The following is a 129,849-nucleotide window of genomic DNA, read 5'->3' as shown; positions in this document are numbered from 1 at the left end:
ACCAATTTTATTGCTTTCAAGCTAAGAAATGAGGTAATTGCTTTCAATTGATTGATCATTATAAATTCCACTTTTTTGCCCAACATTTTTTATGGAATGCTACTGCAGCAAAGAGGAAAGTTTTCTTTTCATGGCTATGCGGTTTCCATCATCTATTTCCCATATTATTGAAGTATTCTCATCTTCTCCTTGTAGAAATTAGAATTGTGTGCTTTCGGTAAGTTTTTTTAAAAAAATTGAACTTATCTTCACTTATTTTGTTATTTCTTTTGATATGATATATGGTGTTGTTGTATGGTGGGTTAACATTTGGTTCAACTATGCAATGTTTAAGGTGATAAAAATCTTAATTTTTCATGTTTCCTTTCTTAGTTTAGTTCTCAAATTTCTACTTCCCTTATTTTTCTTAGATTTCTCTTTTTTTTATCAAACTGAACCCTGCTTTTTTCCTTTTGTTTTGTTTCCTTTAAAGCTTCTTTGTTGAAATTTCTTCTTTTTCTTCATTTCCCAAAAAAATCTCAACTTGGTTGGGCTTGAACATGGGATTGCAGTTTGGCTATCATAATGAGATGAGTAATCTCCTCTTTCGATTTATTTCTTTGTTTACCATACACTTGCAATCTTCTTGTTTCTCAGTTACAAGAATAGATGGGGTTCAATAGCAACTACGGGTGCGGTGCGGGTTTGTTTGATGACGAATGAGGGTTTTTGTGTTCACTGATTTTTAGTAACAAGTTATGTTCTATTTTTTGCATTTTTTTCTCAATAGACTTTGTTTAACATAAATATATTAGGCTAAGAGAGTTCTTCTTCTTCTTTCCAATTTCTTTTCTTTTTAGTCTACCAAATTATTATTTGATTTGCCTTCCAAAAAAAAAACAAATTATTATTTTATTTTGTTGCAATCTTCTATTTGTGTGTAGGCAACTAGTGTAGATGGATCCCATGCTTTTGAAAATTAGATATACAAAAGTGGTTCCTTTTTTCAAGTAAACGATTTGATTTTGCCATTAATTTTTCATGTGATGTTTTCTAATGTATAAGTTTAGAATCATTTAATATAAAATTGTTCCTAAAAGGGTTTTTGAATTTTGAATGTTAGTTTCTTCTCTAAATTTATAAAAATTGTTTTTAGTGCTTATGTGATTATCTAGGAAGTGAGTTTTCTTTGGCCAACAACAAAGATGATTAATATAATTAATTGGTTGATTAGGATACTACAAGAATTATAATGCATAATGCGGGCCATTTTGGTGTTCTTTTACTACCAATAAATTGCAGGTTATCAGTGCATATGGAAAACAATCATTGCATACTTCAAATAGTTTTCTTTTACTACCACTAAGGTTTAAAAATATAAATACGTATACTATACATCAATAATACTATTCTGTATTATTCTCAAGACCTGTTTCATGACTTTAACGAATTTTCTTTACTGTTGATTGTGTCTATTGAGCTAAAGTTTAACACCAACTATCACCAATGTCTTGGTTGATGTTTTTATGATTAAGTTATGCAACTCCTACCATACTTCACTGCAATTTTGATTATATATTATAAAGTTATAAACAATGAAGTATAATAATAACTATATTTAAATTACATATTTATGTTCAAATTATTGTCATTCCTACATCCATTAAAACTTTAATACAACCCAACTAAGGTCTATCCTACTTTGTATTATTAATTTCTATTACTAATTTATCTCAAATTGTAATTTTTCTAACATTCAAATTTTTTTTTACTTCTTAATCTATTCATAATTTCACTACTAAAACAAAAAAATGAAATATAATGAAGCATAGCAGAGAAACCCATGCGCATGCACGGGTTAATTACTAGTGTGTAAGAAAAGGAAGGATAATATTTCCATCAATTAATAGGACTATGCAATTGGTTGGTTTGGTTGGTTTCGGGCCCAAAATGGCTCATCCGACCAAAACCGATGATGTTAATTCTTGGCTTGTGTCCGACTGTGAGAGTGTTTGGTTTAAGCGGGTTTGGTTTCTTGGATATTGAATTAGTTGGCTCGGTCGAGACAAGTTGAGAACAACAACCTTCAATGCAAAACCACCATTGATGATCACTGGAGGTCATCAGAAAACACTGATTTTGCCAAAAAGATCAGTAAGAAGAAGAAGAAGATAACGAACATCAATAAAAAAACAAGAAATGGAAGAAAAAAAATAAATATGCAACAAGTGTTAAGGGGCTTCGTTGTCCCCCTTCTCTTGTTTTATCATTGAAAATGTAAGGCATCGATGGTGAGAGTATTGGTCAAGTGATGAATAATGGCAGAAAACAATTTGGTGCATTATGCAACTTGAGAGTCCTCTATGAGTTTCTTTCTTTTTCCAAACTTCTCATGAAAATATATAGTATTATATTATTCCCTTCACACTTACTGACTTACCTAAGGTAGTCCCTATGTACTTATTGATTTATCAATTCGGTTTTGAACTAGTTTCTAAATCAGTTTAATTATTTGGATATAAAACCGAACCGGTTAAAACTTTTTGAAACCAGTTCGGTTCAATTTTTTTACCAAACTAGTTTTTACACACCCCTAGCTACATGATAACATTGTGAATCATGGATGGAAGTCAGCTGTGAACACTTTGAATTTTTGCTTACTTAGTTGGTCAGGTGTGGGTTTTGAAGGATTTACTTTTCAACCCACACCCACCCCTAATGACCATATGAAACTGATTTTTCTTGTTTTTTAACCTGTAGCCCGAATTCACCCACCCAAAGTGTATTTTTTAGCCCAGATACAAACGGATTTGGACGAGGTGTTATTCTTGCTCACCCCTATCAATTAATCATCCACCTTTATTCATGTGTTCTAAAGTACCATTAACCACACTATGTGATGTCAACTTTTTTTTATATCATTTTCCCTCTTTATACATGAGTTTATGTTTGGCTCAACTTATTTTTTTAGTGGGAAACTTATAAACAACATAAAGGAAGAAAAACTAGAAGCTAAGGTCTAACAAAAGAGACACCACAAGCATCTGCAAACAAATTAAAGATTTCTTATCTTCATCGAACAAGTTTCTTGCATCATAAACAAAGATGAATTTGAGGACCCTTGTCATGCTAGACCCTTGTTGTGCTAGCCAATCTAGACACTAGTTGGCTTCTCTGAGCACATGTTGAAACATGAGATCCCAATTAGGAAAACTCTTGAAACTCTGAATATTACAGGCGATCGCTGCTTGCGAGTGCATGTTAATATCTTCATGGTTTATAAACTAGAGAGCTACTACAAAATCACTCTCACAATTAAATGATAACCAACGTCCTAAGTTGCTTGAAGGCCGAGGAAGATGGCATGTAATTCAACATTAATATTAGTGATGTTACCACAAGAACCACTAAAACCCATGATCCATTGCCCAAGTTCATCGCCTATGATGCCTCCAAAACTAAAATCTCTTGGATTACCACGAGAGCCACCATCGAAATTTACCTTAATAGAACCAGAAGCAGGAGCTTTCCTAGGAAACAACAGTTTGTGTCTTAGGCTAAGAAATTGGTGTTTTGAAAATAAGCATGTTAAGAGTGGTAAAAAATTGGTTTAGGATATCCCAGTGTGGCTACTCTTTATTGTAAAAAATACTAGCATTCTGAGACTTCTAAAGGAACTAGTAGGTACATATATGCAAACATCATCCATTTGTCATGGTTGCCAAATTAGTTGATCCATGATGGTTTGTCTTCATCATTGAAGAAATGAATATTTGTGAACTGAAGAATCTCTCGTACTCATTTGCTGTATGGACAATCTAGAAGCACATGAGTTAAGTCCTTCATAAAAGTTTCACACCTATAACAAGATAAATCAAAAGAAAGGTGTCACTTAAAGCAGACTAGGTTAGTAGGAAGTTTCTCATGAAGGGAAAGCCAAATAAAGTGTTTTATATCCTTAAGAAGATTCAAATGCCAAACCTAGGTCCAATTCATGGAGAGATGGAATGAACTTGTTTTAGCTTAAAACTTATTTTAAAGCTAAAGCTCAAGCTTTAGAAATAAAATAGAAGTTGTTTCCTTTTTTTTTCTTTTAAGTTTTAAACTCCTTTTATGTAATAAGTTGTTTGATATTTTTTAAAACAAAATTACTTAAAACTAATTACCTTACTCAATGAAAAAAATATATTGAATAAAAAATATTATATAAATTAATTTAATAAAAAAATTGTATTTCAATGATAAAAAAATAAAAGTATTAAAATATACACATTTATGTTTTTTAATTTTAAAAATATCAAAAATTATTTTCACTGATAAAAAATTAATTTTATACATTATTTGTAAATATGTTGTTAAGATGTGTGTCAATGCATAAGCAAATAGCAAAACATCTAATCCTTGGATATTTCAAAAAGGTTTAATCATGTGATAAGAAATTATGTATCAAGGATAGAAATCACAGATAGACACAATTGGCATAATAAACATGGAGGAATAAGTCATCCAATTATAAGTCTAGTGACATGCAAATGCTTCAAAGATAATTCATAACATATGCTAGAATGTTTATCATATAATGCATAAACATGTCCATAATATCATCAATAATTGCAAGATTAAAATAGTTACACTACTACAAAAAAAAAACCCATTTAACATTAGTTAAAAAAACCATTTAACATTGATTTTAAAATGGATTTGAAAATCACATTTCTACATCAGTTTTTCCTACAATCGATGTAGAAAGTGTGTCAAAATTTGTAAATCTATCAACTACAACATCGATTGAGAAAATCGATGTTGTATTAGTGTTTTCTACATTGATTAAAATCACAACCAATGTAGAAAAAAAATTGTTTTAAAAAATATGACTATAATTTGATGCAGGATATAATTTACAAATTGTACCCTTATCTCCCTGACATATCAAATAGACTAACTATAAAAAGGGTTGATGCAAGATATAATTTACAAACAAGATATTGAATTAATAAGACTTATGGTATTTGGTTAACATAAATTAGTATTATGTGTTGGAACTTGGAAGATCCAAATAAGCTAGACATCAAAATACCATGAATATATTACTTCTAGCAATTTCTTTGAAGATATCGTGATATAATTGATGGAGACATTTGTTTTAGTACTTTCATCTAGTTTTTAATACTTTAATAGACACATATTGAAGATGAATTTAAAGGCAATGCTAGACATTGTTAAAGAAAAAGATGTCTTTTAACCAAAAAATGATAAACCACAAGAAGAAAAAATATAAAGACAAATAATTAATACTACACTTATAAATGCTAAAAAGATAAAGAATTTCTAGAATTAAAGAGATATTCATAATTAAAAATAAAAAGTCACAATCTAAGAAAAATTAGGTAAACAAGTAATAAATTGCAATATCAGTTACAATCAACATTGAGATAAAAAAAATAGATGAAAGAATACACCGAGGTAGATCAACTACCCTTTTAAAAGGAAAAAAAGGAGAAGTTATGAGATGTAGATAAAAAGAACCTTATCATAAACATTACAGAGCTACTAAAAAAATTGGAGAATTTCTGTACAGCTTTAGCTCCGTGCTGTAGATTTAAAATTATAAAGCAATTAAACCTGTGTTATGAAAAAACACCACTAAAGCCTTTTTCATAATCATAATAAGCAATAGTATTTGTTCCAAGTGTGTCCTTAACAGTAATATAGTATGTGCCTCAACCAAGCTATGAAGGTAAAATGATATAAAAAAATTGAGGGGATACATAAAAAATTTGCAAATACATATTGACCTCAGTCAAAATCCTCTCCCATCTTTTATAAGTTGTCATCACCAGTAAGTGATGAGATTGGCGATCAATGTCCTTTGTGTTTCCATTTCCACAGCTCTAGCTTATCATTCAACAGTGTCAATTTTGCTCTTTCAACATTTTCCTCTGAAGATAGACATAACTTTTTTATTTAAAATCTAATATGAAGAAGTAAAGCTGTGGAATTTTTTTATCAAAGAACGGTAGAAAACCTCATTCTTATGATATAAAAATGGAGACTTGTAACTTAGAAATGCATCAACTGAAATAATTGGAGACAAACAACCAAACATTTCACCATACAACATTATAGAAACAACACCATTTGTGGATAGCTCAACATCTCTTATATCACATATTTGTCTCAACACCAATGAAGAGCAGAGTAGGGTGGAAATGGACATAACATGATGCAATCCTACCCCCCAAGGGCATTGGATAGAAGACTCCAAGAAGATTGGGCCAAAGATGCAAGAGAAGGCTATAGGGTTCTCATGAGCCTTAGGGTAGATTTCGGGTTCATGGACTAAGTATGAGCCCACTTATCTTTGTACATATTAGATTAAGGTTTCATTAATTTTAGTCCTTGTATTTAGGGCTCCATGATGTAGGTAGGGTACCCTAGAAATATAGGATTTTTCAGCCCTTGTATTTTAGGGCACCTAGACTAGTTTTTGTGTTAGACAAGTGGCCTCAGATATCTTAAGAAGGGGGGTTGAATTAAGATATTGCAAACTATTTCCCTTATTAAAATTCTATTTCAATTTCAATGCAAGTTACAAATTCCCTTAAAGATGAACTCTTAAATAATGATTCAAATAAAATAATCTGAATATAAATATGAAGCAATAATAAATAAAAGAGTATAAGGGAAGAGAAAGTGCAAACTCAGATTTATACTGGTTTGGCCACACCCTAGTGCCTATGTCCAATCCCTAAGCAACCCGCTTGAGAGTTCCACTATCTTGTAAAATCCTTTTACAAGTTCTGAACACACAAGGACAATCCTTCCTTTGTGTTCAAATTTCTTTACAACAAGAGACCCTCGGTCTCTCAATCCCCTTTGAGAATTTAGAAAGTAGAGAAGAATAAATCTCTCTTGAAAGAGATAGATTATACAATCTGAGCACTCAATTAATTCCTTATTGAATTGCAAGTGTATTGGCCAATGAATTCTTAAGAGGATAAAATGTTTTTTCTCTTTGAGAGAATAAGACTTTTTGTTATCAAAAACTCTGAGCAAATTCGAGTTGCAAGTCACATATATATAGACCTTTGGTGGCCATGTAAAAACCATTTGAAAAGATGTGACTCTTAGAAATAATTTTCTGAAAATCTCCTCTAGTAATCGATTACAGGTTTTAAAATTTGAATTAAAACGTTTATTAACTGCTGGCAATCGATTACCAATACTGTGTAATCGATTACATAGTCTAAAATTTGAATTCAAATTTTAATAGCTGTTGTAAACCATTTTTGGCCACTGGTAATCGATTACATCCTCTGGTAATCGATTGCCAGAGAATAAATCTCTTGAAAAAGACTTTTTAACTTAAATTTCTTGGCCAAACCTTTTGCTATTTCAATTAGGAATTCCCTTCCTAAAATACTAGTGATCATCTTGATGTTGTATCTTGCATTCTTGAATCATTGTCTTGAATTAAACTTGAGAAGCGCATTTGCATCAAATCATCACGATCATCATCAAAACATCAAAGTCATTTGCTTCTACATTTTGTATTAGGGGTAGTTTTGTAATTTCACATGCACTAAGTGAATATTTGATGTGTGTGGTTGCAAATAAATTTAATTGAATTGGTAGAAGCCCAATCCAATTAAATTTTAGATGGGGAGGTGAGAATTTGCTTACCACACCCCATTGCCACATCATATAGTCACACTTTGTGCATGTCCTTCATGCTTTACATGCCTCATGACACCTAAGCACACTTAGTGGAGAATCTTGGAATTGATCTTGGATTAGTGGACTGAACCATAACTAAAATTCACTAATCATAATTAGTGAAATTTTGGTTCCAAAGTTTGGCTCCACAAATTCAATTTCAAATTCAAGTGAAATTTGAATTGAAATTCAATTTTCCCTCCAATTTTGTGTGACACTTAGGCTATAAATAGAGGTCATGTGTGTGCATTTTTTTTAACTTTGATCATTTGAATATTAAATTTAGATTTCAGAGCTCTTTTAGAGCACAAAATTTCGTGCTCTTCTCTCCCTCTCCCTTCATTCATCTCCTTCTTCCTCCAAGCTCTTATCCATGGCCTCCTATGGTGGTGAGTTTCTTCTAGACTCATCTTCTCCTTGAAGTGGGGTCTCCTCTCTCTCTTCCTTCTCCATTCCACTGCCATTCATCTTCTTAGAAGCAAAGGAATCCATTGATGAAAAAGATCCTAGGCCTACAAGTTCCAATGGAGCTTACATCATGTGGTATTAGAGCATCTTCTTCTAGGTGATGTTCTTTTGTTTCCTCTATCTTTTTGTTCGGTGAATTCCCTTTAATTCCATGTTCTTCATCTTATTCTCCATGTATATCCTCCATTTTCTTGTGGTTTGGTGTTGTTTAGAGTAGATTCAAAAAAAAATAAACCGATTAAATCTTAGATCTACACTTGTTCTTGCATTTCTATGGTTCAAATTTTGTAGATCTACTCTTGAATCTTGTTTTTGTGTTGATTTTAGGTTCTATCATTTTTCATTCATAATATTCTTGTGCTGAACCTTAGATCTAAATGTTCTTCCAAAATATTGATTAGATAAAAAAAAACACAAAAATCTAAGTGTAAATCACTTAATCCATGTTGTCTTAGAGTCATGTTTAGTCATAGTAATTGTCACATTATGTTCTAAGTTTGTGTTGAATTTTTATTTTGTTTATTGAATTCTAGATACATTTTTTCATGTATTCTTGCCATTCTTAGCCTATCTTTTGAATTTTGAGTCTAATTCATGCATGTTATTTAGTTCATAACATGTTCTAAATCAATTCCTAGAAGTAGTCTTGTTGTTGAACTTTTTTTTGTTTTCTAAGATTCCTACATGATGCATATGATGAAGTTGAGTTGTGGTGCTGAGTTGTGAATCAAATAAGTCTTAAGCTCTCTTGAATAGTGTTATTCAAGATAATTGAGCATAAGCAAACACAAATTGTAACTATCCAAGCCTTAACAACATAAACACTACTCTTGATTTCTAGGTTGAAATCGCTGGTGCTGGCAGCTTGAACATACGAACTTGTATAAATTACCGGGAATTGGTAACTAAGTTTTTTGAGCTGAAAGTTTTACTGAATTTTCTAGACATCTGGACGAAACTTATAAAAAAAGAACCAAGTGATTTGGATTAAAGGAAAAAATAATAAAAATCGCACAAGTTGGCATAAAAATCAGTGTCTAGGAAAAAAAAAGTGAAAGGAAAGTGTGCTTGTTGTTTTTGCTCAAAATTTGTTCTATAATTGGTGCCTATTTTATACCAATCCTAGTTCTGAAATTTCAATTGAAAATTATTGTGAAAACAAGTGCCAAAACTAGAGGTTTCTTGAGTCTTTTTTTTTTTAGTTTTTCTACTCTACTCTAGAGCCATTCTAGGTTTCTCTGAGTCCTAGCTTACTTTTTTGTGCTTTTCATTGCTTTAATTATTGAATAATCCTTGGAAATTTGTCTTGTTAAAACTCTATTGGTTTAGCTTTCATTCCATTTTTTTTGGTCTTTGGTTATTGCTTGTCTCTTTGTTTCCTTGCTTGTGAGTTGCCATATAGGGAATTGGAAAGGATGATTGGTGCCATATCTTGAAGAATTTGAGTCAAGAAGCAAGGGGCCAACCACCTTAAGAGCTATTGGAATAAGAAGCACTCCAAATTGAGTGAAACACTAAAGAGAGAATAGCCACCACAATTAAGGACTTTTTTTCTTTGTAATTTTGTAATTGGCAATTTGGTTTGCTTTCAAATTTTGTAACAAAAAGGCCTTTCATTGGAAGTAAGTTGGGAGCCTCCGCTAGGTCACCCTACTTCCATTTGTGTGTAATAATTTTAGGCAATTTTCCCTTAGGATAGTGAGTGTTTTGTTGGGAACCTTGAATGAGGTCATCCAAACACTCTTAGGATCCGCCTAGTTTGCATTTCTTGCACTTTTATTTCTTGCTTACTTTCATAGCTTATTTCCTTTACCCTCCATTGTCAAACTGCCTAGATAGCTTGCCTTTTACCAATTAGTTTTTACCTTATCTTTCACACCTCTTTTAGTGTTTATTTTGGCTAGTTTCAACCATAGTTTCTTTTACCTTTTTTTCAAACCCCCAACAAGAAAGAACCATAACTTAGGAACCAACATGAGTCTTTATTCTTTATCTAGTGTTAATGGTGAGGGTTCTACTCCTAAGGACCCCTTGTATAAGATATTAGATGAGTTGAGATCCCTTAATTTGTGGAAAGAAAAACAAGAGAGAAAAGAAAAAGGTAAAAAAAAGAGTGGAAGAAATAACTCAAGATGAAAGAGAGAAAATAAGAGAGGAAGAAAGAAGAAAAATAATGAAAGAAATGAAAAGAGAAAAACATGCCTCCTATAGTAGTCATGAATCTTGCAAGAGTTTAAGTGAAGAACTTAGCGACTATTATAGAGGGCGTCATAGTCCACATACTAAACATCACTCCCAAAGAAGAGAAAAGGATAGAAGGCCTCAAGAGGTTAACATTAGCCTCCCATATTTCCATGGAAAAGATAATGTTGAGGCCTACTTAGATTGGGAAATGAAGGTTGAACAACTCTTTGCTTGCCATCATATTAGCGAAGAGAGAAAAGTTCCATTGGCTACCCTTAGCTTTCAAGGGTATGCCCTCTATTGGTGGACTTCCCTTGTTAGGGAACGAAGGATTCATGGGGATCCTCCAATAGAGTATTGGAATGATCTTAAGAATGCCCTTAGGAAGAGGCACATTCCCTCCTACTATGAAAGGGAGCTTATGGACAAGCTCCAAAGGCTTAGACAAGGGAGTATGAGTGTAGAAGAATATAGACAACAAATGGAACTACTCCTTTTAAGAGCTGGAGTTAGGGAGGAGGAAAGAACAAGCATGGCTAGGTTCCTTAGTGGGCTTAATATGGAAGTGAAGGACAAGGTTGAACTCCTTCTATATAGGGACCTAGATGAGCTAGTCCAACTTTGTATAAGAGTGGAGCAACAACTTAAAAGAAAACCTTCTTCAAAATCTTATGGCTCTCACTCTTATCCAAGGAAGGACCAAGCCCATGGAATTTTAGGGGCTGCACCTTCAAAACCCAAGGAAGATAAGGGTAAGACCATAGAGAAATACACCCCTAAGACTAGTTCCCAAGAAAGGACTAGCAACATTAAATGCTTCAAATGTCTTGGGAGAGGTCACATTGCTTCTCAATGCCCCACAAAGAAAACCATGATCATGAGGGGTCAAGACATTTATAGTAGTCAAGAGGAGACTACTTCTTGCCCTTCCTCTAGTGGAAGTGAAGATGAAGTAAGGGGTGAAGAGTCTAGTGAGGAAGTCTACCCCCATGAAGAAGGTGACCTCTTAATGGTTAGAAGGCTCCTTGGAGGTCAATCTTGTGATCTATCTCAATCCCAAAGAGAGAACATCTTTCATACAAGATGCAAAATTTTAGATAAAACTTGTTCTCTCATTATGGATAGTGGATCTTGTTGCAATTGTTGTAGCACAAGATTAGTTTCCAAGTTGAACCTCACTATCATTCCTCACCCAAAACCTTATAAACTTCAATGGCTCAATGAGCAAGGGGAAATGATAGTTAACCAACAAGTGAAGGTACCTTTCTCCATTAGGACATATAAGGATGAAGTTAGTTGTGATATAGTTCCCATGGAGGCTGGAGATATTCTTTTAGGAAGGCCATGGCAATTTGATAGAAAGATCATTTACAATGACCTAACTAATGAAATTACCTTCACCCATCTTGGCACTAAATTTGTGTTGCATCCTCAAAAACCTTCACAGGTGGCCAAAGATCAACTAACTATGAAAGATAAGAGGGATGAGGAAGAAAAACTAGAAAAACAAAAGAAAAAGAAGGATAGTAAGGCCTTGTCTTCAAAGGCCAAAGGGAAGGAAAACGAGGAAAAGGATTCCTCTAAGAAGATTGTTAACAAGGAAAATCATTTTGCAACAAAAGGTGATATTAAAAGAGCACTCCTTCTTAAACAATCTTTCTACCTTCTCCTATCAAGGGAAACATCCCTTAGCACCGCCATACCTCTTGAGCTTGAGGTTATTCCTCAAGTAAAGGAGTTGTTGGATGAGGGTTTGGTTCACAAGAGCTTAAATCCTTGTGCTTTGTTGGTGCCTAAAATAGGTATTATTAGGCACCAAATCCCTATGATAGGTGGTATGATGAATGTGTTGAGTGGTGCAACACTCTTTCGTAAAATCACTCATGCACCCAACATCTTCTTGATTTGTGTACATAGGGACTCATTAGGTAGGTTTGTTCTTATTTTTTGTTTCAATGCAAACCTAGGTGCTCATGTGGGACACCTTAGGTTTGTCATAATTTTTTGTAGGAATAATCAACATAAAAATAAAGAAAAAGGTATGTTTTATTCCATTACTTTCCCTAACTTTTTAAATAGTGATCAAGGGCTTCCCATGGACCCTAAGAGAATAAAGGTCATTCCCGAGTGACCTACTCCACCAAGTATAAGGGAGATTTGGGGCTTCAATATCTTAACAAACTTTTACAAAAGGTTTGTCCCATATTTTTCTATACTTGTAGCACCACTCATTGAGTTGGTGAGGAATTATATTCTCTCATGGGAAGATGGCCAGGAAAGGGGTTTTCCGTCCATATCGTACTCTAACATACCCAACATCACTAATACATATGTTTTTATTCTTTTTACAGGTGTTGAGGAAAGAATCCATGAGTTTCAAGAACCTCTGGATTTGAGGTCAAATCCTTTTCAAGGGGGAGGGAATGATGCAATCCTACCCTCCAAGGGCATTGGATAGAAGACTCCAAGAAGATTAGGCCAAAGATGCAAGAGAAGGCCCTAGGGTTCTCATGAGCCTTAGGGTAGATTTCGGGCTCATGGGCTAAGTATGAGCCCACTTATCTTTGTACATATTAGATTAAGGTTTCATTAATTTTGGTCCTTGTATTTAGGGCTCCATAATGTAGGTAGGATACCCTAGAAATATAGGATTTTTCAGCACTTGTATTTTAGGGCACCTAGACTAGTTTTTGTATTAGGGGTAGTTTTGTAATTTCACATGCACTAAGTGAATATTTGATGTGTGTGGTTGGAAATAAATTTAATTCAATTGGTAGAAGCCCAATCCAATTAAATTTTAGAGGGAGAGGTGAGAATTTTCTTACCACACCCCATTGCCACATCATATAGTCACACTTTGTGCATGTCCTTCATGCTTTACATGCCTCATGACACCTAAGCACACTTAGTGGAGAATCTTGGAATTGATCTTGGATTAGTGGGCTGAACCATAACTAAAATTCACTAATCATAATTAGTGAAATTTTGGCTCCAAAGTTTGGCTCCACAAATTCAATTTCAAATTCAAATGAAATTTGAATTGAAATTCAAATTTCCCTCCAATTTTGTGTGACACTTAGGCTATAAATAGAGGTCATGTGTGTGCATTTTTTTAACTTTGATAATTTGAATATTAACTTTAGATTTTAGAGCTCTTTTAGAGAACAAAATTTCATGCTCTTCTCTCCCTCTCCCTTCATTCATCTCCTTCTTCCTCCAAGCTCTTATTCATGGCCTCCTATGGTGGTGAGTTTCTTCTAGACTCATCTTCTCCTTGAAGTGACATCTCCTTTCTCTCTTCCTTCTCCATTCTTCTGCCATTCATCTTCTAAGAAGCAAAGGAATCCATTGATGAAGAAGATCATAGGCCTACAAGCTCCAATGGAGCTTACATCATAACAAGCACCACATTTTCAGTAAATTTGATACATGGTATTATCATTTACCAAAAACAATGAAAATTAAGGAGAAGAGCAACTTATTTTGGCAAAAATGTTTTACCATAATCTCTCACTTGATTCAATTATTTCCTCAATGAGTGGTGCTAAATGCTAAAGATGCACCAAAGATTCAAAAGAATAACAAAGGACTGGAATTGACAAGTCAAGATTAAAGACTTCAACAAGAAAATGAAGACCTATGTGACTATAATTAGAACTATATTTTCTTTTTTCACATAGACTCTCAAATAGACAAATAATAAAATTTAGATGTATGGTCCTCATTTAAGCATCAATCATGATTTAAAGTCTTTAAAGACCTCATGTTTACTTATTAAGCACTGTATGGAGAAAAAATAAGCATACCATGGTTATCAACTCAACCTCACCAATGTAGCATGGTCTTGAAAAAAATATATAAAATAACTAAATCTACTTTACCCTTCCTCTATACACTGAAAAAAAAAAGAACTAGTTCACCAATGTAATCAATCAATATAGTTAACAAAAGAATGACCAGGTCACAGTTTATAGAGTTCCCAATTTAGGAATGAGCTTGAAAAAATTCAAAAGATGGAAATCAAAACAAAGTATTAACTTAGTGAAAGAACCACTCAAACAAAGTGAACATGTTGAGCACAAGGACTCTGGAAATATTAAAAACACATTTGAAACTCTAAAGAGTGTCTATGTCATATTATCTAGAATTTAATTTTTAACCATTTGACATCCTTGAATCTTTGACTAATCACACTTTGCAAAAAATCCATGTTAAAAAAGTGCCTAAATCTTTCAAAAAAAAAGAAAACCATAGGGAAAAGTTTTCAACTAAGTAAGTTTGTTTACATGATAATACAAATCCGATAGATGGTCTAAGGGCACTTCCTTTTCATGGAATAACTTTCTTTTTTACACCAATCTTCAAATACTACAACGAATGGGTTCCCATTTCCCCTTTAGCCTAGGAATAATAATGCCTCTCCAATATGATCAGGGAAACTGAAAAGGAACATAAGTAAAAGTGCATCTCAACTCAAATTGTTCATGACAGGATGCAAGTAGTCTTACCTTGAGATTAGATCTTGGTGATACAAAAAATGTAGCTTGGGGTTTCTTCATGTCATCATCAGATGAACATTCTGAACAAACAAAATGGTGAAATTTCTTTGCTTCTTCAATAGTGGCCCCTTCAATGGTAAGAACCACTTGTCACACAAAGCAATCAAACAACTTAATGATTGTAATCACAACCATCATAAAAAACAATTTGTTGAGGGTCAGACACCACTAGAATATACATGTGTCTTAGTATCTCTATAATAGAGGTGCAACCAGCCCGTCTAATGATCCTTTATAGGGGATTGAAGGTCCTATGACAAGGTCCAAGACTAAGAGGATGAAACAAGCATTGCAAGGCCTGATTTTAAATATCAAAGAGAAAGAAGACCAATGTGATTTATGGGCTATAACTAATTGGGTCACTCTCCTACAAATTGATGAAAATGCTTTAAGGCCTACTTGAAGAATAGGATTTATTTTCATTTTTCATTTTATTTTGGGTCATTTTTTGGACTTGTAATGGGCTGCCACGACCTTTTATTGTTATTTTGAAGTCTTTTAATTATTATATTAGTTATTGGGCCTTGGGCCTAAATTATGGTTATTAGTATGAGTATAAATAGACTCCTTAAACACTTTGTTGGCAAATTTGGAAGGTTAATGAAATTTGAGAGTTTCTATATATTAAGAGCTTTTCTTTTGTTCTTGGATTAAGAACTAATAGTGTTGATTATATCAGAGGTCACGGTTAGGGTCAAGTTCTTTTCTTTTTATACCGGATTTCAAGACGATCCTAAGTGTTCACTTATCATTCAGTATCAGAGCTTCAGTTCTTGAAATCAGGTGTTATGTATCCTTTGTGTTTTCTTTCTTCTTCTGTATTTTCTCCTTTGTTTGTTATTTTCCTTTTGTTTAACTCTATATTATTATTATTTCGTCTTCCTTTGTTCTATTTCTTTGAGTCTATCTTTCTTTTCCAATTTTTGTCTTCTTATATATATATATATATATATATATATATATATATATATATATATATATATATATATATATATATATATAAAATAAAAAATTCGTGCAAAAAAATCCTATTTTCAAATTTGGAGTCAAAATTCTGTTACAATCCATACTTGGATAATTAAAGTTATTAGGATTTGAATTATTTTTTTCAAATTTGAAGCCAAAATTCTGTTACAATCCAGATTTGGATAATTGAAGTTGTTAGGATTTGAATTTGATTTTTAAATTTGGAACCAAAATTTTGTGGCCGTCTAGATTTAGATCTGCCCAATCACATATTTGCATTCAAGTTTGAATTTCGTGCAAAAAAGTGCAGAAAAAATAAAGAGAAACAAAAAAAGAACGTGAGAAAAAAAACACTTTTCTTAAATCTCTTGTTCCTTGTCCTTTGTTTGTTCTTATTCACTAAGTTCTCATTGACCCCTTGTTGTGTCTTGTTGTGTATAATGAATCCCAAAGGTTCTTACTTAAGAGCTCATAAGGAGAAGTTGAGTGGGTAAAAGGCAAGAGTGGTGAGACTATTAGAGGGAAAAAGCCAAAAAGAGTGAAACATGAGTGAAGAAAATTATTAAGTGTAAACATGTGATAGAGTGTTTGTGTGAGGATATTTATTTGTCCATTTATGATCACTTCTAACACAATTCTTGCAACAATTTTAATCATGAGTGGAGAAGAAAGAGTGGATCTCAAGTTCTTTGTTAAAGTTGTTAATGAACAATTTCAAGCTTTAAACTTGAGATTGAATAGTTTGCAATCTCCATTCCGATCTAGAAGTCATAGACAATCAACTTTAGAACAAGAAGAGGAGGAGGAGTATTCAGATGCAAGAAGTCATGGAAGAAGGCGAAGAGGAGAACCAAGAAGAGATAATCATTTGGGGAGCATTAAGATGACAATCCCTACATTTCGAGGTAAAAATGATCCTAAATTGTATTTGGAGTAGGATAGAAAGGTTGAACATGTGTTTGATTGTCATCATTATTCTGAGGGAAAAAAGGTTAAACTAGTTGTTGTTGAATTCACCGATTATGCTAGTATTTGGTGGGATCAACTTATGACTAGTAGGCAGAGGAATGGTGAAAGGCCTATTAGTAGATGGAAGGAGATGAAGATTTTCATGGGAAGGAGATTTGTACCTAGCCACTATCATAGGGATTTGCATAGAAAATTGCAAACTCTAACTCAAGGTTCCATGAGTGTGGAGGACTACTACAAGGAGATGGAAATAGCCATGATTAGATTCGTATGAGGTCTAAAGAAAGAGATAACTGATGTGGTAGAATTGCAGCATTATATGGAGATGGAGGACTTGCTGCACAAATTTATTCAAGTGGAGAGGAAATTGAAAGCTAAGAGTACTTTCAAATTTGCTTCTTCATGGAAGTCAAATTGGCAAAACAAGAAATTTGTGACAAAGTCAAAAGATGAAGTCCAAAAATTCATTTGTAGCACCTAAAGATAAAATGGAAATTAATTCATCTTCTAAATCTCATGATATCAAATGTTTTAGGTGTCAAGGAGTTGGACATGTTGCTTCTTAATGTCCAAATAAAAGAGCCATGATATTGCTGGATAATGGAGACATAAAGAGTGAGAGCTCAAGTGATGAAGAAATGCCACCATTGGAGGATTGAAATGATGTTGATGTTGTTGAACCTGTAAATGGAGATTTGCTTGTTACTAAGTGTGCTCTTAACATGCAGCCTAAGATAGGAGGCAATGAGGAGCAACGTGACCATATTTTTCATACAAGATACCACATAAAAGACAAGGTATGCAATTTGATCATTGATAATGGAAGTTGTACTAATGTTGCTAGCACCTTGTTGGTTAAGAAATTGGGTTTGCCCACATTAAAGAATAGTGGCAAAATAATTATGGAGACATAAGGGTGACCAAACAAGTATTGGTTTCTTTTTCCATTAGTAAATACAAGGATGCAGTTCTTTGTGATGTGGTACCTACGCATGTTGGGCATATACTTCTAGGGCATCCATGGAAATTTGATAAAAAGGTTACACATGATGGTTTCAAAAATATATATGCTCTTGTTTTAAACAATCACACCATTGTGTTAACACCTCTCCGGCCCACTGAGGCCTATGCCAATCAGATCAAAATTGTAAGAGAGTGTAAGTTGAGAAAAGAACAATTGAGCATTCAAGAAAAAGAGAGAAAAGAAAAGAAAAGAAAAATGAGAGTGAGCAAAAGAATGAAAAGAATAAAAAAGAAAACAAAGAAGAGAAAAATAAGAAAGTGAGTGCATTTGCAAAGAAAAGAAAGGTTGAGAGTGCTTTAATGGCTAGAGAGCAACTACTTGTACTCATGTACAAGGATATTTATTTTACTACCAATCTTAACTCTTCTTTTCCTTGTGAGGTTGTTTCCTTGTTATAGGAATTTGTTGATGTTTTTGCAGAAGAAATTCCATATGGATTACCTCCTTTAAGAGGTATTGAGCATCAAATTGACTTCATTTCTGGTGCTTCACTTCCAAATAGGTCAGCCTATAGGTGAAGTCCAAAATAAAAGAAGATTCAAAGGCAAGTTGATGAGTTCTTGCAAAAGGGATCTATAAGGGAAAGTCTTAGCCCATGTTCTATTCCTGTGATCTTGGTTCCAAAGAAAGATGGGACATGACACATGTGTACAAACTGTCGAGCCATAAATAAAATCACTGTTAAGTATAGATACACTATCACAAGATTGGATGATATGCTTGATGAATTGCATGGTTCGTGTGTGTTTTCTAAAATGGATTTGAAGAGTGGATACTATCAAATCCGTATGAAAGAAGGTGATGAATGGAAAACAACTTTTAAAACAAAATATGGTTTATATGAGTGGTTGGTGATGCCATTTGGTTTAACTAATGCACCCAGTACCTTTATGAGGTTAATGAACCATGTTTTGCGTGCTTTCATTGGGAAATTTGTTGTGGTGTATTTTGATGATATTTTGATCTATAGCAAAACATTAGAGGAACAGGTTGATCATTTACATGTTGTTTTTAATGCTTTAAGAGAAAATAAATTGTATGTCAATCTTAAAAAGTGTTCTTTTTGCCTTGAATTTGTTGTGTTCTTGGGTTTTGTGATTAGCTCAAAAGGAATATGTATGGATGAAGAAAAGGTAACGGCAATCAGGGAATGGCTTGTACCTAAGAATGCTAATGAGGTAAGAAGTTTTCATGGTTTAGCACATTTTTATAGAAGAGTTGTGAAGAAATTTTGTTCACTTGCTGCACCTTTAAATGAACTTGTCAAAAAGAATATAGAGTTCAAGTGGATTGATGTGCATGAGAAAGCTTTTAATTTATTGAAAGATAAGTTGACCAATGCACCTTTACTTTGTTTGCCTAATTTTGATAAAGCTTTTGAAATTGAATGTTATGCTTCTAGTGTTGGAATATGGGTTATACTGATGCAGGACTCTAAACCAGTTGCATACTTTAGTGAAAAGCTTTCAGGAGATTGGGTCTGGGTTCATATAAGGAAGGAAAGGTTTCTTGCTCAAAGAAAATCCAAGTTGCAACCAAGAGGAGATGAGTCTTTTCAAGTTCTAGAAAAGATAAATGACAATTCTTACAAGCTGGACCTGCCAAGAGAATATGGTAACATAAGTGCTACCATTAATGTAGGTAACGAATCAGATTTGAGGATGAATCCTTTCGAAGAAGGAGAGAATGATGGAGGTGCAACCAGCCTGTCTAATGATCCTTTATAGGGGATTGGAGGTCCTATGACAAGGTCCAAGACTAAAAAGATAAAGTAAGCATTGCAAGATCTAATTCTAAAGATCAAAGAGAAAGAAGACCAATGTGATTTAAGGGTTGTACCTAACTGGGTCACTCTCCTACAAATTGATGAAGATGCTTTGAGGTCAACTTGAAGAATAAGATTTATTTTCATTTTTAATTGTATTTTGGGCCTATTTTCGGACTTGTAATGGGTTGTCATGACCTTTTATTGTTATTTTAAAGTCTATTAATTATTAGATTAGTTATTGGGCCTTGAGCCTAAATTAGGGTTATTAGTAGGAGTATAAATAGACTCCTTAAACACTTTGTTGGTAGATTTGGAAGATTAATGAAATTTGAGAGTTTCTCTATTGTGAGAGCTTTTCCTTTGTTCCTGGGTTAAGAATGGATGGTGTTGGTTCTACCGGTAGGTCGCGGTTAGGGTCATGCTCCTTTTGATAACTTTAGTTCTATCAACAGGTCGCGGTTAGGGTCAAGTTCCTTTCTTTTTATATCGGATTTCAAGACGATCCTAAATGTTCACTTATCACTCTATCAACAGAAAACTACCACAATCCAGGACATACAAAAGTCATCGAGTTTTGCAATTTATCTCAACAATAATCTAGCAAATTAATCAACAGTTCAAAAATAATTAATCCTAAGATAACTTTCTCCAGAGGCACAAAAATAATTAATCCTAAGATAACTTTCTCCAGAGGCACAAATTCCCATGTTAAGTTGTTAATTGTTTGAACCTACATTCATGTCTAGTTTTACAAGGTTATGCTCTTAAACTTATTTTCAATTTTCTAGCTGTTCTGCGAGTTAGTTTTTCATGAATCTTATATGCTGCCCTATATTTTCAAACCAAACAAACTAATTTTTGAAGTCAAATCTTAAAAATAGTCCATACAACCATAATAGTCAGTTCAATTCTGTGACAAATTTAATTCAACAAAAATGTCCTTAAACTTGTTTTATTCATAACTTTTGCTAGAAAACTCCAATTTGAGTGAAATTTAAGGCTAAACAAATGTTTTGACACTGAAATAATTCAATTTTAACCTTAAAATATCAAGAAAAAAACCTTCCACATAGTTCCATACAAGGCAGTAGCTACAAAATTTTGAACATCAATACCACATACAATGAAGTCTACCTTCCAAAGATAACAAGATCAAGGTTAAAGAAGTGGAAAGACCCCCCTTACCTTGATAAAGTTTGCAAAAAAATGCTAAAAGGAACAAGGAACTCAGATCTTGATGTCTCAAGCTTCAAAGAATGAAGAAAAGAAATTTAGAACTAAAAGTGAGAGCTTTGCACAAAGTGATGAGGAAACAAGAAGAGGAAGAAGATTAAAAGCCTCTTACCAAAGCTTTGAGGGAAGAAGCCTCAAAAACACTTGCATGAAGCTTGGAAGAAGAAGAAGAAGAAGAAGAAAATGGATTCCTGTCTCTCCCTTGAGGAACTTGTGCAAATGGTGGAGAATGAAGGTTCCAAGTTTGATTTTTTTTTTTGAAGAAATGAAGAGATAAGACTTATGGATAGTGACAAGATCAATTTGACAACATGAATGACCCTTGCATAGGCCATGCTCAACGTGCCCAATGCTGCCTAATATGGGTATTTTAGCTTTTGATTTTTTAACTAGAAATGACTAAACTAGACTTAAGCAAAAATGATATAAAAAAAAACTACTTTTGCTAAAATTGGTAAATTCTATCATAATCTTCTATATTAGTGTTCTAAATTCCTAGATTATTGTGCTAATCTCCTTAGGGATATGTGTATTCAAAGTAAACCTCTCACAAAGTCCATATGCATAGAGACAAATTATACTGCGACTCAATGCGCAATGTAATTCTTACACTGATGGAAATCTAGTTTAGATAGTTTCTATTTCTCTGCCAAGCTTCACTAAACCAATCACACACACACACATATACTTAGCACGAAAATATATGATTAAAAACATATAATCACTTAATTAAATTCATACATGCAAAGATGACATAACATAGTTTTCTCAACTGTTTGAATTGTAAATTTTTCCAGTGCGTTAAAGAGGTTGCATCAACATGTCCTTTGGGTTTGATTTGAGGTTGAGTGGCAAAGGAAAAGTGCAGGAACTCCAAAGAGAGTGAGGTTGGGGAAGCATGGGGGTGGGGATGGTAGAGATTACGAAGAAGAGAGTGTAACAATGTTAATGTTAAACCTAATAAAAGGACTACTTTGGACCTTTTAATTAAGATAAATGATCAAAATGAACATTTTAAAAGATAAGGTACAGAAATAAATAAAATAAATAAGATAAGGGGCCAAATAGATTATTTGGCCTTAAAATTAATTATTCCTAATTATTTTTTATTTTTTTATAGTTATTTTGGTATTTTTAAGCCAAAATTCATATTAAATTCATTTTAGTTTGAAAAATTCTCAAACTTTGATAAAATTAAACTTTTATTTGTTTAATCAAATAATGAAATGACTTTGTCAATTTTTTTTAAGTTTTGACCTTAAACCTATACTATTGACCTCTCAATAGATAGTTTAGGACACATTGTTAAATTTTTTCAGAAGTCTCTAAAAATTATGAAAAAAATTTCATAAATATATTTAATTATGTAGAACATGATTTAAGCTCAATTAATTATATTTTAATCATCTGATTAACAAAATTATATTTTAATCATTCAAGACTTCTCATTTCTGCCACAATTACAAACAAGTTTGTATATAATCGTTGTTTTAACCGTTACATGGGCTCTAACCCATAATAATTATTAAAATTTATGATTAAGTAATTCTCAAAATTCTAATCTCAATGAGATATATCAGAATTTTGAGATTCCCTCTATGTATTCCAGAATAAATTCGGGAAATAAATGGTTTTAAAAGTTGTGGTGTTACATAGTGTTTGTGTATCAATCTTCTTAGCTTTTGGTTTCATGGTGTTTGGTGCTTCTAAAATGAGTGCTCCTTAACACTTCTGCATGACTTATGTTTCATTGCTGCTTTTGGTGTGTGCTTCTGAACAATGCAGACATCCATGTCATGTTCCTTGTTTAGTCTTGTATCTTCTAATGATACTAAAGCCATATGTAGCTTATTAACATCTTCCCTTGACTTACAGATACCTTCTTAACCATGCTTTTGATCACACACAATTTTTTATGTCTTATTGAACTTTGATATGAAAAAGCATGGTCACCTTTCACGCTTCTAGTTAGCTCTCCTTTAGGTAGTCTTGCTTTTGATGTGGCAGAATCTATGTATGTAATGTTGGCATACTTCAAGCTGATGCTTTACAGATTTCTTCAAGCTTCTTGATCAAGTTCTATCTTATAAACGAAATCTCAAAGTAGTTAAGTCTAGATAACTTATAACTTGTGTCTTGAAAGAAAGATAACTTCATCTTGAAAGTTTGTTATCATTAAAACTTAAGCTTCGGAAGCAGTTATACCTCAACAATCTTGTCATTTAAGCATATTTTGTATATAGTCCACCATTATTTGGTCTAAGTCAAACATAGTAATATTATTTAACTTGTCATATGGTGTACACTAAACATTGAATAAGATTAAAGCTTATTATGCTTTTATTATATTTTTCTCTTATATTCTATCTAACCACCATATGCGGGTCCTTAGTTAATATATTAATTATAATTGATTAAAATTTATCAAAAACTACAAAATATACTAGTTAAACTCATTAAATAAGCTGATAGTCTTGTTCTAAAATTTATGTGTCTTAGCCCAAAGTATTAATAGGAAGTCAACAACCTAGGTACACGATTCCTAAGAGGCCATTATGAATCAAAGATCATACCTCGATTCAAGGTAAAATTACCTTGTCATTATGCTAAGATAGGACAAATATAGCCTTTATGAGACCTTAGGACCTGTGTTAGAGAACTCAATTCACCTCTTAAACTTTTATAACCAGTGTCATTGTAATATGTAAGCATTATAATTGTGTCTTTTGTAGACACCTAACCTTGTTCACTGTCACAATCATGATAGAGAACTCCACTATCATAGACATTGACGAATTTGGGAATTTTCTTTAGTGGGGGCAAAGAAATCATTTATACTCCCTCTATCTTTGTTTATAAGACCATTTCTTAAAAAAATTATAATACTCTCTAATTGTTTATTCCATTAATTATTTTCCCCTAAAATATTCTTAATTAATTAATAATTTTTTAATCAAAATAATAATTGCTAGAAATTGAGGAGATAAATTATTTCTATCTCTTATTTAGGGTTGAAAAAAATATTAGCAAATAGTTGAAAAAAAAGAGGAAAGAGAAAGATGATTAATTTTTAAAAAAATTAAGGATAATTTTGAAAGAATATTATAACTTATTGAAAAATTTAATTTCACTAATTAAATTAACTAATCCTTTTAAAGACTATTAATTAGTTGAAATAGTCTTATACAAAATGACTGAGGGCGTGATATTTTCATAGAAAAAAATATTACAAATTTTTACAATATACAAAAATGTAAAATACTTGTATTTTTACAAATTATAATTTTTGCTTGTACTGTAAAAAGTAGTAACAAAGACTAAATTCACATGTTTTTTAAAGTATAGAGACTAATTTAATTGATTGATATGAAATTACAAATACTAAAACCAAGTTTGACTTGTACTACAAAGATTTAAAACATATTTTTATCATTTTAATTGTTTTATTTTTTTCATTATTAGTATTGTCAAAATTTAAAAAGATAAAATGATAAAATTAATATCAAATTATTCTCTCTTTTATCTTTTGTATTTTTTTACATTCATTTAAAAAAAATATTTAATGGGGACAATACCAATATTTTTATGGGAGCAAAAAAAATTTATTGTGGGGGCAATTGCCCCCACAAAGTTGAACAGATCTGCTTAATTAATGATTCCAATTTCAATTAATGTTCAACCAATGTCAAAAATCCCTCTAATACATCTAGGCCTACTCAATTTCATAATATCTTATAAATTTTAGCTTATAATAACAAGTGTATTTTAAAAAAATATTAGAAAATATATTATTATCATTTCTCTGTATAATTAACTTCTAGAGCATATGCATCATAATTATTATATTAAATACATTTAATAATTACTTTATTGTGTAATTAATATTTTTATTAGTATACTAAATGTTCCTTAATTACAAGGGTCTTGTTAACCAATGTCTTTACGATATTATTTAAGGAATAAAAAAGAAAAAATATTTATTGTGAAAGTTACAGGAAAGTATAAAAAAGATTATAAACAACACAATTCTTTGTCTCCAAATAAAAATATTTCCACCTTAAGTTTATTAAGAAGGTTTGACTTTTTTATTTTGACAAAAGGACTTGACTTTTTACTACCCCATTAATGTGTACTATTGGAGAAATGTGAAACAATAAAATTTGTATTGTTTTATATTAAACAATTCTAAGTACTTAATGAAGGAATTAAATGATCGATTTTTTATTTTTATTTAATATATTATTCACTTTAGTCATTATTATTACTATTTTATTTTCTACTTATTTATTTAGATAGTTAATTAATGATTTAATATTAATTTATACACAATAAAAATCTTATAAAAAATGCTAATCAAATTCACGTTAAACAAATAAATTTTTTCTTAAAGGATTAAACAAATAAACACAAAACTTGGATACAAATTAATGAATACGATACTCCCTCTGTCGTATTATAATTGTCTAGTAAGAAAAAAATTATCCCAAAATGATGGTCTTTTTAATTTTTTAATGTAATATTCATTATTTTTTGGTCACTTATATCCCTTACATATTAATGATGAACTACAAAATATATATAGAAATGAATTAATGATAATATTATGTTAATTTTGTAAATTCATAATTTTTTTTATCTATTTATTATTTTTTTATTGTGTATGAAACAACTTATGTCGACGATAATTTTAAGATAGAGAAAGTACATTAAACAAAGAAAGTGAACATGTTTTTTAATGATACAAATAGTTCAACGGACAACCAATCTTGGCATAACATAAAAAATGGATTTTTTTTTTTTAAATAGACTTAAAGTGCAGTTTGTTAAAATACACTTTATAAAAAACAAGTAAATAGATATTTGTGAATTTCTAATATATTTGTTGAGGAATATTAATTCATTCACACTACTAAATGATTGTAATTACCTAAAATTAAATTAATGTTTTTAATTTTATGTTTTATTGGTTTAATGACTACAATAAGAATTTATGTAACTTATCTAAATCATTCACATTTTAATAGTTATTTTTAAAGGCACATTTTAATAGTTTTACTTTTATGTTTTTATACTACCTCCTTTTCATATTTTTAGATTCTTTAAATTTTTTCTATAACTAACAAAATGAGTCAAAAGTCACGGGACGGTGCGAGGCTAAAAAGGGGGAAAATTACAATTGATTGTAAAATTTAACTTGGTCTGTTTATAACTCGGTCCAGCCGTACAGATCCGTTGGTGAGTTGGGTTGATGTACCTAACCCACCTAAAATATTATTAGCATTTTTATAATATTTTTTAAAACTTTAAAGTGTTTTATTCATTTAACTAAAAATAATATAAAATTCACCTAAAATATATTTTTAGTATTTTGTAATATTAATCAATATTATTTTATTTAGTGTTTTGTTCAAGACTTGTGTGTCAGTTGTATTTTTTTTCTTATTTACCTTATAACAATTGATATTTTATAATTTTAAAATCTATTTGATGTTTTTTTTCAAGTATATTATTTATTTTCTCACTACTAAATGGTGCAAACATTAACCATCAAGAGATATTAAATAAGGACATTTTAGTCCAAATATAATATTATTTATAATATGCATTAACTTTAAATATCTAAAAATGTGAGAAAGAGTTAATAATAATTATTTTTCTTCAATAAATATTTTATGTTTCCTTGATAAATTCTTTAAGTGCACTTAAGCGTTTCCATTAATATAAGCAGTGGCACACATCCTATGTGATCTTGACTAACTTACTTGTTGGGCTAAAAATATGTTTTAGGTTCTTGGTAAAATTAGTAAATTTTGTTTTGGATTTTTAATATTTTTGTTTGCATTTGGCATGATATATTATTGTTTTTGTTTTGAATACCTGACGTTAGGATTTTTTCATTAAATTGTGATATCAATTAAAAATTTATAAAAAGGACTTGTGGTGGTTTTTAAAACCATCAGAATTTATTTTGAAATTTTAGTTATAATTTGTGGTATAAATCTCGATCGAATCACATTAGGATGAGAGAGCTTTATAGGCTATGCAAGTATGACTATATAGCTGATGATGACTTAAAAGAATTAATTAATATTATTTATACCAATAAGATATATTTACTTTTCGGTAGCCTATTAAACTTCACAGTACGATGCTTCATACGATAACACTTCATTTAATTTTTTGTTGGAAGTCACCACCTAGCATAATAATCCTAACGGGAGGTACTTAATGTATTTTTTTTTTTATTTTATCAAAGACCTAGAACAATTTTTTTATTAGGGACCCAAAATATAATTTGGTGATTTATGAGGGATCTAAAATATATTTTAGCCCAGCTATTGTGTATATATAAATATTGTTGACGATGGAAGTATTTATTAAAGTATAATAAATATTAATTTATAATACATTTAAATATGAATCTTGCTAACTAGTGAGTCCTTATGAGATTAGTTAAGGAACTAAAAGGACATTTATTGTATAAATTATACGAAAGCATTAAAAAAAATAGACTACAATTTTACGCCTTCCTATAAAAATATTTCTAATTTAAGTTCTTTAATAAATTTTCTTAAGACACTTAATTACATTTTCCTTGATATATATACTCATTAAGAGGATATGACTTTGTCTTACCTCATTAATTAATGTGTACTATTGGAGAAGTGTTAAACAATAAAATTAATAAATGCATTAAATGATTTTTGAATTTTTAACTTATAACATGTTTTAATTTTTATTTACTACCTTTGCTCCTTTTTAACTGTCGTATTTTTTTAAAATTTTTTATATTTATCTGCCATTTACAAAATTAAAAAAATCCTATTAATTACTTTTTTTTATCAATTATATTATTACTTGTCTTCTAATTTTTAATTAATTTACACATTGTGGCGTGGAAAGGAAAATAGATCAAATAGGAAATTACAACTATTTTATCAGAATCAAGAAAATTAATTATGTTTCTCAATTTCTACGTAATAACCTTAAAAGATGAATAAAAAAAGTATATTTTTACTTTCATGTTTTTAACAGACATTAAAATATACATTATTATTATTATTATTATTATTATATAATACAGATTTTTTTATCAAGGTTACGTAGTTAGTGATTTAATACATGCTCCATTCGATCTTAAATATAAGAAAAAAAGCACACTTTTTGTCTAAAATATAAGAAAATTTTAATTAATTTTAAATTATTTAATTAATACAATTATCTCTAAAATACGTTTCATTTAATTAAGTGTTAGTTTTATTATATATTTTTTATTTTTTATATTAAGTTTCAATGACTAATAAATTGGAAAAAATTTAATTTTTAATTAAAATTAATACAATTAAATATGGTTAATTAATATTGTTAATTATCCCTTTTTTTTAATACTAAAGACCGGATGAAGTATTTTTCTTTTGGTACATAGTATAAATCTTATAAAAAAAGGAGTTAGTTCGCATTCACATTAAATGAAGAAACGTAAATAATGAATACACATTAAATGTGGTATCACTCTTGCTTAATATATTGGCATAGTTCTGGTGTGACTTCTTTGCAAGTTTTTCCCCTCAAGATATTAGAAATTGGGTTACACTGTTAGCCCTGTGGATGAGTTTCATAGTGGGTGTAATGGAAGAAGGTGTGCGTTGTTAATGTATGTTGTAATTCAATTAGTTAGTTAGGAGTTAGTTAGTTTGACAGTTATGAAGTTGTTGTAGTTACATATGCAATGTGTATAAAAATAATAGTGATCATGAATGAGATGTATGAGAGTGCAGAAATTTTAATCCAGAATCCTAAGTTCCCTCTATTTTTTCAATCAATTCTTTCATCTTCTCTTATTCTCTAACATAGAGTGAGTGAGTACATTGTGTGAGTGTGTGTGAAGAGCTTCTTTGTTCCAACAACTGGTATTCAGAGCTGAGGTTCAAGATCTTTGGATATCGAAATTGAGATGGCTTCCTCGAATGGAAATTTTCCAGCATCTATGCCCGTTCTCAAAGGCAAGAACTATGATGATTGGTGTGTTCAGATGAAGGTAATCTTTCGATTTCGAGATGTGACAGAAGTGGTGCAAGAAGGGGTTCAAGAACTTGACAGGAACTCAACTGATGCACAGAAGGTGGCTCACTGTGATTTGAAGAAAAGAGATGCAAATGCGCTGTTCATTATTCATCAGTGTGTAGATGCAGATAATTTTCAGAAAATTGGATCTGTTGATACTGCAAAGAAGGCATGGGATACTCTAGAGAAATCCTATGCAGGGGATAGCAAACTCAAGAAGGTGAAGTTGCAGACCTTGAGAAGGCAGTATGAATTTCTACAAATGAGTGGTCAAGAAAGCATTGGTGAGTTTTTTTCTCAAATCTTGGCAATTACAAATCAAATGAATGCTTATGGTGACAAGCAATCAGACTTGGGGATCATTGACAAGGTATTAAGAACCTTGACACCAAGATTCGATCATATAGTGGTGGCAATTGAGCAAGGCCAGAATCTTGAAGAAATGAAGATTGAAGAACTGCAAGGAATACTTGAAGCTCAAGAGATGAGGCTCAATGAAAGAAATTCACAAAGATCAGTTGAGCAAGCTATGCAAGCCCAAAAAACCAAAGGGAACAACTATGATGGTGGCAAGAATAAGAAGGGAAAGGGAAAGTGGAAGAACAATAAGTGGAAAGGGGTCAGGTGAGGGCTCCAGCAGTTCTAGAAATCATAATCAGAATGAAGAAACTGACAAGAAAAGTGGAGGGAATCACAAAGTGGGCAAGAAGAAATTCAACAAGAAAGGGATTCAGTGTCATAACTGTCAGAAATTGGGACATTTTGTAGATGAATGCAGAAATAAAAGGATTCCAAGAAATGCACATGAGGCTCAATTGACACAAGATGAGGATTCTGACTCTGATAAAGTGTTACTAATGGCAACAACAAACTCAGAAGAAGACAATGTTAATCTGTGGTATCTTGACACAGGTTGTTCCAATCACATGACTGGACATAGAGAGTGGTTTGTAAACATTGATGATAAGGTGAAGAGCAAGATCAAGTTTGCAGATAACAGCTCTGTAACTGCAGAAGGCATTGGAAAGGTGATGATTTAGAGGAAGGATGGACAACACTCATTTATCAATGATGTGCTATATGTTCCCAATATGAAGAATAATTTGCTGAGTTTGGGACAGTTGCTAGAAAAGGACTATTCAATGCAGATGGAGGATAGTTAAATGAAGATATTTGATAGCAATAGGAGGTTGATTCTAAAGGCCCCTTTGTCAAGAAATAGAACATTCAAGATTGGAATTCAGATTGCAGAATTTCAATGTTTGGCTGCTTCTATAACTGATGAAAGCTAGATGTGGCATCATAGGTTTGGTCATCTAAATTTCAGGAGTTTAAGTGAATTGAAAAGTAAGAAAATGGTTCATGGTCTTCCCCAAATTGAGATACCAAAACAATTATGTGTTGAGTGTTGTGTGTCAAAGCAACCAAGGAATTCTTTCAAGTCAGAAATTCCAATCAGATCCAAAAGAAAGCTTGAAGTGATCTATTCTTATGTGTGTGGTCCTTTTGAAGTGAAATCCCTAGGAGGTAACAGTTACTTTGTGTCATTTATTGATGAATTTACTAGAAAAATGTGGATTTATCTCATTAAGCAAAAAAGTGAAGTGTTTAACATTTTTAAGAAATTTAAGCTGTTGAGTGAAAAGCAAAGTGATAAGGTAATCAAAATGCTTAGAACAAATGGAGGTGGTGAGTATAACTCACATGAATTTCAAGTATTTTGTGATGAAGAGGGGATAATTCATGAAGTGACATCTCCCTATACACCTCAGCATAATGGTGTTGCTGAGAGAAGAAACAAAACCAATTTGAACATGGCTAAGAGCATGATGAAAGGGAACGGAGTGCCTCATTATTTCTGGGGAGAGGCAACTTCTACTGCTGTGTATATTCTGAACAGGTGTCCCACTAAGAGATTGCAGGGATACACACCTGAAGAAGCATGGTCAGAAAAAAAGCCTAGTGTGAGTCATTTCAGAATATTTGGTTCACTGTGTTTTAGGCATGTGCCTAAGCAGAACAAAAAGAAACTTGATGACAAGGCTGGACCAATGATACTCATTGGATATCATCCAACTGGTGCCTACAAGCTGTATGATCCTAGAATGAGGAAGGTTGTGATTAGCAGAGATGTCTTGATAGATGAAACAAAGGGCTGGAATTGGGAAATAAATGTTGTTGACAATGGTGAAAGAAAGGTGATTGTGAAACTTGAAGACAAACAAAGTGAAGAGGATGTACCATCATGTGGAGAGCAACTCAGAAGGTCACAAAGAGAGAGACAAGTACCACAAACACTTAGAGAGTATGAATTGTATCCTAATACAACAATTACTGCAGAAGGGGATTTTGTGCACTTTGCTCTACTTGCTGAATCAAAACCAATGAGTCATGATGAAGCCTCACAAAGTTCACATTGAAGACCAGCTATGGAAGAAGAATTGAGATCAATTGAGAAGAATCAGACTTGGGAGTTAGTCCATTTGCCTCAAGGAAAAAGACCAATTGATGTGAAGTGGGTCTATAAGACTAAAGTAAAGCCTAATGGAGATGTGTCCAAGTATAAGGCAAGTTTAGTAGCAAGGGGATTTATGCAAAAACATGGCTTGGATTACAATGAGGTTTTCGCTCCAGTTGCAAGACTTGAAACTGTTAGGCTCATTGTGGCAGCTGCTTGCAACATAAATTGGTCTCTATATCAACTGGATGTGAAGTCAGCATTCTTGAATGGGCCACTTGAAGAAGAAGTCTACATAACTCAACCACTTGGTTATGTAGTTGCAGGACAAGAGGATAAAGTCTACAAGTTGAATAAGGCATTATATGGCCTCAAGCAGGCTCCTAGAGCCTGGAATATGAAAATTGATAGCTTTCTAGTACAACAGAATTTCACCAAGTGTACTACTGAGCATGGAGTTTATGTCAGAAACACATATTTTGGTGATTTTTTGATAATATGTCTCTATGTAGATGATTTGCTAGTGACTGGCAGTAGTAAAGAAGATATAAGAGTGTTCAAAGGAAGAATAATGGATGAATTTGAAATGTCTGATCTTGGTGAACTATCATACTTTCTGGGTATTGAATTTGTTTCTACCAGTAAAGGGATTTTCATGCATCAAAAGAAGTATGCAGAAGACATTCTGAAGAGGTTCAATATGATGGATTGCAATCCTGTTATCACACCAACTGAAACTGGAATTAAGCTGCAAATAGATGGGTATGAGAAAGAAGTTGATCCTACCTTGTACAATCAAATTGTAGGCTCATTGAGGTACCTATGTAACACCAGACCTGATATTGCCTATTGTGTTGGGTTGATAAGCAGGTTTATGGAGAAACCAAAGACACCTCACTTCTTGGCAGCAAAGAGAATTTTGAGGTATGTGAAAGGAACATTGGATCTTGGCATTTTATATCCTTACAGTCAGAAGAATATAGAAGGATAAGTGTTTGGTTATAGTGATTCAAATTGGTGTGGTGATAAGGATGATAGGAAAAGCACTACTAGGTATGTTTTCAAATTTGGAATATTACCAATCTCTTGGTGCTCAAAGAAGCAGAGTATAGTTGCTTTGTCAACATGTGAAGCATAATATATTGCTGCTGCTATGACAGCCTGTCAAGCTCTATGGCTGGAAGCTTTAATGGAAGAACTGAACTTGAGAAATTGCAGTCCTATGAGGTTGTTGATGGATAACAAATCAACAATTGATTTAGCTAAGCATCCTGCGGCACATGGCAGGAGTAAACATATTGAAACCAAGTTTCATTTCCTGTGTGATCAAGTGAGTAAGGAGAAGCTTGAATTGGAGTTTTGTAGGTCCGAAGATCAAGTTGTAGACATACTAACTAAGCCATTGAAGTCTATCAAGTTCAAGGAATTGAGAGACAAGTTAGGAGTGACATTCTTGACAAATCTGAATTAACGAGGGATGTTGATGTATGTTGTAATTCAGTTAGTTAGTTAGGAGTTAGGAGTTATTTAGTTTGACAACTATGAAGGTTGTTGTAGTTACATATGCAGTGAGTATAAAAATAATAGTGATCATGAATGAGATGTATAAGAGTGCAGAAATTTTAATCCAGAATTCTAAGTTCCCTCTATTTTCTCAATCAATTCTTTCATCTTCTCTTATTCTCTAACATGGAGTGAGTGAGTATATTGTGTGAGTGTGTGTAAAGAGCTTCTTTGTTCCAACATGCATCTTGTACCTAATCCATTAGAGGTACATGCAGGGCACAGTAAGAATGCAACGGGAAAGAGATGGGTCGTTCTTGTTGCTGGTTTAAGTGGTTATGATAATTATAGGCACCAAGCAGATGTTTGCCATGCCTACCAAATACTAAAGAATGGTGGCCTTAAAGATGAAAACATCATTGTTTTCATGTATGATGACATTGCCCACCATAATCTAAACCCAAGGCTTGGCACTAAAATCAATAAACCAAACGATCCACATGTTTATAAAGGAGTTCCCAAGGTATGCCTCTGATTAGCCTTGATATTCTCACAAAGTTTAGATTTGAATTCGTTTCTACAATTCCTCGCTAAAATGGCTTCTACCGTGCACCAATTAAATAAGATGTTCATGGGTGAACCATCCACTACTATTATTATTTTTTATTATTATTTAAAATTCAATTTTATCCTTAACTTTACCTTTACTTTAACTTATCCATTCTCTTCTTCCCCTTCCCAATGGTGCGGTAAATAAGACGAAGACGAACATAAATAACGACCATCATGTTACAATAAGTACATAGTGATATTTATACTCTCACTTCCTAACCTTATCTAATTGTTTAAGATAAAATCCTAATCATAACTTCCTAATCTTATCTAATTGACTTTTTAAAATAAAATAATAATCATAACTAACTACTAATCTTATCTTTAAAATAAAATACTAATCATAACTAACTACTAATATTATCTAATTACTAACTAATTGAGCCTTTATTTTTGACTTATTACAATTATCCCTCCCATTGAAACAAACTTGTCCTCAAAGCCAATTAGAATTCCAATCAAAATTTGGAAATTGTTGTTGTACTGCATAAAGTTCCTTCCAAACAACATCTTCGGGATTGGTATGTCGCCATTGGATAAGTACATCAGTGATAGCTCGGTTTCCCTTCTTCTTCATTCTCCTATCCAAGACCGCTAGTGGCTACAATTGAACTTCCCCTTCCTCATTATACATCGGCAAATCAGTTGAAACCTTATGGGCACCATGATGTTTCTTTAACAAAGATACATGAAACACGTCATGTATTTTTGTTCCAGTGGATAACTCAAGTTTGTAAGCAACCTTCCTTATTCGCTCCAACACCTTGAAAGGCCCATAGTACCTAGCTACTAATTTGTGGAAAGCATGGTTTGCCAAAGTAAGCTGCTTGTACGACTGAATTTTTAAATAGACTAGGTCTCTGTTGGACCAGCGGCCTTAGAAATCTTAAGAAGGGGTGAATTAATTTCCCACTAATAAACTTTTAACCCCCTTCTAAAAGAGATAGGCTCAAAATGCAGAAAAAGCAGCAATCAATTTAATAATGTTTTTTAAACATGAAAGACAAAATTGATTGCAACAAAATAAATGAGATAAGGGAAGAGAGAATGCAAACACTATTTTTATACTGGTTCGACAAAGTCTGTGCCTACGTCTAATACTCAAGCAACCCACTTGAGATTTTCCACTCCTATTGTAAAAATTCGTTTACAAAGTCTGAACCACATAGGGACAACCCATCCCTTGTGTTCAGGAATCCTTACAACTTAAGAGACCCTCAGTCTCTTAATCAATCTCTTTGAATGAGAAGAAAGAAAGAAGAATTCTCTCTTGAAGAGAAGGATATTACAATTGAAGTCCATGGAGAAACTCTTAATGGATTTGCAAGTGTTTGCCTAAGAGTTTCTTTTGAGAAAGCATTTGGCAATGAAGTTCTCTTGGAACCTCTCTCATTTCCTTTTGAGAGGATAAGATGTTCTGAACAAGCAAAACTCTCTCTTCAAAATTCGTACCCAAGTCACCTATTTATAGGCCTTTGATGGCCATTCACAAATTCAATCAAAAGATGTGACTGTTGGCAGATTTTCTGAAAACTCTCCACTGGTAATCGATTACAATGTTTGTGTAATTGATTACATAATTATAATTTGAAGGGTCGTGACTTTTGAATTTGAATTTCAGGAGTTTCGTTGCAGGCAATCGATCACAGACATATGATAATCAATTACATGTTTAACATTCAAATTCAAAATCCTTTTCAACAACTCTTTTTCATTCTTCCCTTCTGGTAATCGATTACACTTCCTAGTAATCGATTACCAGAGCCTTGCATGACTTTGAAATCCTTTGTTTTGAGGCAAGGCTTGATCTTTAGTGAATCTTGAAACAAGACTTTGTTTGTTGAAGCATTCTTGAATTAATCTTGAAGCAAATGCTTATTCTTTGAAGCGGCCTTGTTTGATTCTTCTTTGGCATCATCAAATTCTCCCTCTTTTTGATGATGACAATCAAGTGATTTCTTTGCGACATCATCAAGACAATGCACGATCCACATTCTCCCCCTTTGTCAAGCAAATTCTTTTTGACATCATCAAAACCTGCATGATTTACATTCTCCCCCTTTATTGATGATGACAACCATTATCCAAGGCTTGATCTTTTTGACATCATCAAAATCTTCATGATTTACAGTCTCCACATTTGAACTCCTTGTCCACTCGTCTGAGATCAGCATAATGTTTCATTCTTTCCTGGGCGTGAAGCAAGTTATGGTGAAGTAACTTTGTTATCTGTTCTCTTGTCTTGATGGTATAATCCACTGCTTCCACCAAAGAATCTCCTGTTAGAGTACTATTTGGCATTGGTGGAGGATAGCCGTATAAAGCTTCAAAGGGGGTCAACTAAGTTGCACTATGAAACTTTGTATTGTACCAAAGTTCTGCAGAAGAAAGATACTCTGACCATTTCTTCGGCAGGTCACCAATGACACATCTTAAATAAATTTCGAGTGCTTTATTGAGGGCCTCGGTTTGCCCATTTGTCTGAGGATGAAATGCAGTTGGCAGAAGTTTGACTGCATGCTTCTTCATTAGTTCCGTCCAAAATGCACTCATAAATATATTATCTCTATCTGATATTATTTCACTTGGCCATCCATGTAACCTCACGATGTTATCCATGAACAACTGTGCCACCTTAGCAGCTCCAAAAGGGTGAGCTAATGGTAGGAAATGTGCATACTTTGTAAGTCTATCACAAACAACAAAGATGACAGTCATGCCATTCGACTTAGGAAGACCGACTATAAAGTCCATTGAAATAGACTTCCAAGCCTTATCAGGAATGGATAATGGTTGAAGTAATCCAGCTGGCATCCTTAATAATGGCTTGTTCTGTTGACAAGTGATACACTCCTGCACCTATTTTTTTACTGCTTTCTGCAACCCTTTCCAATAGAATTGGTCTTTAATTCGTTTGTAAGTTAGATAATCTCCAGATCTCCAGAATGTCCTCCAATCACAGAATTATGAAAAAGATGTAGTATTTTGGTTCTGAGTGCTGAGTTTGCTCCAATGACTACTTTTCCTTTGCCTCTCAAGAATTGGCCATCAAATGTGTACTGCTTATACAGTTGTTGACACAATCTTATTTGATCCACTATCTTCTATAACATATGATCTTGCTTCCATGAGTCTTTAGCCTCCATCATCAATTGGGATGTTACCTGGAAGATTGCTACTAAGCTTCCTATTGGTTGTTGTCGCGACAATGTATCAACTACCACATTCTCTTTTCCTTGCTTATACTCGATGCTAAAGTCCAGTCCCATAAGCTTTTCAAGTCCCCAATTTTGCATTAAAGTTGTTGGAGGTTTTTCTAGAAAGTGTTTAAGTGCCTTTTGATCAGTTTTGATGATAAAGTGTTTCCCAAGAAAGTAATGTTGCCATTTCTTGACTGCAAACAAAATGGCATAGAACTCTTTTTCATATGCAGACAAAAGCTGGTATTTTGGCCCCATTGTTTTGCTGATATAAGCTATTGGATGACTTTGCTGAATTAAGACAGATCCAATGCCAATTCCAGAAGCATCTGTCTCCACAGTAAAGGGTTGATCAAAATCAGGTAAGGCCAGTACAGGAGCTGAGATCAAGGCTTCCTTTAGTGTAGAAAATTCCTTTTCTGTGTCCCCATTTCACTTGAAGTCAGTATCTTTCTGCAGCAATTGTGTCAAAGGTTGAGCTATCTTCCCATAATTTCTGATAAATCTCCTGTAATATCCTAATAACCCAAGGAAGCCCCTGAGTTCTTTAACTGTTGTTGGCCTAGGCCAACGTTTTATTACCACTATTTTATCTTCATCTAGCTGCACCCCATTAACCGAGATCAAATGGCCCAAATAATCTATTTTTGTCTTCCTAAAACTGCATTTTTTGTGATTGAGAACTAGGCTATTGTCTTGGAGGAGTTGTAATGTTGTACTCAAACATTGAATGTGCTATGAGCAGGTTTTTGTATATACCAGAATATCATAAAAAAATACAAGGATAAACTTCCTGAGATAATCTTTAAAAATGTCATTCATCAAGTTCTGGAATGTAGCTGGCACATTGGTCAGCCCAAAAGGCAAAACCACCCATTCATAGTGACCGTTATGCGTTTGGAATGCTGTCTTGTGAATGTCCTCTTCTACCATCCGAACTTGGTTATAACCACTCCGGAGGTCCAACTTGGAAAAGTAACATGCATCATGAATTTCATCTAATAAGTCTTCAATTAATGGCATGGGAAACTTATTTTTGACTATTAGAGCATTCAATTTTCAAAAATCTGTGCAACACCTCCAAGAACCATCTTTCTTCTTAACCAGTACTAGTGGATATGCATAGCAACTAGCACTTTCTCTAATAAATCCAATGCTAAGTAATGATTTCACCTGCCTCTCAATTTCTTCTTTTTGTGCATGCGGGTATCGATAAGGTTTCAAGCAAAATGATTTATCATTGAGCAATGAAATCTTATGATCATATCTTCTTTTGGGAGGTAGAGTGGTAGGTTCTTTGAAAAATTGTTGATAAGTTGCTAATAGAGCATCAAACTCAGATTGTTGACTTTGAGTTAGGTGTTGAAAATCAGCAGCTGAAGAATCACTGTATCAATATGGTCCTCTTATAGCAAGCAACATAGCTTGACATTATGCTATCTACAGCTTGCCTGTAAGTTCACTCATATCTGTTGATGCTTGCTCACCTTGTAAACAAACCATCTTCTCTTGATGTTCAAATTTCATAGTTAGCTGAGCACAATTCCAACTTATTTCCCCTACTAAACCATTGCATTCCTAGGATCACACCAAAAGTACTACTCGGCAAAACCAGGAAATCAGTGACAAATACAAGATCATGAAATTTTCATTGCACCTGACTACACTTCTTGGTTATCACAAGTTACTTATCTGATGCAACCGTGACTAGAAAACCTTGAATATTTTGAGATTTGAGACCTAATGTTTTTACCCAATTCGCACTGATAAAATTATGTGTGCTTCCGGTGTCCATCAAGAATGGCACATCTTGTTTCTTAATAATGCCTTGCAATTGCAGTGTACTACCACCAGCCACACCTTGTAGAGCATTAAGGGAAATACAAACATCAACATCCTTAACCATATCTAAAATGTGCTTTATGAGATCATTGTCGTGATCCTCATCAAATTCAGATTATATGTCAACAATCTCTTGATCTTGTGAGGAAAAAATAGCATTTAACTTACCCCACACCTTACATTTTTGCTTATGATCTCGATCCCATTTGTCACCACAGAATTGACACAACCCTCTAGCAATCCTGTCACTAACCTACTTCCTGGAATTATTATTGGTAGTAGATACCTTAGAATCAGCTGGATGTGTTGGCTATGTTAGGTTTTGAGTCTGTTGCTGATGCAAAGTTGTAATTGGAATCGTTCTATGATGTTGTGATGTAACAGACCAGTTTCTTGAATACTTGGCTGTGAATCTTCTTGAATCAGTTTTGTTGGAGAAAACTTCTTGGTCATCTCATGAAGAACCTCATCTTGAAGTCTAGCTATTCTGACTGCTTCCTGAATTGAAGAAGGTCTATGAACCCTGACAAATTTCTCCAATTCGATAGTCAAACTAGAGAAAAAAGCTCAATGCCAACTCTTCTAGTATAGCAATACGAGCCAAAAGTGTGTCAAACCTCTCAAGATACTCAATCAAGGAATCTTCTTGCTTCAGTCTTGCAAGTTCTGCCACCGGGTCATCGAATGCACCAACATCAAATCGACTGCGTGCGTCTTACAAAATCTGTTGCCACATCTTGTGTTTGTTATTCACATTCTGCATGTAATGCCTTTGCCAAGCAAAAGCCTTACCATCCATGGACAATAGCAACAAACGACTTCGTTGCTCATCCGGTGTTCATTCCAATTCAAAAAATTGTTTGGATTTTGCCTTCCATTCTCGATAATTAGAACCATCAAAAGAGGAAAAAGGGATTTGTGCCCTATCCAACACCGAGACAATGGGTTCATGAGTCCCACTATGATTTCCATCCTCAGTTGTGATTTTAGGTCTCTTATGTTGGGTTGTAATCGAAACCATCAGTCCCTTGATAGATTTCTGTATCATCTCGAACGAATTTTGCATTGATTCTTGAAGATAAGAGACAATCTTCTCATAAGAATTCATGCGTGTCTCAAGCTCTTTTGTTGTCACCATCATCACCTAGCACTCTGATACCAATTGTTATAATTAGAAATAAATTTTTAATGTAACTTCACTCACTCTTTACTCACACAACGAAAGAGGAAACAAATTAAATAACTTTTATTTTCTGTTGGCCTTCTATGAGTACACACAGATATTTATACTCTCACTTCCTAATCATATCTAATTATTTAAGATAAAATCTTAATCATAACTTTCTAATCTTATCTAATTGACTTTTTAAAATAAAAAAACTAATCATAACTAACTACTAATCTTATCTTTAAAATAAAATACTAATCATAACCAACTATTAATCTTATCTAATTACTAACTAATTGACCCTTTATTTTTGACTTATTACACACCACCGATTGAAGATGACGTTGACGACCTTTACGCTACAGAAACTCACATAATGGAAATCGACATCAACTTCTTTGGGTTGATGTCAATTAAGAAAATTAAATCAAACTTGTAAACACATAAGAGAAATGTTGGGGTTACTCTATGTGGACCAAGATCCTTCAAAATTAAGATATTGGAAGGTGGCAACACAAATTACAAAGCATGCTTTGTTGTTTGCATTGAAGTAAATAATGTACCATTTACTTCTATATTAAGTCCATTGTTGAATTGCACTGCGCATCATCGGATTTGAGTTTCTATTTTTTTAGACAAATTGTGCTTTGATTCAGGATTTGTAACTTGAAAGGCGGTGATTCGGGGAGTCAAGACCGATTTCACCTTCTCCTTCTTTAGTGGCCTCTGAGGGCATGAAAAGAACACGTGTGCCACTGTGAGAATGCATGTGTCGTTAGTGTTAATGGTTGCGTGGACCACTGTGAGAGGTTGCATGACAAGGATATGTGTTGCTGTTATGTGAGAAAAACTTGTGTAATATTTCCCAGTTTTCGGTGGAAGATTTTTTCTGGATGGTGGGGTGGGATGGGAGGAAGAAGATAGAAAATAAGTTGTCATTTCGCTTTTTATTTAATTGTTAAAAAATTATTTAATTTTAATCTCAATTATTGGAATACTTTAATAATAAATTTAAGTACTAGTATTAGTGGTGCACCCATGAATTATTTGAACAATTGGTCCATAGTAGAAGTCGTCATAGAAGGCAAGCCTTGAGTAAATTTAGTCATACAATCTTCACATTCTCATTTTTTGACAAAAAATCTTCCCATATTAAAACTGAAACATCAAATGTCACCTGAAATATTTTTTTTTATAAAAAAATTCCTTTGAATTCCTAACTCAAATGTTATAAAATCCTTCAAATTTTATTAATTAAGTGTTTACTAAATTTATTATTTTTATAAACTTTTGAAATGACTTCATGTGTCAAATCAATTATATATAAACATTCAAATGGTTCTATGGTTATGAAAACCTTTGAATTAAGTTTATTTTGGGAGTTATAGATAAAAAAAAAAAAAGATAAACAGAGAAGCATATTTACTTAATTTAAAAATAAAAAAAACTTAATTATAGCACCAAAATAATTGAAGACCAAAATCATACATAATCTAAGCCAAAGGAACTAAAAGTTTATTTAAGTCCTTTAAAAAGAGTTTATTTAAGTCTAATTTATAAATCTTCTAAATAATAGATCACCACTTAATTATCATTTTGATGTGGAAAAATTAATAGTATACTTTTATAGGATTATACTGGAGATGCCACCACTGCAGAAAACTTTTATGCTGTAATTAGTGGTAACCGAAGTGCTCTCTCTGGAGGCAGGCAGTGGCAAGGTTGTGAACAGTGGTCCGAATGACACCATTTTCATTTATTATGCGGACCATGGCGCTACCGGTCTCATTGGTAACTTATTCGGTACTTCCTAACGTTTGATATCATTTGGTGTGTAAAGCGTACATTGGTGATAGAAAAACACTACGTGTGTGTATAATTGATACATTTTTGAAATCCAAATATTTAATTTGGTAAAATATTAATTAGCTGTAACATTTTATTTTTCGTACACTAAATTAAAAAAAATTATTATTTATAAATAAATGGAGTTTTATAAAATGATAAGAATTTTTATAATTAAATAAATAAGGAGAAATAACTTTATTAATTAAAATAATGATTTTAGAGAAAATAAAAAGTGTATTTTATTCATTTGATAAAGAATAAAATATAGTTTGTTTTTTTTTTATAAAATTATAAAAATAAATAAATAGAGTAAATAATAAGTTGTAAGTATCCTAGGTATAAATAACGATGTTAGGTTAGTTTTCACACCGACGATGCCTCCTCTTTTCCTCATTTTCGTTTTTCCTCTTTCTCATCCCAAAACCCTCTCTTTTTCTCGCAGACCGCCAAACCTGTCTCACAAAAACGACGATCTCGGACTCATTCACCGTTGGATAGTCGTGAAATTTAAGCACAGGTTCACAACTCAATTCTGAGGCTTTCCACTGTTGGGAATTACGAGAAAATGTCGGAGCTGAGAGAAATACACTTCGCATCGTAACATTTTCTTTTCCCGTAAAAACCCAAAACTGTCTCAGTAAAACTATGATCCCGGATTTGTTAACCGTTGGATTGTCGTAAAATTTTGATATGTGGTTTGGAATTCATTTCTGCATGACTTCACCGTTGGGATTTGCAAAATAGTATCTTTGGATGGAGATAGATGCATCGCATGAAGACAGTACAAATGGAAGCTTCAATCCCTTCTCTTTTTCTCTAACGTTTGAGAACTCTATCAGAGCAATCAGAGGAAAAAATTGAGGAATCTCAGGAAATTGCTAGAGATTCCACTATCGCTTTCAGAAGACACGTGAGTCCACTTAAAGGTAAGGGATGGGTTATTCACAATTGGGGATTAGTGAGAACATATGTAGGGATCCTTAGAGTATCAATTAGAATGAGTTTTGGGGTGTTTCTGCAATTTTTATTTTATCTTTATAATTATAACTGTGAATTATATATGTTTGATGAACCAGTTGATGTCCCAATGAGAAATTGTTGTGAAATTAATGTGTTCTTGTGTTGAGTGTGAACCCTTAAAAAAATAAGCTCTTTTTTATTAACGTGAATTATATTCTAAATAGTATTATTTTTAATGACTTATTTTATATGAATTATTATCTTATTCTATATTTTTCTACAACGATGATCAACATGTTGTGTGTATATATTTATTGTAATACTAAAATAATAAATTAAATAAGTTGTAAGGTTAATGCCTAGTGATAATTTCTTTTGATGTAACATTAAATTAATTGTTATAAAAACTCTTTTGATTAAAAATAATGTAGCTTGATTTACTATATATATATATATATATATATATATATATATATATATATATATATATATATATATGTTTTGTGTCTTGCAAATATGATTATTGTGTGATGTGTATGAGTTATGAGATGTTAAATTGTGGGAATGATATTTGGTTGCAAATAAGTGTTTGTGTTTAACACTTATGTGACAATAATTATGTTATGAGTTGTGAATTGTATAGTAACTCGACCAGTGTTGATATTGAGAAAAGTGTTGATGTGCAGTGTTAAAGAAAAATTGTAGGTTTCCTATTTAGGAATTAGTGTTAAATTGTAGTGCAATGTGTTAAACGTGTTTGAAAACACGAGTGTGAGGTCGTGGGTATTGTATAATTTATGAGTAGTGTCTATGAATGAAATATGTGATGAATTATGGAATAACATGTTGCTTTGAGATTATAGTATTGTTATTGAGATTATACCATTGTGATTGAGATCAAGTGTATGTGATAAACTGAGTATGCGCGTGATTGAGATGTTGTGTGCATTGAATTTTGAACTATGAATTATACAATCACACGACTATAAGTCTCTTTAAGGGCGACGAGTTAATGTTAAGTCTCTTTTAGGGCGACAAGTTAATGCTAAGTCCCTTTTTGGGTGACGAGTTAATGTTAAGTCCCTTTAAGGACAACGAGTTAATGCTAAGACCCTTAAAGGACGACGAGTTAATGCTAAGACCCTTAAAGGACGACGAGTTAAAACTATTTTGAGAACAATTGAGGAGTCGTGTGTTTTGTACAGTTCATAGATAAAGTCTGTGTGTTAAAATGATTTTAGGGGTTAGACCTGAATCAGGAGGGAGAGACCCTGACGGACTCTTCGGAGTGTAGGCCTTGGGGGTCACCCGATTTGAGTGCTCCTTTAAGCCTATGTTGATCCCATATGGTTGGAGCATTTTTGCAAAACACTGTGACCTTGACTGGTCTCCCTAACAATCCATTTATTCATTCATTTTTTGGGTGGATTATGACTATTCTCATTTTCATTTTAGGCAGTTATTCTGACCAACAGTTATTCTGACTTTATCAAATTAGAGAGATGATGAAAAATTTTGATCATTAATAGAGGATGAAAATCTTGAAGGATTAACAACAACTTTGAGTGATTTAGAAAGTTTGATCATCTTGAGTAGTACATTATTTCCAATGCGCATACCTTTGGTCAAAATTCATACGGGATGTTAATGTATATGATTTTTTTAAAAAAGAAAAACATTCCATGACGATTCTCTGAAAAATCGTCTTAAAAAGTCTACATTCTAAAACGATTTTTTGAGGAAACCATCGTAGAATTGTCAATATATTTTATTTTATTTTTAAAAAAATGCATTCTAAGACGCTATCTAAAAAACCATCTTAGAATGTCTACATTCTAAGACGGTTTTTGCAAAACCATCTTAGAACCCTCAATATATTTTTATTTTTTTTTAAAATGCATTCTAAGACGGTTCTCTAAAAACCCGTCTTAGAATATGTACCATTCTAAGATGATTTTTAACTAAGAACTGTCTTAAAAAGATATCCTTTCAAGATAATTTTTAGTTAATAATCATCTTAGAATGATATCTTTTTCTAAGACAGTTCTCTATGGAACCGTTTTAGAATGTGCAGACTTTCTACGATGTTGGTTATGACGACGGTTAATAACCGACTTAGAATTCGCAAATTAACCGACAAAGAAAGTGATTTTCGTATTAGTATTAAATGAAATTGATACTATCAAATGATTTTGAAAAACTTTCTTAATAAATGTAAGTTAATTTTTTTTCTTATATTTGAAAGCGGAAGAAGTATATGCTTAAGTTAATAAGGATTTTATCAAAGTGACCATATTTCATAAATGCTTACCTACTATATTAACATTAATGATATTTAAATGAGTATGAGATAGTTTAGATTCCCTAACATGAATCCCAAGACTTACAAATTGCAATACTATGTTTTTGTTTTTATTTTTATTTTGGAGATACAGAGCTACTTTGTTTGATGTAGCAACAAAGCAGCTTTTATGCTAGCCAATATATGATTTATTGTTCGAATTTACATTTTTTGGTCGTTGACTTTCGTCAATAATTATGATTTGGGTTAACTCAAGCTTCGATTCAAGATTGTCTATTATGTGGATTGAACCTTAAGTGTTGTATGAAACTGAATTTTATTTTGGACCAGAATTTAGCCTAATTTGCTGAAACCGGTGGTTTACCTAAACCTTTAAATTAGGAGAGCCTTGGTTCAATCCATATTGTTAGCATTTTAAAAAAAATATTCCTTATGTTCCGGATAGAAATTACATTAAAAAATATTTTTTTCGTCCTCATAACTATAAAAATGTTCAAAATTTATCCTCATAAGATTTTTAGTATGTTATTTGTGCTTATAAAATTAAAATGTATTGTTTTTTTGCTTGTCGGAACAAGGTTCAGAAATCCAAATCTAAGTGCATTACTTTTTTACAATGGTTATATGCACAATCAATATACAAAAATAACTTTTTACATTTGTTATATGCATAGTCGATATAAAAAAAATATCATATTTACATTGATTATATGTATAACCGATATAAAAAGTCATCGCCGGTTCCGATTTATCCGAACTTACATCCGGGTTAAAAAATGATACATTTCATTTTATGATAAAGAAAAATATACTGAAATTTTGAAGGAATGAATTTTAAATATTTTTATATTTGCATATTTAAGAGGACGAAATACATTTTTTTCCTACAAATTAAGTCTCACATATTTTGTGGTATTTATGTATTTAGAGTACATAGATTTGCAGACAATTCAGTATGTAGGGCTGGGTATTAACATCCAAAGGATGACGTATCTCTTTCAATTGGTCTCCTTCCTGTTTTCATGATCCTGTCAAGAACAACCCCCCCAAATTATACATGCAGCGGAGTTTATAATCAATTTTGCATATTGCTAGTTACTTTGTAGTATGTTGTTTTGACAGTTTTGTCGTACAAATCATTCATAAAAGGACAAGTTTACATGTTACTTTTAGAGTAACGCAACATAAAAAAATGGTACTTTGGCATAATTAATTCAATCATATAGTTCATTTATCGACAGAGTCAATAAAACATGATTTTTCTGTTTTACATATAAATTGGATCAGGTACGATCTATTTTTTCTTCGCAATGCCAATTTTTCATGGAAAAATACACTATTCCTTTTAAAGTATTGAAATTACCAATTTTAATATAAAAACCTATTTTGCAGAGGAAAAAAATATGAATTAAGTTATTGAGAGCACACTTTTCCTCTCTTAGTAACTCTCCTTCTTATTGATAACTATTTTCTGATAGTCTTATTATTTACTTTTACATTTTATAAAATGAAATAAATTTTATAATATTTTTTACTATTAAATATTGATTTTATTCTTTAAAGTCTCGGAGTTTACAATAGTGTTTCAATATTTGTGTTTAATAACTTTGAGGGTCACATATTGAGAAAATTTATCTATGACTTACATTAGAACAAACTAATGAAATAAAATATATAACAAATTACGTTACAGGCAAGATGTAAATGCTTTAAACTTTAAAAAGGAATAATTAAAATAAAAAATTAAAATAATTTAAAGACGGTGTACTCTTATTTAATAAAGAATTAATGAATCTCACAAGAATATTTTTAATGAATTAAAAATAAAATTAATTTTATAAATTATAATATTTAATGCTTTAAAAAACATTTACTTAATATTTAATTTTTTAATTATTGATTTTTAACAAATACCATTTATACTGAAATAACATTTATATAATAGCTTTTAAGATTTATTTATTTTAAAGCTAGTGATTTTTTTTAATAAGAAAAATAACTAGCATCAATTACTATTTACAGAAGTAATTTTAGTAACTTCTAAATTTATTATATTTATTCGGGTGATTGAGATTCTTCTTTTTCTATCCAAAGTGGATAATACTTTAGAGGAATCCCAGTTCTTAGAACTATCATTTTCTTTGACCAAAAATTTTCATTTCAATTTAAAAGTACGACGTAGCTAGTAGCAATTGATATGTGTTGAGTTTGGTCCACTAATCAAGCAAGCGTGTTCTTAGGTATCCACCACCCATGTGCCATAGTCATTTACAAAATCAGCAGGAAAAACAATGCCTCACTTGTCTTCCATGTGTTCCGAACTCATTGGCTTTTCCTGTTCTTTTAAGTCTTGCTTTTTAGCAACACAAGGGCATAACTATATATTTTATTCATGGTTTTCTTCGTCCTTATGCACGCTTTCTAGTATTATATAACTGCCCCAACTGCTTCAACTCCTCTTACTACTCCTCTTTCAGCTCTTCCAAGAAAAAGGAAAGAAAGCAATTAAGATGATTAAGTTGAGGTCAATGAGGTTTAGCCGAAGCAGCTCCAAGCTTGGAAATGGGCACAAAGCAACACCACCCATTGAAAAGGATTGCAGAAGCATTGGTGAAATCCAATGGGAACTTAGGCCTGGTGGCATGCTTGTTCAAAAAAGGAAGAGTAACCAAAGTGCAGGGGAGGGAATGATCACAATTATAGTGTCAACTATGTCACAATCTCAAGAAATTTCTATTGAGGCCACATCAACTTTTGGTAAGTCTACCACACCCCTTTCTCATAGTCACTCTGTAATTTTGGTTATAGATTCGGTTGGAGACCATCCATTGATTTGGCCAAAATAGTATGTAAGTGAAGGATATCCTTCCCTCTACAAAATAGGTCTAAATCTAAATCCTAAGCAAGAGTATATTTTAGTAATGAAAAGTGCTAGGAAGCAAGACACTCTTCCTAACACATATTCTTTCATTCGTTGAAATTTATTAAAAATTATAAAATAAGAACTATTAAATGAGATACCAGATCCACAAAAATTTATAATTTTTAATAAATTTAAATTTGTAATAGATAATGTACTCAAGAGAAAGTGTCAAAAAGTTTGTAACAAATATTTCCCTTTTAGTAATTATTCTTAGTTCTATGAAAGTGTTATAAGACCACTTACAAATTTCAATCATCAACATAAAAAGTGCATTAGAGATTTTATATTAGCTAATAATATGGTACTTCCTCCGGTCTCAATTATTAAAAAATTATTAAAAAAAATAGTTAAATATATTAAATTGTATGACTTTCAATTAAAAAATACTTTTAAAATTATTTTTTATTAAACTTTGATATCAAACATAAATCTTCTGTTGAATTAAGAATATTTTAAAAATAATCACATTAAGACAAAAATAATTATAATTTACTTATACCTTGAGACCTAGGTACAAATATTTTTTCCTTTGAGAGCCGAGTAATATATAACTGAGGTAGTCCTCGCTTTAAGTGTTAACTAGTTAAGTTAAAATTGAAAAAAAAAAAACCAAAATGTTTATTTTCTTTCTAAGCTGCTCAATGCTTATTTATCACCCAAAAATTTTATTCTTTTCACTTATTAGAGATAAACCTCATATGGATATATGCATGACAAAAGTTGTGAACAACTAATAATTTGCAGGAGAATTGAAAATGATTCTTTCACTGGTAACAAGTTTTGAGCCCAGAGAGCAAAGGCTTCTCTTCAAGGGTAAAGAGAGAGATGATGATGAATATCTACATATGGTTGGGGTTAGAGAAAAGGACAAGGTTCTTCTGTTGGAGGATCCAGCAATAAAGGAGAAGAAACTGCTTGGCTTAAGAGACCAACCCATTAACAATCCTAGTCGTGCCATCAGTGTATGACTAATTAACCAAACTCGTTAATTTTAATTAGTATTAACCACGACGGAAGCTTGAGAAAGTTTATTAATGTAGTGATACCTTTTCTTCTTCTTTTTGCAATAGATTAGGAACTTAATTATGTCCTTATGTCTGGAGCCTTCGCTCAATTAAAAATGTTGAGTTGATGAAATGATAAGTCATCCTGCGTAGTTTGATTACTTGTATGTCTTTAAGTGTTGAATATTCCTTTTATTATTTTTATATTTTCTTATTATGATGGTTTATGTACTATGTTCAAATATATAAACCCACGCGTGCACGCCGACAAAAGTAGATTAACAATGATAAAGGTAAAGTGGGAAGCTTTGATAAGGTTGGGACAATTTTTTCAGAAAAGATGGCAGATTATGGGTTTTAAAGTTCAATTTGTTCGGTCCATAAGGTAGTTCAATTAAGCGTACACGATTAATTATACGAATAGAGTATAAGAAAAATTGGTTGATGGGTTGAGATGGTAATAACAATCTACATCTTTTGAGACGTGAATGTTAGTTCAAATGTCAAAAAACAATTTTTCTTAAATGAAAATTGCATAACCTTCAAATGAAAATTAATCCTAATCATGATTCAGCACTATTCGATTTTTCTTTATCAGTAGAACTATTCGAATTTATATTTATGTGTGGTCATATTAATATTAATAAATAATAATAATAATAATAAATTTATTCAATAATAATAATAATAATAATAATGCCGAATTATGGTCAGCGATAGAAGAGGCCCATCACAGACAGGATCACTTTGTCCGGTTTAATGATCCTGTTAGCATCCAGAGAACAAAAAATCTCTCGAAATTCGAACTATTTTTCGAATGGATGCAATTGATTTTATATGATTTATAACAAGCAACGAATAACGATAGACTAAACAAAGGCAAGCTATTTCACATTCTCGCCCAAGCTTTTGTTATTTTTTCTTGAATTTAATCAGAGTGGAATTTTAATTGAAGATGACAAATGTGTTCCTAAAAAATAAAAATACAAAATTTAGTCACTAAAAGTATAAAAAGTGCGATAAATATATATGACGTTAACTTTCATCCGTCACCGTTAATAAAATAGCCTATATAACACAAATGGACGAATTTGTCACTAAAATGATTGTCAATGTATTCATCTCTAATTGTCAACATAGAGACATATTTGTTATATAATATTTTTTTGACTTTTTGTCTTCCTAGTCCGCTAACAAATACGTTTAAAAGATGAAAATATAGAATTTAATCCCCGAAAGTGTAAAAAATGCAACAAATATATTTAGACGTTAATAATAAATTATGACTAATTGTTATAATTTTGAAAAATTTATAATAATTGCGACAAAATTTTGGGAGAGCTATATCACACTGGTAAGTGTTTGTTTCCGATATATAATTTTCAAGTTTCATCAACGGTTGAGACATGCATAAAATATTACCAATGAAAGTGAATTTTTATTACTTTGGCGAATTCTTCTTACTTTCCTTCCTCTACAAAAAAAAAATCAATTCTTTGGTTGTTAATTCTTAAATAAATGATATTAACACATAATTTTTTTTTACTGTAAAACGATAAAAAAATCATTATTTCTGTTTAATCAAACACTATTTATTTAATTGTTTTTTTTTATAAATTTTTCATAATAAAATATGAATGTCTATTAGTATATGCAATGACATCAAATTACAAATTATAATAATAAGAGTTTGTTGATTTTTAATTTTTTTTTAAATTATACACAATTATTTTTTATTGACTGATTATTTAAAAAATCATAACCTTAAAAAAATCATTTCAGAGGAGGTCAATATTTTTTACAAATTAAAAGTGTCATTGCAATTGCAATTTTTCCTAAAACTTATCCATGGATCTAATTTAACTATAATGCTTTACAATAAGCATTTTTTTACTTGAATCTTTCATCAAATATGAGAGTGTAAAAAAATTATTTATAGTTTATAAAATGATTTTTTTTTCTTTTAGTCTCAATTTAATTTACGAGTTTGTTAAAAAAAATTTGTAATCATTATAAATTTTTTCAAATTATAATAATTAGTCATAATCTACTATTAACGTTTGGATATATTTGTCACACCTTTTATACTTTTAGGACCTAAATTTTATATTTTCATCTTTCAGGGACACATTTGTCATTGAAATGGGAAGACGAAAAGTTTAAAAAAATATTATATGACAAATATGCCCATATGCTGACAATTAGAGATGGTCACATTGACAATCATTTCCGTGAAAAATTTGTCTCTCTATGTCATGTAGGCTATTTTATTAACGGTGACAAATGAAAGTTAACGGTTAGATATATTTGTTATACTTTTTACACTTTTAGGGACTAAATTTTGTATTTTTCATCTTTCAAGGATGCATTTGTCAACGAATTACACATTCAAGAATAAAAGTGACTATTTACCCTTTTTTATAATATATTTCTAGGAAGTTTTCTATAATAGTTATTTTCATCATTTAGCGATATATATTTATGTTTTTTTTGTGCATTTATAAATTTGTGTTTAATAAGTTTTTTTTTTTTTTTGCAAGAAGTGTTTCCTGTTGTATAGTAACTAAGTTTCTTCCATTAATAAGAGTTAGAGATATTCCTTTTTCTTTCTTTTAGAGAGTAAGGTATTCCCAGAGTTATAAGCTATAAGACTAATCCCTCGAGAAGGTATCGGTTAAGTGAAACTCCTCTCCCCACATGTATTGCTCTTCACATAACTAGAATCAAACCCTTCTCATATGCTTAAAGTTAATTAAACTATATAAATTATAATGTGATTAAGAATCCAATTAATGTTCAAAGTTTTGAATTTGATTTTGCCAAAAAAAGAAATTGAACAAAAATTCTTGAATTGTTAACAAGCATAAAAAATTTGCAAGTAAAGTATTGAATTAGTCTAAATCAAATGCAAAAGTTCCACCCAAATTAAGAATATTGTTAAAAAGTTTTAAAAACATAGTTTCACATAACTTTTACCAAGTGATCTTACAAAATTTATAAGAAACTAGATTGCTTTCAAAAAGTGAGGGTTCCACTAATCAAAGCCATGTCCAGTTCTTCTTCACATATGATTTTAAAATTTATAAGAGCTATCTCAAGTTCTCTTTCACAAATTCGTGGAGGGTTTCACTAATCAAAGCTTGATTACAAACAAGTATTTTGTCCTACTACTTCATGATACAATAGTATTCTCTAGGTCACTACTGACACACCCTTAGACTTTCCCTAACTAAATCCAAGATACTCAAGTATTGTCTAATACTAAGTCACTCCCGACTTTCACAAACAAATAATATTTGAATGAATACACAGATTCAAATTAGTCAATGTAATGGATAAACACTTAAGCTCAAATACAAATGAATAACTTTGATGTGCAATGAATGAACTAATTAAGCATTGTCCTCTATTGTCTAATGACTTGACAAATTCTTACTTTAGAAGGCTTTTGTTTTTCACTTCGTATTTTCATTCATTTTCTTTTTGTAAATGATAGAAGAGCCTTGGTTGCTTTTTATAGACTTCATGAAAGTATTTGTTATGGGATTAACATTTGTCTTTGATTTGACCATTGTCTCAATTTGGAGGTAGTGCTACGTGTCGTGCTTTTGTGGAAAGAGAGAATAAAAGTACAGACAACTTGATGTACTCCTTTCTTCAATGATAATGACATTTGAGGAATATTCTTGTGAATTCTTCTATTCCCTTCTATTATGTTCTTACTTACTTGAAATTTAAATTATACGCATTGGTTTTCACAAAGAATGGAAACTAGTTTATAACAACGCATTGGACGTTGGATGTTACTTTTAACAAACCCATTTTTCCACTAATCAATGGACACATACCAATTCTTATTTACTTGTATGTAGTAGGTCTTATTCACTTGAAAATAACTCATTAGTCCATCAATAATTTATACCTTTGTAATCATCAAAATCATGGGCAAGCATAGATCTTCTAGTTGTGATAATGGACTGTCCAGACTTAACACAACTAACCTTGTCTTCTTTCTCACAACCTTACCATTCTCTTCTAGCTTATTTCTTAACACTCGTTTTGCTCTAACAGCCTTCTTATATTTAGGTAGCTCTACATGCTTCCATACATCATTTTTCTAGAATTGGTTGAGCTTCTCTTGCATGGCCTTAACCTAGTTTTCATCTTCCATGGCTTCATCTATGTGTTTGGGCTCAATTTCTGATATTAGTGCGGTATGCCCTCGAAGCCTGAGACATGTTTTAGTTTGGACTCTTTCTGTTGGAACACCAATGATTTGGCTTTATGGATGGTTCTTTTGTCATGTTGTGTCCAGATGGTTCTCTTATTTCTTCTTGAGGATCGTCCAATGATGAATTGGACACTATAGCTTCTATGTTGTGAATAGATGACGTAGAGTTTTTTGTTTGATATTATAGTCTTAAATCTGCAAAGGACTCATCCAACTCTGATAATTCGTTATCAGGCTTGGTCTCGTTAAACCTCACATGGATAGCTTATTCAACTACAAAGGCTCTAGAGTTATATACATTATATGCCTTTGATGTTTTAGAATGCCCAAGCAATATTCCACCATCACTCTTAGAATCAAACTTTCCCAAGTAGTTCTTAGTGTTCATGATGAAACATTGACAACCAAAAGGATGAAAGTATGATATGTTGGGTTTTCGTCCTTTCATAATTCACAGAGTTCTTTTTTAGAATAGGTTTTATGTAAATTCTATTTTGTAAATGATAAGCAGTGTTCACTGCTTCAACCCAGAAGTGCTTAGGAGTAGAATTATCATTAAGCATGGTCCTAGCCATTTGCTATAATGATCTATTCTTCCTCTCAACTACACCATTTGTTTAGGTGTTCTTGGTGTTGAGAAGTTGTGAAGAACCATTTCCTCATAGAACAGTTGAAAATTTTTATTTTCAAATTCTCCTCCATCATTACAGCAATCAAGTTTTGTGAGAGAGGTATATATAGTGACTATTATAAATGAATAAAATTATATTTGAGTCTTCGTAGCATAATAAGAGACTGTAACCTCCGAGTATACATATGTAGGAAATGAATTAAAGGGGGAAAGACTGACTTTTCCTTTGTTTTTGAAAACAAAAAGGTGAATAGAGCAATAAAAATGTGTGAGAAAAGTAAGACCCTGTAGTAATGACCAATTAATCCAACAAGTAGTAGAGACGAATGGGGAACTACTATTTCCACTACCACAATTGCTAATGGCACTATCAGCTATAGCAAAATGACCATCCTACCCTTATGAGTTTCCTACACCCCTAACCTTTTCGACCCTTTCTCTATCACTTCTCCCTTCCTCTTTCATGACACCCCTAACCCATCCCTCTTACCAATTCCTCCTTTCCTCTCCTTCATTGACCACACTTGAGACTCAATAAGGTTTTTTTTTTAAATTTTTTTATCCAGCAAAATCATGATTTCGTTGTGTTGAAACCTAGACGATAAATGAATCATGTTTCTGTTGTGTTTTTTTTTTTTGCTAGAAGTGTTTTTTGTTGTTGTCCTATTTCTAAATTTTATTGAATAGTTTTTTGTAGAGTATACATGGATTGGAATACATTCATTTCTATTGAAGTTACAATGTCACATGGTTGGAGAAACATGATTGATGAAAGCCAAAATGAATTTTACCATCCCAATCAAGTAGATAGAATGCATGCAGATGATAATGATTGGGAAATGAAGCAAATGAAATGCATGCAAATGATAATGGTTTGGGAAATCAAGATGAGGATCCTAACAATGGTTTGGACATTGACCCCCCCCCTCACCTGGCCAACATAATTACTTAGACTATTATGTGTATTCATTTTTAGACTTGGTAAAATTCAATAGCCAATGTTTTTGGTCCTATAATGTTTACTATAAAATTTGTTAATTGTTGTTAACCATGCACATTGTGTTGTAATTTAGGTTGAGGTCCTTATTCCAACATTTATGCTGACTGTCAAAATCACACAACAAAAACATGATTGCGTTATGCACTTGTACAATGGAATCATGTTTTTGTAGCACATGTGGAGGTGACATAAGTTCATACCAATGGAAGCACTATTTTGTTACATAAGTCAACACTGTACGATGGAATTGTATTTTCTTTGCACATATGGGTGTGAACAAAAATAGAACAATGGAAACACAACTTCGTTCCATACTTGTACAATGGAATCATGTTTCCATTGTTCTATTTAGTTTTGACCCCCATATGTGCAATGATAACATGATCCCATTGTACAAGTGTGCAATGGGATCGTGTTTCCATCAAAAAGATAATTTCATAATAACATGAAAAGCACCCCATGTGGTAGTAGCATTAGCACTTATGGTAATACTAATAGTAGTTCCCAAATGGATATCATAAGCCCACACACTATATAAAATAAGTTCAGTTTTTTTTTTCTCTGACGACCCTTATTGTTTACATATTGTTATAAGCTTATAAATGCAAAATTTTAAAATTACTAAGACTAAATCAACCAGCTATATTATATCAAGTCATTTAATTTACAACATGTTTTGTTTCATGTTTCAAATATTATATTTTTAGTTACATTTATTGAGAATTTCATAATTATAATTTTCACATCTTAAACATAAATTCCTTTTTTTACTTTTCAATGAATTTCCAAAGCATGTATTATAATGATTTATTGGTGAGACATCTGTGAAATTTGCCTAATTTTAAATTGATTAACAATATAAATTTTTTTACATTATTAAGTTTGGCTTGAACCTTTATGGTTTTAGGGAGTTAGGTAATTTTGTTATGTCCTCTATAACAAATATATCCAATAGTTAGTTAGCTATTAGTGTTGATTGTAAAGTCTTCTAAAGGCTTGTATATGATCCTGTTAACACTAATGAAATGCTAACAATTTTCCCACTCTTTCTTCTATATTCTCTATTGCTTTCTAAACACTCTTAGATCTGTGCACTTGAGTTTGATTATTGAAAACTTGTAGTATTTGTTTATCATAAAAGATTGGTATCACAAGCCTAGGTTGGGTTTCATCCTTGGGGTGTTCATTGTGAATCAAAAAATGGGTTCTGCAAAGTTTGATCTCAAGAAGTTCACAGGCAATAACGATTTCAATGTATGGAGAATGAAGATGGGGGCCTTGCTTGTTCAATAGGAACTAGAGAAGGCTTTTGAAGGAGAGGAGAGATTGTCTGGAAATATGTTAGAGAAGGAGAAGAAAAAGAAATATCTTTTGGGTGACAAGGTTCTAAGAGAAATATCTTTTGGCCTGAATAAAGCGCATAGTGCATTGATCCTATCTCTGGGTGACAAGGTTCTAAGAGAAATATCAAAGAAAAAGATTGTTGATGCTATTTGGTTAAAGTTGGACAACCTATATATGACCAAATCTTTGGCCAACATGTTGTTCTTGATGCAAAAGTTGTATACCTTCAAAATGCAAAGCATTGGAAATCACATAGATGATTTCAATAAGATCATTCTTGATCTGGAAAACATTGAAAATAAGCTTGATGATGAAGATTGGGCATTGTTATTACTTAGGTCATTGCCAAGTGAATTTGATAGCCTCTCATAGACACTCAATATGGTAGGGACTCCCTTTTAATGGGGGAAGTTCAGACTTCTTTGTTTTCAAAAGAATTAAAGAGGAAGTCTGAAGAAAGAGGTGAACAAGATGCTGAAGGGCTATACACTATAAGTGGGTCAGAAAAGAAAGATTTTAAGAACAAGAAAGGGTCGACATCCATGTCAAAGGAGGGAAAGAAGAGAAAATGCTTCATTTGTGTGAGTGAAGAGCGTCTCAAGAAGGAACGCCTTGAATACAAGAAGAAAAAGAAACATGGCGATCAAAGAAATCATAATGGTGATGCTAATGTTGTCTTAAAAGGGTATGAAGAGGAAACAATCAAACCTGAATAGGTTCTTGATTTAGGATGCACATTTCAAATGTGTCATAACAAGGACTGGTTCAACTCACATGATGAAAGCCATGGAGGGCAGGTTCTACTTGGCAACAACAAGGCCTACAAAGTGATAGGTATTAGACTTGTTAAGCTAAAACATGCTGATGGGAAAATAAGAGCCTTGCAAGAAGTGAGGCATGTACCTAATTTAAAGAGAAATATAACTTCTCTTGAAATGGTTGATAAACAAGGATATGTTTGTAAAGCTGAAGGTGGACTTCTAAAGGTCACAAAAGGTTCTATGGAGCTTATGAAAGGAAAACTAGAAGATGGTTTGTATTGCATCTCCTTCAACAAAGCATTCTGAAAGCATTGTTGCAACAATGATTGAATTAAAGGAACTTAGCAAACCAAAACTGCTTGGCAGAAGCAGCATTGATGTATTGGAGTTTTGTGAACACTACATCTTCAGAAAGGAAAAGAGGCTAAAATGTTCCATTGCTACTTATCACTCAAAAGGCACTCTTGAATACATTCATAGTGATGTATGGGGGCCATTAAGAGTTGCATCATGTAACATCCCATTTTTTTTCATAAATAAATTTAAAAAGATTTTTAGTAAAAATAAATAAATAAATAAATATAGAGCAAATAATAGGCTGAGTACCCTAGGTATAAATAGTTATGTTAAGTCAGCTGCCTCCTTTTGGCCTCATTTTCGTTTTTCCCCTTCTCCTCTCAAAACCCTTTCTTTTTCCCGCAGCCCACCAAACCTGTGTCAGAAAAACGACGATCTCGAACCTGTTCACCGTTGGATCGTCGTGAAATTTGAGTATCATGTTCGCAACCCAATTCTGAACATTCTCACCGTTGGGAATTTGAAAATCATATCTGAGCTTAGAGGAAAACCCTTCGCATTGTAGCATTTTAATTTCCCGCAGAAACCCAAAACTGTCTCGGTAAAACTACAATCCCGGTTTCGTTAGCCGTTGGATTTTCATGAAATTTGGATATGTTGTTCGAAATTCATTTGCTCACACTTCCACCGTTGGGATTTGCGAGATAATATTTGTGGAGGGAGAAAAAGGAATCGCATGAAGACAATACAAGTGGAGGTTTCAATCTATTCTCCATCTCTCTGACGTTTGGGAATTCTATCAGTCGGAGGAATAACTGAAGGAATCTCAGGGAACCGCTAGAGATGCTGCTATCGCTGGCTGAAGACACGTGAGTCCGCTCAGAGGTAAGGGATGAGTTATTCACGATTGAGGATTAGTGAGAACATGTGGAGGGATCCTTAGAGTATCAATTGGAATGAGTTTTGGGGTGTTTCTACAATTTTTACTTTATCCTTATAATTATAACTATGAGTTATATATAAATTATATATGTTTGATGAATCATTTGATGTCCCAATGAGAAATTTTTGTGAAATTAATGTGCTCTTGTATTGAGTGTGAACCGTAGTATGAATTGATGAAATTAAGTAAGAAGATATTGAGTTTGTATTTTCCCCTTTTCATGCTGTTTAGTTTTTTTTATATAGTTTAAAATTGATATTATATTTGAAATTGAGAAAAGAATTCTAATAGACTATGTGTTGTATTCTTAGATAATATATATATGAATTCATGTATACTTATATATATGAGAAAGTGTTTATATAATTATTTAAAATTGGTACATTGAAAACTTTCTTTAAATTCATGATCAAATATGATATACGTTGTTGGATTTATATATATAGATTTAGTTATATATTTATTTATATTAATATTTTATGTAAATAATGTTGTAGTGTTGTTATTGTGTGATTCCAAAAATTATTCAAATGTTGGAGTTCGAGAATACTATGTTTAGATTTGAGATACATGTGTATTGAGATGTGTGTATTGAGTTATGAGCTGTGAATTATACAATAACCCGACCAGTGTTGATATTGAGAAAATTGTTTATGCGCAGTGTTAAAGAGAATGTGTAGGTCTTCTATTTAGGAACCAGTGTTAAATTGTAGCGCAATGTGTTCAATGTGTTGAAACATGAGTGTGAGGTCGTGGTATTGTGTAATTCACTAGTAGTGTTTATAAATGGAATATGTGATAAATTGTGAAATAACATGTTGCTTTGAGATTATAATATTGTTATTGAGATTGAGTATAAGTGTAAAGTTGAACATGTGTTAATTTGTGAGATACGTGTAAACATCTGATGGTGGATTGTGACATTATGAGGTGTGAAATTGTGAATGAGTTTTGGTTGTGGATAAGTGTGTAGTTAACACTTGATGTGACATTACTTGTGTTGTAAGCTATGAATTGTACAATAACCCGACCAGTGTTATCTTGAGAAAAGCGTTGATGCGCAGTGTTAAAGAGAAAGTGTAGGTTCCTAATTAGGAACCAGTGTTAAAGAGAAAGTGTAGGTTTCCTGTTTAGGAACCCGTGTTAAATCATAGTGCAATTGTGTTGAACGTGTTTAAAACACGAGCGTGAGGTCGTGGGTATTGTATAATTCATAAGCAGTGTCTGCATGCAAAATTGTTTTAGGGGTTGGACCTGAATCAGGAGGGAGAGACCCAGACGGACTCTTCGGAGTGTAGGCCTTGGGGGTCACCGGATTTGAGTACTCCTTTAAGCCTATGTTGATCCCATATGGTTGGAGTATTCTTGCAAAACATCGTGACCTTGACTGGTCTCCCTATGATCTTACTTAGTGAGAGTGACCTGACAAACCCATTGTGTGGTGTGTCTTGTTATGTACTCCTAAGCGCCCCAGGGTGGTTTTTCACTGACATGGTACCACATTGCATATAGGCTTGAGTCTTAGCATAACTGTCTCATGCGCTTGCTAATTGTTTATTATGAAATTGATGTGTTATTATGTCTTGATCAGAGCGTGTGATTCTTGTGTAATGTGATTGATGATTGAAAAGTGAACTTTGAATGACAAAGTGGTGGAATTACATGAATTTCGTGTAACTAAGTTTTATTTGGTTTATATGATATGTATATCTAGTTGTCTTGTTTCTCTATTAGTTAGGAATGTAATAACTCACTCCCGTGTGTTGTTTGTGTTTGGATCCTGTGATGATCTTGAACTTTGTGTTCGGGGGAGCAGATGACTAGGTGAATTGCTTTAAGGAACCATGTGCTGAAGGACGTCGGGACACAACGCTCTGATAGGATGTGACATTGGGGTATAGGTTTTTATAGACGACCTTGTTTGAGCCGATGTGAATTTATTTTTTATTTAAAAAAGTTTTATGATAATGTTAGAAAGGTGAATGTGAGCCTGCTACCTTCTTGAAAGGCTTGTATTTAAATATGTTTTAAAAACTTGAATTAAGTTTAATTTTTTTTATTCCTTATTAGTATATATGTGAGGGGTAGAGGGTGTCACACATCACACAATGGAGTAAGGTATTTTCTATCCATCGTTGATTATTTTTAAAGGAAAGTATGGATTTAAATTCTTAAGAGTGAGAATGAGTCCTTTGAAAAATTTAAGTAGTGAAAGGTGTTAGTTGAAACTTAAACCAATAAAATGTCAGGAAGTTAAGAGCTAATAATGGTTTGGAATTTTGTTGTGAAGAACTCAATTAGTTTTGCAAGAAAAATTAAATTGAAAGGCATAGAATAGTAAGAGGAACACCTCAACAAAATGGACTCGTTGAAAAAATGAATAGAACAATTATGGAAAGAGTTAGGTGCTTGTTACCTAATGCTAATTGTTCTGCACACTTCTGGGCCAAAGCTGTGATGATTGTGGCTTATTTGGTAAATAGAAGCCCATCTACTGCCATTGATATGAAGACTCCAAAATAAATATGGAATGGTTACCCCCCAGCCTTGAGAATTTGAGAATTTCTGGGTGTGTGGCATATGCTCACATAAGGCAAGGTAAACTTAAACCAAGAGCTCTAAAATGCATGTTTCTGGGATACCCTCAAGGAGTGAAAGGGTTCAAATTATGGTGCATGGAAGCAAGACATCCTTGGGTTATAAAAATTAGAGATGTTGTGTTCAGAGAGACATAAATGTTTTACCCAAAGGAAGTCTTAAGTCAACAACAATCAGAAGTAGATGATGATAAGAGTATTCATTTAGAGGTGGAGCCACTACACAATTTAACAACCTCAGACGCTAAAGTTGAAAGTCAGGAGCAGAATGGTGCTAACACTCAACCAAATTTACAAGACAATCTCTTAGCTAGTGATAGACAAAGAAGATCTAATAGCCCACCAACTAGGTTTGATTATGCTAATGTGGTTGCTTTTGCACTTAATGTTGCATGAGAGATCAAAGTATGTTATGAAGAAATTGCTAATAGCAAGAAATCTCAAAATTGGATTGCTACTATGAATTAGGGGAGTTAATAAACCAATCCGATCTAATGTAAATTAAAGAAACCAATCCAAAAAACCGAAAATCGAATGGATAAAAAATTTGAAAAACCAAAATATTTTATTGGATCGGATCGAAATACAGATTTGATTGTATATTTAATTAAAGATATTTTTTTACTAACTATTTGAGTTAAGATGCACAAATATACTATTATTAGTTATATAATGGAATTTGAATGAAATATTTGATATTTGATATTATTTTAATCATATTTATTATATATCTTACCTTTTATTTAATATTTTCTAAAAATAAATAAATCATAAGATTAAATCCAAAAATTGATCCAATCAAACCATTTTAAATTGGACTAGATCAGATCAAATTAAAATTTTAAACCAAATCGACTAGATGATAAATTAACAAAACCAAAATGATTGGATTGGATGGATTTTCACTCCAAAATTGATCCAATCCACGAACACCTCTATTATGAATGAAGAACTAAGTTCCTTAGATAAGAATGGCACGTGGGTTTTAGTTAACAAGCCAAAAGGGACTAAAGTGGTCAGCTAAAAATGGATATTTAAGCTAAAGGAAGAAATTCCTGGGGTTGAAAAGGCTAGATTCAAAGCATGATTGGTGGCTAGAGAGTTCACACGAAGAGAGGGCATTGATTATAATGAGGTGTTCTCTCTTGTTGTGAAACACCCCTCAATCAGAATAGTACTACCTATGGTTGTTCAAGAGAACATGGAATTGAGCAGCTTGATGTGAGGATAACTTTTTTGCATGGAGAATTGGGAGAGAAAATTCACATGACTCAACCAAAAGGCTTCATAAGGTCATGAAGGCAAGGTGAGCCTGCGGAAAAGGACATTCTATGGCATGAAGCAATCTCCAAGACAATGGTATAAAAAGTTTGACACCTTCATTGTGAAAAATGGGTTTAAAAGATGTGAGTATGATAATTGTGTATACTGAAGAAAAACTGAGAATGGTACTATCATCTATTTGCTTCTCTATGTAGATGATAAGCTAGTAGCTTTCATAAGCAAGGAAGAAATTCAAAAGGTGAAGGCAATTCTTGAGAGTGAATTTGAAATGAAGGACGTGGATGCTGCTAGTATGATTCTGTGCATGCAAATCCTAAGGGACAAATCTAAGAGGACATTATCCTTGAATCAAAAGAACTACATAGCTAAGTTTTTGAAGAATTTTAATATGAAATAGTCAAAGGCAATGATAACTCCTATGGCTCAACATTTCAAACTCTCTTATCAAGATTCACCCAAAACATAAAATGAAGTTACTTATAAGAAAAAGGTACCATATGCAAATGTTATAGGCAATCTCATGTATGTAATGATCTGCAGTAGGCCAGACTTAGCATATATTATTAGTTTGGTTAATAGATATACGGGGAAACCAGGAAAACTGCATTGGGAGGCTTTGAAATGGATTTTCAAATATTTGAAAAGTACCACTGATGTTATTGGGTTTGTTGATTCAGATTATTTTGGATGTCTAGATACTTGAAGGTCTTTGACAAGTTATGTGTTTAAGTTTTGTGGTAACACTGTTAGCTAGAAATGCAATCTTCAGCATGTGGTCTTTTTGTCCACAACTAAAACCGAATTCATTGCTCTAACTAAGGCAATAAAGAAAGCTATTTGGATGAAGGGAATGGTAGTAAGCTTGCATGCAGGGAAGATAGTTTCCAAAGTGTTTTGTGATAGTCAAAATAAGATATCAAGCTCTATTTTGTGAGGGAAGTAATTGCAAAAGGGGAGGTAATTCTAGAAAAGTTCAGTCTTGGTGATAACCCTACAGATGCATTGACCAAGGCATTACTCAGGCCTAAATTCAAACATTGTGTGAGAATTTTATTGATTGTATAGCATAAGGTCAAGCCAAGGTGGAGAATTGTTAAGTGTGGCTTGAACCTTTATGGTTTTAGGGAGTTAGATAATTTTGTTATATCCTTTATAGCAAAATATATCCAATAGTTAGTTAGTTGTTAGTGTTGATTGTAAAGTCTTATAACTAATCTTGTTAACACTAATGAAAAGCTAATAATTTTCCCACTTTTTCTTCTCTATTCTCTATTGCTTTCTAAACACTTTGAGATCTAAGCACTTGAGTACGATTATTGAAAACTAACAACAATGTATCAAATATTAAGCATTTGACAAACATGTCCAATATGTCATTAGTCTGAACTAGTTTTAGATTTTTTTAACAAGGTTTTAGGTTTAAGTCTTGCAAATGGAACAAGCATGCCTAGAAAGACAACTCTTATAGAAATGGTTAGTTAGAATTCACGACAAATATTAATCCTCGACTAAGTTGATAAACATTTACAGTTCTCACTATTGTTATGGTAAGGAAAAATACATACATACATACATACAAGCATACATATATACATACATACACACATTCATACATGCATACATACATACATGTATGATGAGGGATCACTACTACAAAAAAAGGATTCAACATAACCCAATTAACGTCGATTTTGACGAAAACTGATTTTCCAAAATGCGTAATGAGATTTTTGTAAATAAAATGTCATTGTTAACATCAGTTTTTAAAAAACCGATGTTGATAGCAGAATCTTAACATCGATTTTCATAAAACCAATGTTTTTCGAACTCAGCTAATATTGGTATTCAAAAAACCGATGTTGTGTGTGCTCAATCAACATCAATTTTATGTGAAACTAATGTTGTTCGAGATAACTTAACAATAGTTTTTAAAAACTGACGTTGACATTTTGATAATAATTCTAAATGATCTCTTACTCTGGTGCGCCTCAAGCTCACTTGAAACCTTCTCTCTCTTGAAACCCTTTACTCTCATGTTGCCACTGTGCCGCCGCTTGCCCACACCACGTCGCCCTTCTTCTGTGATATCATTTCTCGCGTGAGCCAAATTGTTTTCCCTTTTTTCCTCATGCTTTCATTTTTTTTTTGCCTGTTTTCCTTATGGATTCCAAGTGTTTAGGAAGGTTGAGAATTTGTGGCAACACCTATGTCTCCATGTGGTTCAAGAGGATCAGCCCGAGGAGAAAAAGCTAATGTTGTTTGAGAAGCATTTGAATTGGTGCACTAATGCACGAAAATTTGGTGATTGGAAGAGGGTGCTTAGGGAATCTAAGGCTGCCATTGTTGTTAGAGCAAATTTTTCACCTCAGGTAGTTTTGAAATTTCTGATTTTGCCATGGTCTACATTGTTTATGTTAGAGATGTAATATAGAATCATTTGCAAGTATCACTAGTATTTCTATAAAACAGAGGACCTAAATTTCAGCATTACAAACATTTTCGTAAGCTATCTAGTCATGAATTAGGCATTACCTTTTGTGAGAACATCAACCTCCCTAGTATAAGATAAGAATTTTCAATGGTAATTTGTGACAGCCATTTTAGGTTTCCAAGTTCGTGTTATAAGTTTCCACTTGACATCCTTCTAAATTACCTCAGTCTATTCTCCATTGGCTTACGCATAACAACTTTGGTGATTGTTTCTTCTAGTATAGGCTGCATAGCAATATTGCACAAGCAAAATGGAACTTCATAAATGCAATACCATTGGCCTAACTACTAAGTTGGAATATTCTTCAATCTTTTAAAAAATAAAAAAGAATCAAGTGGGGCCTATAAGGTTTCTAGACTTATATAAGGAAGTGGCCAATTTAAATCCAACCTCCCTTGTGGTTTCTCTGAACTCAATTCACAAGAAGAAACATGACTTCCATTTTCACCTTCTTTGGAGCCATTGCTTTTGTGGCTCAATCATTTTAAAACTACATGATCCAGAGTGTGCACAAAATTTATAAGCATTATGGATATGCCACTGAAGTGAAGGACAATGAAGAGCATGAGGATGATTATTGTTTAGTGTGTCTAAGCCAAATTTGTAAAGGGGAAAAGGCTAGGTCTCTTCCACTGTGCAATTACAGATATCATACTGATTGTATTGGTGCTTGGTTGAAGAATCATACCACTTGCCCCCTTTGTAGGAACAAAATCGCTAACCATATCCCCCAAAATCAAAAACAAGTGAAGAGCTTAGGAGAATCTTTGTTCAATCTCATTCAGAGTTTCCCTGATCTATTGGTAGCTATTCTCTACATGATGATTCTATTTGGCATCACTGAGAGTTTCCCTTTGGTTCATTGATACTTCTCTCTGTTCACATAATACTAGTATGAATTGTATGTAATACATGCAAAATAGTAAATCAGGATTTATACCATTCATTCAATTGCTAATATTTTGTGTTTTTGCTTGTTTAGCCCTGGGAATTATGTAATTGTGCCTGATTACAATTTACTCTTTCAATACAAATTTTGAGTAGACAAAAGTTTGTTACAATCATATTTAGAACTTCCAAAATATATGAAATCATGCTTATTTTGGAAAATGTTAGATGCAATTCTTTATTTGTTGTAATTTTATATTTTCTGTTGGGAGTACCCTCAGGGCCTAACATAATTTTGTCTCACTAAATGATCTTTTAGAGTGATTGTCAGATAAAGGGTATGGTTGTATTGAACCTGCATGTGATGTATGTACATTGTATTGATCTCTCTTAAGTTCTTCAATTGCATTTACTTGCTCTAAATAAAATTGTATGTATGAGTCTTTGATTTGATGAGAAATTGAGAATGGTTTGTGGTTATGTGGCATGTGTTTTTGACATCAAATTGGTAATTGTATTTATATGTGGAGGGGGTGTGTGATGTGGATTTATGTTGAATGAGGGGTAATTGTGAGTGATTTGGGTTTAATTTGGATTATGGTAGAAGCAATTTCAAAGGAATTATGCCTCTTCCAAAGATGATGGTGGTGGTAAATAGAGACTTCATGGAAAAGAGCTGGACATAAAGCATATTATGTAGTGTCCACCACAAAATATATATACTTTTTTGTTAGTATTATTATGATTTACTTTACTTTAGTTGATGGTCTAACATATCATAAGTTTCCAATCGGTACATAAAATTAAGGATTGGTTTATGAATAATTGATTATCGTATTATGCAAATAATGTAGAACCAACAATGAGAAATTTCAGAAAAAATCGATGTTGAAATAAGATGCAACACCGATTTTGGCCAAAATCGATGTTAAAGTATGATAGAATTGCATCTATGACAACAAGTTCCACATTGATTTTTGCAAAAAACCAATGCCAAATGTCCTTTTTAAAATCAGTTTCAAAATCGACGTTGAAAGTGAGATACTTTTAATATCGATGTTGAACATGGATTAGAACCAATGTTGAATCTTACTTTTGTAGTAGTTGATCAACTTAGTTCAAGAGTAACTCTTTTCGAGTTACTTCATATCTTCATCATTCATTCTCTTGAAATTTAATTATTATAATTAGTGACTAATCATATCCATTATCTTTATATCTCTATCTCTAAAAAGTGCAGTTTGGTTGGATCCAATCTATTCTTTGAAATAAACAACTAGCACACACTCCCTTTCCAAAAAAAAAAAAACCAATACACCTAACACTACACTAAGATTTATTGGATTTGTTGCTAAAATATCTGTATTAAACCCGAAACTTTCGACGGATGGCCAGTAGCCCAAACAAAGGAAAGAATTGGTTATATTTTTCATATGATCTCATCTCCTCTTATGAATAGACGAATTATTATCTCTATCTATCTATCTATCTATCTATCTATATTAAGGGTTGGTTCAATAACCCGATTTTAAAACGGGAGGGCCTGTGAATATTACCCCTCTTTCGAAAAACCAATGGGTGCCAAATAGTATTGTTGTTTGTTTGTTCATGTTTCAAATACCACGTAATAGCCCTTGTCAGAATTGCGGTGAGGCAAAAAATTTATCTCCTTCTACTCTATTTTGTCCAATAGAATTCTGAAACGTAGCAAGTCTCTAAGTAACTTAACAGTGACATTAATCAGCTACAAATGTTGAATGAAGGGAAAACTCAATAGTGTTTTTCCCCAACTTTGTACTTTTGAGAAACAATATCCAAGCGAGTAGGGATGCAGTTTTTGACTAGCTTGTTTTCTCCTTCAAAATCAAACAAAGGTGGGACCTTAGGATGCGTTACATTATGAAATTCCAGAATTTTGGTCCGTTAATTGGTGGCTAGACACCTAGATGTGTTGTAGATAATATATAGATTATCCGTTCCATTGTGTCACATGGATTGATGAAGACACGCAGAAGGATATGATGAAGGTGTTTTTCAATGTGGAAATTAAAATGGCGTAAATCTTGAATGAGTGTAAGTATCTAAATCTAAAAAGTATTGTTTTCAATATCTTTTTTCCTATCGTGCACAGCATAGCTTGTTTTAATCATACATTATTATGATAGATATGAACTATTCATTAATTTTAATCTTCATTAAAAACTTAGTTGATTAATTACCTATTGTTATATAATTTTTTTTCGGTAAAACTCAAACCTAAATCTTTATTCAAGATATTTAAATTCAATTCCGTTAGCATAATATTAGTCACTGTAATAATGGTCTAATCTATCATTTTGGAACGGTCAAATGCCAAAGCTTGTTGGTCATGCAAGTCAGTACTGTTCTGCAATTCGGCCAGACAATCAAGAAAAGGAAAGCTTTAGAAAACCTTTAAATCTGTAACTGTTATGGTTGTCATTAAATTCACCACTTTGCTTCTTGTGGTGTGTACCCTTAAATTAAAAAAATAATAAGATATTATTTTTATAATCATGTTATTGGTAAAAAAATAACTTTATTAATAATTAATTTCTGTTTGAAGATATGATGATCACCTTAAATATATAATTAAATATTAAAAAAAATTAACCACAAAAATTAAAAAGTATTTTTAATTTAAAACAGAAAAAACTAATACGAAACATAAAATAGATGATTTTATGAATATGACATTGGTTCAAATAAATCTAATTAAATTCTAATTATTTCTTTTGTGTCAATCAAGTTCTCCAATGACGATTGTGAGTAAATATTTTTTTACTTGTAATATGATTTGCGTATGTATATATATATATATATATATATATATATATATATATATATATATATATATATATATATATATATATATATATATATATATATATATATATATATATATATATATATATATATATATATATATATATATATATATATATATATATATATAAACAGATGATATAATCCTATAATCGTTTAAGCCATATACAAAATTGAGCATAGCACGTGTTTTTCTACAGGTCTAGAAACTGCGTACTGTTTTTTAAATCTCACCAGACAATACTTAATTTGGTTAACTACTTTTTCAACAGCTAACCTGGTTCTTCTCTAGGTTGCCTCCTGCCGTAATAACCATAAATAGCCCCTCTTCGTGGTTTCTTAATTTCTTATTACTTCTATTTCCCAAACCCAAAAACACTTGGTAGGTTTCCTCTTCTCAATCTTCTCTTGGGTTTCTTTTGCCGTGAGATTGAACGTCACCATGCATATGCCACAACTTGTGCAAAGGTACTATTATCGATCAATATTATGTATCCCTTTGCTTTCTCCCTTTATTCTAGTTATATGGGGTTGATAATCTTAATGCATAATATTCTTTCGTATTTTATGCAGAGAGGGTGAAGGATCAAACACATGCATAAGATATAGCATGCTGACAGAAGATAGAGAGCACAGCTGAACTTACCCAACAGGGCTTTGTGTATGAGGATAAGTTCAGCTGCAGGTTAAGGATCAAACACATGCATAAGATATAACATGCTCTCTTTTCTTCTGCCAATATATCGGTTCCTTGCTGGTTGAACACTCACTAAACTTTCCAAACCGACCTCTTGAATTATTTTTTTGACATGCATTGAAGGCATAAGTTCTCGTCTATTTCCCTTAACCTGCAGTTATTGGTAAATTACTACCAGCCTCTTTCATTCATATATAGAGAGATGTTAATGTTAATGTCCTTCAAATATTTTTTTTAAAGTAAACATAAAAGTATGTGTATATATATATATATAAACAATTCTTAAAACACCCACACACATACAAATCTAAATTATATATAAATGGTAAAGATTAGAAAATTAAAAGTTACATTGTTCACACATTCACTTTTCATCTCCTTTATATCATATTTTTTAATCTATTTCTTCTTTTCTTATTACATACATCTATTTTTTTGCTCTCTTTTTTATTCCATTCACTTCAAGTTTCTAACACTTTACATGGTATAGTATGCATCTAAAAATATAAATAAGGTGTACTTTCATCACTGTTCACCTGTCTAACAATTTACAAGGGCTGTATGTTTATTATCTAGCACGGACATCAGTGATTTGCAAAACTGTTTCATATTAAACCATTTTTTTTACAAAACTAGATGTTTTTGAAAAACTATTTACTGATCGAAAGGTGTAGTATAAAAACTATTTATACAATAAGAGTGATTTTCTATCACTGGTTCGTCCGGTAGCGGAAGGTGTCATTTTAAGTGGCATCACCAAGTGTCAATTATTTTTTACGTTTTACCTCGCAGTTATAATATAACTGATAAAGAAAAGATTTTTTACACATCGATTATATTTAAAATCAATGTTAATGTTTATAAAATTTTTTACTTCAATTATACTTATAACAAATACTTTTTTTACATCAATTATACATATAATGATGTAAAAAGTCTGAAATGATTGACACTTAGGTGACATAACCAAAGATGGCATCTTCCACTACAACACGAATTACAGAAAATCACCTTTGTCTCCTTTGTCTTCTTGTAAATAGTTTTCGTATATATTATATGTTTTGAGTAAATGGTTTTTCAAACACACCTTGTTTTGTCAAAAGACCATACTCAACTGTTGAGCGACTCATACATTTAGGGTTTAAGTATATTTTTATAAATGATTCTCCATAATTTAACAAAATAAGGTTAAAGAATTTTATGTGTAAATAAAAAAATGACATATAATGCATGGATACATGCACTAGTATTTAATATATGCAGATTTAGACTACATTACCTTCATTTATTATTTTGCAATTTTCTGTACTATTTTCATCAACTGCATTTATCCTCCTATGAATCGGTATTCTATATTATTTTCACTAAGAAATAACATCATAAGTTATCAATACTAAAAAGTATTAACTACATAGAAGGCTACAATTTGAACAATTATATATTGAAATTCTAAAACAACCAAGGGTACAATTTAAAACAAAAAAAAAACTAACGATATGTTTGACATATCATTTCAACTAATTTTTAATATTTTTTACTGGTTGAAAAGTTTGTTTGACTGTTTGGTAAAGTTTTTTTAATAACTTCTAACACTACTACAAAAAGCAGATTTAACATCGACATATTAACATCGGTTTTTGATAAAACCGATGTTAATAAAAACGAGGTGGCATTGTTGTAAATAAAATAAGTTTATTAACATTGATTTTTAAAAAATCGATGTTAACGAGTGAATACCGATGTTAACATGCACTCGTTAACATCAGTTCTTTAAAAACCAATGTTAACATTCACTCGTTAACATAAGTTCTTTTTTCTTTTCAGAAAATCAATGTTGGGTGACTTAATTAAAATCCAAAACTGGACTGCCCACGCACTCTCGCAGTCTCCCTCCCACTCTCGCACTCTCGCTCCCACTCTCGCAACACCACGTTGACCACCGTCGCAAGCGTGCCAAAACACTCACCGCGCAACACCACACTGACCACCGACGCAGGTGTGCTTCTCCATCGTGCAAAAATAGTCAGCGTCGCAAGGTCCACAGGTATGTCCTTCTGCCACCCAATATAATGTGCTTTGTTTACGTGTGCTACATGATCTTCAATGGTAGTTGATGCCTTGTGTTGGGGTAGTTGTTAGGACTTTCAGGATTTAAGTATTTAACCAAGTTGCCTATAACCTATTTCATGAAATGGCTGAGCTAATGCGAAGTATAAATAGTTCATGTTGTGTTGATAACATGATGTGTTCTCGTGATGTGGTCTCGTAGTGTTTTCGTTTTCAACTTGCCTACTTGCCTACAACCTATTTGATGAAATGCCTGAGCTAATGTGAAGTATAAATAATTATATTTGTTTGTGCTGACCCATGATGTTATGATTTCTCCTTCATCTTGCTTAGTAGTAAACAATACATAATATTGCATGACTTAAAAAGAAAGGCACAAATAAGGAGATTTGATGTTTGGTTGCAGAATGCAGATTGATTTATGCTTGAAGGCTGACACCTTGCCATTTTATCTCCTTTATTGTATTTTAACATGATATTTTAATGTTTATTGAAGCTCATCATCTTGGACGTGCCACTGGTAATGGGCTACTGACAAGGTCTTTGGGTAGTTTGCAGGAAAATAAGCTGTAATTAGTTTGCATAGGTGTATTAAAATTTTTACGGAGCACATCGTATTAACTTCATTTGTTTCATAACAAATTTCTTCAATTATATATGTAGAAATTTCTTCAATTCTGACTTATTAGCTGTCACAAGCTAGTTGGCCTCTTCATAAGGTACTCACCTACACAAGTTTTGGCATGTTAAGTGGTTTGTGCATATTGTTATTTCATTTACTAAGTGAATGTTAATATTTTTTTTTCCTTCGTGTTCATAGCAACCTAACTTTAACTTGAATGGTGATGACTTACTAATATTAGTGAAAGCAAATTTGCCAAGTGTACCTTAGTTAATTTGTTTAGAGTTGTAAAAAATGAATAGTTTTTAACTTGAGTTATTCCTATTTTAAATTTTGAAATGTGCTTGCATGATTCTCTTTTTATGAGGATTATCTTCTTTATTTATATAAATTTTGGGAAGCTGAACAGTAGTTAATATAATGTTGGTTGATGTCAGAACAATATAGAGGCAGTGTAGTTATTTGTGGGTACTTGTTAGGGAACTAGGGGAATAAGAAGGGCAACTCTAGTCTTTATCAAATGCCTAAATAAAAACTCAAGCCCTTCTTCAAGATCTTGAGTAAGAGACTCCACTTTCTCCAATTGGTTTTGCAGCTTATTCATGCTTTCAAATTTGCTTGTCTTGGCAAACATGCATGATTGTAATGCTTCATCAAGTTGGGCAAATTCACTCTCACATGCCAATTGTGAGCAACTTAGTTTCTTGGAAACCAAACTCCAGCTGCTTGACTTTGATTGTGTGGTCCCTGAGATCAATTGAAGTAATGCCTGAAATGTTGATAGAGTGACCACTTCCACATTCTTTAATAAGTTAATCAATTGATTGTCTTTGTTTACAGATGAGATGTTGCAATTTTTTGAAGTACCCTTCAAATTTGCCAAGGCTTTTGAGATGGCCTTTTTCACCACCTTCCTTGAAGTCAAGAACTTCTTAATCTCTACCTTGAGCTCCACTTCACCCCCCTTTCTCCTTCTCATAACTGATTGAAATTCTCGCATGCATTCTTTTGTGTGCAATAGAGAGTCTTTTGCGATTGTGCACACATCTAAGAGCCTTAAGGATCCATTCAAAAGCTCATTCACCCGGTTTTCTTGACACTCATGGTTAAGTGCTTCTTGGGAGATGGAAAGCTGGAATAATTTTTCAACACATTCATGCAGATCTTGCAACCTTCCTAGCTTATGATTAAGGGATAAAGAGGAAGAGGAGGCTTCATTGGAAGACCTTAACCTGTCCAAGTACTTATTGGACTGTAGGATGAGAGGGTATGGTCTAGAGGGCATGCTGTTTGAACGAGCATGAAAATGAGATTTCGTGTTCAATTAAGAGACTTCCATTTTTCCTTAGGAGAAGATAAACCTAGATGTTGAGTATAGAATTCAATTTTTGGATCTACCTTCTTGCCAATGCCATTTGCTTTATATTAAGGTGTTTTTAGTATATTGATTCCTTTCACAAACATACTTGTTAAGAAACCGCACATATGGAAGGTCACTGATGGGGACACAACTAAGGGCAAGGACCATGAAGCACTTGAAGGTCCCATGACCAGATGCATACTTAAAAAGGCCCAACACAGTGATGAGGACACAACTAAGGGCAGGGACTATGAATCACTTGAAGGGCCCGTGACCAGAGGCAGACTTAAACAGGCCCAACACGTCATAGAGACAAGACTGGTCATTTGTATAACTGTCATTGATGATGATTGAAGGCCCATGTTTCCATAATTTTTAATTTTATTTTATTATTATTTAATAATTGCAATTAAATAAATAAATTGGTGGTTGTAACTGAAACCTATGCCTTTTCAGTTGCACCAGTTTATTTTGTTTTAGGGTTTGGTGAATTATATATATTTTCCTCAAAATGAATGTATGGACTTTTGGCATTCTTTTCAAATACGTGAGAAAGCTTCTCTCAAGGTTCCAGTTGAACCAAATTCTGACTTATCAAGGTTGATTCCTTGTGGTGTCACCGTGACTTATCTTCCATCTCTGGAAGTGGCGTCCCTCTCCGTCAACAATCCTGTATCAAACGTTTTGCCCTGTAAGATTCACGTCAGTCACTGTTGTTTTCTTCACCATCCCAATTAGCTTCAATCTTGCACCTATCACATCCACAAGTAAACCTATAATCCTCCATCAAGATCCTTTTCCTTGTACAATAGTCCCTACCAATCTTCAAATAGCTGATGCAAACCTCTTTCCCCTCATCTACATCTTAATCAACCTAATAACAATGCCAGTACTGTTGTGTCCATAATCATCATTAGTACTGTCCTCATACTTAAACCTGCATGTATTGGGAACACAGTCATGGTTGAAGAACGTAGCAGGTATTTGTTCCATCCTCAAAAGAGACCTTGAAGCAACCATGACTATGAGCATGGAAAAAATACACAAATTAAAAAAACCTACACTACTGAAGTAGTGAGTGACAACTTGCAAATGATACTTCTCTTGTCATTTTTATAAGAAACAAATAATCCTATTATTATTTATTTCTTAACAAAAGGAGTAGTAGTATTAAGTTAATATGGTTCAATTAGTGATCTTAATGCTATCCATTTTTGTTTTCAAAACTATGGCATTGACTGTTAAATACAATTATTAAGTAAAGTGTTCTTCAAATGAACCTATATTAGCAGAGCTGGTGCAACCATTCCTATTAGCCATCATTTTTGAATGGTTTTAGCCATCATTTTATTGAGGTAAGCTTTCAAAAACAATATTCATTTACATGGATTAAAATGAAATAGAAGAGAAAATGGGAGGATAATTATAATTTTTCTCATGCTACATAAAATAAACAAACATACTTCTAATATTAGACAATATTCAATTTATTGAGGTAAGCTTTCAAAAACAATTTCAATAATATTCTACTTTACAATACCTAAACAAACTCAAATTAAATTTACAAACCTGCTAGTGTACAATAACATTTGAACATAAGCCATTAGGTGAGTAGTATGGCATACTCACATCCTTATTGAGTTTATTCCAGATACAAAAGCTGATCTTACGTTTCATACACCAAAAAACGAACATACACAATATATTAATTTGTTGAACATAAGAAACTAAGTTTTGGTGGCTGTGGTTTTCATGACATGGATTTTCTCCACTTGTGAGTATTATTCTTACTAGTACCTTTAGCATTGACCAATCTAGTTTTAAGGTCCACAGGCATGTACATTCCATTTCCTTCAAGCTCTTGTTCCATTTTGTCATGCCCACTCTTGCCTAATATTTACTTCCACTTGAAGAAGCCTTTCTTCTTTTCCACCACCATTGTCTCCATCTGTGCCTGCATGGCATTGCAATGGTTTTGTAGCCTATACACATCTGCCTTCAACCAAAACTAGTAGTGTGTTCTTCAAATGAACCTATATTAGCAGAGTTGTTGACACCAATCCTATTAGTCTCTTCAGCATCAACTATAACTTGTACAGTTTCTAAATGGATTAAGCCACTTGATAGAAATGACACAGGCTGATTAGCATATGAACCCTTGTAACGACTAATAAAGTAACTAATTAATGAATCCTTGTAATCTTAATTCTCCCACTATATATATATATATATATATATATATATATATATATATATATTTGTTACATCAGATGTTTAGTTTTATTTTTTTTAAAACAAAATACTTTATTAATCATATAAAACTAATTAAATTCTGCATAAGTTATGCCCAACTCATCAAGTATCCAGCAAAGAAGTCCTCAGATTGTTGGTTATTAGAACTATGATACATCAAACTAGGCTTATAAGGGAGTCCATCACTGAACTCTCCCTCATCTATCTCAATGTGATGCCTCTCTATGTCTTCCATATTGTCTTCCTTCACACTATTTGAAGAGTTCCCAGCCATAACTAGGGACACATTGCCCTCACTATTGTTATTATTGTTGCTCTCTTGTTCATCCTTTGTTAAATAATATGTAATGTGTTGTGTGATCTGATTTTATATTTACAGGTTAAATTTTGGATTTTTTGTAAAAACAAACAGAGTATTTAAAAAAAATTCCTAATAACAACATCGGTTTTTTAAAATAACTGATGTTAATATACACAAACAACATCGATTTTTCCAGAAAACCGATGTTAACGTATAACTTAACATCGGCTTTTCAAAAAACCGATGGTGTTTGTATATATTAACATCGGTTTTTTGAAAAACCGATGTTAATAACACTGATTTCTGTAAAAAAAAACCGATGTTGACTTATACGTTAACATCGATTTCTATTAAAAATCGATGTTAACATAAAAAATGTTAACATCGATTTTCTACAATAAGTTAGCATTGGTTTTTTACTTAAACTGATGTTAACGTTTATAAGTTAACATCGGTTTTATATAAAAACCGATGTTAACTTTCAACATTCATACATTTTTTGGGTGTAATTCTTATTATATAACATCGGTTATTGAAATAACCGATGTTGTCAATTTTACGTTAATATCGGTTTTAAAAAACCGATGTTAAAGATAATACTTTCAACATCGGTTAAAAACTGATGTAGAAAGTCATAAATAACCGATGTAAAAAACATATTTTCTAATAGTGTAATATTTTTTAAAATGCTACTTAGAGTAACATTTTTTGAAATACTACTTGAGATAACATTTTTTGAAATGTTAACTTCTAGGTTTTGATATTTTATTCCTTTTTTATCCTTATAATATTTATTACCCATTTTAAATAAAACAATTTTTTTATTTATATTTTTTTCACTCATTCACGCTACACATTTTTATATCTTACATTATTTTATTTTAACCATTATGCAATTATAATATTTAATTTATGTACTACTCAAACTTGACACACTTCCATACTTAACAACCAATCTGGTATATCTCTTACTCTGTTCTAGGAAACTCGACTGATATAAATAAGGAAAGACAGAAACTCTATCTTTCCTAATTATCGGGAGAAAGCTTAAGGTAAGATCACACAAAATTATCGAATAAGGTAAGATAAGATTAGATTCAATCTTATCTTATGATCAACATTATCTAATCAAGGAAATTAGGCCCATGGATCTAATTTCCCCATTATAAAAGGGATCTTAAAGGTCCAATGTTAGCGGTGGTTCCCTTAAGTTCGAGACTAAGGGCAGTCTCCAAGAGGAAGAAAGGAAATAACAAACTTAAGTCTGAATATTCTACATTTTATTTAGTGTTTCTTGATATTTAAAGGCCTATCAAATATGTACAATAACCACAATCCCACTACAATAACCGCTACAATAACCACCACAATAACTGCTTCTAGACTGATAACTACCCCTATGGTAGATTTCCATGGCAGAGCATCTTCTTCCTAACATTCCCTAGCCCATCAAAAACACCCTGTCCTCAAGGTGTTGGGTGCAGAAAACAGAACCTGGATCCCAAATGAAAATGGGTGTTGGAATTAGTGCCTGAAGATGGTTGTGGAGACAGAGCCCTTTGGCAGCGACGAGAATGGCAAAGAGGAGGAGGAAGAAGGGGTGGTGGAGATTTGTGTCCCTGACCGTGGCGAAACACACAATAGAAAGGGAGAAGCGGATGTCGGAGGGATGGATGCCGTGGCTGGAAGGCTTTGTGTGGGACCGGAGACTGGCGGCAGGGAGGGGGTCAGAGGAGAGTGTGTGGTGCTTATTAACAGGAAGGTGGGAATCTACTATGGGAAGGGGAGGCGGCATAGTTTTTGCTGTTGGTGGAGGCGGCGTTGTTTTTGCTATTGGTGGTGGCTTAGCAGAGGAAAAAGATGGGTTGGTTACCTTGGGAAGCTGTTGAGACTTTGGCAAGTGTACCAAATCGCTCTTAAGTAGTAAACCTCGGAAGTCCGAGTATCATTTCCACAGGGATTTTATTGCACTTATTAGATACTTCTCAATTTGTAAGTAAGAGTAAAATAATAAAAACAGGAATAAGTGTCGGAATAGAGTGCTATTACTAAATCAAATAGTTTAAAAAGAAAGACAATTAATGAAGACGCCAAGAGCGGACAAACCCAATTGGCCTACGATGCATGTAAATATGATATTCATTACCAATGCACTGGTATTAGTTCTACCCACATCTGTTAATTACTTGCCCTTGATGCCTCACGTTGGCAAGCCTATTTTAACTACCTATCTCCCAAATGCCTTTGCGAAGATTCAATAATTAAAATGCATTAAAGTTAAGTTCTAGATGTTGCTTAAATGCATGGGCAGTGGATTATCATTCTATGCCTAGCAATGCTAACCCAATGATTCTTTTCTTAAGATGTTCTGTTAGGTGTTACCCTTTCCCAAGTGTATAACCCCTAAAACAAATGCATGCATTAATTCTCAAACCCTTATTAGGAAATACCCTCTCCCGAGCGAATAAAACCCAAAAGAAATCTAAGGACGAATGCAAGATAACAAGAAAAGAATTAGAACAGAAAAACCTGGAATAAATTCCTTTTGCATTGATAACTCTTGAAGCACATCGTACATCGTTGGCTTTTTAGGCCTGCCAGGCCCTAGCTAGGGGATTAGCCACTCATGGCCATTGAGGGCTTACAATTGGGGGTGAAAGAAAGAATGGGGATAATAAAAACAAAGAATATAGAGAGAGAAGAGAGCTCAGGCTTGGAGTGCTGAGAATAGTGCCCTGAGATGAGGTGATGATTCCTTGGGACTGGCTCTCTATTTATAGTTGTTGAAGTGGGCTTGTGGGCCTTCGTAGTCGCGCTTAGCGCCACACCTCGCGCTTAGCGCGTTCAGATCGCGCGCTGCAGTTGGTTGCTCGCTTAGCGCCTGATGCGCGCTTAACGCCACGCTTAGCGCCTGCAGTTGGTTGCTCGCTTAGCGCCTGATGCGCGCTTAGCGCCACTGTTGGGCTGGGCCTGCTTCAGAATTCCTTCTTTCTCTTCATTTCTGTTGCCATTTTTGCTTAATGTACCCTCATTTTTCGTATCTGCAACCAGAAATTCAATTTAATTAATTTTTTCAACTTTTAATTATAAATAACTGCTAAATAATTAATTTTAAGCCAAAATTTGACTATTTAACTACTATTAATTCACAATTATTTAGCAGTTATCAGAAGCAGAGGCGACATGGGTGGTGACTTCGCAGAGGCAGAAGATGGAGAGGGTTGTCTGGGTACCATGGTATTCAATATTTGGAGAATGGCATCAAGTTTGGAAGCCATGGAAGTTTGGGCTGCAGTGAGTTTGGCTATGGCATCCTCAAGGTGGTCAAAAGTTTGGTGTCTGCCATTGAAGAGCGGCAGGATGGACCAATTGTTAGCGGTGGTTCCTTTAAGTTTGAGACTAAGGGAAGTCTCCAAGTAGAAGAAAGGAAATAAAAAACTTAAGTCTGAATATTCTACATTTTATTTAGTGCTTCTTGATATTTAAAGGCCTATCAAATATGTACAATAACCGCAATTCCACTACAATAACCGCTACAATAACCACCACAATAACTGTTTCTAGAATGATAACTATCCCTATGGCAGATTTCCATGGCAGAGCATCTTCTTCCTAACATCCAAGGTAACCAACCTCATTTTAACTCATTCATTGATAATTGTTCATTACCTCTATCCTTATAGCTTGAGCATCATTAGAGTACCTTTATAGGTATACCCCCACCACCATACTAGGAGGAGCAACATCACATCAAGATTTGGCCAAATGTAAGAACAAATTATTATTTAAACATTATACTTCATGAAATTGAAAATAATAAATGTTAGAATTAAAAAATTTGTGACGGTTAAAACCCCCAAAATGAATTAAACAATTTCTTCCGGTTAAAATCCTCCAAAAATTGTAATTTTTTGTCACTTCTTGAGAAATTTTCTCTCACTTTCTAATGAGATTAGATGAGAAGATGAAGCAATAATGGGTTCTAGTGTTTTCTGAGTGTAACTAGAAAAGTAGAGAGAGAAAATAATTAAGTTTGTTAGCCACATCAGAGAACCCTCTAACGCAGTTACTATTGAGAACCAACAAAAATATGTTTTATTTGTACAATGACCAAATTAATAGCAAAAATATTATGAGAATGAGATTAATATTTTTCCAATTAATTTTATAGGGATCTCAAATATATTTTACCTTATTTTTATTATTTTTGAATAATTTTATATTAGATTATTTATTTTTATTATTATGTTAATTAACATAATAAAAGTATAATGTTTACTTAATTGTATATTTTAGATACTTACAAATATTAAGATATACTCCAATTTTAGAGGTATAAGATTAATAGTAGAATGCATACTATGAAAAAATATAATAATTGAAACTAAAAATGTAATAAAAATAATCTATCTACAAATAAAAAATTATATTAAAATCACTACTAGAAAAATGTCTTTTCACGTCGCCGTATCTACATCGGTTTTTTATAACTGATGTAGTAAATGATACGGTGACATTTTTTAAAATAAAGCAAACTCTTTTAATCCAGTTACGACAATTTTTGTACAACCGCCTTTGATGTGAATGTTACGAAGGCTATTTTATAAAAACCATCTTTGTTAATCAACCTACCTACTACGGGTTTTAAAAATCGCCTTTGATTGAAGTTATAAAATCTTTAATTATTTTATTTATTTCGGTTTTCCCTTTGAAATAAATATATTATACAAAATACAACCAGCAACAACCTTAACGTTGCTCCCAAGGCCTCTGCTGTCTCCATCGCGCCAAAGAGAGAAAGGCAGTGATGTCTTCTCCGCTTCACTGTTGCTCGCCACGATGATACTGAACACCACCGACAACAGCGTGAGGTAAACCTCCCCAGTCTCCTTCTTGCATGTGATCAAAAACACAAAAATCTCGGTGAAGAATGGCGTCGTTGCGCCGATGGCCTGGTTGAAGGAAACAGGGAGGTAGCAGAGAGAGGTGTTGCCGTAGACAATGGAGAAGCAGAAGATGGCGCTAAGAGCGAAGATCAACTTCCCAAAACCTCGTCACGGTCTTCAGCAGTTGCTGTCACAACATCAGCATCTGCATCTGCTCATGCAATTGGAATCGATAATGATTCCTTAGTTAAAAGTATATTATACCCTGCACTCTCCCTTTCCAACATTCTTCACTTCAACGTGCAGATCATGGTGGGCAAGGATGAGCCCGAGGACAAAATCATCAACCGCTTTAAGAAGGAGGTCCTCAAAGCCAGTGTGCTTCAGGAGTGCAAACACACAAGGTTCTTTGAGAACAAACACGACAAGATCAAGAGGAAGGCCCACGAAGCTTCTAGAAGGAACCGAAAAAGGTTGTTTACTTTCCTTTCCCTATCAAAATAAAAATGATTTTATATTTTTTTTATTGACAAATTAGTTTGATATTTTTGTTTCTGCGGGAAGAGGGTTCGGACCTATGATCTTTTTTCCTTCCTTTCTTTTTCAATCATGTAGCCAACTTTATGTTTCCCATATTTATTTAGTTTTATTTAATTTTTCTGATTGATGTCATGTCAGGAAGCCACAATCAAGAGCTTGGGCAAAAAATAAACATGGTTCTATAAAGAAGAAAAAGGATGCTGCTAATGATGATATTGATGATTGGGAACTTCCACATGTAGATATTCCATACACTTGAAGTTCTGTTTTAGGCTAGCTTGCTGTTGATCTTTATATTATGCAGCATCATTTTTTGTATTGAGTATTGTTTTGGGCACCTCTTGTTCTCATTGCAAGCATTCTTAAATCCATAAATTACTTTGCTTATAAAAAATATTTCAATTTTATTTGGCTTCCTGACAGACAACCTATTGTATCTAGTTGGTTAAAATCAGTCTATTCAATTTTATTTGGCTTCCTGAATCTTCTTGTTATAGAATAAGTGCCTGATCTGAGTCATGTTTACAGAGATATGTCTTAAATTATTTTATGATGCATATCAATTTCTTCTTTGCATCTTAAGCATTTTGCTTCTTTGAATTAATTTTCTACCCCTTTGACAGATGAAAAGTATTTTAAGGTAAACCAACAAACCTGGAATTTGTTATGTGTGTACTGCTAGATAATATTTGGTTGATTCAGTACTAGGTGATATTGCAACAAAATTAACACTAACTTAATATTGGTCTAGGGAAGCTTTGAAAATGTTGAGGCAATAAGAAAGGATGGCATAAAGGTTTGTTTTGTGAATTGCATAGTCCCTGATATTGAATTTATTATACCATCAAATGTTTTGTGAATATGCAGTGCCCTTTGTTGTGCAAAGAATTCATCATAGATGCATGGCAACTCTACTATGCTCAAACTAAAAGTGCAGATGTAGTCCTTTTAATTGTTGTTGTTTTGCCTGATCTTGACATCAAATACATGATTAAAATATGCAAATTACTCAGATTGACTGCACTTGTTGAGGTACCATTGGTGCTTTTTTTTTGTTTGTTTCCTAAATTTGAATGACATTCAAATTCAACATTAACAAAAAATTTTAAGCCTACTGATATATGATGTTTAATATGAATCTAGTCTTGTGCTATGTTTTAAGTTTATCCTATTTTGTGTAAACTTGGTCCTAAGGTGGGTCATTTTGAGTTTTGAATAGTGCTATGTACAAACAAAGAACCTCTTTAATATTATGATTTTGAACATGAAAGCAAGAATTGAAGTGTATTAGATTCAAAGTGGGTCACTTTGACTACGTCGCTTTCATGGCCACGACCGATGTAGAATTCCAGACGTTCTACATCGGTTATTAGGACAATCGATGTAGAATGGTCAGAATTCTAAGACGGGTGTGCCTCAAGACCCGTCTTTGAACCGCACAATTCTAAGACGGTCGAGCAACCGATGTAGAAAGACGCGGGTGTTTCAACAACGCCGGTTACAATGACGCGTGATAATCGATGTAGAAAGACGCTTTTAACTGATGTAGAAATGTAATTTTGTAGTAGTGAATTAATTAAAAAACTAAAATCATAACACCTCAAGAATATATTTAATCAATAAAATAACATTGAAATTTATTAAAAATATTATATAAATATGTCTATTTTTGTCATTTTATATTTTTTCAACTATTTCAACAAATAATTCTATCGAACACTTATGATATATTAAGCTAACTTAAAAGTTTTGAGGTACCAACTTTTCAACTATTAGCTAGTTTTTTAGCTTTCATTTATTTTTTAATTTTTAGTTAGTTTTGTCAAACATGACTTAAAACATCCAAAGTTTAGAAATAGAGGGAGTATATAACTTTCTGTGATTAAAATGGTGTAAAATGGCACTAATTTTAATTAAAAAAATATTAAATGTCCACCCCAATTTTAGAGTGAATAATAATATAAAAGGGAGGGAGAAAGTAAAAAGAAAATAAATATAGTTATAAGTTAATGGTTTTTACTTACAACTGACAATAATAGATATAATTTAATGACTTTTACCTACATATAAAATAAACTATAGGTATTATCTATAATGACAAACAAATACAATTGTAAGTAAATGTATGTCGGTAGGTAAAACTTATACATATTATCTAGGATGGACCCAAAAAACTTATTTAGTGGGGGCAAGAAAAACTTATATAATATTTTTACAAAGAAAAATATCATAAAAACTTTTATGGTATAAGTAATCTTATGACTTTTGTAAAAATATTATAAAAAATTTTACAATATAAGAAATCTCATGACAACAGTACTAGAAAAAAGGCTTTCTACAACACTGTTTTTACATCGGTTATACAAAAACAGATGTAGTAAGTAAAACGATGACATTTTCGTGGATAATTCTAACTTTTTAAAGAAGGGTACCTTAAAACTGGCTTAAAAAATGCTTTACGGTTTTAAAAATGTCTTTGAAAACATATGTTTTTCCACTCTCTATGCTGACATGGCACGTTATAATTGGGTTAGCTTAGAAACCCTATATCTTACTTTTTCTATACCCTGACTCTTCCATTCTCATTGCTGTCATAGAGAGCGGGGGAGAGAGAAGAGACAATGACGCCTCACTCACCTCTCCGTTCCTCCCCGCTCTCTGATAACGGCGACCCTTTCCACTGGCCGCAAAATGACCTCTGCGACAACTCCCACGCCATCGTCATCGTTGAGACAACATCAACTCAATTCGCCCAGGCCGTGTCCCTCACGCTGGAATCCGAGCACTGGAACCCGTCACCGAAGAACTTCATCACCCATCCCATGAGGCTTTAGACGAGGTTGCCGAGCGCCGTTGGTCGAACGTGACTGAGGGCGGTGGCGCCGCCCAGTCCGATGGTGCAAAAAAGAGAGGTGATGGCGAAAAAGGTGGCGTTTGGTTTCTTGTTCAGCGAAGTAGTACCGTGTCTGATTTTGTTTTTAGTTATAGCCGCGGATAAGACCCATGGTTGGAGCGGTGACTCTTTTGACCGCTACAAGGAATACAGGTTTAAGGTTTTCTCTTCTTTTTCTTTTATAATTGTTTTTATTCCTTAATTGTTTGAGGATGTTTTTTTTAATACTATTATTTTGTTATATAACTATGACTAACTTTCATTGGAAAACTATACTGGTTACTTTTGGTGAGATTTTCCTTTTTTAACCAGGTTTTTTCCAACCTATCATAGACACCCAAACCCAAGAACTTGTTGGTGTACTATTGTTATTTGAGTCAACGCGTGATCAATTGTCGTTTAATTTCGTTGAAACCTTATTTTGAATCTAGGTTTTATTTACTTTAGGTTACTTTATTGAAATTAGGAAAATGAGTATATAAGTTGTTGTGTTAAACAATAATGGTAAAGGTTGTCGAAATTGCAGGTATTGTTTATCAGTGAATGTTACTACATTTGTATATGCAACATTTTAAGCGTGTGATATGGCGTATCAAGTAGTAAAGGGGAGACGCATAATCAATCACCACCTGCGTTACCACTTTGATTTCTTCATGGATCAAGCAAGTCACAAAGGACTCAATTTGTTTGATTTTTGTTTAATTTTTTTTAAAATTAAAATTGAGTTCTGGTCATTGAGATTTTTTTTTTGTGTTCCATAAAAGAAGCTCCTTTTCATCCTTTTTTGTTAATGCCCAGGTGAGATTTTTTTGTATCTTTTTGCAACCTTTTATCGTGTCTTCTTATGGATTAATATGGGTCTCCCTCGATTTTTTGTTTTAGGAGTTGGGGGTTGAGTGATAATGGAAATAGGCAAGTATATAATTTGGGTTCAATTGGGGATGTATGAATGCAGAATTTTATGTCATGAGGAACTGCTTGTTGATTTTGTCATGTGGGTTTTGAATTAGGTGGAGTCTAATGATGGTTCAGCTATAGTAGTCACACCTGGTGAATCTATGACAGAGGCTCTGAAAACAAATTGTGAGATGTGTCTGATTTTAATTGCAATAATTCCTATGACACATGAGTTTTACTCGTGAGGTATACTGATGATATACATAGGATTTAGAAATGGCACATACTTGCCTACATGTGTTTCCAACGCTTAATTTATTGTGTTCTCATTTTATTTAGGTAATATGTGAGAGCGTGAGAGGGCAAAACTTTGTGAACTTGAATGGAGCTTACAAAAGGTTGGAGGTTTTCTTATCACAATTAAAAAAAACATTATCATGATGTTGTTGTTCTAAATGCACATATTTGATTCTCATTTCACTAGTTTGGTTTTTGCTTGGATTTGTTCCATTTTATTTATTTTTCTATCTATGCATGTGATCAGAGACATACTCATGTTCCTTAAGGCTGAAAAACACAGTTGAAGAAGATGCAATAAGGTTGCAGCCTGGATCTAGTGAAGTCCATATGTTGTAAGTTTTACTTGTTTGTTTTTTTGTGTTTTTAATCTTTATGATTGTACCTCTTGAAAAAATTTCTGAATACTTGTACAGTTTTCCAGATAGCCTTGGAGATGATTTGATTGTTGAATTTCAAGAATCCAAGGGAAAGCATTTTGGTCGTGTTCTTGTCCAAGTGGCTACTATAGCTGATGATCCGGTAATACTATATGTTCCTTATTTTTTTTGGACGTTATTGGTTCCTATCATGAGTGATGATCATCATGATAGAATTCATGTTCAACTGAAACAGGCTGACAAATTACGCTGGTGGCCTATTTATCGTGAACCAAACCATGAGCTTATGGGCAAGTTACAACTGTATGTAAATTATTCAACAAGTGCAGATGACAATAGTCACCTCAAGGTTAGTTAATGTGAACAATGACTTGATTTTTGTGGACATGTAAGCTGTAGCAGTGAGAGCCTCAGATATTGTGAGCAGTTCTTTCTTAAATCACCATCAAACTATCATGGCAACTTAAAAAAACTAGGGATTCTTCAACTGATAAATTATTTAAAGTAGAAAAGATAATTATATCTCCTGGTAAATTCCCAGGGCTTCTTATATAAGATAATGGAAGTTATTTTTATTTTTTAGAATCCATTTTATGATATCTAGAACTGAATTTACATGATATCATTACAAGCCATTGTGTTTTTGGGCTGCCAAAAATACAATACTATTTGATTAAGTATTTTGATTTTAATGTTAAACTTTATTTGCATTCATTCATCAGACATATAAATTGTATGATTTTACATTTTAGTTTAGATGCAATGTAAGGATCTGTTTAGTTTCAAAAACAATTACAAAACTGCCACATTGTTTGTCAGCCATGGTAGTTGCCATCAGACATACTTTGTTTCTTGTTTTTAGTGATTTGTATAGGACTAGTGGTCCTGAAAACAATGAAAACAAGAAACATTTCTCAAATAATATTGGCCCAAAATTTTCAATTCATAGGCAGGTGTCACTCTCTGCCACCCCCTTTCCTTTCTTGTATGTATCCTCAACAAAAAACGCAAAAAGAAACAACGATATCATTATTCTTTGACAACATATTAGAAATAGGAAAATAAAAATGTTTCATGTGCTTTATGTTGGAGTATTTATTTTCTCAATGATGTGCTATTTTAAATTCTTGAGTTTTCTAATTTGTGCCTCACGTATTCACATTTTATTCTCTTTTCTTGCAATCTCGGAATGGTTCTGCAGCAGAGACAGTTGCATATGACTTAGTTTTGGAAGTTGCAATGAAAATCCAGGGATTTCAGCAAAGGAATTTATTGTTGCACGGTCCAGTGAATCAAATAGGTTTTCTCATTATCCTGGCTTGCGAAACAGATTAACTACTTTTGTATCTGTTTTTTTTCCCTTAAAGTTCTTTTTATCGAATAGTTGAGTGCTCTTAACAGTGTTGACTAAATTTAAGTTGTGTTAGAATAAATTTCTCAATAAATATTTATAAGAGAAAAGAAATAAGAAGATAAAATAAATTGAGTATTTCTCTAATTAAAATTAACTTATGCATAAATTAATTTATAAAAACTCTCTTATTTAACTTTTTCAAAAGTTGATAATAACTTATGGGAAAAACTTAATTTCTTTTACCCTTCTTATTTTCTTCTAATTGCTTATTGAGAAATTCGGTGAATTCTAGAGGGGTGGTAGTTTTTTTTTTACTCATTATTCTTTGGTTTATTCCGGTACCAAGGAAAGCTCCAGATTGAATCTCATCATGACAGCCTTCCATGTGATTTTCTTTGGATTTATCATTGTGGCAGGTTATTGCAATGGAAGTGCCAAAAACTTGGTTAGCCAAAGTGCATCCTTCCAAAGGCACCCCATTGAATGCCACACTCTTTTTGGGTAAGGATTTTCAATTTTAACTAGCATAACACTAGTTAGTTTTTTAAAATTATTTTTATGGGTTGCCTTTATTGCTATTCATATTTTTAAATTATTTATGTATATTTTATTATTATACTATTATAGATATTTTAAAATAATAATTTTTTAAGCTTAAAATAATAAATCCTATAGTAAAAAGATTGAAATGAAGAAAAAGTGTATTATTGTAACAATCTAAATAGAAAAGGAAAAAATGGATCAAATTAATCTAATTGAAAATTTACGGACGATTCCAATATGTTATTGATATCCTACCTAACAATATTAAAGTGTCTTCTTGTTTCATAACAAAATAAAATTTTAATTATTTTTTCTGTAGTTACAATAACTTTTTTCTTTTACTCCTTATAGTTTAAAACATCTCATTTTGATATTTATAATTATAATTTTTTAATCATTTTAATTTTTATTGTTTAAAATTATCTAATATCATTATATATAAATCATTTAAAATTGCTATAAAGCTAACTATTTATTATGTGGGTTTTCACAGTGAGGATTGATGGGGTATAGGTTATTAATTGGTGTTTACTCTGTTGTGTTTGGGTTTTATGAGGTTGTGCCCTTTTTTTATATAATGAAGGGTTTTGTTTTAATTTTTGAAGTTAGAAAGTTTGGTTGTGTGTGGTTTGTTTTTCAGTTTGTGTGCTTTGGGGAATCTTTGTTCTTTTCTTGCACCAGTGTGTACCTTGGTGACATAGGGATTGAATCGTGGTTGTTGTGTTGCAGATGCGCCACAAGCAAGGTGTGATGCATCGGGATCTTAAGCCAGAGAACTTTTTGTTTGCAAATAAAAAGGAAACTGCAGCTTTGAAGGCTATAGATTTTAGGTTGTCGGTGTTCTTTAAACCAGGTAACACTTTTAGTTGGTGGTCAAATCGATGAGTGTTAATAGTAATTTTTACATTTAATTAGTGCTTGATGACTTCTGTTTTAACATATACATTCAGGTTGACCGTAACACTGCCATGTAAGTTGCTATGTCAGAATTTCTAAAATGCCAAATGGCTGCCTTCTACATTTCTTTTATATTTTGTTATGATACCTTCCAAGTGCCAAAGCTCAAAAAGCATAGGTACATTCATATCTTTTCAATCGGCTAAAAAAAATAATGTTATTGCTATCCTACAGTGGGGAGTTCTAAGTACTGGTGGATTTAGTCCATAATCTTCATGGTCTAAAATTCCTCTGCTAGCTACATTTCACATTTGCTTGCATCGTGATTGTAAATTTTTTAATTTTATATATACATACATATATATAGGGGCTATGGGGCGTTCGGGTTCTACTACAAAAAGACATCATTTTGAAATTCCGACCACGTCAATGTGATCGGGGTTTAGCGAAGTTCATAAAAATAACATCAATTTTATAAAAAAATAACTTCTACAACATCACATTTTTAATGGTTTTTCGAAGGAAGTGCAAAAACATCCTATTACGATACCCAAAACTCAAGGGACATTAAGAGAAGCTCAAACTAACTAGGAGATAGGCATAGAAGTCAAGATTACCTTAGAGAAACTACAAAAGAAAGAATTGGAAGCTTGTTCTCCACCTGTGGCCCGACGGATTTCATTCCGATTAAAGCGTTCCTCTTCATGTGGTGGTCCAGCAGCAAGCAACGACTATTCATGGTAGCCACCAGTGGTCGTGGGTGGTGGAAGAGGAGTTTCTAGGGTTGTTTGGGCGGAATTTTGAAAGAGAGACGCGTGAAATCGTGTTTTTCATGCTAAAGAACGTATTTATAATCTGTAGATCTCGCTTAGCAAGCTCATCTCACTAATCGAGTTGCAATTGCGCTTAGCGTGCTTGTCTCACTAAGCGAGATATCCAAAAGTGTTATTTTGTAAATCCTAATGGTCAAAGCGTGAAGATGTGGGTTATGAACCTACAGCCCAAATTTGAAGGCAATCCAACAGTTTACGAATTCAGGATTACAGTTTTACTAAAACAAATTTAGATAAAACTTGAAATCCCACAGTTTCAACATAGGTCAATCAAACTCTACATAACCTAGCATCCACATCAAGAAATCGTACATAGCAAATTTACACAGCACCTCAACTCATCCAAATCAATTAAATAACACAAGAATTACATTAAACATTAAGCTATTGCAATTTCATGGCGTTATAGTAGGAAGTTGTTTATTGGTTTAAAAACTGGATACTTAATGCATGTTGTAACACTTAAATTTGGAGAACTCACTTAGTTTTTTAAATTCTTTAAAAATAACTTATAAAAATAAGTAGTTTTTTTTAAAATTAAAGGAAACTCACTCTTAAAAATTAAATTCAAATTTTTTATGTATATTTGATCTGGAAATATATATTTAAACTTAAAATCAATTTTAAAAACTTGAATCATTGAAACAGAAATTCAAGCTCAAACAAATAAAAAAAAAGTTAACGGCGGGGCCGAAAGGTAATTGGATCGGCTAAAGTCAATCCTATTGATGAATTTTAAAATTTAATGTTTATCAAACTTCTAGACTAATATTACTGCATCAAACTTTTACATTAATTAAATTGTGTTTTTCATGTGTGTTTATAATTTATTTATGTTATTTAGGATATGTTGGATAAAATTAACTAAAAAGTTAATTAGCTAGAAGTTGAAAAGTTAACTGGTTGAATGATAAGTATTTAGTAAAATTATATGCTTAAGTAGCAAGAAAATATAAAATTACATGAAGGATAAAAATAATAAATTTTACCATAAATACAACAACAACAACAACAACGCCTTATCCCACTAGGTGGGGTCGGCTACATGGATCAACTTCCGCCATAATGTTCTATCAAGTACCATACTTCTATCCAAACCATTAATTTCGAGATCCTTTTTGATAACCTCTCTTATAGTCTTTTTGGGTCTTCCTCTGCCTCGAATTGTTTGTCTTCTCTCCATCTGGTCTACTCTCCTCACTACAGAGTCTACCGGTCTTCTCTCTACATGCCCAAACCACCTAAGTCTATTTTCCACCATCTTCTCTACAATAGGCGCTACTCCAACCCTCTCTCTAATAGCTTCGTTTCTAATTTTATCCTGTCGAGTCTTACCACACATCCACCGCAACATCCTCATCTCCGCTACACCTACTTTATTCTCATGTTGGCTCTTGACCGCCCAACATTCTGTTCCGTACAAAATCGCTGGTCTTACCGCAGTCCGATAAAACTTTCCCTTTAGCTTGATCGGTACCTTTGCATCACATAACACCCCCGATGCTTTCTCCATTTCATCCATCCTGCTTGAATGCGATGATTCACATCCCCTTCAATTTCCCCATCATCCTGTATTACAGACCCAAGATATTTAAACCGTGTGACTTGAGGGATAATATGGTCTCCTATTTTCACCTCTGAGTTAGAAACCCTCCTTCTTTTGTTGAACTTACATTCCATATACTCCGATTTGCTTCTGCTTAGGCGAAAGCCATGTGTTTCTAGAGCTCGTCTCCAAGTTTCCAACCTCTCATTCAACTCCTCCCTCGACTCTCCAAGGAGGACTATGTCATCTGCAAAAAGCATGCATCTCGGCGCTATCTCTTGGATTTGTTCCGTGAGGACATCCAGAATTAAGGTAAAAAGGTAGGGGCTAAGGGTTGACCCTTGATGTAAACCAATTGTGATGGAAAAATCGTCTGACTCTCCACCCTGTGTCCTAACACTAGTCGATACCCTATCATACATATCTTGGATAGCTCGAATATATGCAACCCTAACCCCTTTCTTCTCTAGAGCTTTCCACAAAATCTCTCTAGGCACTCTATCATACGCTTTCTCCAAGTCAATAAAAATCAAGTGCAAGTCTTGTTGGGCCATGCGATATTGCTCCATCACCCGCCGTAATAAATAAATCGCTTCCATGGTCGACCTTCCCGGCATGAAACCAAATTGATTCTCAGTAACTTGAGTCTCCTTTCTTAATCTCCGTTCGATCACTCTTTCCCATAATTTCATGGTATGACTCATGAGCTTGATTCCCCTATAATTTGCACAATTTTGTATATCCCCCTTGTTCTTATAGATTGGCACTAACGTGCTTCTCCTCCATTCCTCCGGCATGCGTTTTGACCTCATAATTTCGTTAAAGAGTTCGGTGAGCCACTCAAGACCTCTATCTCCAAGAGTTTTCCACACTTCAATAGGTATGTTGTCTGGCCCCACCGCCTTACCATTACTCATTCTTTTCAACGCTTCCTTTACTTCCTGTTTCTGAATCCGACGATAGTACTTATAGTTCCGGTCCTCTTCTCTTGTGTCTAGACTGCTAGAGTCATATCCATATCCATCATTAAATAAGTTGTGGAAATACGCCTTCCACCTTTCCTTGATATCCTTTTCATGCACTAAGACTTTGCCTTCTTCATCCTTAACACACTTTACTTGATCCAAATCTCTAGTCTTCCTCTCTCTACCCTTAGCAAGCCTATATATAGATCTTTCTCCGTCCCTGGTTCCTAGAGCTTGGTATAGTCCGTCAAAAGCTTGGGCTCTTGCCTCACTCACCGCCTTTTTGGTTTCATTTCTAGCTATCTTATACTTATTCCAAGTTTCAGAATTTCTACACCTAGACCATTCCTTGAAACACTCCTTTTTTACTCTAACTTTGCTCTGAACATTTTCATTCCACCACCACGATTCTTTACCCCTAGGTCCAAAACCTCTAGATTCACCCAACGTCTCTTTAGCCACTTTAATAATCTCTTGGGACATCTTGTTCCACATATCATTTGCACTTCCTTGTGATTGTCCACACCAACCCTCCCATATCTTTTGTTGGAAGATTCCTTGTTTCTCACCCTTCAAGTGCCATCATTTGATCCTTGGTGCTACCAGAGGACTTCTTCTCTTTGCCCTATCTCTAATTCTTACATCCATAACCAAAACTCTATGTTGGGTAGTCAAGCTCTCTCCCGGGATAACTTTACAGTTCAAGCAATAATTCCTATCAGACTTCCTGATAAGGAAGAAATCTATCTGAGAACATGTCCCTCCACTTTTGTAAGTGATAAGATGTTCCTCTCTTTTCTTAAACCATGTATTGGCTATAGAAAGATCCAAAGCCTCCGAAAACTCCAAGATGGATTTACCCTCCCCATTCATCTTCCCTAGGCCAAAACCCCCATGCACCCCCTCAAAACCTCTAGCCACGCTACCTACATGTCCATTGAGATCCCCTCCTAGGAAAACTTTCTCTCCTTGGGGTATATCCTGAAGTACCCCTTCTAGATCCTCCCAAAATTTTACCTTAAAGTGTTCTGCTAACCCAACCTGAGGTGCGTACCCACTAATAACATTAAAGGTGTCATGTCCCACTACCAATTTTAAGACTATGATACGATCTCCTACTCTTCTTACATCCACGACATCCTTCTTCCACTCCTTGTCCACAATAATCCCTACCCCATTTCTTGATCTGATTTTTCCGGTATACCACAGCTTAAATCCCGAGTTGTCTAATTCTTTCGCTTTTTCACCTGTCCACTTAGTTTCTTGTAGGCACATAAAATTGATCTTCCTCCTCACCATAACATCCACTATTTCCATAGATTTTCCAGTAAGTGTGCCTATATTCCATGTACCAAAGCGAATCCTCCTGTCATGAACTAGCTTCTTTACCCACACCCGTTCACGAAAATGTGGGAACCCTTGCTTACTTTTCACTACATCCGGGCGGCGATGCAGCGGCCCTTGCTCTTTTGACACTGTACTCGAGCCATACAGCGCGTTGCTTCCGGGCAACGACCTAGCATTCACATTATTACGTAATTGATCCAAAATTTTACCATAAATAAATAAAATAAAAAAAATCTAATAAATATTTAAAGACAAAAAGAGAATAAATATAAGAAGTTAGAAACTAGCATTTTAAAAAATATTACTTCAAGTAATGTCTTAAAAAATGCTAAAATCTATTAATAAAATTATTTATCAAATAATCAAATAAATTTTTTAACTATTAAAAAAATTAAAAATTAATTAAAATATCTTACAAAATATGTCCATGGATATTATTAAATATACCAACTATATATTACTTCTTATTTTTCATCAGAGATAAGGTTTAATATTTAGTCTTCATAGGCTTGATCTCCTCGTTGTTCAACTATGTTAATATACCATTTGTACACGGTATTCTTTGTCGTAAAAGTCTCACATGCTGAAGATTCCACAATACATTTTTAATAATTAAATTATTTAGATAATGCAGGAAATTTGGTTTTCATTTTGCATGTGCTCACAAATGACCTATATAAACACAAGTTGCTTATTAATTATTGAGTTCATTGGAAATTGAAGTGAAACTCAGATGGCAAGCCCAAAATTCAGTTTCTGTTTCCTAGTTCTTTTCGTAAGCAGCTATGGCATAACTTGCTGCCTAGGGGATATATGGCATCCAAAAGAACATGCTGCCTTATTTGTATTTGGAGATTCATTATTTGATGTTGGAAATAATAATTACATCAATACTACTGCTGATAATCAGGCAAATTACTCTCCATATGGGGAAACCTTCTTCAATTATCCAAGTGGTAGATTTTCTGATGGTCGCGTGATTCCAGATTTAATAGGTATGTAATAATTTTGGTTTTATGAGCTTAATTAATTAATTAACAGCTAGCTATACCTGCAATAATATGAGAGCTATATTGCAGCTGATTATGCTAAGTTGCCTCTAAGCCCACCATATCTTTTTCCTGGTTATCAAAGATACCTTGATGGAGTCAATTTTGCATCAGCAGGAGCTGGGGCTTTGGTTGAAACCCATCAAGGACTGGTCTGCTGTATGTTATATTGTTAACTAATTCAATATTGTTGTACTCTTTTGGCTTAGGCATTAACTAATTTATATCCAACTGCATGAGCGTATGGCATCTATATATTTTGGTATTTAATTTCCAGGTGATAGATCTGAAAACTCAACTAAGTTATTTCAAGAAAGTCAGCAAGATATTGAGTCAGGAACTAGGAGATGCGGAAACCACAACTCTGCTGGCCAAGGCAGTGTACTTGATTAACATTGGAAGCAATGATTATTTAGTCTCTCTGACAGAAAATTCGAGTGTCTTTACTGCTGAGAAATATGTCGACATGGTAGTTGGTAACCTTACAACTGTGATCAAGGTATATATTTAGAAGTTACTTGTTTGGGTAAACTTATCCAAAATCACTTCCGGAAGAAAATAAGAAAAAATACATGAATTTCTTTATAAATTAAAATTAATTTATACATAAGTTAATTTATAAAAGTTTTCTCATACAACTTTTTTAAAAGATGAGAAAGTATTTATAAATTAACCAATACATAAGTCAATTTGAATTTATGAAAAAACTCATTTCATTTTTTTCCCTTCTTATATAATTTATTCTCTTACAAGTGTTTCTGAATAAACTTACTCAAACATGCTCTAAACTTCTACATTTAAGCATCATAGTTCAACTTGCTATAAATCGTATACCATTCTAATTGATATATGTAATCTGAAACATTAATTACATTAGGGGATTCACAAGACAGGAGGGAGGAAATTTGGGGTTCTTAACCAGTCAGCTTTGGGTTGTATTCCATTGGTCAAGGCACTATTAAATGGATCTAAAGGTTCCTGCGTGGAAGAAGCTTCAGCGCTAGCCAAACTACATAACGGTGTGCTTTCTGTGGAACTTGAGAAGTTAAAGAAACAACTAGAAGGATTTAAATATTCATACGTTGATTTTTTTAACTTATCATTTGATCTTATGAACAACCCCTCAAAATATGGTAGGTATAATGTAACTGCGTATATTTATAGTAAGTGAAAATTTAATCTCATCTCTCTGTTCTGATTTTGGTGCCTTAATTTTCTGTAAAGGGTTAAAAGAAGGCGGCATGGCATGCTGTGGCAGTGGCCCTTACAGGAGATATTATAGTTGCGGAGGTAAAAGAGCAGTGAAAGATTACGAGTTATGTGAGAATCCTAGCGATTATGTTTTCTTTGACTCCATTCATCCTACTGAAAGGTTTAATCAGATTATTTCCCAGCTTATGTGGAGTGGAAACCAAAGTATTGCTGGCCCATACAATCTCAAAACACTATTTGAAGAATAATCCAATCATGTTCAGATAAATGTCATAGTTCTCTCTGTGGGTACTGATAAATAAATGATGAAACAATGTAATCAGCAGTTACAATTGTAACATCTTGATGGATTAAAGAAACAATACTTTTTTTTTTGCACAGCAAAAACAACTGATATATTATAAGAAAGAGTAGTGCTTTACCACAAGAAGTGGCAAAACTTGTCCCAAAAGATACACGATAGGCAGCCTCCTATTTCTGGTCTGGAAGATTTATATGTCGGAGACCTTATTGATCACGAGAAAAGGGAATTGAGAAAGGAGCTTCTTGATGATTTGCAATTTGTTCGATGAAGATTCTATCCGAATTCGGCAGCTACCCCTATTTGGAGGTACAGCCATAATGGTATTTAACTATTTATAATGTTAAAAGCGTTAATCATAACATTCTTGACAATGAGCATTTTTTATGGAGACTTCTAAGGGGCTGCTTACCAACAAGACAAAGACTTACCACAAAAGGTGTTCTTTGTCCTCCTGCATGTCCGTTTTGCTCGAGCAATTTTGAACATGAGTGGTACCTCTTTGTTGACTACAATAAAGCAAAACAGTTTTGGCATGAAGCTGGTCTTTGGTCTCGTATAGACAGTAAAATTCATGAAGCTGGTCTTTGGTCTCATATAGACAGTAAAATTCATGCAGTGGATAGGATAAAAGACTTGATCTTTGACTCCCTTCAACATCTTAATTGTGAGTTAAAATGCAATTTTTTTTATCGTCTTGTGGTCCATATGGAAGAGCAGAAATGAAAAGGTTTGGAAAGAGCTTGAAAATCCACCAGCCACATCCATTTTTCTGTCAAACCAATTCTACTCAGAATGGTTGTATGCCTAAAGCAACTAGACCAGCACTTTCTCCTTAGCGTTCAAATATAAACTTGATTTTGGGCCTTATTTATCTAAACAAGAAAGTTCAAGTTCTAGAAGATTCTAGAAGACATGCTGAGCTAAAATTCTAGAAGCATGTTCCAAAATAATCTATTTAGAAGATAATTATAATAGTATGTAGAATATTCTAGAATCTGTGAGTAACTTTATATGTATAAAGAAGGTTCTAGAGAGTCATTTGCAACCATTAGATTCAGTGTGTGTTGGTAAAACCCTAACCATTGGTTTGGGAGGAGCCACTAGTATAAATAGGGGTATTGTATTAGAGTTTGTATGAAGCCAAAAAACAAGTCACAAATGAAGAATTAATCATTTGTACAAGTAACCTCTTCCTCCAAACTTTCTAATCTCTCCCATTCTCAAATATTTCATTCACTACTAAAATTTCATTCCAACAAATTGGCATCAAAGCTAGAAGATCCTTTCTAAAAAGATGACAAGTAGCAGCATGGTTCCATTCCAAGTTCCAATCCTCAACAATAACAACTATGACAATTGGAGTATCAATATGAAAGCTCTTCTTGGTGTGCAAGATGTTTTGGAGATAGTAGAGAAAGGTCACACAGAGACAGAGAATAAGGATAGTCTCTCTCAAACTCAAAGAGATAGTTTGAGAGACTCAAGAAAGAGAGATAAGAAGGCTCTCTATCTAATCTATCAAGGATTAAATGATGATGCTTTCGAGAAGGTTTTGAAAGCAAAGTCGGTGAAAGAAGCGTGGGAGAAGTTTCAAACCTTATATAAGGGAATAGATCCGGTCAAGAAGGTATGTCTTCAAACTTTAAGAGCTATAATGGTCACCAATCAACTTAAGAGAAATGGTGAAAAGCTTGATGATGTAAAAATTATGGAGAAAATTCTTAGATCATTAGATCCAAAGTATGAACATATTGTCACGATAATCGAAGAAACAAGAGACTTGGAGGCTATGACCATTGAGCAACTTTTGGGCTCGTTACAAGCTTATGAAGAAAAGAAAAGGAAGAAGGAAGGGATCATGGAGCAACTACTCAAGACACAAGTTAACTCAATGGTGAGCATCAAGGAGCTTGATGAATCAGTGAGCTGCAACGTGGCCTTTGGAGATTAATCCAAGGTAGAAATGAAAGGAAAAGGTAACATTCTTATTCGTTTGAAGAATGGTGAGCATCAATTCATCTCAAATGTTTATTACGTTCTAAATATGAAAAGTAATATCTTGAGCCTGGGGCAACTCCTAGAGAAAGGTTATGAGATTCGCTTAAAAGACAATAACCTTTCTACAAGAGACAATGAAAATAACTTGATTGCTAAGGTGTTGATGTCAAGAAATGGAATGTTTGTGCTCAACATTCAAAATGATGTTGCAAAATGTCTCAAGATGTGCTACAAAGATGCATCTTGGCTTTGGCATCTTCAATTTGGGCATCTTAATTTTGGAGCATTAGAGTTGCTCTCCAAGAAGGAATGGTGATAGGATTGTCTTGCATTAGTCACCCTGATCAAGTATGTGAAGAATGTCTACTAGGAAAGCAATTCAATAAAAGCTTTCCAAAGGAGTCTAACTCAAGAGATAAAAAGCCATTGGAACTCATACGTACAGATGTGTGAGGTCCGATCAAGTTAAGCTCACTTGGTAAGCGTAATTGTTTCCTTCTCTTCGTTGATGATTTTTCAAGAAAAACATGGGTGTATTTTTTTGAAGCATAAATCAAAAGTGTTAGAGAATTTCAAGAAGTTCAAAGCCCTTGTTGAGAAGGAAAGTTGTCTTAAGATTAAATCCATGAGATTCGATCGTGGAGGAGAATTCACATCAAATGAATTCCAAAAGTATTGTGAAGATCATGGAATTTTTTGACTCCTTTTAATGGTGTCGAAATCCCTCCAACAAAATGGAGTGGCGGAAAGGAAGAATAGAACAATTCTAGACATGGTGAGGAGCATGCTCAAGAGTAAAAGACTCCCAAAGGAGTTTTGGGCAATAGCAGTGACTTATGCAGTTTATCTTTCCAACTAGCCTCCAACAAGAAGTGTATGGGGAAAAACAACACAAGAAGCATGGAGTGGAAGGAAGCCCGACATTTCCCATCTAAGAGTTTTTGGAAGCATTGCTCATGTGCACATGCCGGATAAGAAAAGAAGCAAGTTAGATGATAAAAGCGATAAGTACATCTTCATCAGTTACGACTCCAATTCCAATGGTTACAAGCTTTACAATCCTAATACATGAAAGACAATCATAAGTAGAGATGTCATTTTCAATGAAGAAGGAGAATAGGATTGGGGACCACATAATGGAAACTACAACTTTTTTCCGTGTTCCAAAGAGGATGGCATAGAGCAATCAAGGATAGACCAAGCAAGAGAGGAGCTTACTACCCCATTAGCTTTACCAATTTCAAATTCTCTAGAAGACGAAAGCTCAAGTAAAAGAGTTCCACGCTTAAAGAGCTTACAAGAAATTTATGAGGTAACTAAAAATCAAGATAATCTTACTCTCTTTTGTCTATTTACTGATTATGAGCCCATGAGCTTCCACGAAGCCACTAAGAACAAGAATTGGAAAAATGTTATGTGATAAGTGTCATATTTTAGTTATTTTTGGGATTAAAATGTTAGTACTTATCTTTCGATTGTAATAGTTTTCTCATAAACTTCCCTTAATTCTAGTTATCTTTTATATTGTACATTTGTTAATGTTTTTGTTTAAATATGGAAGATTCATCCATGCATTCCGTATTTTTTTTATGGTTGTTTGTTAGATCTAGAAACCAAGCCAAAGATGAAGGGAAAAAGGGTCATTTTTGCAATATTTTAGAGTATCATTCGCTCAGGCTAGCAACTAACTCGTCTGAGCTAGTGGAGTTTCTTCAACCTTAAGCAAACAACTCACCTAGGCGAGTATAGCTCACTTGGGCGAGTGAAATGTCTTCAACCATAAGTAACCAGCTCACCTGGGCGAGTAAAACTCACCTAGGCAAGTTGGCCTGACACCCCTTGGCTCATTTTGTATATAAAAAAATGCACAACAAGGAAGAAAAGATGGAGTGTAGAGAAACCAGAGGAACAACACAAAGAGGTTAGAGAAAAGAGAGAAAAGTGGCGTTGAGTTGTAGTTTTGTGACCGTGGATCTCCTCCTTTATCATTTCTTTTATTGTCTTTGTGCTCTACACAATAATCAGCTAGTTTCTCTACAGAATTAGATGTAATCTCTGTACCCTTATGCATCTCTTTTGATATTTTATATATGTATGAATCTTTTCTACTCATTACTGATGATTTTATTCTATTTGTAATGCTCGATTTTATTTGATCACTAGTTTCATGAAACTGGATTTTAAGTTTGACTGGAAAGTACTCTCAAAATTTGAATTGAATGAATTTACTCTTTATGTTACGTTGCTAGGAATAAAGCATAACTTTTTGATTGCAAAGAGCACAAGATTATAATTGTAATGCTCGGATATTTATTTCATACGCAAGGAACCGATATTCGATAAATATTCTTAGGATTCTCGAATGCGAGGGATCGATTCAAGGTGATTTAATATGTGCATTAGTGATGTTGGAAAAATATTCATATGTATTAATATTATTTGGATACTGAGGATATGAATGAATTAATTAAATCTGTTTTAATTGTTTTCGTAATTTTATGTATTTTGGACACACTAATTTCGTTGTTTTCGTGATTTTCGTTATTCCGTTACTTTCATTATTTCCATTAAATCCAGGATATTTTGATTGAATTTGTTGTATATAACTATTGAACTGTTTACTTTTATCTTGAGAAACTAAGTAACTCAAGTCCCTGTGGAGATTATCTCTTTTATAAAATATGTAACCTGCGAGGACATTGGTACGCTTACCGATAGTCTAACAAGTTTCTTGCGCCGTTGTCGAGGACTTGAGTCGCAAACTCAGTTCTTTCGGATTTAAATTTTCAGTTAGATAGGTTATTTTCCTTACTTTTGTATTTATTTCTTTTATTTTGATTTTGTATAAATTCTCTCTTGTTATAATTTATTTTTGCTAACCTTGGTGCTTACGGTTTATTGTAGTTTGTTCTTTTTCCTTTATGCAAGGTAAACTTTCTACAGACAAATTGGTATTTGATCCAAAAATTGTCAAGACTAAAAGGAAGAATAGAAAGAAAAAGAAACAAGCAACCACTAAGCCGCCAGGTGAATCTTCTTCTATTGAATCTCCTTCACGAGAAAAGCCACTTGTAATTGATAGTATGGTAAGAAGAGGATGAGAAGGAAAAAACCACCAAGGACGACTCTTGGTGACTTTGCTTTTCAACAAGGACCAAAGAATTACAACAACATAGTCATTCCTCATTTCAGTAACAAGGTTGTGGAGTTGAAGACAAAGTCTAATTGGTTCACACCTTTTTGCTTGAATGGATCATGAGGATCCATACACACATTTGTCTACCTTTATGGAGTTGTGCAGCACCATGGGAGCTTCTGACGAAGATGTTGAAGCTGCCTACCTCAGAGCTTTCCCGTTCTCCTTGGCAGGTATGGCAAAGACATGGCTCGAATCACATCCAAACAAAAGTCTCAACACTTGGGAAAAAGTGGAGGAAAAATTCATTGCAAGGTTCTTTCATCCATCCAGATTCAGTAGTGCAAAATCAGCCATCACTACTTTTTCTCAAGGGTCTGATGAACCTCTTTGTGAAATATGAGAGAGATTCAAGTCTTTGTTGCGGAGTTTCCCCAACCATAGTTTTGATGATGCTGTGCAACTACTTATTTTCTACAGTGGTTTGAAACCTTAGACAAAGATGATTCTTGATGCCACAACTAGAGTTACTATGATGTCTAAGAGCCTAGAGGAGGCAATTGTAATCATTGACTCCATTGCAGCCAATGATTATCAGAGTCACCATGATATGGCTCGGGTTCAAAGGTATAATGGAGCTGGATACGCAGAATGCAATTCTGGCTCAAAACAACTCTTGACTCAACAAATAGAGGCCTTAACAAAATAAATAGGCCAACTTCCTCAACAGTTTAAACAAGGTGGATCACAGAAAACACACCAAGCTCATCAAGTTCAACAAGTTCTAAACTGTGACTTTTGTGGTGGTGACCATTAGAATGGCCATTGTCCAACACTTGGAGGTTGCCAACAGAAAGAGGAGGCCCATTATTTGCAAAACAAAGGCGGACCTCAACATATCTTCCAAGGAAATTACCAAGGCTACAAGGGTGGATCAGGCTCAAATCAGCCTTATGGCTAGAGGCCACAAAATAATAATGCATATTCAGGTCCCACTGACACTTCTTTTGCAGGTCCTTCTAACAACTCTTATGCAGGTCCTTCAAATAGGGGTCCACAACAACAATAACAACAAGCTCAGCCGAATAGAATGTCAAAGATGGAAGATACTCTAACTCAGTTTATGCAGATGTCCATCATAAACCAAAATAATACTGATGCTTCCATTCAAAATCTTGAAGATTAGGTTGGACAGCTTGCAAAACAACTGTCTGAGCGTGGAATTGAATCCTTTTTAGCAAACACACAAGTTAACCCAAAGGAACAATGCAATGCAATTAAAACAAGGTGGGGGACTGTGATTGGTTTGAAGGATAATGGTGAGAAAAAGAATAAAGGAGTCGTAGAAAAAAAATGATGAAAAAGAAAAATAAAAAAAATGAAGTGGTGACTGATAAAAAAAAAAGTGGAAGAGAAATTGGTAAGTGAAAAGGAGAGTCAAAAATCAAAGAAACAAGAAACTGACAAAGGCAAAGTTGTAGTAAACCATCCACCAGTTGAGCATCTTCCTTATCCACATGCTCCATCAAAGAAACATAAGGAAAGGTAGTACAAATGTTTCTTAGACATTTTCAAATGACTACAGATTAACATTCCTTTTTCTGAGGCGTTAGAGCATATGCTAACATATGTTAAATTCATGAAGGATATCTTTACAAAAAAGAGAAGAATTATGATGATGACACAATAGAAGCCATTGGCTCACCCCTATTTTCCAATTATAGGAAGCTTGAGCCATAACAAGGGCGTCCATCTTAAAAGACGTTAAAGAAGTGCTCCTGGGAGGCAACCCAGTGTTTCTAAACTCTGTCTTAATTTGTGTTACTTTAATCTTATGTCTTATGTTTTGAATTATATTTCTGAACTTCATTTTTGAGTCTCTATTGGAGAATTATTTTGAATGTATAATCTGTTTGTTAGAGCTATCATTACAAGGCTTGGGGATAGGCCTATTTTTCAGGAGGAGGAAGAACAGAGGAGGATGAAGACATGACAGATCCTATTAACTATTTCATTGGAGGAGACTAAGCTCCTCAGCCATGATCTTCAAAAACTTGTGACTTGTCTTTATGTTCACTTATTGCTTTGCATTAAACTTTAGTACTTTATTACCTTATTTAATATTTTGGATTTTTGCTTGGAAACTTACACGAGTTTGTGTTTTTGATTGATTTACGCGTGCTTTGATATATTTTTTTTTATGTTGGTGTAGTTGTAGATTATATATAACTCTTTTTGGGACTTAAACAAAAAAAAAATCTTCGACATAACATGCTTTGGAAAGAATCAACAACTAGTGTTTTTGAAACTTACTTGTGATTGATCCAGAACACGCAAGAAAATATTTTTGGAAACATTGAGAATGAAAATAATGAATGGCCTTCCCAAATACCAAATAAATTCATATTTTTTTGCATGAACTTGATAAAAGAACAACTTTCAAAACATTGATTTGATTTGAACATGGAAACAAGCCTTTAGCTTTAGTGACTGTGTGCAACCACAGATTTTACATTGAGTGTCCTCATTGATATGTTCTACAATTGATTTTGCATGAATTTCTAATTGTCATAACATATGATTCATGAATATGATTTAGGCATTCTTTCTTTCTGTACATTTTAAGCCACTGTCCAACAAGCTATCCCAATGTATATTGTTTTACCATTTGTAAGCCCTTTGAGCCAAACACTTCATATTTTGTTGGAATACTAACCTAGGATAAAAGTTTCCTACCTTACCTTAGGATAGAAAAGCAAAGGTGTTTTGTTGGGGATTTATATCATTTGGTGGCTAATGTGATATGAATACTTTGTTTTTTAAATAAGGGTGTTAAGGTAAATTAAATATTTAATTATTGTATAGAAAAGAAAAGAAAGAAAAGGGAAACAAGTTCTTTGTGAATAAATAAATGTCTGAATTATGTGCATTATGTTATAAATTGTACAAGTTATTGTAAATTTTATAAGTTTGGATCTTGGTGTAGGAAGTAGTGAAAACTTGGTCAAAAAGGGAAAGAATAGGAAGTGATAATTCGTTTGAGTTGCTAGCTTGTTTTTATATTTGTTCTCTTATTCTCAAGTTATGTTTGAATATTAAGAAAAACTAAGATTTCCTTTAAGTCAAGCCCAACCCTAAAAGTCTTAATGATCCATGATGATGACGCACTTTATCTTTGATTTGATGGGAAATGAATTGCAAAATTGATTTATGACATATCAGTGTTGGAATTGAGATTCAATAAGGTTGTCATCGGGTTAGGTTAGATTGAATTTATTTTTTATTTACAACTCAATACAACACAACCCAACTTTAATTGGATTCGATAAGGTTGTCATTAGAGTAGATCATTAAAAAAAATGTCACCTCTTTAAGTCTAGAATAAAACAATAAAAAAATCTTCAAACTCAAAAATAGTAAAAGATATTTTTAAAAATCAATTTTGCAATTACTATTTGAAAAAAAAAGATAAATCATAAACCATAAGTCACTAATCAATTTAAGTAATTCATAATGATAAAATATAAAACTTAACCTATTTAACATCTTTACAATATTCATAAAGCAATATTGTTTTATAACTAAAATACTCAAGTCAACAATAATCAGTAATCATAAAAATATAGAAGCTAGTTTAAACTATATAATAAAGAAAAGAGGAACAAAATTTGTATGAGTGCTTACTCTAGGATTTTTCATATTAGAATATTTACTATTTAATATGCTATATGTTTATTTCCTGTTTGTGGGTTAGTTTGGGTTTTGGTTAGGTCCAAAATTCAAAATTTGTCACCCAATCCAATTTCAATTGGATTCACTAAAATAAAACAAATTCAACCCACAAAAATCTAATTGGGTGAATTCATGGATGGGGTGTGATCCGCTTATACTCTATAATAAATAATAAAGACTTAAATATGTTGGATTAAATAAGTTTTTAATCCTTCAAAGATAAATCTTTTTTTTTTTTGTTCTCCAAATTCAAAGTTACTTTTTTAGTCTTTGAAATTCACAAAATATTCTCCTTCTATATAATATGAGTCAAACAAGAAATAAGAAATTTGCAATTTGTAATAACTTTTAACTGTCAAATTTGATTTTCTATTTTAAATTTTAAAATACACTTCTGGTGATTAAAAATAGTCATAATCAAGTCAATAAGAAAATTAAAAACCAATTAATCACTTTAAAATTTGCTTTGATTTTTTTTATTGACTTGATTTTGACAATTTCAAATCACTAGAAAATCATACTTTAAAATATAAAATAGAAAATCAAATTATGACAGTAAAAATACATAAAATTGTGAATTTCTTATTTTCTATTTGGCTCACACTTTACAAAAAAACAAAAAAATATTATGAATTTTATGGATTAAGTAAAGTAACTTCAAATTTAAAGGACGAAAAAAATATTCACATTTGAAGGTTTTTTAATTCTTATATTTATTTCAATAGTTTTTGTGAAATATATATATATATATATATATATATATATATATATATATATATATATATATATATATATATATATTCGTTGTTATATTGGTTTTTTTAATGTATTTATTTTATAGGAGTGACGAATTGAATTATCAACCTATTATAAGTTTATAACGACAACCCAAAAGGTAAATATCTAATCTATAAGAACCAAAATAAAATAATATAGATCAAAGATAAATATAATATAAAACTACAAGGAATATTTAAAAATAATTTTATAAAAATCAAAATAAATAAATAAAAATAACATATTTAACGGAGATAAAAACATATTTAAATCAACAATAAATTATCTTGAGAAAAAAAAAAAAAAGACTAATGCTTGATGCCAGACCAAAATTGAGTAATGTTATACTTTTTTTAGAATAGTAGAATTCTCTCTTTCATGAAATTCTCTTCATAAATCTTTTGATAATCTCAGAATGTATAAATTGTAAAAAAGAATGTTAACAAACAAACTTCAAATGTCGAATATTGAAAGAAAAAAGAAAAAATAAATAATAATAAGAGACATAAAATTACTTTAGAAGAAACATAATTTTTATTTCTAACATTTCTCTCGCATACAATACAATGGCAAATTTCAAATGCACTTTTTTATAAATATTATTTCCTTTTTATCCGAGATTGTTTAACATTACAAAAAATAGCTGTTAAAATCAACAGAACAATCTAGTTGCATATTATAGCATATTGCTCCCCCTTCTGCTCTTTAATTTCATAAACACCGAATTCAACTAATATACCGACTGAAAATAAAACTTTATTTACAATGCAACATGACAATAAAGAATATTCATTCATGCATGCTGATTATTTTTATTTTATTTTATGCCAAGATACATCAATGGGACTATGGGAGGTTGTAGTCACACAACACCTTCCTCCTAGAGACTCCCCTATTGTTGATGATCTGAGTAATGTTTCGATTTCCAGTTCTTTTGATGTTCCAAATATTTAATTTTGTGAGACTTTGTACAAGTCTTCAGAGCAACCTATACATTTTTTGGTTGTTGTACTTGTACAACATGCTTTGACTGTTTCTAAAGCCTTAGATTGAGATCAAAACAAATGTGAAAAATTTGTAAAACTCATTCAATCAAAGGTCTAGAAACTGCCCCTTACATGTTGCGCCAGCACAGCAGTTGAATATAGATTTTCCCGGAGTGTTCATATTTCATATTTGTACCACTGGGATTTTACATTGCATAATAATTATATCTACAGCATTTTCATCAAGAAAGCTTCCCAGCACTACCCAAAACCAAAGACACGAAAAATTATATTCCAACGCTGTAATATGACAACATTCTTATTATCAACCGTACCTATCCTTCTACACTTGTCATTCCCTCTTCACGAATCGTCCCTGCAAAATGTACCAAAAAAAAATCCATTTCAAAAGAGTTCAGGAGGAGCAAGTTGTTCAGCATGTCCAGAATAGGAATGACAAGTTTAAGATGTTTTAAACCCATTTTTTTAATAGACAAACATTCTCTAATCCTTCTGTCATAAGTTTGAATCTAATTGAGTAAGACTTTAGCCTACAAGCAAGTTTTATGTCACTAGGTTCATAAATTAATACACGTTTTACATTGGTAAAACATAATATTTTATTTAGTCTCAAATTATGAATAATGAAAATGTATGTTTGAACTTTGTAGTTAATCAATCTGTGATCATTTATGATATTAAGTATGATATTCCTGAATTGAAAGGAGACAATTGTAAGGTTTGGAGGGAGAGAATTATTTTTCATTTAGACTTGATGGATATTGACTATACCATTAGAAAAAAATAAACCATCAGATATTACTGAAACTAGCACTCCAGATGTTGTTCATAAAGATCAATATATCTGCAAGTATCTGTAGTTCTGCCAATAAGCATGAAAAGGTCAAGGATCTTTTAAAGGTCATTGATAATCAATTTGTTACATTTGATAAGGCCCTTGCTAGCACCCTTATAATGTAGTTTTCATCCTTAAAGCTATATGGGATAAGGGGAGTGCATGATCACATCATGCGCATTAGGGATATAGTGGCTCAGCTGAAAGTCTTGGCAGTTACCATGTCAGATTCTTTCTTAGTACACTACATTTTATGTACTCTGCCTATGCAGTATGTCCCTTTTAAAATCTCTTACAACACAAATAAAGATAAGTGATCAATTAATGAGCCATTGACTATGCGTGTTCAAAAAGAGGAAAGATTGATAATGGAAGAGGGTGAAAAGATATATTTGACTACTCAAGGAAAGAAGAAAGGGATCAAGCCAAGAATAAGGACAAGATTTCTGCTCAACCGGTCATAAAGAAAGAGTCAAAGTATTTCTTTTACAAGAAGAAAGGACACATGTAGAAAGATTGCTCAAAATTTAAGAGATGGCTTGACAAGAAAGGTACTTCATTTACTTTTGTTTGTTACAAATCTAATATGGTTAATGTTAATCATAACACATGGTGGATTCATTCTAGTTCTACAATCTATGTTTGTAATACCTTGCAGGGTATGGAAAACCTAAGGAGGACAGTGGAAAGTGAGCAGTACATCTATTCAGGAGGCAAGATGAGCTCACATATGGAAGTCACTGGGACATACAGTTTAATTTTAAACAACGGTTTTATTTTGTGTTTAGAAAATACATTTTACGTTCCAAGTTTTTCTAAGAATTTGTATCAAGACTTACACCATTGGGTTTTTCCTTTAATTTTCGGATTCTGTTTTTTCTTTAATAAATATAAAATTATTGGTTCTGGTGCATTACTTGATGGGCTTTACTCTATTGAATTGTAAAGTGATGTTGCCTATAATTCTATGCATGTTACTGCTAGACTAAAACGATGTGTTGTGAATGAGGAATCATCTATGTTGTAGCACCGGATATTAGGACACATCTCTATCAAGAGAATTAAGTGAATGGTAAATGAAGGGGTACTTAGTGCTTTGGATTTTTCTGAGTTTGAAACTTGTGTAGATTGTATTAAGGGTAAGCAAACTAACAAGTCTAAGAAGGGTGCAAAAAGGAGTTCAATCCTATTAGAAATCATACACACTAATATTTGTTGTCCAGACAAGGACTCAAGTGGTTTGAAATATTTTATCACTTTTAAAGACGATTATTCACGATATATGTATCTCTACATACTTCATTCTAAAGATGAAGCTTTAGATATCTTTAAAGTTTTTAAGGCCAAAGTGAAAAAACAATGTGAAAAGCAAATTAAGATCGTGAGATCTGATAGGAGTGTAGAGTACTATGGTAGATACACGGAGAATGAACAAGCATCTGGTCTATTTGCGAAGTTTCTTCAAGAACATTAGATTATTACCCAGTACACTATGCCTGATTCTCTAGATCAGAATGGTGTGGCAAAAAGAAGAAACCAAACTTTAATGGACATGATAAAGAGTATGAGTAAATAGAAAAACTCCTCAATTCTTGTGAATTGAAGCACAAAAGATAATTGTGTATATATTAAATCAAGTTCCAACCAAGGTTGTCTCAAAGACACCTTTTGAGTTATTCAAAGGTTGGAAATCAAGTTTGCGACATATACATGTTTGAGGATGCCCATCTGAAGTGAGAATTTATAACCCACAAAAAAAGAAACTAGATCCAAGGACTACCAATGGGTATTTCATTGGATATGTAGAAAGTTCCAAAGGATATAGATTCTATTATCCATCACATAATACTAGGATTGTGGAAATGAGAAACACAAATTTCTTGAGAATGACTTGATTAGTGGGAATGGTCAATTTCAAGACATTACTTCTGAAAAGGATTACTATGAAGCTCAATCCTCTAACTCAAACGACGAATTGATTGTCATTCACACCCCTCAAGTACAAATGAGTGTTAGACAACCAGTGAATGAAATTCCACAATCTGTTGAAAATGACCCTGAAGATCAAGTTGCTAATAAAGAACAACAAGATCTTCAAGAATATCACAAAGCAGCATTAAGAAGGTCTACTAGAGTTAAAAGGTCAACAATTCCTAGTGATTATGTGGTGTATCTGTAAGAATCAAACTACAACATTGGAGCCGCAAATGATCCTAAATCATTTTCACAGGCCATGAGTTTTAAGGAATCAAACTTGTGGTACAATACTATAAAAGATGAGATGGATTTTATGGCATCTAACCAAGTCTGGGATCTCGTCGAGTTGTCTAATGGTGTAAAAGTCATTGGATGTAGATGGGTCTTTAAAACAAAGAAAGACTCACAAGGCAACATTAAGAGACATAAAAAAAGACTTGTTGCCCAAGGATTCACTCAAAGAGAAGGAATCGACTATATAGAGACATTTTCTCTTGTATCTAAGAAAGCTTTTTTCCGAGTAATTATGATATTAGTAGCTCATTTTGACTTTAAGTTACATCAGATGGATGTGAAAACATCATTTCTTAATGGTAATCTAGAAGAAGAAGTTTACATGAAACAACCTGAAGGATTCTCCTCTAGTGAGAGTGAGCACTTAGTTTGCAAGCTTAATAAATTCATCTATGGATTGAAACAAGCCTCTTGCTAATAGTATCTAAAATTTCATGAGATCATCAATTCATTTGGTTTTTAAAAGAACATCATAAATCAATGTATATACCAAAAGGTTAGTGGGAGTAAGATTTGTTTTCTTGTATTATACGTGAATGATATTTTGCTTGCAACTAATTATAAGGATTTGCTATATGAGGTGAAACACTTTCCTTCATAGAACTTTGATATGAAGGATATGGGAGAGACATCTTATGTCAATGGCATTAAGATCCATAGGAAAAGATCTCGAGACATTTTGGGTTTATCTAAGAGACCTATATTAACAAAGTTTTAAAGAGATTTAACATGAAAAATTGTTCACCAAGTGTAGCTCCCATTGTGAAAGGTGACAAACTCGATTTGAATTAGTGCCCGAAAAATGATTGAGTGAGAACACATGAAGAATATGTCATATGCTTCAATTGTTGGAAGTCTTACGTATGCTCAGGTTTGCATTAAACCTGACATTGCATATGTTGTTGGAGTTTTAGGAAGATATTAGAGTAATCCAGATATTGGTCATTGAAAAGCTACAAAGAAAGTGATGAGATACCTTCAAGGAACAAAGGATTACATGCTCATATATAGACAAACTGATTGTCTAAAGGTGATTGGCTACTCAGATTCAGACTGTGTTGGCTGCATTGAATCACGAAAATCAACATCTGATTATATTTTTATGCTAGCTAGTAGAGTTGTATCTTGGAGAAGGTCAAGCAGACCTTAAATGCAACTTCCACTGTGGAGGCTGAGTTTGTTTCCTGTTTTGAGACTAACTCACATGATGTATGATTGAAGAGTTTTGTGTCTGGGCTTAGAGTTGTGGATCCTATTTCTAGGTCATTAAAGTTGTATGGTGACAACTCTGTCGCGATATTCATGGCTAAGAACAACAAAAATAGAAGTCGAAATAAGCACATTAACATCAAGTACTTAGCTATAAGAGAACATGTTAAAGAAAAGAAAGTGAACTTTGAACATATTAGCATTGAGTTGATGATTGCCGATCATTTGACTAAAGACATGCCACCAAAGTATTTTAAGGATCATGTAATGTGAATGAAACTTGATTCCATAATGTGATTTCATTGTATTACAATTGTTATTTTTTAAACTCTTATTTAGTTTGATGTTTTCTCATATGTTTTGTGCACATATTCATTTATTTATTTTGAGAAATATCATTAAGTTTAGATCTGAAATAATATGATTTATTCATAAAGTTGAGAATTAACATTTAGAGACTTGATATATTGTGGTACATGAAAGATAATATTCGCTATTAGAGGACCTATCGCCATGACTCATATTTTGTTTCTTGTTATGACTAATATTTGATTAAATGGACCAAGTGAGAGAATGTTGGAATTTTTAGTTCCTTTTTTCTCGGATTGTTTTTTTGTTTTTTCCCTTTAATAAGTTTTTATGGGAAGTGGGTTTCTGTACAAGTTTCATTTTCTTTCCACGTGCAACCCTCATCTTCTACAACGTTCAACAACAAACAACAACCTAAGTTTTGATCCATGAAAGTTGAGTTTCATGATGAACAAAGCTCTATAAATAGAACCGGGTGTTCTCAATTTTGATCACCAAAGCCTATTCCTCTTTTCAGATAAGCACACTATCGAGTTAGAGCGAATGAGGGTCTAAAAAATTAAAAATGTAAAAGTTGAAGAAGGTCGATAGCAATGGCTGAAAGTAGGTACCTCTGAAATTTAATTTTCTTCTCTGCTTCCACTGTTTGATATGAATGTATTCTTTATGATTGTTAACATGTTCAAACCAGTATATTTATGTTTTATATGAAATTCATCTAAGTCACACTAGTTTGAGAATAGGATGCACCAACTTAGAAATGAAATGAAACCAACATATGTGAGACCCACATGAATTTCACCCAATAAGAAAATGTGTTGGAAAGAAAATGTTGATAGCATTTCTCATCTTTTAGTAGTTCGCTTTCACTTTGTATGTTTGGTTTGGGTTTGGCATTGAAGCCACCAGACAAGATATACATAAAAAAAATGTGAAAAATCGAAAGTTAAATTTTGTTGCTTAACTGTGAAAGTGATTTTTTTGGTTGATTTTGCTAAAAGTGAATCTAAGCCGGACATACTGTAAGTAAGCTTGTTAATTTCAACCGAATCAAATAGTCATTTTTATTTTAAAAAAAAAGAAATGAGATCTCTAATGCTACTGTTAGACTGATAGTGTTACGGCTTATTGGATACTGTCAGCAAGAGATTTCTAATACTGTGGTTGAAGTGTTTCATGGGGTTGCACAATGTCAAGTTACCACCATGTAATTGCAATGACATTTGAATTGTATTAAAATGATAGACGGCAATGTAACCTAAGAAAAACTATTAGGGTAGAACTGGTAAATTTATTGTAGAACCATTTTGAGTCCAACATGAACTTTTGTACCAATAAGATCACATGCTAGAGACAATACAGGATGGAACGTGATAGGGAAAGTAATTTATTGGTCAGGTGGTGTTAATACGTGCCGGAGTAGACTAACAAATAGCAAAGGCAGAAGAAAGGCTATGCTTGGAGAGAAAAGGAAAGATGAAAGGACATTACTTATATAAGAAAGAAAAAAAATGGCAGAGACTAAAATATTTATTACTTTTTTCCAACTGTCCTTTTCTAAACCAGTACTCAATAACTATAATCTTTATAAGAAATTAAATTTTAATATTAATATTAATAATATGCAATCCCGAGAAAAAAGGTACTAATTTAGTCTAATGGTCTTTTTTTTATAGAATTGAAGATTTACTTAGATTCGTTAGTTTCTTCTGGAGTGGAACTTTGCAGTGACCTAGGAACTAGAACATGCCCACCTCCCATCACATGGGGGCATGCCAATTGGCCCAAACAAGATAGTACCACATTCTCAAAATTGTTACCTTCACCACTAAACATTCCTCTCTCCCATCAATCATGAGGAACATTACATCCCTATCCTATCATCACAGGACCATGCTTGAAGGTCCTACTATAAATCTGGACAAACACAGGTAACAATAAAATCTCAAAAACACGTTTTCCTCCTACCTATTATTGATTTAAGCATTGAAGTGTCATTCCTAATACTACTTTCTGCTCACTTCAACTTTTGGAGCTCTAAACCTCTACCTTAGGACCAGGTGAGCCTAAATCCCAGGAGCATGAACAGAACAATTTTTATTTAACACTTTCCCCTCCTGCCCCTTTTCCGCCTATATCCTCTATCGTCATACTCAATACTATGGAACACACACAAAGTTAGTATTTTGATTCATTTGCCCTATTTGCTTAATGGCAACTACCTAGCTTTAGTACATAGTCTACAGTATAGGGAAGTTGGTACATATGACTTTATAAATATGTTTATACCATGTAAGGTAAATTCTTGAATCTGTAAATCCTTCAATAGTATGATTTTGATATGTTACGAAATTTTTTATTCATCTAAATAGGGAAACCAATGAACTTTTTTTCTTGGCATAGAATTGATGGAAGTAAACCAACCCATAAACTCAATACAAAAACTTTCATCAAGATTTGTCTCAAGAAAAGGATGCATTTTTATTGTATCTTTATAAATAAATTAGAGCGTTTGTTTTGTATGTCATTAAAAATTAAAAATACAATTGTTTCTTTAAGAAAATGTTGAAATTTTGACAAGTTATGACTATGCATGTGTTCGGATTTGCTATAATGTTTAGAAGATAACTACTATTTCTTTTTTGAGCAAATTCCACTCGTACTCCCTGAGTTTTTTTGAAATGCACTCAACGTGATTCTTTTTTGAACAAAACATTACATCAACACCCCATATATTTGAAAAAATAATAAGAATCATGTACCCCTATAAGGGAAGTTGTTGTAAACGTTAAACAAAGATAGATATTATCCTTAATCTGGAAAAACCTCAAAGAGTGTTTTACCCTAGGCCAAAGAGGAATTCCTAATGCCTAATGGACAAAGCATAGATTAAGTTTATTATTATATCTTTGCAATCAATATAACCGATGGCATGAAGATGTGCTTTTCCAACATCAAATGTCCTCCATCAAGAATATGAAGTCAATACATATACACAAACACACAACGATTGTTGGGTTTTTTAGGCTCTCTTTCTATATGGAGTAAAGGCCCAAATAAGAAGACTCATTTTGTCTCACTTACCCACTAGAGAGTGTTTTTCAGATTGCAATTGCGGATTCGTTCACCGTTGGATCGGACTGATTTTTGGACAGCAGGTTCGACACAAGTGATATTTCAAATTTTCCAATTGGATCGTCAAAAAGATATTTCAAGAGAGAGATAAGTATTTCGCATTCTTTGTCCTATATTTTGAGGTTTCATCTTCTTGTCTCTAATGTACCAATTAAGGGTCTGTTTTGAGTTGGTTGTTTGTAGTACGTTTTAGTGCACTTGTTGGAAACTCTTTTATATATTTATTGATTATAATGGAGTTATTTCTTTGATATGGATGACCCGTGGTTTTTACCCTTATATTTGAGGGGTTTCCCGCGTTAAACAAATTGTCTCTAGGTTTTTTTTTATTTATATTTTGCGCTCTATGTTTTATTGGTGCTCCTCACAGGTTCTGCAAGTTTGGGAAATTTATTTTCGCTGCCTATTACTCTGTTATTGAGTTTGTTATTATGTTGGCCTATTTTCCCATCAGATATTATTCTGTTATAGAGTTTGTTATTGTCTTGGCCTATTTCCCCATCAGAGCTCTATGGTTAAGGGACTGTTTTTCTACTTGTTTGAACGATGGAGGCACATATGAAGATGGTATCCTTGAGTGGAGCAAACTATCACTTTTGAAAGGGCAAGATGAAGGACTTGCTATTTGTGAAGAATATACATCTTCCGATCTTTAGCACACAGAAGTCAGATTCTATGTCTGATGAAGAGTGGGGTTTTGAACATGAACGTGTATGTGATTTTATTAGACACTTTGTAGATGAACCCATTCGTAATCTTATTTCTCATGAGACACATGCAAGAACTATGTGGCAAACTCTTACGTCCTTGTATGCTTCTAAATCAGGGAGCAACAAATTATATCTGTTGAAGAACTTTGTTGAATTGAAGTACAAGGACGGAACTCCATTTACTGAGCACTTGAGTGAATTTCAAGGACGCCGTGATCAGTTTTCAGCTGCAGGTATTAACTTTGATAATGATGTGTTGGGATTGTTCTTATTAATAACTCTAGCTGATTCGTGGGAGACATTCCGAGTTTCCATGATTAGTGTTGCCCTCAATGGTGTTGTTCTTTTGCAAATGGCAAAGACTAGTGCTCTTAATGAAGAGATGAGAAGGAAGGTGCAAGATACTTCTTCTCAGTCAGAGGTGCTTTACTAAATACAGGGGGAGAAGCCAAAAAAAGAAGATGAAGGGTGATAAAGACAAGAGCAGGAGCAAGTCTAGGTCTCGATACAAGAATGTTGAGTGTCATTATTGTCACAAAACAAGGCATATCCAGAGGAATTGTTTTCTATGGAAGAAGAAAAGTATAGACAAGATCATGATGATGATCGTGTGACTACTGCTACTAGTGATGATCTTGTTATTCTCCATGACCCTGATTCGCTTAATCTTTTATCTGATGAGAGCATGTAGATAATTGATAGTGGTGCTACACTGCATGTTACATCCAGGAAGGAGTTCTTCACATCTTACACTCCAGGTGATTTTGGAGTCTTGAAGATGGGTAATGATGACATGTCCAAGGTGATTGGTGTTGGTGATGTTTGTTTGCAAACCAACATGGAAATGCAATTGCTACTTAGAGAAGTGAAACATGCTCTAGATTTGATCACTGTGCAAGTACTTGATGATGCTGGTTATGATAATCATTTTGATTCTAGAAAATGGAAACTCACCAAGGGTAACCTGGTTGTGGTCAAGGGGGAGAAAATTTCAAAGTTGTATTGAACGAAAACTTTGGTTGCTAGAGACAGTGTGAGTGCTATGGATATGGAGGCATTTTTGTGGCACCGAAAACTTAGTCATATCAGTGAGAAGGGGCTGAATTGTTTAGCCAAGAAGGATATGCTTCCAAGATTGAAGAATGTAGATTTAGAGAAATGTTCTCATTGCATGGTTGGTAAGCAAACCAGAGTATCCTTCAAGAAACATCATCCCTTCAGAAAATTTAAGTTGCTTAAATTGATGTATTCAGATGTTTGTGATCCTTTGAAGGTGAAATCCTTTAGTAGTGCACTCTATTTTGTTACCTTCATTGATCACTATTCCAGGAAACTTTGGATCTATGCTTTGAAGACAAAAGACCAAGTTCTTGAGATGTTCAAGGAGTTTCATGTCTTAGTTGAGAGGCAGTCAGACAAGCTAAAATGCATTCGTACTGACAATGGTGGTGATTATTGTGGTCCATTTGATGTCTACTGCAAGCAGCATAGTATTGTTCATGAGAAAACTCTTCAACTGAATGGTTTGGCGGAGATGATGAATAGGACATTGATTGAGAGAGTGAGATGTATGCTCTCTAAAGCAAAGTTACCCAAACACTTCTAGGGTGAGGCACTGTACATGGCGGTGTATATTATCAATTTTAGTCCTGTTGTTGCTTTGAATAGTGAGATGCCGAACAAAATTTGGTTTGGCAAGAATGTGAAGTATGATTACTTAAGAGTTTTGGCTGCAAAGCTTTTGTGCATGTTCCAAAGGATCAGAGATCCAAATTGGATGCAAAGTCAAGGCAGTGCATATTTATTGGTTATGGTGAGAATGAATTTGGTTATAGGTTATATGATCCTGTTGAAAAGAAGCTTGTTAGAAGTCGTGATGTCAAATTCATGGAAAATCAAACCATTGAAGACATTGATAATGTGGAGAAGTCTACACCCAAGAAAGACAATGGTGTGGCTGATTTTCAATCAGTTTAGTCGCCTATTCAGAATATGAATACTGATGTTCAAAATGATGTTGGTGTCCAACAACCTGAAGATGAGATAGATGTTCCTGCTAATGATGATGAAGAGGAGCATGACATGTTATAAGATGAAAATCTTGGTGATGCTACCAAACCAATCAAGTTTAACTCAGAAGGTCCAACAAGGAGAGACAACCTTCTAAGAGGTATTCTCCTAATGAGTATGTGATCCTAACAGATGATAGAGAACCTGAGTGCTTTAGAGAGACCATCGAAAGTGAAGAAAAGAGAAAGTGACTGGATGCAATGAAGTTTAAAGCTTGTTATGAGATCGTCGGTTTGGCGGTCACCTCCACATAGTTGTGAGGAGGAGATTTGTTGGATTTTTTTAACTCCCTTCCTATGTGGAGTAAAGGCCCAAATGAGAAGGTTCATTTTGTCTCATTTTTTTAAGTGGAGAGGGATCAGATTAAATAGAGAGAAAGACTCATTTGAGAGGAAAAAATAATTACAAATCATTGAGAGAGAAAAGAGAGGAAAAATTATTATGATTTTCACATACCCACCAAAGAGCATTTTTCAGATTGCAATTACGAGTTCATTCAACTTGGATCGGACTGATTTTTAGACAACAGGTTCTACACACGTGATAATTCAAATTGTTCGGTTGGATCGTCAAAAAGATATATGGAGAGAGATAAGTGTTTCGCATTCTCTGTTTTATATTTTGGAGTTCCATCTTCTTGTTTCTATTGTACCAATCGAGTGTCTATTTTGATTTGCCTGTTTATAGCACATTTTTATGCACTGGTTGGAGACTCTATTGTATCTTTATTGATTATAGTAAAATTATTTCTTTAATCTGGACAATTCATAGTTTTTACCCTTGCATTGAGGGTTTTACACGTTAAACAAATTGCCTCTGATTTTTTTTTTTAATTTTTATTTTGCGCTCTATATCTTATTGGTGTTTCTCACATGTTCTTGCAAGTTTGAGAGAATTTATTTTCACGGCCTATTATTCTGATATTGAATTTGTTATTATGTTGATCTATTTTCCCAGAAAATTTCTAATCCCCATCCATTCATGTGCAGGTTAACATCCTTCATATTATTATTACCATTAGTCTCAAAACTTGTTTATTCTTTTGTTAAAACAACTTTTTTTGTGAAAGAAAAACAACTTTTAATATAAGGTCATAACGTCTTTCTATTTTTCAAAAAAAAAGTAACACTTTTCTGATGAAGTTGCATGGCAATGAGAATAGAAGCAATCAAACTATGGCACCCTTAACGAAAGTAGGGAGTAGTACCTTCATCCTGGGCCGTTTCTCAGCATTCAGCTTGCGAACTTCATAACGGATCCTCTTAGAGAAGAGCCTGCTTTGCCTCTTCTCCTTGTACCTCTGCACACTTGCCTCTCTCTGCGCCAACTTCCAACTCGTTTCTTCTTTCACATTCGCCTTGTTAGCCCCACACTCTTCATGAACACTCCATGCGTTCCCAACAACACCACCACTCCCCCAACCGTCCCATGCAACCTGTTTTATAACCAACCAACCCATTAATAGAGAGTGAGAGCATCACATATTCATGTGTCCATGCATAGCCCAACCTAAAAAAAAAATATCTAGCCATTCCATTAAAAGCTATAAATTTCTGGTAACCCTCCACCCTGCATGTACCTTTCTGACGGTTGATTATTATTCATTAATTATGATCGATAAAAATCTGAACAGTGTCCAACCCCTCTCACCACAACTAACTTGGGTCATGCACTCATGCTCCTCTACCTCAGCCCAATCAGGTAAAAAATACAAAAAAGAAAGAAAAGCTCCACAATATACCCCAATATTATATAAATTAAAAATCTTAATCGGAGCACACCCTTTACCAAAAAGTTAACCCAAAAAGTTGCCAATGCTTAAACAATCCCCCATCACTACACAATTAAACTAAGGCACAATCCGACACAAATAAATAAACTAATTGTACTTCACAAACGCCCACCAAATCTTACAAACAAATCCGTGACAATCTACCATGGCCCATCCTCATTTTTTATTCTCAGTCAATGATGTCTCAAACTATAAACAGCGCTATATATGTGTGATCTCTCCAACAGTATTTCTCCATACCTATGGATCTAACATAATTGATAAAATATTCACATAAATACTCAGTTAACGATGCTTTTTCATTCCCGCAAAATTGAAACTTCCACTAATTTTTAAATACTCAAACTTTCATGAGTCTAAACTCTACAGTTTCAGTATAAATACTTTGTCTTTAACAATGACAATAATGAAGATCCAACCCAAATCCTCATGCATCTATTCAACTCTCACCATCATGCCGATTCTAGTAGATCTCTATGTATAATTACTTAATGCAAGCTAAAATTATAATTTGTAAATTTAAATTTGAATGAATTTATTTTGCCAACTCAGTTTGCAAAAGCAATCTTGATATTACTTCTCAATTGAAACTTGGTTTCAATTTTTCAAGCCAAATATTATCGTGCAAATTTACTTTTGAGTTTTGAAGAAAATCAAAAACATATCACAACACTGAACAAGTTGAAGAAGAACAAACTATTAAGCAAGCATAGCCTTAATTGGTTTGTCCAACAAGGAGCAAAACCCATGTGACGAATGTTTGGGTATTTAAATAAATAAAAAATGCATATTTAAAAAACGCGTAACCAAAAGTGAGGTTTAATTTAAAAGTCAGGACAAAAACCAATAATTGCCAATTTTACGGAGCCAAAAATAAATAAACAAAAACTATTAGCCCATAAAATAATTGAGAGTGAAGTGAAAAAAAAATTACATGGGGGGCGACGGCATTATGAAAGAGGAAACCATTGAATATGTCAGGGACAGTCTGTAGGGCCCCCTCCTCCTCCCCCGCGACGTAGAGAGAGCCTTTATCAGACCAAGCATTCAATATCCCCTGGTGATCCAGCTTCAACGACAACAACCCAAATCCGAACGACGTCGTTTTCGTTTCCCCCTTGACGGAATAACTCGTGACCTCCTCCATCGCCTCCTTCTTCTCCTCCACCACCTCCGAGTAGCACACCCACCGTTCTTCACTCCCCTCCTCGCTCTCCCTCCGCCGCATCGCCTTCCGAACCAGCCAGTTCCCGGTATCCTCCGCCGGACACGTCAGCACCGACGTCGTTGTCGTCGTCGTCGAACCCTCCTCCAGTAGCCCGTTGAGGGTTGCCCCGCCGTCGGAGCTGAAGAGAAGCGCCATGTTCTGCTCCTCGTGCATGTCGTGGTGGTCCGGATGGAGAGGGAAGAGATTGAGCTGCGGCTGTTGTTGTTGTTGTTGTTGCTGTAACTGCTGCTGTTGTTGTAGTTGTTCAGCCTTGGGCTTGGGCTTGGGCTTGGTGGATGCCATCTTCTTCTTAGGCTCGGATAACTGAAGCTTCAGGCTCACGAACTTGGGCTTCCGCGTTTTCGTTCTGTTCCCACGCCGGTGCAGCTTAAACGACGTCGTCGAGGAAGAAGAAGAAGAGGATGAAGAAGAGTTATGATAATACCTTCTATTCGGCTTCCGCGTCCTCTTCATAATAGAGGTTGTTTGAATGTCCGAAGAAGAAGGACTGTTCTTGTTGCACATCACTCACTGAATGAATGCGCAAACACACACACCAACACAAAAAAAAAACACACACTCACTCTTTGGAGAGTCTTTTCTTTGTTGGAGTTTCGGTTTCTTCTGGCTTAAGAGGGGAGAAGAGAGAAAGAAAAAGTGAGCAAAAAGGTGAGGACTTTTCTCGTGGGGTGGGACACGGACGCATGAAGGGATGATGTGACGTGTTGCCCGTCTACCACGTGGAGGGTTTTGATTGGATGGGAGAGTGGATTCCAATGTTATCTGGATTTCGTTTTTTGGAATAGATGAGGTGATAGATTGGGCTTGGAGGAATTGGTGCAAGTGTTAAAAAAGTAAAAAGCTTCTCCTTACCTTATTGGCATTCTAGATTACATTTACATTATTCTCTCCAATTGTTAATTTTTTTTTTTCTGCTTATATTCAAAGCATAGAAGGTTTTAGAAAACTCTGAATATTCACGTGTACAGATTAGTACATATGCCACATTCCATTTTTATTTTAAAAATATAATTACGATTTAATATGAAATGTATATAACATTAATTTAAATTTAAATTTTTAATTTAATTATTAAAATATTATTTATACTAATATAACATTTAAAATAATTTAATAAATTTATACTACTAGTATTTTTAAAAATAATGTATTGGATATTAAATTCCGATAAAATGAATATTTTAGTACATCATTTCTTAAAGGAGAGTTAATTGATTTAGTATTCCTGTAAGTGTCAAGTTCTCAATAGCTGATGAAAATATTTACTACTAACAGGAGTTGTAAATGATTATTTATTATGTCATTAAATTAATTTATATTACTTAGACGGTATTATGTCAATTTATATTTAAATTGGATGTTTATTAAGAAAAAAGTTAAAAAGTTGATGAGTTATGTATTTACAAAATTAAATTATTCTTTGATATTGAGATGCAATCATCCCCCAATTGAACCGTTCTTGTTGTCATTACTATTATTGATATTAATTTGTTATTGGTTGAGGATGGTAAGAGAGGAGTCATGTGTATTGAATAATGATCAATGATAAATGAATTTGTTTGCATGCAATTAGAATTAGGGGAGAGACGGAGGAAGAGGTGTAGAAAGCACAGTGACGACGACTTGCACGAGAAAAGTGCAGCGTGGGTCCCACCTTCCCGCTCTTTTTTCTTCGCTTTTGGTCTGCCGTGAGAACCCCGCAGCCCCGTGTACAAAATAACACCTGGGCTATGTGTCTAAATACAATCCACACAAATATCTTCGTTGATGTATCTTTTTTATAATTCAATTTAAATAGTTTATTTTCAAATGAGTAAAATAAAAAAAAAATTAAAATGAAATTTTTTGTAAGATTACTATTATAACATAAAATAACTATCTTACTTATCATACACGTATATAATTGTTATCGTCATAAACACAACATAAAGAATGATTCATAATACTTAGGATAAACTATCAACCCATCTTACTAATTAATATTCGTATGAGTTGAGATGAGTCCATTTTAGAAAAGTAACAATAGTTGTTTTTTAAGAGAATGTAAGAATAGTTTCTTGTTAATCTTGTAAGCATTATCTAATTTATGTTTGTTTTTTTTCAACATTAGACACGGTTAATATGATATTTGTCAAACATGTATGTTACTATGTGTTCATGTAAAATTCGACCAGTTGTAATATTGGTTAACACCAGTCAATTCTCACTTAAGTGATTGACTTAAGAAAGAGATTATGTTTCTTGATCGAGTCTCTAGCTCACTCTAAAGAGGTTTATTGTAGTTGTCATTATGAGGTTTCTATGCTACGCTACTCCTATGTAAAGTGCGAAAAAAGAAAGTGATAAACAACTAATATAAAGTGTAGAAAAAAAAAATGAAAACAATGAAAGTAACAAGGGAAATAGAAAATTTGAATGAAGAAGGTGAATGTATATTGATTTTGGTTGTGGACCTAAATTACATTGTATTTTCTACATTTATAATACCACAAACTATTGCAAGCCTCTAGTCATCCCTAACCCTTAACTAACCACAATCCTAGATTTTAGGGAGATTGTGTATTGCATGACATTAACCTCATAGCTTTTGTAAACGTTGCAACTCTATGTTCCTTAAAGCAATTGTGTTTTGAATCTTGGATCTCATTCTTACATTATTATCATTTAGCCCCTTCTATCTTTTAACAGCTAAACTAGATGTTTTGCCATCAGCTACCTATCAGTCATCTAGTGGTGGTCGCCACACTGTTGTCAACAAACAATTTTGGTGCCAACATAATTGTCTCTTTTTATTGTATCTTTCGAGATTCAATGATCATTATCTTTAATTCTCCTTGAACAACAACAAACAAAAACCTGAAACTCAAGTTCATTCAAATTTCAAAGTTATCAAGTAAAACAACTAACCACCCTCTTTGATTTTCAAATTTCTCTTATCTTTTCACTTCCCTCCCTCTTTTCATTTCTCAATTGATTTTTGTTGCCAAATTATTTTTAAAAAAATCAATGACAACCTTTTTGGTTTACCCTTCTTCTTCTTCTTCTTCTTCTTCTTCTTCTTCTTCTTCTTCTTCTTCTTCTTCTCCCCTTAGCATGAAACCTTGATTCCCAAACCTTGTCTTTAGCTAGTGATCCCCATGCTTCCTATGGTCAATTGATAATGGAGGAAATAAAGAGTTTTTCCCATGGTTCACTTGTATATGCTACACAAAACAAAGTTGATATATTGATCACCTTCAATGAGGAGGAAAAGAAGTTCCTTTTAGGCCTTTGTCATGTTGCTAATGGTGAAAATAGTGACCTTAGTAGGGCAAAACTATTCAACCAAGAAAAATGCATTATTTCCCCAAGTGGTGACTGGTATAGGCTTCATACCTTCCCTTTTAACTTTCGCACTTGGCCCAAGGCACTTCTAGAGTATTATGCTTGGCTCAAGCGAGTGGCAGCCGCGAAGAGTGAATATAGTAAGGAATGGGGGATACAAAACATGATTATGCTTTTTGTTGTTGACATTCATTGACAAAGGGATCTTTTAATAGGCGTTTTGAGCTATTTCTCCATAACCATCAATGGCTTGAGGCTTCATCCTTCTTCATCACCAACTGGTTATAGTCAAATGATTTTGAGTTCAATATTTTTTGTCTCGTTTGCACCATTGACTAACTAGTCTAACTTGGACTCGGCTAAATATCTTTAAGCTTTAAGAAGGTGAGGTTTCTACCTGTAATAATTAAGCTTCTGTTTTGACTTCTATAGGATTTCTTTTAGTGAAAAGCCTACTTCTAGGAACAACAAGAAAGTCGTTGAAGCATATTATCATAATACTTTGCTAGGCAGTTTAGGTTAATACAATTGATCCCCAAACCACTCATTTTTCATGTGGTTATGTCAATTGACATTTTTGTTTTCTATAATTCGAAATAGATTCCTTCATTCTAGTAGATATCAACACCAAATTTAGTCATTTGTTTTTCGCCAATTTTCTAATAACTCTAGCAACATTGAATTCTTCACTAAATGGTGGGAAGTAATTTCAGACACCCTATTCTCTGAGATGATTGTCATTAATCTTAAAACACACATATAGACATGGCAGCTCTATGAAGATAAACTTCATAGACTCTGATTCAGCCAACACTATACAAGATACTAAGAAAGAAACAACAGACAAAAACACATCTAGACATTTAGATACGCATATCAATGAACTTTCTTTGAGATGAAGAAAGGAAGGGGAAAATGGGATTTTGGGTCCAAGATACAAGCTTTCCCTCACTCCTACAATAATTTTACATCATCCACACCACCCAAACCCCAAAAGCCAACATAAAACACATCAAAACCTTGAAATAACATACTTTTATGAAGCTTTGAAAAGTGTCCATGGAGGAAAACAAAAATGGAGGATGAGAGGGGAAAGAGGAGGTCTCTTACCTCTAAATTAGTCCAAATTTGAAAAAGATGCTCAACAAAAAGGTCCTTTGTGCTAGGGTTTCAAGGTCTCACACTCTCTAATGGTAGGCTGTCTTGGAGAGGATGAAAAGAGTGAAATGAGAGTATTTGTGTTGTGGTTCAATTTTGAAGGGTTTATTACTCCTCCTATTTTGTCTCTTTGCACTCTACAACTCACTAAATTCACACACATTATTACTATCAATCAAGACTCACTCAACTAGGTCCAAACACTCTAAGAATGAACCAACTAACCACACATAAAATATGGTTTAAACATAAACATAAATAAAAACATAGATATAAACACCACAAGCCATTATTTCATAATTAATAAATTAATTACAGGTGATTAAATTTAACTTAATTACTCTTGTAATCTAATTAAATACTTAATCAACCATTACAAAAATCATAGTGTTTCACCTCCCATTGTCTCTTATTCTCACCTTTTTTCTTCTCTAAGTTTCTCCTCACCTCTCTAGAGCAAGAATTTTGAAAATTCACTCAAAGAAGCCTTGTTTTCTGAATTCATATAGCCTCATTGGTTGATTTTTAGTTGGTGAGTAATTTCCCTCTTCTCTTTTAGGTTCTTGAGCTCATCTTCTTCTCTCCCCAAGAAGTTCTCAAATGGGTCTTGATTTTAATTTTGTGGGTTAGATGAAATCTTGATGAAAGCTTGTTTTGGTATTGGTCTAGGTTCCTCCTAGTTGATTCCATAGCAAAAGTTGAGTAAAGATCATCCTTAGATTACCAAGTCTCTTCCATTGCTCTTTCTTCAAGGTTTTGGGTTAATTCTTAGGGTAAAGGAAACTTTAATTTGATTGAATGCTTTGTTTGAATGTTTGATTCTTGAAATGTTGTTTTTGGGTGTGGAATGATTTGTATGTATGGTATATGATGTGAATTTTGGATTGGAAAAGATTTGGAAGCCATTTGAAACTATTTTGTAGAATTTCAAAAATTTGCATAACCAATCACGCTTAAGCACAGAAAAATCTTGCTTAAGCATGTTAGGTTATAGAGAAGAGCCTTGCCTCTAGACAAAATTTCGCTTAATTGAGAATTTTTAGCGCTTAAGCTTGCCGAATGGCTTAAGCATGAAACTTTCTAGCTTAAGCATGTAATGGTGCAAATAAGTTTGGTGATCCCTAAAAGCAAGTTGGCTTAAACGTGATTAGTGGTGGCTTAAGTGAGATTGTTGTGCACTTAAGCATGATTTGTGATAATGAAATAGAGCTTCTTTGGAGACAATTGCACTTAAGTGAGCCCTATACTTGGCTTAAGCAAGATTTCATGCTAAAAAATGTTATTCATATGGCTTCTAATGAACTTGCAATTGTAATGGTCACAAATGTGTGAAGATTAAGAAAATGCCACACTAGAGTTCTAGAGCTATGTTAGAAAATTCACATTTTTTGTGTAAAGGAAAGTCTTATGATGTGGGTAAGGATTTAAAGTGTGAGAATGCCTTACCTAGGCTTATTGAACTGCTAGATGTGTTCAAAAACAAATTATAAAGGAAATGGTGAATTTGTAACATAGAGGGAACATGTGGTATCTATATTGTACTTGTGTACATAACATTGCATGTGGGTAGGAACGTAAGTTGAGAGTGCTCGGTAGGCTCTCAACCTAGTGTTGGAGGTTTTCTTGGTGGCTAACGGGAAGTGCTTATAGAATAGATGAGTGGACGAATTCTTATAGATGTAAGGTTTTGCAAATCTTACAAAGGTAAGTAAATATCCACACTTGTCTATATTCGATAAAACAACTCAATGGACTTCCTGAATGATCAGGGAGTAGGACAATGGTAGGGGATGAGGCCTATGGGGACCACCCAAAAGTTATAGAAATCTTCATGGAGTCGAGTCATGTTGACATTGCATATGAGATTGAAGTACTACAAATTGACATTGATCTATTGTCTGGTGTTATTTAATTTATGAGTGTTGACTTATTCAAATTCTCTTTTAAGCTAATTTTTTAGCACCCTTCTTTCTATAAAGGACTTTTATGATTATTTTAAAAAATAGTGGGTAAATTTTGACTATAAAAAACATCCTTCCTGCATATAGAAATATGTTTCCCTTTTTAACAATTGTATATAAAAACCCATCTTGTATGGAATTTCCTAAAAAAAGCTAATTTTCATTAACTCGTCATACATGAAAAAAAAATGTTCATCGATGGAAAACCATTCTTAAAGAATCATCTCACTTTATCAAATGCTTGACTTCCTTTAAGAAAATGAATTCCAAAAGATTTCATTTAAACAAACTCAAATTGCATCATTAAACAAGTTTACTCTTCAAATATAAATATATGTATACAAATTTGAAAATATATACATAATACAACAGAGTCACATACAAGAGAAATATTATATCATATAATGAAAGCCTAGTAGACCCTTTTGTATACAATAAAATATCTATGACTCGGAACAATGATGACCTGATAAAATCAATCCCTTATGTACCTGCTCAAGAGGTATCCTCCTCATCCTTTGCGTTTTGTTGTAGTCTTTCCATTCCATCTCCATCGATTGAGCATCACCATGTGCCTCCACCAAACAAACTCATAACACAATAACCAATCATCTACACTGATATACTCATAGTCGAACACATTACGTCATCATAACTTAATTTGATTACTACTTTTTCACACTTGGGCCTACTGGCATTGGAACTTCGAAAACTCAGTGGACTTACATTTTTTTAGTCGGATGATTGTCGGGAGTACACCCTCATCATCATAAAATGGTGAGCTCTCACCAACTACTGATAGTTTATATTCAGTTGGGGTTGCTAAGTTGGTTCAATAAGCCATAGTCACAACTTGGTGCCACACCCCAAGGATGATCACACAATACGATTATCTCCCAAGTACCATTGTATAACCATCCTTTTCTTTGAGGACTGACTCCTCAATGACTCTCCCAACTGGGATTGCCCAACAAGATTGGTGTGGGTTCCCTTGTCAATGGTACCTAATGGAAGTCCAAAGCTTCAAGAATGCTTATATGGTGATTCCCTCCCCCTCGTGGGCATAACAACCCCCAAACACGGCTTCATCTCCCACAACACGTCCTTTATCACAATCGAAACTCCCACTTAATCTATATACTATTCATATTTGCTACCACATATTGCAAGCACCATGATACTTGATTGACATGCCTTTCACTTCACTTCATGTCTATGTCCACGTCATTGGTCACAACATGACCTAACTTTAATTCTAAGTCCACATTTCTCCTCCTCATAGCTCAGGATAATTAATTACTCCATATTCATACCTTAATAGGTTCACATTCTTTTTAGTGTAAATTCACTACTACGGGTAATGAACAATTTAATCAACAAAGTCATCCTTTCCACAAACACACTCTATTGAGCCATAAGACAAATTAGGACCCTCAATAATTTTGATTAGATGCAAATAATTATAAAGTTTAAAAGCTATGTCTTATATGCCATCAGAAAAATGCATTGTATTTATGTCTGATAGATTAGACGAAAGCAGAAAGATGCTAAGCTCTGATAAAGCATTTAAGACTTCATTTAATATTGTGTCTAAGATTCTTTTTTGCAGAAATTGTCTTTAAAACATTCTTCCCAGGATCTATCAAAGGCCAAAGAAGCAACAAAATAATAAAAGACTATAAAAGAGCAACATCTCCCTTCATCTTAAAAGATGTGTCTGCTATGATAGGTTGCTCTAAACGAAAGCACATTGACTTTTGTTGAAGTGTGATTCAAGAAAGCCAAAGAGAGTGGTGTTTTAGCACGGAGAAGACATGCATTTAATGCATCAACAAATACATCTTTAGATGCAAAAATTCAACGAAGAAAAAAAGTTGTTTAGAGACAACCGACACTTTCTGAAGTGTGCTTATAAATACGAGAATTTTTGAAGAACTAAAGTCATGAACCAATGCACTAATATTTGAAATTCATTGTTCCCTCTTCTCTAAGCTCTTTCTCTATAAATTCTTAAGTTGTAAAACTCTCAACCTTGTAAATCTTGAGAGAACAAGTTTAAGTGTTGAACTTGTATATCTATCTATAAGACAATTAAGCTAGTTTGTGAACAAACAAACCTCAACAAATCTACTAATTTGTTTAAGAGTTATAAATGATTTGGAAGAGAAAGAATACTTGCATTGTAAAGCTTAAGGTAAGTTGTATTTGTAAGAGTTAGAAGTGACAAGAAAAAATACGTGGAATCTTTTAAATTGACAATAATATACACCATTTTCCATTAACAATATCAAATATATATCCAGAATAAAACAAATACTTTAATTTTATATTTTTTTAAATTAAAAAGATGTCGTATAAAAATTTTCTTAATTGATTTGTTGTGAATGATTTTTCTATGGCTCAAATATGTTTTTGATCCTTGATATATACTTGAATTTTGCGTTTGATCCTTGATAAATTTTTCCTTCAAATCTGTTTCCTAATATTTGAAAAGTTTTGTTTTAGATCTCTGTCATCAGTTAAGTGATGACGTGTCCATTAAATATTTGATAACACGATTTGTGACAATTCAAAAAACCGTGTGTATTTATTTCAAAATCAAATTTAAATTTTCTTACGGTTAAAAACCACTAGTATTTGTTTCAACTCAATTACCCCTTCGTGCACCCTCAAATTTAAATCTTTGTTAATTTAATGTTTTCCCGTTATGCCAAATGAATCACACCCTCGCAGAGGTACACCCAAATCTAGAAAACCTTTTTCCGAAAGCACACCACGAAGAGGAGAAGGGGAAGTCACAAAGTTAGAGGCACCGATGAGCTCTTTTTCCAAAAGCTTCTCAGTCTCTTTTGTAGAAGCAAGTTTCATGATGATGAACCAAGCAATTTTGATGATGCCAAAAGCCCAAGTGATTGATTCAAGACTTCAAGATCAAGCATCAAGAATCAAATCCAAGATTAAAGATTCAAGATTCAAGAGAAGAAATCAAGAAGCAACAAGTCAAGACTTCATATAGGATAAGTATTAAAAGAATTTTCAAAAACCAAATAGCACAGTTTTGTTTTACAAAAGAATTTTCTCAAATTTTCTAAGTTACCCGAGTGATTACTCTCTGGTAATCGATTAACAGTTATCAGTAATCGATTACCAGTGACCAGCTTGGTTTTCAAAATGTTTTCAAATGGTTTGCAACGTTCCAAAATGATTTTCCAACAGTGTAATCGATTACACTATATTAGTAATTGATTACAAGTTAATCTGAACGTTGGAATTCAAATCCAATTGTGAAGAGTCACAACTTTTCATAAAATGCATTGTGTAATCTATTACACCTTTGTGGTAATCGATTACCAGTGAACAATTTTGAAGAAAAAGTTAAGAGTTATAACTCTTCACATGGTTTTCTCTAAAGTCACAACTCTTCCAATGGTTTCTTTGACCAGACATGAAGAGTCTATAAAAGCATGACTTTCACACACATTCAAAAGATATATATGATATTCTTCCAAACAATTCTTTTTCAAAATCTTTCTCTAACCATTGCCCATTGCTTTTTCTTTGCCAAAAAGCTTTCTAAACTTTGTTTCAAAACTTTGTTTTTCTGCAAGTGAAAATTCTGCAGAAAACAAAAGTGTGCTATATTTTCATCCCTTCTTCCTCTTGACAAAAGATTCAAAGGACTAACCGCCTGAGATATCTTTTGTTTCCCCTTACAAAGATTCAAGGGACTAACCGCCTAAGAATTCTTTGTCTTAACACATTTGGAGTGTACATCCTTTGTGGTACAAGTAGAGTGTACATCTACTTGGGTTGTTATACTGAGAACAAGAGAGGGTATATCTCTTATGGATTAGTTCAAGTGGAGCGTACATCCACTTGGTTGTTCAAAGAGA

The 129,849-nt window shown here is 33.1% G+C and overlaps 5 protein-coding genes and 3 pseudogenes across 10 annotated transcripts; 6 read left to right on the top strand and 2 right to left on the bottom strand.

Annotated features, from left to right (window-relative positions):
* Nucleotides 1-28,820: 28,820 nt before the first annotated feature.
* Nucleotides 28,821-30,093, top strand: LOC102669760 (uncharacterized). Its single transcript, XM_006605057.1, has 3 exons — nucleotides 28,821-29,554; nucleotides 29,709-29,958; nucleotides 30,052-30,093. The coding sequence occupies exons 1-3, from the start codon at nucleotides 28,821-28,823 to the stop codon at nucleotides 30,091-30,093; spliced, it is 1,026 nt and encodes a 341-aa protein (XP_006605120.1).
* Nucleotides 30,094-33,132: 3,039 nt separating this feature from the next.
* Nucleotides 33,133-41,527, top strand: LOC100804166 (vacuolar-processing enzyme-like; annotated as a pseudogene).
* Nucleotides 41,528-47,080: 5,553 nt separating this feature from the next.
* Nucleotides 47,081-48,917, top strand: LOC100803638 (BAG family molecular chaperone regulator 2). The gene is made up of 2 exons (XM_006604050.4): nucleotides 47,081-47,580; nucleotides 48,491-48,917. The coding sequence occupies exons 1-2, from the start codon at nucleotides 47,334-47,336 to the stop codon at nucleotides 48,712-48,714; spliced, it is 471 nt and encodes a 156-aa protein (XP_006604113.1). The 5' UTR covers nucleotides 47,081-47,333; the 3' UTR covers nucleotides 48,715-48,917.
* Nucleotides 48,918-64,760: 15,843 nt separating this feature from the next.
* Nucleotides 64,761-65,195, top strand: LOC113000463 (RING-H2 finger protein ATL60-like; annotated as a pseudogene).
* Nucleotides 65,196-71,922: 6,727 nt separating this feature from the next.
* On the bottom strand, nucleotides 71,923-72,786 carry LOC100803103 (uncharacterized; annotated as a pseudogene).
* Nucleotides 72,787-83,354: 10,568 nt separating this feature from the next.
* On the top strand, nucleotides 83,355-95,387 carry LOC100812893 (GDSL esterase/lipase 5). Of its 6 annotated transcripts, none has more exons than XR_001386609.3 (12): nucleotides 83,355-83,833; nucleotides 84,691-84,823; nucleotides 84,917-84,975; nucleotides 85,122-85,209; nucleotides 85,291-85,396; nucleotides 85,490-85,603; nucleotides 86,456-86,554; nucleotides 87,025-87,109; nucleotides 87,881-88,004; nucleotides 88,102-88,121; nucleotides 93,650-93,734; nucleotides 94,066-94,215. XR_001386609.3 is itself a non-coding variant. In XM_014771924.3 (5 exons), exons 1-5 carry the CDS (start codon nucleotides 93,473-93,475, stop codon nucleotides 95,246-95,248), a joined length of 984 nt encoding a protein of 327 aa, XP_014627410.1. In that variant the 5' UTR covers nucleotides 93,095-93,472; the 3' UTR covers nucleotides 95,249-95,387. The 6 variants fall into 6 exon arrangements, 2 of the variants coding, with proteins under 2 accessions (XP_014627410.1, XP_003555143.1); XR_001386610.3 differs by having other exon boundaries at nucleotides 88,102-88,226; XR_003265728.2 differs by lacking the exon at nucleotides 88,102-88,121.
* Nucleotides 95,388-96,598: 1,211 nt separating this feature from the next.
* Nucleotides 96,599-97,255, top strand: LOC102669108 (uncharacterized). Its single transcript, XM_041012888.1, has one exon. The coding sequence runs from the start codon at nucleotides 96,599-96,601 to the stop codon at nucleotides 97,253-97,255; it is 657 nt and encodes a 218-aa protein (XP_040868822.1).
* Nucleotides 97,256-105,685: 8,430 nt separating this feature from the next.
* On the bottom strand, nucleotides 105,686-120,278 carry LOC100811815 (uncharacterized). The gene is made up of 3 exons (XM_003553838.5): nucleotides 119,220-120,278; nucleotides 117,701-117,928; nucleotides 105,686-106,309 (listed from the first exon to the last, which is right to left on the bottom strand). The coding sequence occupies exons 1-3, from the start codon at nucleotides 120,015-120,017 to the stop codon at nucleotides 106,286-106,288; spliced, it is 1,050 nt and encodes a 349-aa protein (XP_003553886.1). The 5' UTR covers nucleotides 120,018-120,278; the 3' UTR covers nucleotides 105,686-106,285.
* Nucleotides 120,279-129,849: the final 9,571 nt, after the last annotated feature.

Source organism: Glycine max, chromosome 19 (genome assembly GCF_000004515.6).
Source record: "Glycine max cultivar Williams 82 chromosome 19, Glycine_max_v4.0, whole genome shotgun sequence".
NCBI lineage: Eukaryota > Viridiplantae > Streptophyta > Magnoliopsida > Fabales > Fabaceae > Glycine > Glycine max.
The sequence above is the reverse complement of the archived record's forward strand: the minus strand, read 5'-3'. Positions and strand labels throughout refer to the sequence as shown.

What these genes read in the sequence shown, in the direction of transcription:
- LOC102669760 (XM_006605057.1), top strand. Translation starts at nt 28,821, where the DNA reads ATGGCTTCCTCGAATGGAAATTTTCCAGCATCTATGCCCGTTCTCAAA. An exon ending in AATAAGTGGAAAGGGGTCAG is followed by an intron (nt 29,555 to 29,708) that starts GTGAGGGCTCCA and finishes AGATGAATGCAG; the next exon opens with AAATAAAAGGATTCCAAGAA. An exon ending in CTGCAGAAGGCATTGGAAAG is followed by an intron (nt 29,959 to 30,051) that starts GTGATGATTTAG and finishes AGTTTGGGACAG; the next exon opens with TTGCTAGAAAAGGACTATTC.
- LOC100803638 (XM_006604050.4), top strand. Translation starts at nt 47,334, where the DNA reads ATGATTAAGTTGAGGTCAATGAGGTTTAGCCGAAGCAGCTCCAAGCTT. An exon ending in TGAGGCCACATCAACTTTTG is followed by an intron (nt 47,581 to 48,490) that starts GTAAGTCTACCA and finishes AATAATTTGCAG; the next exon opens with GAGAATTGAAAATGATTCTT.
- LOC100812893 (XM_003555095.5), top strand. Translation starts at nt 93,473, where the DNA reads ATGGCAAGCCCAAAATTCAGTTTCTGTTTCCTAGTTCTTTTCGTAAGC. An exon ending in TTGAAACCCATCAAGGACTG is followed by an intron (nt 93,941 to 94,065) that starts GTCTGCTGTATG and finishes TTTAATTTCCAG; the next exon opens with GTGATAGATCTGAAAACTCA. An exon ending in ACCTTACAACTGTGATCAAG is followed by an intron (nt 94,288 to 94,665) that starts GTATATATTTAG and finishes TAATTACATTAG; the next exon opens with GGGATTCACAAGACAGGAGG.
- LOC102669108 (XM_041012888.1), top strand. Translation starts at nt 96,599, where the DNA reads ATGACAAGTAGCAGCATGGTTCCATTCCAAGTTCCAATCCTCAACAAT.
- LOC100811815 (XM_003553838.5), bottom strand. Translation starts at nt 120,017, where the DNA reads ATGTGCAACAAGAACAGTCCTTCTTCTTCGGACATTCAAACAACCTCT. An exon ending in ATAATGCCGTCGCCCCCCAT is followed by an intron (nt 117,929 to 119,219) that starts GTAATTTTTTTT and finishes GTTATAAAACAG; the next exon opens with GTTGCATGGGACGGTTGGGG. An exon ending in AGAAACGGCCCAGGATGAAG is followed by an intron (nt 106,310 to 117,700) that starts GTACTACTCCCT and finishes TACATTTTGCAG; the next exon opens with GGACGATTCGTGAAGAGGGA.